The sequence below is a fragment of the Ammospiza caudacuta genome, chromosome 5, assembly GCF_027887145.1.
Source record: "Ammospiza caudacuta isolate bAmmCau1 chromosome 5, bAmmCau1.pri, whole genome shotgun sequence".
Lineage (NCBI taxonomy): Eukaryota > Metazoa > Chordata > Aves > Passeriformes > Passerellidae > Ammospiza > Ammospiza caudacuta.
Window position 1 is genome coordinate 39,206,205 of NC_080597.1, and position 144,179 is coordinate 39,350,383.

A 144,179-nucleotide genomic window follows, 5' to 3' on the forward strand; every position below is an offset into this window, starting at 1 on the left:
TCTCTTTTTTTCCCAGAGCAATTTGTAATCATCAGGCACACAGGGAGACTTTATTAACAGGGTGATTTTCAAAACACCAGCAGGAGCCCTCTCTGTGTTAACCCTGATAAATTAAGTGCGCATGGCACATTCCACCTTAATCAAAAGAACACTCCCCAAAACATAAGTACATTCCTTTTATTCAGCATTTCTAGCGATAAGTCATGACACCATTCACTACTGGTGTTCTCCAGAGTGTGAGTACATCACTACAGAAGCATCTTTTCAAGCTCCTCCACAAAATGTACTCATAAAATTAGGAACTACACATAGAAGACATTTTTTTCAGACTATCTCCTTGGAGCAAGACTCTCAAACCTCTCATCTTAGGGAATCATTTACCACTGATTCCATCTAATATAGGACTACCTAATTGGTCTTTATGTAGAATTTTTTTCCAAATAGACTAAAATGGCAGTTCCTAAATGATCAGTACATTGCTGCCAAGATCTAATCAATGTATCTTATTTGTTACAGTCCAGTGTCCTTCAGCTCTGAATATGTCTTTCTTCCCTAAAATCTGGTGACCTGTTAATGGAGAGATAATTTTTAAAGTTTTCTTATTCTATAGACTGGTTGCACATTCCACTTGGCATTTAAAGAAAGTTTAGACAAAATTTAGTACACACTGTTGTGCAGAAACCATCTCCAACCATAACCTTTTCTCAAAAAAACCCTTTTTGTCTCTTGCAATAATGTGCTGAAGTCTACCCTTCAAAAGATTTTTTAACTACATTTTGTGATTTTTTTTAAAATATATTCCAGAGAATAGTTGGGAGTGTGTAACTGTACAAATTTTCTGCTAATGTTCTGGCCTTCATGCTTTGTCCTCCATGATGGTTGCATTTCTGTGGTCACATGTGACAACTCATTTATGTTTTGTTCCCTAGAACACATTTATGTAGGATTTTTCCTTTGGACATACACCCATACATGATTACAGCAGCAGCAGCATCTCAAGGTAACATCTAAAAAAAGTTTTGAAGAGACAGAACTTGAAAAAATTGGTTCAAGTCACTGTTTTCCATTGCCACAGTGTTCCTGAGCGGCGTCTATGTGTTTATTTGGCAGTAAGTTTTTACACAAAGGTGAATCTCTGTAGTTTATGGAAATTGCAGTTGTCCTTTAAATTCTTGCAAAAGGCAAGATGGAAGAAAAAGAGATGGGAAGAATTATACAGAACTAAGGCATAATAATAAAATAATTATCAAAAAATAATTACAGTTGCTATAAGCTAAGTTTCTGTAAGCTAAGTTTATCAGCAGGGCAGAAGTTCAAGACAAAAAAATAGTGTCAGGAAAAATGGATTGTGAAAGAAGGAGGAAAGGAGCCACATCTGAAACAGAATTTTGTCACTGCTGAACAACACAGTGGCCATTTGTAATCCCAGAGGGGGTTGCTGTAAATGCCTCTGCCTCTCAGTACATTGTGTGACTTGTTACTGTGCTTTTAACTGTGTTCAAACACCAAACCTCAGGCCTGATCCTGCCCTAAAATTTCACCAGTATCAGGTGCAATATACTTGGGAAGAGCTCTGTCTGCAATGTGGAAATAAATCATGCAAATGAATTATGTTTTACTGCTAATTTTTAGTATACAGATTTGGCTAGCTAAAAATGGGAATATTAGCTGCCTGTATAGCTGTACTCCCAGATTTTATTAATGAAACCACACAGTAAGTGCCTTATACCTAATATTAAAATCTGTGCTTCAAATTCTAATTGTATATTGGGGCTGTAGTTGGTCTTAACAAATTACGTGGTAAAAAAGGCAATGGAATTATAAAAGTCTAAAATAAATAACATGGCAGAGACTTACCATTTTATAGAAGAACATTCAGTTACAATCTGATTCTAACTGTAGAGATACTTTCATGTTAATCCCTAAAATATCTGTATAGTTTTATGGCTAGGCCTTTATAGTGTAGGTTTTCTTTTCAAGCACAGGTAGAACAGAACTGTAGGAACGAAGGGCCCCTGGAAGCAGTTACAAATGGGACAAATGACAAGGCATGGTGGGACTGCAGCACAAGGCCTCCACTGCATGGTGCACAGCTCCTTGCATTTCTCAATGGCAGTGTGGGAGTTCAGGAGCATGCCTTCCCAGCTTTCCTTTTAGGGCAGTAGGAATTATGCTAGCCTTAATTTCAGAGCAGGTAGAAGGGAAGGAACTCTGTGGCTGTTAAAGCTCTTTTGGACAATAAGAAACAACTAATTAATTTTGGTATTTGACTAAATAAGATTTGAGTTGGATCCAACTCAAAAACAAAAAAAAAAAGCTACTTTCCAAAGCAGCTCACAAGACACCTGCGCAGACAGAGTTAACAAAATTTGAGGATAGGGCAGAGTTGAAGAGACACGAGAAAGCCAAGACAAAACCGAACTGCATATGTGGTTACATGTAGGTTGCAGACAGAGGAAATGTGGAGCAGAAGAGTCCTGCCACACTGCAGGCTCATTCAAGCCTTGTCTCTGGTGCAAGGCCTGCAAGGGCTCATTCGCATTACACAAAACACATCACATTCTGCCAGGGCCACCTTCCTGGAGGCAAAAGGGCTGGGTGGCCCTCCAGGAAATGGTTCCTGGGTTTTAACAGATGTTCATTTTCTGACAAAGCCAAAGCAGCCTAAGTTTGAAGTTTAACTGTAAAATGAAAGAAAATCTTAGAGCTCCCCCCTATCCAGCTCCACTGAAGATGTGAGATTTTGCTGTAGGCTCCAGGGACAATCCTGACACAGTCCCTACTGATTGTTTTATCTAAAAAACCCAAATTATCTTACTGAGAACAAAAAAAGTTTAATAGCATTTACCTTATTTCAGGTTTCATGAAGTTACTTTTAAACATAACTTCTTTTATAATTTCCAGGCTTTCCTAAGGTTTTGCATTAGCATTCATCTTAGTGGCAAAGCTTAATTAATTGCATCAACATTGATTTATTATTACTCTGCAAAATAATGTTTATTAAATTATTTTCAATCACAAACACAGTTCTAAATCTTAGAAAAGCAAATGGTCTGCATGGTTTATAAAATACCAGAGCTGTTCAATTAAAATGTTTGATGATGACACTGAAAAACTATATTTTGAGAACTTTCTTTTTATTAAATACTAAATTCGCTTAGTAGATTTGGGCCAAAATGTTTTAATGCAAGTATAGGATACCTACTTCTATCCCAAAAAATCAAAAGTATGGGTTTTTTTAAAGTTGTCCTTTAATTTGCTGTACAAGTACACCAACATCACATCTATGACTATGATTTAACTTTTATTTCTTGCCTGCATGAAAAGTTTCTATGCACAAATTCTGACAGGAATATCAGAGAATATTTTGGTTCTAGGCCCTGGTACGTAATACAACTTGAAATATCTGCCTTACAAATATAAAAACATGCAGATGAAGCACAGGCTTCCTCCAAGTGTCAGTGTAAGATCACTAGTTGATCATTATTTAATCATTATTTCTTTATAATGGTTAAATGTTTTGCTGATATTTTACAATGGATTGTTATTTAATTTTTAAACCAAGTCAATATTTTTAATGATAGGGATGAGTAGACGGATCTAGTTAATAACAGATTTCTCTGTACAAGCTATTGTCTTTATTAGCCATCAGACTGAATGGAGCAAACAATTAAAATTTGTCACACAAAGTAGAAAAATAGCCTTGGACTTTAAGGCAGTTTTATTGCTTATATTTCACTGTAATAACCCATCTGATAATCCAACCTTTTCATCATTAAATTATGACAGCTTGAAATCAAAACTGTCAGAATATTTTCAAACTTATAGACTTAAGAATTTCAATTTTGACACAGTTAAAAGGAAAATTGATGAGGAAAATACTGTCATAATTAATATAATTTTCATTCAGTGAGTTTATAAAGCAAAGTAATCTTCTAAAAACAAGTTTAAACTTGTACCCTTTATTTTTAAAAGCAGGTTATGTAGTATGTTGAGTAAAAGGAAGATGATATTCACCTTAAGGTACTGAATCATCGATATTTACAGCTTGATTGAGCATGAATAACTCACCTAAGTCCTTTAAAACATTTATTTTATCTGAATTTTTTCCTGGACTCAAAAATTATGAATCCTGAATTCAGGCAATAGTCTAAATATCTGTATTGAAAAAAAAATTAAAAATACATTGAACACAATCTTCAGACTGGAAAACAAAGACAAAACGCATTATGAATATTTAAAATGTGCAGTATTGTGGGGGTTTTTAAATAAATATATATACATATAATCTTATTCTATACTAGCAAACAGCCAATTTCTTTTCTGTGAAAAGGGAAAAAATAGGTATAAAATGGAAACCTTCATAGCAGAAATGGCTTTCAGATATTTTTAACGCACAAAAGCTATCACTCTTCAGCCTTTGCCGATTCATAATTAATATTTATAATATACATAAAAATTAAACATATCTAAGTTTCAAGATATTATGATTCTGCTATATACTCTGGAGGTTTCCATCAAGTACTTACAGATCACAGTCGAGTTGTACCTCAGTGGCTTACAGTGTAAGCAGAATCCAATCATTGACAATAGCTAACTGGACAAAGGATAGATTTTTGAGCAAGGTAAAATTGTTACAGTTGAACCCACTATTTTTAAAATAAATTAATTCAGTCATTTTCAAAATCCTAATATACTTCTTTCCAATTTAAACATAGGACTGGTGATGGTTTTCAGCTGGAGGCCTCCAAGTAAATGAACTACTGAGAAATTGTTTGAGAAATTCTCTACTTTGATAGGTATCCATGATCCAAAATTTTAAAATACTGGAAATACTAAACAGCTTTTTTCACCACCTCAACAGAAAGCCACTGAGTAGAAATAAATGATGGATAAACTACATCTTGTTCAACAAGATTTATATTTTTCTTTCTATTCTTGCCAATATTTTCAAGGACAATTTGAAGAACAACCATCTTTGCTAAATTTGGGAAAAGTTACATTATAAAGCATAACTGATGCCTTTTCTATTTCCCTGCAGAGTGCTATACCCATCCATGACCAAAAAACTGTGTCTGGTGAAAGCCAAATCATGTCCACAGCAAGGTTCAATTCCACTGGCACGAGCAGTCTATGGGCTCTTGAATGACGTACATAATTTCGGTGCCGTTTCCTGAGCAGCGCAAGGGCACAGTCACGACTCGTGTTCCGATTTCTCGACAACATTTACAGAATCTTAGATGGCTATCAATATTGACATTGTAAATTGTTGCAGATGGGCATTTGCCATCACATGAAGCCACATTGACCTATGAGTAAAATAGAAGAAAATAAGAATGAGAATTAAAACTAGAAATCTGAAATTTTATTATAAAAATATTGCATTTCAAACTTCATTGTGATTAAAACCCATTTTTACATTTGAAAAGGACTCTGGTCTTAAAAATTATTTTATCTTCTAAAATTCATTCATTCTAAGTTTAGCCACATTTAAAATATTTTTAATTAAACTTTTCTTTATTGTTTAATCATGTGTTTTGTTTCAATCTTGTGCTATGGATACCAAAATTGAATCCCCATTGATAACTTTGGAACAGCACAGGTGAATCCATGTCCTTTTCATGTTCACAGATAAAAAGTTAAATTATTCTATGTAAAATGAAGGGAAGTTTATCTTTCTCCTTGAAAGAGAAAAAGCATATCAGTGCAAAAGCTTTTCCCTTTCTTATTTGTTCTGATTGTGACTGAGGGCTGTGTTATCACTCAAATAAATATATCCAAAAAGTACGTGCAGTAACAAACCAGCTTGGGCACAAGCTATCCAGAAAATTATTTGTGCTCTAGATTTCAGCAGCGCAAAGCTTTCTCTTACTGTTACATTATGTGAGGAATTTTCTTAGCTGATATGTTGACAGGGAAAAAAATACTTTTTAATTAAACTTAAGCAGAGTTCAAATGCTGGGAAATCGAGGATGGCTATACAAGGTCTAGTTCTCTTTGTGACAGACTTAAATCTCATTTCTTCTGCAGGTGATGCATATGAAAGATGCTTTGATCTACTCCTATGCCTGTGATGAAACTCCCCATACCTATACAAATTAGACTAAAAGATTACTTTTATAAGTTTGAAATTACCTGAGATTTGGCAGGAGTAAAAAAGACTTTTTCCTAGGCACTAGCAATCCCAGTTATTAATTATAAAACATAATCATGCTCAGCCCTATCCAAAGTTTGACAGCAGTAGTCTGGCCAAGAACACGTATGCAGTTTCCAGTCAGTCACAGCAGATACCAACATTTGATAGGGCAAAATCACATGATGGAAAAAGAGTGCCAGTGGGGGAGCTGGAGAGGAGAGGGAGTTTAGGGCATGAGGACATGAAAATCTGGAGGTACGTCTGTGGGAAGAGTAAGGGAACCTGGACTGTATGAAGGATATGCAGCCACCAAGGAAATTTGGAACAAGGAGATACTGGGAAAAGGGGGCTCTAATAAAGGTGGGATGGTGGCAGGTGTTTTTGGAAGGTAGAGAGGGAGGAAATAAAGAAAAGTTTACAACAGAAAGATGAAAAGGAAGGCCTTATTTGATGTACCATTCAAGACATGACCTGGCCAACATTCCTGTTGCTCCTCTCTGAACACTTTAGTTCTGCAGCAATGTAGAGGGACCGCAGCTGAACAGAGCCCTCTCTCATAATGCAGAACTTATTCATAAAAGACACTAGAATGAGCTTGTTTCCACTGCCTATCTATTTGCCTAAATGCCATAATTTTAGCCTTTTTGTCAGCAGGAAGGCAGAGCTTGTCATAGAACTGGATGAAAGGGCAAGGATCTTTTCACCTAGCTTAAAAAAACCTATGAGGCTTGACTAAATCTTTCATTTTAATATTCTTTATTTAGTCAATACCATGTCTTTATTTTGTTGTATTACTGTCTCTTACCCTAGGTTGTTGAAGTAACACTGAAACTCTCCAGACTCATCTCTTAACTATGGCAAATTACTCTAATTTCATCTATTTATACTTCCTCATTATCAATCCTTCTAAAACTAAATAAATACACCTACAATGCATTCCTACAATTAAAATCTGAACACGTCACCACTGACCTTCTATCAGGATGGCTTTTAACATGTGATGACATTTTGCCTCTTCCCTAATGACTGCTTAGATTCTCCAACAGAATCTTGCCAGAAGATTTTTGGAAGTCTTGAGATACTTTGTCAATTGCTGCCCTTTCAAGTGCTACATGAGAAGCACATTTGCTGCTCAGAAATTTCCTAGGGTCTGTAGATGGGGCGACACCAAAGCTGAGAAATAAGGTGTCTTAAGCAGACCCATAAATAAATGGCATTATGAATTTATGATATGGAAACCTATGCAATGTGAGGGAAGACAGAGAGCATAAAGGTCTTCAAAGAGGAATACAGCAGTTTCATCACATTTTAAGTTGGAACATTTCTGCTCCTCTTTTAGAGCAGGATATTATTTCACACTAAGGAGTTCAGTGCCTCCATTAGTTAAAGTAATTTTAGTCAGTATTTTTCATCTGAAGCCAGGTGTTCCTCCAGGTGGGAGGGCTCAGTAATAGAAACACCTAGTTTTACTCCATTTATGGTAGGATAACATTCCTAGAATCAAGTTTGCTTTTGAGGAGAAAGCAGCACATTTTGTTGCTTGTTGTTAGCCATAACCAACTTTCTAATGCTTGGCTTTTCATGCCATAGGCCCAGCATTGAAATTTTATGCTTACCGGGCTTTGACTTATACAGTCATTTTTTCTTATGGTTGTCCTAATTGTCATTTTCTGGCAAATCCTTTCTTCCTTTTTGCCTGATAAAATACAAAAAATGCATACTGAATCAATATATCTTCTGTAATGTATTTGCTTCTTTAAAAAATTAAATATATTAACATAATTTAAATAGTTACACTTTGTTTTCAATAATGTACACACAGAAATTGTTATTTCCATAATTTTCTTTTTAAATATAATATAATAATACATAGATGCTGTGCAGTATAACCTATTTTTTTCAATGGCACATGTGAGCATCAAATGCCCCAAATAAGCTATACAAATTTTTTAAAGTATGAATATGCTTCATAGTTTATAAAACTATAAGCCATAAACAATTAAACTATGAATATATTTTTAGATTGAACATATGACAAGAGAAATAGATGCAATTAGAAAAAATGTATTGAGTCATTTTTAATAGTATTAGAATTAATTCTGTTTTATTTGGAATGTTGAATGCAAATAGGATTTTGGTCCCGCCTTTTAAAAAATTATCAAAACTTAACATCCAAGAAGGCGAAAGTGTGAACGTGATTACAATCTTCATGCTATTTTTCATGACTAAAAATTAAATGTAATTATATTATTTAAATATATTTTGAGAAATATGTCCTTTTATGAAGCTGTGAAAGAAAGACATGCATTTATTTGCTAAATATGGTGCACTTTTTATCACCAGAGCTGAAACATGTAGCATATGAGGTCAGCATACAGGTCTAGGATGAGGGAAATACTGAAATTTTATATTCAGTCCTGGAGATATTGATAGGAGGGTTTTGGGGTTTTTTTATTTTGAAAAATAAAACTGTACAGTGAAAAGCCATTTTTTAACATATTCGAAGTCATAATACAATACTGAAACAATTAAACATATAATTTTTCATGCTTCACTCTGTATCAGACCATTATTACTATCAGTATAACAGCAGTTATTTAGATCTCCTTATCCACCACCCATCAAAATGATCTGGTAGTTTTGCTGTGTAACCATTCTGGACGAACAGTATATAAAATAATAAGCACTATTCAGCACTTTCTTGACCTTCCTTCAAGGTTGGGTGTACAGAAAAGCAACTCTTCTGTTCCCCAGAAGCTTGAGAGCACTTTTATAAGATAAATGATCTCTGAGTAACGAAAATATTCTGCAACCACAGCTCCATTAAGTACTGAAAATTAAGCTGGCTGCAGAGTACAGCTAGATTTTAACAGGTGCCTTAAAGAATCAAACTAAATTCTCTTACTGAACGAGCAGATCACTACAGGAGAAAAGTTGTTAGACTATAACATCTCACTTTTCCTTCCTCAGAAACACTTAAAAAATTTCCTGTAATGTTTCAATCTGAAAGTGTTTGCCAGCTTATGTGTAGACAGTGCAATCCTTGTACTGCTACAAGTCATACAGAGATGTATATCTAACATTTCAGCATACAAAGTGCTGATCTCTTACAAAAGCTCTGCTGCTATACTCTGCTCTCTCCAGCCTTGAACTGTAAAGATCTGCATTTCAGTATCAGATGTGCTTTGTTTACTCACTCCTTATTTGAGGAAGGAGTTTTTGTGACTCATCTATCCTAAAAAGCACAGAATTATGAGTGTACTGCAACAGTTCTGTAACATTCTGTAACATCTGGTATAAAAACTGTGTATTGCCATGGAGTTGCAATTGTATGCGTTGTATCCCCCTCCCCACCCCTGGCCTCAATATTTTTGTAACTCTGTAAAATACATTATTTGTGACAAAGAAGAAACACAGCATGAATCCATATCTGCAAAGGTGAGACCACACAATAACACACATTCTTGCTCTATTTTAAGGCAAAACGATTTCCATCATTAAATTTAGAGACCTAGGATCAGATTCAGAATCTCTTGGTAACAGAATTCAAAATTATGATTTTTTTTAAAGTAACATTTCTTATTAAAACTATCCTGTACAGTAAGTTCATGTGATAAAACCAGTTTCAGCAATGAGCAGCAGAAATAACCATCAACAGCATATACCAGAAATGGATGAACCTAATTCTGACAGGTGCTGAGCAGTGAATCTTAACCAGGTTTTAGAAAATCACTGATTTGGGAAGGCAGCAGAGGATCAGCATCTCTCAGTATCAGGCCCAGAACCATTAACTGCATGGTAATATCCAGTAATGATGACAGCTATGACACATATATCAAGCAGTTCTTATATTATTAAAAAAAAAAAAAAAAAAAAAAAAGGAAAGAAAATACATTATTAAAAATAATACCTGGTTCACAATTAATACTATCAGTAGGCACTACTGGACTAATGGCAAAGGGTAATAGACCCAATCCAGAACCTGGCAGAATCATTAGGAATAGAAGATTCTCATGAAATAAAAACATTTCTGTATAAATGGTACTTCATTAATTCTTACACTGCCAACTGCAATTTTTCTTTTAGCAAAAGATGATGAGCTTTCCTGTAAATCTTCTACAATTTATAAACTCTGCAGCTGCTTCAAGTCTCACTAAAGATGGCCTGTACTTTATTATTCTCCTGGTTAACACAAAACTGGAATGCTTACTTTTAAACCAAACTTTTGGAATTAGTCTGTCTATGGCAAGGTAAGAATTAAATATATGCACTCGCTTTGCATGCATTAAATCAAGCTCTTTCAGAAAAGTTATTTGCTCCCATTAAAATCCCAATGTGTTGCAAGCTCTATTCATAAGTACTCTTATCTTAACTGCTTCCCCACAGGGCACATGCTTTTAGTTAAAAATAAAAATAAAATAGCATATAATTGTATGAATGATATCTGGCAGTTTTAGCAGCCACCTCAGCAAGTATTTCTGAAGTATAACAATGCCTTTCCTGAGGCCACAGAATATGGCCAAAATTATAAATCTTGGTCAGCAGAGAACCAGCAGTCAATAATTTTAATAATTTTTAAGACTAATTTTCTAAATAATGACAACCAAATTTTTTGGGGGGTAAGGGGGGCAGATTTTTTTTTTCCACACAGTTTATCTCATGAGAGAAAGATTATTTATTAGTAAGATTTTAGTAAAATTCTGGTGTGTTACTTCTCTACGGTGATTCTCGATAATAAAACATATTCTGTTGCATTAAAATAGCTTTAATTTTACATGTTTTGGTTGCAATGGAACAACAATATTTGCAGTTTCCTTTCTAAGAATCACATAGCTTGGAAGTTTGGCATTGTTCTGTATTTTATAAATATCACTACTTCCCCTATTTCTCCAACTTATATTCAATATATTGCACTTCAGTTTTACATAATAACAGTGCAATATATGGTTATAAGTCTGCAACTTGCTATTCAATAATATTAATTAATATTGTTTGTATACAAAAATTCCAAAGACTAATTTGCTTTTACTCTAATGTTGAACACAAAAAAGGCCAAAACAGAGGGTTAAGATTTTCTGTAATGCTGAACATGTCCCTGCTCTACAGAATTACTTTTAAAAAACATAAACAGATATATACATACACACGCATGCATAATTATATAAGTAGATAATAAAAATTAATTCTAGTCAAAACTGCAGAGAAAACCAGTGTGTTCTCAATCTATTTTTAAAATTGCATAAATTGTGAAAGCTTTATGTCATTTTGAGTCACATTTAATCATATTTTAAAGTTACACACAGAAAATGTTAATGTATTACCAGATATTAAAAGGCTGATTTTATATAAGCATTGCTATCATCAATATTTCTCTAATTTTTCCTCATTTTGGATTTAAGAAAAAACATTTCAGTATTTTGGACCTAGAAAATATGTATTAGGCATACAGAATAAATTGCTAAGTTTGAAGATGCATTGCAAAATATCATTGAATCAAGAATCACTTTTAAGAGGAAAATTCTTGTCTTTTAAGGTGAAGATCATATAGGCACTATTTGAGAGCCAACTTAAGAGAATGTTTTAATTGTTTTAATTGAGACAATTTTAATCTTCCATGGGTTATATTTGGAGAGATTTGATTATACTCCAGAACAATAATGTTAAAAATCACCAAGTCAGCAGCCAAATTAAGCAAGATCTCTTAAGAGTTGTTAGGTAACTACAACAATTTTATGAGATTTGCAGGGGGAACTGCATGCTTTTTCCCTCTTTATGTCCCAGCAACAGAGGTTAAAAAATAAGCCTTCCAAAACCAAAGCTAAACTAGCACATATTGCAGCCTTCATCACTTACAGGTCTTGCAGCAGCCATCATTATACGTCTGCACAATTCCTCCATTCTAGGAAAATAAAAGAAGAATATAGCAAAAAAGTCTGAACCTAATGCAAAGGGAAATTGTATCTCAAGATATTCCACATTTTAAAGACATCAAACTAATACAAAGTAGTGCCACTGAAATCAACAGAATTACACAGATATGTATCAGCTGAAGGATTGTTTCATGAATTATTTAGTGCCTTTGACACTGAAAATGAGCTCATCATGATGACAATTTCAATTGTGTTCAGTTGACATCTGATTTAGTTTCCTTTGAAGAAATCATTTCGTTTCTATAAGCATGTTTTTATATAATCTACTATCATCCATTTCCCCACCACGGAGATTTATAAGGATAGTTTCAAAAATTCGTGTGAGTAGCCCAGATCTGCACATCAAGCAGACTACAGAAGATTAATAGATGCTATCTTTTGCTGATGTTATCTTAGGATAACAAGAGACAAAAGACAGACATTTTTCAGCTTCTATCTTTTCATGCAAGCATATATTTTTTACCTCCTTACATTGAATATGTTGTTCAAGAACTTCTTAAAAGACCACTTAAACTCAGATATTCCTGAATTATCCTGAATTGCCTGTGAGAAAAATTTTCTTCTCAGCTAATGCTCAGCCTATGCTCAGCGTCTCTCAAAAACAGGTCAGACTGATTCAGAAAGTTAATTTTAGGGCTCTGTTCTTTAAAATCTTAACCTAATAGATCTGAATGGTGTCAGAATGGTTCCAAGGAAGAAATTCAAGCATTAACTCAAAGTAGTACAGGCATTATTTTTAAACAGAATACTTTCTTCAGGACTGGAAGAAATAAGAACTTTTTTAAATAAATGGAAGGGATAATTAGGACTAGTACTAAATGCATAATCTGTAGCCAAGGCAACCATGGTACTTATCCTTTCTACATATATATTTACTATTATTTGTAGCTCATATTAAATATAAAATGTACTGCAAGTGAAAAATTTGGCAGGCATTATAAATTTAGAGAATTATTAAATTAGAAATTAAACCATAAATAAATATACAACCTTTGTGAAGAATACACGTTCTTCAAAGCAGTTTATATGGATAGGCCACCTTAATATTTTAAAATATATGATGTAGGTAGATACCCTGGATATTTTTTGTTTGGTTACACAAATTTTAGTTTAAGAGCTAATAAAGTTTATATATACTCAGTCATCTCCCTAACCATTGCACAACTTAAGGGTTTTTTAATATAGCTGACATTTATATGGAGCTTTTTTTTTTTATTTATAGATCTGATTTATTTATTGTGTGTGTTCTATGAACTTGGCAAAGTATTATTCCAAAATAAGGCAAGACATAGCGATTACCACTTTTTATAGTGGTATGTCAAGCATGATTCCAGTTCTAAAAGCAGTCATCAACAATACTCAGGCCAAACTTTTACACTCCTCACAGATAATTTGTCAGTTGGAAAGAAAACAGGAGTATAGGAAATGACTGCAAATTGCTCATTTACATGTTTTTACTTACCACTTTTTTAATTTAAAGAAAGTGCATGAAGTTTGCCTGAATTTTGGCGTGTAAGTCAAACTCTGGAGCAATTATTGTCACTTACCTTACTCAAAGTACAAACCTTTGTACACTCAGTGTCATTAAATGGGGGGCAGACAACACTTGATCCCAGTGCAATAACCCCTGCAACAGTCTTAACACATTTGTAGTTGGTGCAGTTGGAGGTCCAGGTGCTTCCTTCCTGAATATACAAAACAAAGCTGTTGTTAGGAAAACCAAAACACTTCAGCTTTATTTCCAACCTGAAATGTCTATAAAAGCAGTGCCCTCATGCTGTAGCATCCACTGGAGTGGAAAGTCTGCTGCAGACCACGAGTAGGTGGCAAAAGGAAAGACCATCCTCTAATTACAAGAGGCTACTCCTCCCTGGAGCCATGGCTCTACTGCCCATGCTGAGCATGCTGCTGAGCATGGGTGCCCTACTGCAGAATGAAAGGACTTTGTGCCAGTTCAGTCATTTCTTTTGCTCTGAAATCAATTGGAATTATGAACCAAGTCATGGCCACATCTAAATTTCTGTGCATGCGGATGCTGGAGCACACCACTGTAAATTTTCCGGCGTACTTCTTTGTTTCTTTGCTGCTGATTTACGTCCAGCTGATTTATGTCCTGAGATAGCTCAGGGATGACATTTGCTCGGTTTCTCGGCTGTTTAGGCTTGTAGGTCCAGGGAATTCTCAGGGATGGCCTTGGAGAGCCGACGCTTCAAAGGATGAGGAGAGACTTCTGATCTTGTCTCGGTCTTGGTGTTTATTAATTGTTTATCTAAAAGATTTTCTTTCAGCCCGACAGAGGTCTGCACAGCAAGTCAGCCATGGGCACACTCTCAAGCCCCCGGGCGGTCACTTATCTTTATACCCTAAGTTACGTGTACAATATTTATCATTTTACTCCAATACCTTCTACCCTTATTAACCGGTGCACTTTTAGTAATGACCAATCCCAAAGTGCCACCACCACCACAGAAGATGGAGGCCAAGAAGAAGAAGAAGAAGGACAGGACACGCCCCAATTCCTCCATCTTACTTCTTTAGACCCCGCTGTACCAAAATCCTAAACCCTGTGTTTTACACTTTAACTAACTTATCCCTTCACCATTCACCCAGTGGAATCCTCCCAGTCCTCATACAGGTCTCATCTCCTGTGTAGGATCAAAATCCTGCCACCAGACACTTCTGGCAACATTCCAGGATTCCCGAGCCCCCCAAGGGTGGTCTCGGCCTCTCTGCACCTCCATCCTGAGGTGCTGAGATCCCACATCTCCCCCTTCTGTTTGCACCAGGAAGATCTCTTTTACTATCCGATTCATAGCGTGTTTTAAACATGCAAATATGCATGGGACGACAAGTATGAGGAATAGGAGAATTATTAAAACATAAAATCCTACTCTTAAAATTCCTCTCCAAATGGGAGAGATGTCAAAGAATTCTACCATACATTTTGCTTTGGCTGATTAATAGGTAAATTACCCCCATTGCTTATTTCAATGAATGAAAGAATGATGCACATAAGCATCATGAAACTCATGGCTTCACTTCTGTGTGACATCATTGCTTTGCTTTTCATTCAGGACCTTAACAGAGAATCCCCCCAAAGTCCTTAGTTCCTTTTTATTTCTCTTCCGAGTCGTCTTGGCAATCTGAGTCTCGACTCCTGTCTGAGTACTCGTCTCTTTTTTTTTCTCTTGGATCTTTGTTCTGGGATCCGCATTTTCATGTTCTCGCACTCGAAATGGTTTCACGTGTCGTGCCGACACCCACGTCTCGATCTGTGGAGATACAAGCGAAAGCCTTGCCCCCCACTAGGTGGCGCTGTCACCGGCCTCCCCAGCTCGGATGACAGCATGAGCTCTACCGCCCCTGTCCTGTCGATTGCCGTGTTCGTGATCTCATTTGAGACCGTGTCTGCTTGGCTTTTAATTCAGCTGAAAATGGAGCTTGAACACCAGAACGTCTCCCTTGAAGGGAAGGGACTGGGACTCCGAGGGTTGTACCAGAAGCATCAAGTCTGAAGAGAGTGTGGAGCCGCTGGGACATAGGATCCCGAGCACGGCCCCTCCTCGCCCGAGACGTCACTCTCTCCCCCTCGTTCCACCTCCGAATCTCCTCTCGGTCTGCCCCTGACTCTGTCTCCTCTCCCTCTGACGTTGTGTCCACTCCTCCCGCCGGTGTGTACAGCCCGCCCCCCGCCGGCACCCGGGCCCGCCCCGCAATTCGAGCCGACTTTGCTCCCGGGTTACTCTGCCGGCCGGCCGGCCGGAGCGGCCGCCACCCCCCGGCGCCGCGCTGATAAAAGCCGCGTCTGCACTCATGTCTCCCTTTATCTCTTCACCCGCGCTCCCCGCCAGCTCCGTCACTGCCGCGCCGTGCCCCCCGCGGGAAAGCGCCTCCCCCCCCGATCCCTTCTCTCCCCCCTGCACCCCCCCCCTCCGATCCTGACTCCCTTGTATTCTCCGGAGTTTCAGGACGCTTTAGGAGCTTCTTGGGGTTTCTGGGTTTTGGGACCGGGGCTTTAATATTATTTCCTGCTCTCTTTTCTCGAGAGCCCTTTCCCCTGGCTTCTTGAGGCCAGAGATTTTTTTTATTTTTTTTTTTTTCTCCTGGGGCTTTGCCCCCCACTCTCCTTCTGAGGGTGCCGGCAACTTTTCGTTGCTCTCCCAGTCTTTTCGACTGTACCAAAATGCCTTTCAAGCATTTTCCTTGCCGGCGAGAGCAGCTTTAACGCTGTCTCGTCCTTCTTTGTTGCTAAAAAATATAAGTGCCTATTAATTTCCTGCCAAAACCCCACTTCAAATAGCAGGCATGTTTCGGCCAGTGGGTAATTAAGCCTTGCCCACAATAACAGCTGTTTTAATTCTTTCTTTTGAGATCCTTTCTGTATATGTTTGAGCCACACCTTGTAAGGCGGACAAAATTTCCCGTTGTTTTTTGGGAGAGTGTGCAATTATGTTCTTATTTTTTGACCTTCTCACCGAATCTGTCGTCAGAGCTGTCCGAAGGCTCCCGTCTCTGTCCAGCAGGTCACAGGAGAAGGAATCCAGAGGCGCCTTCCGGTTCCGATCCGGGCTGCTCTGCGAACTGCCTTCGGCAGAAGCTGAGAGATGGAATTCTCAGTGACTGCTGTTTTTTTGCAGACTCTTCTGGCTGTTTTTCTTTTCTTTTCTTTTCTTTTCTTTTCTTTTCTTTTCTTTTCTTTTCTTTTCTTTTCTTTTCTTTTCTTTTCTTTTCTTTTCTTTTCTTTTCTTTTCTTTTCTTTTCTTCTTTCTTCTTTTCCTTTTTTTTTTTTTTTTTTTCAGGCTTCTCTCCTCAGGAGCTGCCCTCTCGGCTCTTCAGCTCTTCAGCTCTTCAGCTCTTCAGGGCTGATCCCCCCCCAAAAGGGTTGGTGGGGGGTGCCCACGCAGCGAACGCCACTTGTAAGGTTTTCTGTGTTGCTGTTCTGGTGGCCTGGAAAGGCCCAGGGAATTCTCAGGGATGGCCTTGGAGAGCCGATGCTTCAAAGGACGAGGAGAGACTTCTGATCTTGTCTCGGTCTTGGTGTTTATTAATTGTTTATCTAAAAGATTTTCTTTCAGCCCGACAGAGGTCTGCACAGCAAGTCAGCCATGGGCACACTCTCAAGCCCCCGGGCGGTCACTTATCTTTATACCCTAAGTTACGTGTACAATATTTATCATTTTACTCCAATACCTTCTACCCTTATTAACCGGTGCACTTTTAGTAATGACCAATCCCAAAGTGCCACCACCACCACAGAAGATGGAGGCCAAGAAGAAGAAGAAGAAGGACAGGACACGCCCCAATTCCTCCATCTTACTTCTCTAGACCCCCCTGTACCAAAATCCTAAACCCTGTGTTTTACACTTTAACTAACTTATCCCTTCACCATTCACCCAGTGGAATCCTCCCAGTCCTCATACAGGTCTCATCTCCTGTGTAGGATCAAAATCCTGCCACCAGACACTTCTGGCAACATTCCAGGATTCCCGAGCCCCCCAAGGGTGGTCTCGGCCTCTCTGCACCTCCATCCTGAGGTGCTGAGATCCCACACACCACCAAGACCCTGAACCCCAAAACCTCAATTTGCACTTCTCCTTTTTGTAGTAACCAGCAGAAAGAGAAGAGTGGCCCTCGGAAGAGGGGTACATAGAAGTCCTGATGTAGACTTAGAAGCTCTCAACACCTCTAAATAGCAATACCTAATATAGAGTCACAATTCTGCAGTTAGAGCATATCCAGCCTTAAGTAAATGATGACATTTGCAGATCTTTGCAGGAAATATTAAAAGCTATGAGATATTTACATGTGTGAAATGGCAGGTTCCAATCATACACCAGAAATAGTCTAAGCATGTAATTCGCAGTAAGGAGAAGATGAAGCAAGAATGACTGCATGAGTTAAGTTAGAAATGCCTGTCAGACTCCTGTCTATTGTATCATTACAGTTACTTCTTATCTCTGTTCAGAGGCACTTACCTCATACAAAATCAGTGTTCCATTCTCTGTATGAAAAGAGCAGGACACATTTTGACACATACCACAACATGTATCGTGACTGAAGGAAGGAATATATACTTGATGCTGGAAAGAAATGAAAGGAAATAGACAAGCTAGTACTTTTTAAACATACATTATATGAAAATTCTTTGATTTCTGAAAATAAAAGCACCAAGGAAAACAATGGATGGATGGATGGATGGATGGATGGATGGATGGATGGATGGACAGTTAAGACAGATTTGTTTACATAGGCTGCTAGAAACTGCCTCTCAAAATAATTGTGCAGACACATGATACACATCATCACTGCTAAATTCTCAATTCTTGCTGAGTAAACAGGACTAGCAAAAGTCTTCACTACAATTTTTATCCTAGTTGTGCAGTTGTGTTCACAAATTGCATAATTCCTGCATTTTAAGAATACTCACAGCTTCACATTGCTGGGAGCAGTTCATCATTGTGAAATGCATGGCATTGTAGCCTGTGTTCTGATCTTTTTCTTGTAAACACCGTACAGTGTAACAAAGGTCTCCATCCAAGTACTGAATCACTGACTGCCCAGGATTCAGTACTGTGACCTCTTGGAAGATGCACACATCATCCTTCTCTAAAACCAAAAGAAACAGATGTTAACGGGGGGGGGGGGGGGGGGAGGGGGGGGGAAAATAATCTTTAAACAAATTAACAGAAGCACTGGTACGACAGAAGTAGGGCAAATTCCTATTCACTGCAAAAGTATTCTATCTTTTAGACTAGATTGGTTTGTGGTTTTAGTTACCAAACAAGATGGGGAGGAATGATAATTCAGTTTTAGAAAATGCTGCAAAATGCAAAACTGCCTAAAACTGATAGTGTTCCTACTACAGAAGTAAAATGTCTGTTGTTCTTATTTTAAAAGTATTCTAATATTTAACATTGAGCTATTCTGCACATCACACAATGTGGCCCTTCTGCCAATTAAACCACTCAGCAAATACCTGTGGTCCAGTAATCTGTTCAAGCTGTACTGTAAATATGTGCTTGGCTCTTGGAGGCAGTTCAGCCTGGGCTGCTGCCAGGACTGCAGCTTGCCTCTGCACCCCCATGCAGAGTGCAAATGAAATCTGCTGTACATGGGTAGCTGAGTGAGGGAAGGGAGCAGAGCTCTGATCTTGATCTGGCTACCTCTTGTGCTGGCTGAACAAGTCTGTTGCTCTGGGCAAGATTTTTTCTCATTTGTGTTGAAAGCAGACTAGGAGCAGCTGCCCTGCTCACACTCAGCTACTGTTCACAGCCTGTTTCCTTCTTGTCTCTCACCAGAGAGACTGTACCTGACTCTGAAAGCATGGGCAGTTCTACAGCACTCCCACATTCTGCCAGAGCAGGCACAAAATGGATGGCATAGCAGGCAAAGCACCATATTCAGAAAATAAAGTATCATTGCATAACTACAGAGACACACATCAAATTAAGATAAAAGAGTGTTTACATTTGAGAAGGTGACAATGACCTTAGTTCTGCTTTCTTTGCACACCCTTTTAGCTAAAAAATAAAACACAATGATGAGGAATATAAAAAGTTACCACAAATATAGTGAGTGCATCCACAAGCACTGGAAACACTGCTATCTATTTTTTTAACTTCTCCCTGTGTACAGAAAGATAAAAGTTTGCAAAGTCATGCACAATTAAATGTAGTGCTACACAGACATTTTTTCTCTAAAAATGTAAAATATTACTTTCATTACTTCCACCCCTGGTTTCATAAAAGAGGAAAATTGCCATGTATTAAAGAACAGTAGCATATTGAGAGTTATTCAGTGTATTTATCTCTTAAAGCAGAAAACATCATTTTCTGTAGGGGTACATAGAATAGCAGAGTCAATAAACAGCATTTTTTTCCTGAGACACAAAATTATTTCTATAATGAATATATTAGCAAAAGATTGCCTCCTAATGATTTTCTTTCAAAAGACAGGTGAAAGCTATTTAAATCTAAAATTCCTTAATACACTTTATGTTATGCTGTCTTCACATGAGGAACAAAACTTCAGGTATTGGATAAGGAAAATATGGTCACTATAGCATTAATGGGAATTTGAACATACAGTCACATTTTTTTTTCCAGATCACATCCCTATTATGAAAAACTACATGAGGAGCAAAGTATTCATGACTGCTCATATCAGCAAAATTAAACAGCATGAAATAATTTTAATCAAAAGCATAAATTATTAACAAAATGACACATTTCTTCAGATGATACATATAATCATATAGCTCATACCTCATTAATTATTTTTAAATGTGAATTATTTATGTGGAAAGCCTTACTAGCATATTGTTTCATGTCAACACTGAACAGGATAAAATTACAGTAGCTTTTTTTCTTTTTCCACCTTACAGCACACAAAGTGAAATTTCTCCAAGGAACGGTTGACAACGCTGTGCAGACACTTGGAATTACATGCTTGAGCTGGGACTGCAGGGCAATCCCACCCTGTCCCTGTTACTCTTTACAACTGAAACAAGGAGTGTAAAAGAGAAGAGTAAGACAGCTCAACACCATTACTAACAGTATTTAAAAGACATCACGTACCAATTTACAGGTCAGCATGGTAGCATTTTCACAACTACATTCTGAGGAGAGAAAGAAATCTGTGTTAATCAATTAGCTAACTGTTAGCTTTGATTAAGAGTTGTGACTAAAGAATAAAGCTATAATTACCACAGTGCCATTCTGGACAACATTGCCCGAGTATTTTTTCCTTCACAGGTGTCATGTCATCTGTGCAAATCATAGGAGGCTCAGAACAAAGATTTTCGTCACAAACTAAATGAGGGAGAAAGACATATAAGAACTCATTCAACTTCCCTTCATATTTTCCAGCTTACATTACTTTCGATAAACTATTTTTAAAATAATTTTATTTTATATAAAAGTTATTGTGTTTCTTAAGTATCTGAACTATACTTGGAATGAAAAATGAAACAAAAATTTTCAAAAGTGATTTTAGTTGTCTTAGAACATGTTTAAATTTTCAGAGAACATCAAACAGGAATCATTTAATATTCTTCCTACTTCAGAGTTACTCAAGAAAACAACCACTACCAAAGACATCTAAAATCATAATATTTGGGAAACATAGACTTGATATATACTGTAAGTGCACTTCTGTAAGATAACAGGGAGCAACTGCTGTAAGATGCTAATAAGAAAATATTGCCTCCCTTATCAGAAGCAGCTTACTGGCAAGCACTAAGATCTAATTTTCTCCCGGCCAGAAGTGGGAACAAAACAATGCCAAAAGGTCTTTGCAGAAAATTTCACCTGGGTAAAACTGCTAGGAAAAGGAAAGGACTAAAATACAGAAACAACCAAAGTAAAAATTGCTAAACTCCAAACTTAGTGGAAGTCAATTTAATTATGTGAAATTAGCCTGAAAACTGCAATAGGATGAAAGTTAATCTAAATTAAGCAGCTGTACTTTTAGATGTTACTTAAAAATGTATTGCACAATTTATATGTTTTATGAGACTAGGAAAAGGACCAAGTTACACTGCAAATATTTTTCTTGTGCCTGCTCATTGTTTGAAGAGTAGTCAACCCAGCAGTATTTGAAATCCTTGGTCTACTCCTTCCCCTAGGAGCTAAAAGTGCAAAGAAACTGCCTAAACATTAGTGACTTGTACAACAGAGGAAAACCAGCGTGGAAGCTGTTTTATTAAATGTGTTATAATATGTGAAAAACTGTGTATTTGTACTCCAAGGATGGGATTCAGGGCCAGATTAATATATTGGTATTTAAATCACTGTGAAGACAACCATATTTCTGTCTGGTGAACTGAATAACTGAGTCTCAGTCTGAGTCTCCAGACTCCACTGATGAGGTTTGTTAGACCACCACTGGGCATACCAAGAACTTTGTGTCAAATTACGTACCTCTACACTCTCATTTTGACCCCTCAGTCTGTACCGGAAGCCCACTCTAATTGCCAAACCTAAACAAATCCCTGCAGAGCCATGCACTGTCTTTTTTACTGAATTTGGTGATGTATCAAACTCTCAGCAGTTACACTCACCGCAGTAGTAATGAGGACAGCAGTAGTGTATGGTATTAAGGTCTACAGTGAGAATTTCCCCTTCACTACACAAGGGAACAGGTTCAATACAGGATTCACACACTAAATAAAAAAAAAAAAAAAAAAAAAAAAAAACAAAAACCAGACATGTACAAAGTTTAAAATAGTAAAAAGTTAGCACATATGAATTCCATCTAATTGACTATATGAAAAGTAATACTGCATTTGTTACTCAGATAATAGAACTTTTAAGCATTTTATGGATATTAAAGCTAAACAAAGTTCAAATATGATGTTCAAAATTGTGTTGGAAAAAAAAGATCCCCAAACCCAAGAATAATGATCCTCCAGTCCACCAGATCTGTGTGAAGTCTCACTCCAAGAATTCCTGCCTTGGGTTATTTTAGAATTATAGTCTGATTTTGTAAATATTTGATATTCTTTAGCTCTCCATAAAAATATTTGAGGCATCTTACCACAGAGATGAGAGAAACAACAGGGGTCCTCCTGTTTTGCCTCAACAATAAACTGATCTTCTCTGCAGTCAGGCTGCAAGGCATTGAAACAAACTGAAGGATCACATTCTGTAGGATGTGAAACAAACATTGTTTTAAAAGAAGTCACTGAAACAATATGAAAAAGATAAAAAAATATATTCTTCATATGCTAATTAAAATAAAATACCCCAAATTTACTGTAAATAAGATGTAACACAAAACACAAAGACAAAAAAATACTAGAGAATGTTTAAAAAAACACACATCATTGCCTGGTGCTATTTACAGAGTCCCATTCTGTTAACAACCAAGACAACTTGTAATGCAAATTTTCTTCCAACATATAATACATGTATGGAAAACTTTCCACTGACTGTGGTTTTGTATTTCCCTTACCACATCGGTACTGTGGGCAGCAGGACAGGGGGTGGTAGCCTGCCACTAATTTTTCATTGGGTTTGCATGTTGGAATAATGGCATCACACAATGACATGTTACATTCTGTGGGATAAAAAACAATTTTGATGTCTTTAGACAGATACTAGTGCAAGTCCTATAGTTCAGGCTATTTATACCATCTAATGCAGAGATCCACAAAACAAGAGCAGCCCAAGTCAGCTTAAAGTTCACTCCATACCATCATGTAGATTTTTGTGCTCAACCCAAGCAAGCAGTTATATCCCTCTCCAAACTGGTAGTTACTTGCTCTGCTCCCTGTGCATGAAGCCAGCTATAATGTCCCACTGATATTCCTTGAGCAAATTGACAATACAGCATTGGTTACAGGCATCTAATTAAGCAAAAGCACCACATCAGCTGGACCATATGTTCTCATTTTCCTTGAATATGTTATGAAGAAATTAGTATATTTTTCTTAGTATTTTAGGAGCAATAAGCTTATTCTTTTTCTTAACAACCATGGCTAGGCAGAATATTAGTATTCAGTGATCAGGTCCCAGAAAAAATCTTCTGGGAAACAGCAATAGATCAGACACTGCTCATCACACCAAAGTACTAGAAAGAGAAGCAAGCAATCTCTCATGACGTCCCCAAATACCAAGATACTTCTATCACTGAATATAAATCAATTTATTATTAAATTCTATGCAAGAGCTTTAAAAATATTTTTAACAGAAGTTTTGTTGAACTGGTGGACTTCTAAGAAAAAATTTCAGTGAATAATTCTTATAATGAATAGAAGCCTCAATTTCTGGCCTAACCAGCCACAAGTACTTGAAAATTAATTCTAAAAAATGTTACCTTGAATCTTAAGTTTGTCATCTGCCTGTGAATGTGAAGCACTTATTTTATACTTCTGTTACAGAGAACAAGTTTGGTACATACCACAAACTTTCTTGGGACAGCAAGCTCTCTCTTCAATGACATGGAGTAGAACTTCCCCTTCTCTTTCACAGACTGGTGGTGGATCCTCACTGCACTCAGGTTCTACAGCAATAATGCTTCCATTTTCTAAACAGCTGTACATGCAGCACCCTCTCATGGACCCATTCCAGATCTCCCCAGCAGAGCGAGGTTGTCCTTTATTATCTGTACATGCTGGAAGAGAAGAAGAACCCTTTCTATCCCTTCAACAAGCAGACAGCTCCCATTTCCTGCAAGCAGCTGTGACTTGCATAAAATTATTGCATAAAAAACTATGGCTGTGGAGCATTACGATAAGAGTCCAAGAAAGGATGATGACCTTAAAAGCCCCAAAGGAACAAATGCTTTTCTATGGGTGAAAATGGGTGAGGGCAAGGGACAGAACCTGCCCATGTTATTCCTTCCTAAGTTCCCAAGGGAGGAAAGCCTGGGAGCTATAGAAGAATGGCCATCACTTTTCCCCCAGCAGAGGCACATCAGCACCAGCTCTTAAAGCCAAGTTAACTGAAAGCACAAACTGCTGTAGCTTGAGAAATGTTAGGCTCTGTTGAAGGGTCCTTTACCAGATTCACATTTACTGGGGATTGACACAGAACTTAAGCTTCTCTCTTACCATGAACTGTTAATATAACTGTGGTTAATATGATCATAAGTGCAAAACTACTCTGTCCTACTGTACTTACTACATTTTTCTTCTGGTATACAGAGGTCTGAGTCTGTTCTATGCAGAATGGTGCCGTTTTTACACACACAATCTTCCCTTAAATAGGAACAGGGAGAATCCTCATAGAACCATTTATTCAAGCACGTCTTGGCTTCACAGGGTTGCACACAAGGCTGGTATTCCTTGCCCTCAGGGCAGCTCAGTGCTGCAAGGAATTAAGAAAGGATATTGAGTGTTTCTGTATCCTTTCAGCATTTCATTGGTTAAACAGGTTGTAATAACAAGTGAGCACAGAAAGCACACATTTGTACTTTAAACAGTACTTTAGGTAAGCAACAAATTCAATAGAGATTAAAATTAATTAATGACTAAATGATATATTCTCATCCTAAGAACTTGTACCCTGATTTACCAACACTGTGATAAAATGAGATTTTACTTACAAGAATAATAGAAAGAAATATAATTTTAACTTATCACTAGAAGACCTCGTCACTAAAGCCACATAAGTGTACAGAATATGGCTATCTGCTTACAACAGTAATTAGGTGTCCTCCATTTAATGCAGATGTTGTGCTTGTTGCATAAAGCCACATATGCAGAAAGTGCATCACACTCATAGTTCCAAAAATTAGTACTGTTGATCCACATCTTCTCACAAAATTCCTGTGGTGACACCTAGGAATATATTGAAATTGGGAATTAACAATTATAAGGACTTCCTGTAACTAAAATAAATCAGCAATTAAGATAAGTAATACAGCCCCAAGGGAAAAAATCACTAACAGTGTCTAAATTTAAAAATATCTTTTTTGTCAGAACACTCATTCTGCAAAACTTAAACTGCCAGATGTAGTGAGATTTTTTATGTGACAATCTCATTAGGATTGCATTCTCTCTCTACTGATCAGCATAAAAAAGTACTGATCATTACTTTGAAGAGCTTTTCAGCATAGCCCTGTCAACTAAAATTGAACAATCTCAGCTAAACATTGCTTCTATGCCTTCAGTACAATCCTGCTGTGAATGAATTACCTCTTACTCTGTTTCTGTGCCTGTAGGACCTCATAACCTATTTTACACATCTATCTCTCAGAAAGAAAGGGCTCCTTGAGTAATTAATCATTTTTATTTTAAATTAAGTTGGAAAAGTCAGTTATACCTCAGAGATTTGGGGCTTCCTCATTTGCTGTTCTGGAAAGCAGATGTGCTGCACTACCAACCTCTAGTGACCTATAGAGGTCTACTCATCTCTATAGCTGCATGTTATAGCTAGATCCCCATTAGAAAGTACAATTTGTAGAAGTAAATTCTAATTATTTCTGTAAGAAATGCTACAAAATTTTCAACATAATATTGGCTATGTCAAAATATTTTAACTGGAAATTTCTTTACTCCAATAAGTCTGCAACTGCATGAATTCCTGTTGTGCGGAGCAGAAGCATGAGGCTTTTTTAGTGATCCTCATCAAGCATTTAATAAAAATAACATCTCTAGAACATGTTTATCTTGACATGATAATCCAGTGTGTCCCCTTTGAAAAATGCCCATTAAGTAATTTCAAAAAACAGCATAATAGCACAGGGATCAAAATAAGTGTGTGTTTTCAATGGACAACATGGCATTTCAATGGACCCATTCCACTGTAAAATTATAAAAATAAGCAAAACATTAAAAATGTGCATGTACCAGTCACTCTTTTCTTAATTATACAGCTATTACATGAGTTGGTCCTGCAGTTTTTCTGATCCTCATACTCACTTTCTTATGACAAGGGATGAAAATGCTTCTGTTTAACAGTTCCATACAGTATGTGCAGTTATCTTCAGTACAGTTTCTTACTGGCCTCCTAGTTGTTACATCAAGTGATTTCTCAATTTCCCAGCTCTTAATGAACATTTCAATTTCCTCCATATTTGTAATTATGGTCATGTTTTGCATTTTCAGGTCATCACTAGGATCTCCATTACACACCCCTGGGGACAGAGCATCGTATTCAAAAATTCACAAACATTCCTTCATTCAGGAAAGAAAAACTACCTGATCAATTATGATCAACACTGCATCAGGTGACCTGTGAAACTCAGTCACCTGAGTAAATAAATTAAAGTAGCTGTATGTCCACTGTAATTCCAACCTCCTGCTTGTGATTTTCGTTCTCAGCTCAATGGCTTGCTAAAACAAGTAGAACTCATTTTACCTTTCACAACAATTAACTTTTGAGAAAAACTGCTACCAAAATGTGCTGTTGAGTGTATCAAATTCACTGACATGGTGCTAGATTCTGATCTCATTCTACTGAATGGCAGTCAGCTCCTTGGCAGTAATAGTAGATGGTTTTGAGATAAATTGCTCATCACCAATGATTTCACACTGTATTGAGATTTAATTGAACATTCTAAATGAAAGAAGTTATTAAAAGAATCTTTTGATGAACAAATTGCATTATCTAGAGAAAATATTGTTCTTACTGAAGTTATTAATACAAAGCCACTGTAAAAAAACTGTAGTAGTGTGTTTGTTAAGTTTATTGTATAGCTCTCCCATTTTGTATTGTTCCCCGCTATGTTTGCAAATGGTTCTGCCCTCCCCAGTTTTCCCGCCATTGGCATAAGTTTTCAGTTGAGTTATATAATTCCTCCTCCCCCTTATTCCCTTATTTGTAGACTCTCTCTCCTCCCTGAGCCCAGTCAATCACCCCCCACTCCTCCCAACTTTCCAGAATCTTCTCCTCTCTGGGGGTTGTGGTTGGCTGTGGTCCCGGGGCCCCTCCTTTACTTTGTATTTATTGGTTTCCCTTTTATGTCAATTATGTTAAGTTCATCCCTCCACCCTTCCTGATTGGTTCAATGTAAACCCCTCCTTGCTACACCCACCCCCTTTATAACCTCGTTTCACCCCCATTTCTTGGTCTCTCCTTGGGGTTCTTCCTTCGGATCCTTCCCCGGGGCCTCTCCTTGAATGTCATCTTGGCTCATTCATTAAACCGGTCTTAACCCCATCGAGAGTCCAGCTCCTTCTTTGCAGTTGCACTGGTGGTGAGACCGGTCCATAGTGCGAGCACAGCCCGAGGCCCTCAGACGCCAAGGGGTGCTCGCACTGAATTGCAGCAGGGTGGCACTGAATTGCAGCAGGGTGTTGGCCTGCCCACTGCTAGCCGGACACTGACCATTCCAGGCCAGATACACCCTCGCTGCAAGTTGGCGCCCAACGCGGGGCCCTGAGTGGACTGCTGGACGTCTGGACGCCAGGTCACTGGACCCCACGGACCAGATTTACAAATCCTTTTGGCTGCCAGCTACTCCTGGTAGTAGCAGACCCCGTTCTAGGGGTAGCACTCCTAGGAGACCAGAAGCCACAACTCCAGGCATCTAAGGAGGGCTTCTGCAACTGTGACCACCCTCCCGAGTTTTCGTTGGCAACGCCGCTGGAGCAGGTAAGCCCTGGCCCTGAGCTGAGGACTCTCAGGGCTTCCCCCCTGTCTTTTTAACTTCCCCTAGGAGTTCATGCCCTGCTTTGGGGACCGCTCCCAACCCTTTTTCCTTTGAGGGCTGATACCCAGGTCTTCCAGGGACAGTCCTCACCCCCTATCGTTTTTTGCTTTCTCTTCCCTGTGAGGTCTGTATCCCCAGACTTGGGGCCAGATCCCACCACCCAAAAGTCCTTTATTTCCCCTTGTTGAAACCCCAGACTTGGGGACAGCGGGGGGAGCAGGGGTCCGGCGGTGTGTCTTCTTGTTTTAGTTCTCGTTCCCCTCGGGCGGGTTGAGTTTCCATCAAGGGTTTTTGCTCCTCCTAAGGCAACCTTGCTTTGAGGTACCTTAGGAGTAACCATGGGTGCTGGTCTGAGCAAATTCCAGAAATGAGTTTTTTATGTTATTAAAGGTTTATTGCTTGGGGGAGGGTTTGCTGCCCCCAAGAAAGAATTAAAGTTGTTGGTTAAGTGGACTTTTTCGCATTTTCCTGAAGTCACCCCAGTACTTGTAAAAGAGTCACAGTTTTGGGCAGCCGTTGTGGCAAAATTAGATAGTGAAGTCAATTCTGGGGAGACACATTTATCTACTGTGGCGTATTGGGTGGGCAAAGTGCTAACCACACTGCGCCCACCTGGGAATTTGAGGAAAAGCCCATCTTGTTTCGGTTTGCTCCCCAGTTCTCCTGGTTCGTGTGTTCCTACCCCCCATTCCTCTCCCTCTTCCCTTCGGCAGGAGCCCTCTCGAGGGATCCTTAAGGCCAGCAAGAAGCAGGGGGTCCACCCTGCCCCTGCTCCCTCACGACTGGCTTGGCCTCCCCCTCCGAAGAGCCCTGGCCAAGCTCTTCAGAGCTCTCTTCCCGATCCCCCTGTACCTCCTCTCCCCAAGTCCCCGGTTGTAAACCCTAAAGTTGTAAGGTTTACTGAAGTTCCTCAAGATGGCTCCCAAGGAGTCCAAAATGGCAGAGACCGCATGGTCTTTCCCGCCTTTGCTCCTTCTTCTACCCCGAATCCCTTTCTCCCTAAAGCCAAACCCTTCCTTTCCCATGACCCGTCCTCTTTTCCCATAGTTCCACTCTCGGTTCCTCCCTCTGTTCTACCCTTTTCTCCACTCTTGGTTCCTCCCTCAGCTCCTCCCCTCACCCCGCCCACAGTTCCACCCTCCATCGACTCCTCCCATGTCCCACCTCCTTATTCCACTCCGCCTCCTAACTCCACCTTGGAGGTGGAGAAAAATGAGTCACCACGCCCCTGCTGGTGCCCCACCCAGAGACCAAGCCCCGCCTCAACCTCCTCCAATTCTGGTTCCCACGCTCCCCCTTCCGGTTCCCACGCTTCGTGTTCCGGGGGGAGGGGGGGGGGGAAGTGGATGACCAGAAGCTGGGACAGGTGCCTTTATTGGAAGCCGCCCTGGTCACTTACCACCTCAGCGGGGAGGGGAGTGCTCAGGCCCAATGGGTGGCTATCACCCAGGCCTGGATCAAGGAACTGTGCAAGGCCCAGAGGGAGTACTCCCGGGAATCTGAATATTTCCGGGGGCTCCTTCGGCCGGTCCTTGCACAGGGAGATCTGGTGCCCGCAGAACTGAGGGCTTTCTTCTCCAGCCTTTTAGGCCTGATGGAATTCAGGGTCTGGGTGGGAGAATGGAGGAGGGAGATTGTGGAGGTTCTCCCAATACTTTGGGGGAATCACTCCACATCTCATGACACCGAGGGCTTGGTGATCTCAGAAGACCATCTAGTGGGCACCGGGCAGTGGGCAAGCGGAGCAGCTCAGGCCAAGGCATTGTTTACTGTACAGCTAGTTGAAACAGGGAAGGCTGCGGAACACGCTTTTTACGAACTAGAAACAACCACCTCCCACACGGAAGAGGAAGACATCAGGCAGGGCGCGCAGGAAACTTACCTGGCGTTCATGGAAAGGTTGTACAGATTCGTCGAGGCGCAGGTTCCGGGGCAGAGGGAGAGAGAGGAGATGTTGAGACAGATGGCCTACTACAACGCCAACACGGCGTGTAGGCAGGCCATCCGAACTCTCCCTCGAAACCCCCGGCCAACAGTGGAGCAAATTATTGAAGTGTGCGCCAGGGAGGTTCCACTACAAGACCCGAAAGCGCGCCCTAAGAGAGCATCTGTAGCCTTCGCGGAGTTCCCAATGCCTGAAGACCCTGAAGCCGAAGCTGCCGCCACTGCCGGACCAATGACACCAGGGTCTGGCAGAAGAACAGTGGCGACTCACCCTTGTCACCTTTGTGGCAAGGTAGGGCACTGGATGCCCCAGTGTCCTATGCGACAAGATTATATGGAGTATAGGAAGAGGAGGGAAGAAAAAGAGAGGGAGCAAAAAAACTAGAATTAGAGCGCAGTCCCTCTCTGCGCGTGGACAAAAGTGTGGCGGGCATATTAACATCCAGTGGGGAGGGAGGAGAGAAGGGAGAGCCGCCACACGCCTTACCTGACTTGTCTTTTCTAATACCGGACTTGACGCACACCTGTGGTATTCAGCCCCAACCTGCACTTAACACCTTGTTCTCTGCTTCCCCATACAGGCTGCAACTCACTAGGGATCTACATCTCCCCAGTACTGATTTACAGCTGGTGTCTGTCGACCTCCAACATCCCAACATTCATTGTCTACCTGAATTCATTATTCTATTGATACATAAATTAAAATACATGATCTCTTTAAGCATATTACAAGTGAGTAATGCCAAAATTTAATCTTCATACTAGTTTTACATCTCAGGAACTGATCAGGCAAAGTTCCTCTTTTGTTTCCACTTTCCTTCTGCACTGTTAAACATACCCTAAGACCTTGCCCTCCTGTTTCCAGCCCTGCAGTCTGATGCTCTCCAGGGTCCTTTGTTAGAACTGGACTAGCTTGGTGTGGCAGGCTATTATTCTTTCAGACAGCATAGAGAAATACCGAAGATGGCACTTAAATAACAAGTGGTTTACAGTAGCACCACTTTCCTGTATTCTTAGCTCTTCTGCTTCTTGCTGCAAATCACAAACTGCTGGCAGTAGAGCTTGTAAGGCCATGCTGCAGAACTGCAGAATCAATATAGCTTTAAAAATAAAGCTAATTTACCACACAGTCCCACAGCTTTTTCTGGTATGAGAGGAAGAGGATTGCAGAATCCCAGACAGGGACAAACAGTAGAGGACAGGAAAGAAGCACTAAAGAAAACTTCCAACTTTACTGCAAAATATCAGGTAGTAAAACAGTATTTTAAGCTAAGTTTGGATTTGTCTGCATAGCCTTCCTCTTTTTGTCTTCTCATGACACAAAGAGGAACTATTCTATAATTCTTTCGACATTTGCTCTCGTCTTGTCCCATTCGTTCAGAATGCATAGAGAAGATGGCATGATACTGGGAAAAGATGCAGGGCCAGCCTTGACCTTTTCTCAGTAGATTTAGGAGAAGTTTCCCTTTGTTCAAGCAGAAGACAGCAATTGATTTTAAAGTCTTGGTTTGTTTATGCTTATGCTTAAAGCATATCTGAATTGCTTTGCTCGCTTTTAAAACTAAAAGCAGTTTAAAAGATTATAAGAAGTTAATTTCCCTTTTTAATATGAAGGGTTTGTAAAATTACAAACCACTACAAAATGAAAATTTATTATAAAATTAATTTTTAATCACCTTATACTTTTATATATTTACTTGTACTTTTTCATATTATTCCTTCTTTTATATACTTCCTTATACTTTTCCATATTATTTCTCCTGGCAAAGTGATAAAAAGGCTTCAGGGAAGCTTGAAACATACTACATTTGCTATGATTGTAATTCAAGACTGAGACACCCCAGCACAGTTTTGGACCTTAGACTCAGCCTCAAGAGGTCCAAAATCAGATTCTTAATTTACTGTCCTCACAAGACTTGGACCCTTCCCAAGGTACAACTTTTGTCAGTATTTTCATAGCAATAAGCTGCCACTGCTAACATCAGACTTGTCTCCATATTCACTGAAATATACTATCACTACCTGAATTTCTTTAGCATCCACTTCTTCACTAAAAGTTGTCTTTTTATTTATTTGGCTTCAGCAAAACTCTTAAAACAGGCAAAAATAAGTAAAAGAAACCAGTAATTTTTTTAAGGTTATTTGGATACAATGTGCTGATCACTACTTGTTCTGGAAAGTACTTTATTAGCACACAGTGCTTTCAAACAGAAGATTAATTTATTATTAATTAATTAATAGTATTTCTCAGGCTCTCACATAGGATTGTCAGCATAGTTAATGAGGGTCACATCAAGAGCTATAGGGACACCTGGTCACAGACACAAAGGGGAGTTGCAAATTTCAATTGGGAAGTTATTGAATAAGAAAAAATTGCCACCATGGCCTCACCACAAAGTCCTTCTGTCTTCCTCGTTGTGTTAGGGTGCAATCCATACTGTATATCTATGATGCCTGTAACGTGAGCCCACTTGATGCTAATCCCACCTGGGGTATTAACCACATACATTGCACCAGTATCCTGAACATTCAGTCCTTCTCTTGAAAATGGTAATGGTTGAATTTCAGAATCTACAACTACCTAAAAGAAACCAAACACATTTTAGAGATAAAGCCAGATTGCAATGATGTATTTTATATGTATTTCCATTTTATAACAAAATACTATTTTCACAGCCTCTCCCACATAAAACAGTCACGGTGCTTAGAGAGCTTAACACTCCTGCCACTTCCAAAAACTGCAAATGAAGTAGGCATGAGGAAAAAAAAATCTTTTGTAATTAGTGAAAGAATAAATCTTATTTATCACATATCATATGATGAAAGAAAACCTCATTCCAATTATTGAAAGTCATCTGTTGTGACTTGTTACTGACTAGCAAGGAAAGTAGCTTAAGTATTTATCACCTCTAGGGTTCTAGGGTTTCTGGAAATATAGTCTCAGGCATAACTGCTTTTGTAGCTTCATTAAAATCTCAGAAGAGCTTTAAAGTGACATGCAAAAATGACATTTAAGTGAAGCATGGTACCAGAAATGTAAATTGTTTTGCCGCTGGTACACCATGAATTATCGGGAATCTAATCTAAAAAAGTAATCCTAATCCTGTAGTGTTTTATTTTAAATCTGAGTTATCACATTCTACAACAGAAGAGCTTTCCAGCTATTTTTTAAGCATACACACACTGCTGATAGATACTTACTTTTCTTGCTAAACGATTGATAAGTATTTGACAAGTGTGCGTTGTGACATTTAATTTCTTAAAACAGAGTCCTGAAGTGTTTGCAGGTGGCACCTTGAAAGAAAAGTGAAAATAAAATTTAGTTATTATTATTTTTCTAATTCTGTAGCAGTGCTATTGGAATTTTCTATATTAATTAACTATGTTTTATATTAATGCATTTTAAAATCAGCTAAATAAGCAAGTACTTACTAGTTTTCTTATTGAATTTGCACTCTGGAAAATATTAAAAATAAATTAGAAGTTCAATAATAATCAGCAGCATTTTTATTTACAAAAATAAATTACCTTTTTCTTTGTCTTTAATGTTCTTCTACAAATCAGCTAAATAATTAAACTAATATATTTTATTATAAATAATAAAAAATACACACTTTTCAGCTAATTTAGTGCATATGCAGAAAAGTTCTTTCAAATTACATTTCTTATAAAACTAAAGTTAGAACTAAAACTTCTAAAGCTCATCTGCATGTGTTCTGCATTCCCACCTCTAGATTGCAACCAGGAAATGAGAGCAATTTAATAGAAAACATCTAAAATAAGGGAAGACTGTTGCCTTTAACTATTTCCTCCTGAAAGGAGACATGCATTGAGAAGTTACATCACCTCTGATAATTCAAAAGGAATCTACATTTAAATTTCCTTAGAACATAAAAATTACTATTTAAGTCAATATAAAATTCTTTTATCTAGACAGAATTATTAAGCATGCTTCTTGAAAATTAAATAACTTGGTATTTAACTGAGTGTGGCTTTTCTTTATAAGTTTTAATTGACGTATTTTTGCATAATTTCAAACCTGTAACACAAAGAAATTCAAGGAACAATTATAATTATTGCATGAATGCAAGAACCTTACCTGATTAGCAGGACATTTTTCAATGTGAGCAACAATAATTTCTCCTGGTAACTTGACTAAAACATAGGAAGCCATATTACAGAGGGCTATGTTGTTTCCATCAAATGTAATAACGCTCAGTTCTGACAGTACAGAACACTGACCTAAAAAAGAACTGTCATTTAATGAGGTTACCACAAAACTGAATACAGAGTATTTCTAAAAACTTTCGGTTCTAGCATTATTTGCTTTTGCACATACATTCATAGATAGATAGACAGATGCCCTTGTTCTGCAGACAACATACTGAGCCATAAGCCTAATTAAGTGTTTAGTTTACTCAGTGGAAATGCCTTAAGCTGCTTCTGTGTGCCCAGGGTATGGAAAATTTTTTAAATTGGTGACAATTTTTACTTAAATCAATGTTTTACAGGCCAGGTTAATGAATCTGCACAATGTGAGATAAAAATATATGCATAAATATATATCTATTTTTGAGATACTGACAAGGAACTTATCTGCCTTATCTTGAAAAAATTATAAAGTGCAATATTGATTTCATTGATTCTGCAAGGTTTTCAATATGACTTCTCTTTAGCCTTTTTTTTCCCTTGGAAGGCTCATCCGCCAGTTTCTGCAGTGTCTAAGCATGAATAAAAACTGCAATTAGAGATAAACGAAATATGGGGTTCTGTCTTTCAGAAAAGCTTGTATTTAATTTATTTTTCTTCATAAAATGTTTAAATCCTAATATTTCTACTGAGAAAAATTCTGAAAAGTCTTAACTGAAAAATACTGGTGTTCATGCTGGAGATGTCATTTCACTGTTTCCATTAAAAAGAAAAATATTTTCATTCTCCAGGATACCAATTCAAAGGTACCAAAATGTTCAGTATATTTCATTGTGCCTTGCTGATGAATAGCTCTTATTAATTAATTCCAATATTTAACCTCATATTCCCATTGTAATAACCCTTTAACCTATTACTTGACATTTACAGATCAAGGCACCATATTTTATTTAAAAATAAAAGAGAGACTTACAGGGACATTGCCATTCTGGACAACAGCTGTCAGTGTTAACTTGAACAGGCATTCCTCGAAAACCACAATCTGGCTTCTGCACATCCTTAGGGCAGTTCCTTGAAAGATTGTATAACATCCAAGCCGTATTCACACATACATACTGACTACATTTGTCAACAGGTTCAAGGTATCTTGGCTGTCATATAAGGAAAAAACAACTAGAGTCAATTTTAACTTCATTGGCCTTATCAAGTCCAAGCCATGACTTGTCCACCCCCCAGCTCTCAGAAAAAATAAGCACATCTACCTGCCCCTCATCAGGTATTTTGGAATGATTTGCATTTGTGTGGTTGTAACCAGTGACAATGGTGCACACCCACATTGTTCCATCCAGTTTTAGTGGAATACTCTATGTAAAGCATTATGCATTGGAAGTACATGTTATAATTAGTTATAATCTGAAGCATTTTAAGAAACATAAAATCATGCATTCCCATAATTTTAAACCCTATGACAAAGGAACAAGTGGAAGAAGGAAAAACGGGATAAGATTACTCAGAAACATCAAAATTCCAAGGATTGTGGCTTTTTCAGCACCTCAGAAATATATTTAGCTATCTAGAAAACTCATATATCTTCAAAGAATTTTTTTCAGAGCAATATATCCAACTTACAGGATGTACCAAGGCAGTGTAAGAGCAGCAACAAAACTATCCTCTAAGAATAACTGAGAATTTTTATACAATTAAATAGAAAATATGAACTGATTTAAATCTTGGGTATTACATATGTAGAATAACAGAATGGACTGAAAAGAAATATATATGTTAACATACAGGGGAAAGTAAGAGTGATCATACCACACACTCAGAGGATGTAGATATCAGTGTGTGCATCATCGTGCCAAAGTAAGCCTTGTCATCTACAGCCGTCGTCTCTGATGAGGAAGGCAGAGCCATTCCACCACTAGAAAGAGACAAATCTAGTATAGCTCTGGTTTGCAACTCTGTGGCCTCTGTTACACTAAAATAAGGCGTAATGGGCTTCTGTGTTGGGATTTTGGACCTATCTGATGTCACTACATCCAGGACTCCAGAAATAGAGATATTTTTGACTGAGGTTGTATTTCTTGAAAAAAGCATACTCTGAAGTGTGGTTACTGGCAAATAAGGTGGGGAGGATTTGTCAGTTGTGGTTGTAGCATTTGTCTTGGTCGCATTTTTTTGCTCATGTGACATCTGACCATCTTCTGAAATATCCACAGTGTTTTCAAATGAAGTTGTATATTTAATTTCTGATGCTATGTATGAGGTACTCTTCATCTGTGATAGTGGATTTGTAGTACCAGTTGTTTTCATTATATTAATCTTTGGAGTTTCTCTAGTGCTCTGTGAAGCTTGAGTTACTGCAGTTGTAAATAAAGATTTGTGTGTTTCTATGGTGGTAGGAACTGAAGCTGAAGCCATGTAAAAATCCAAATTGACAACAAAAGAATCAGCAGTTTTAGTAGTAATCCTTGAGGCCAGGGTGGTGGTCCCTGAAGTAACTAATAAACTGGCTGAAGAGCTAGGTAGCATTTTTGCATAAATATGAGGTGCTTTTGAGGATGTAGCATTCACTGTTGTGTTCCTGATCATTGGTGTAGTGGATTGAGCGATGATTCCAGCTGGTATGGCTGATATTGTTCCTTCTTCTCCTGAAGAACTTACCGAAGAACTCTGCTTTCCTAGAGAAACATTAGAGATATGAGTGGTCTTAGGAGGAGGTGAAGGCATAGAGGGCTGGCTTTCTAAACTGATTTCAGAGGTGTTAGGTGTTAGTAAAGAGGGCATTACAATGGATGTTTTTAGTGCTGCTGAAAAGTTGGTAGAGAGACTTATTTTTAAAGTGAATTTAGAAAAATCCACAGAAGTTGCAAGATCTATAATTGGAATTTTTGAAGTTCCTTGTGTATCTAGAGACGGAACTGATGCTTGGGTAGCACTTATATTTTGTGTTAGTGGGGATGTGCTACTAACTGTGGGAATCAATGAAGAACTTGTAGTCTGAGATGTCACATAAGATGGCTCTGATGTTGATAACAAGGTTGTAAGTAAAGATAATGGCCTTGTAAAAGAAGGATTTTTGGAAATGGAAGTACCTGAACTTTGAGCCACAGGGTCAGTTTTCAATTCTGTATCTGAACTTTTTGGGTACTCTGTAAGTTCTGAAGTGGGTGTAGAATTTAGAGGTAATACCAATGTCTTGAGAGGGAAGGCTGAAGATGTAACAGATTTCTTTGACTTTTTAGAAATAAATGATAATGAAAAGAGATCAGTGTGCATTATTTGCTTATTTTCTGTTGAGGTTTTACTCACTACAGACCTATCAAAGATTGTTGAATTGATTAGAGGAGTGGAGGCACTAGAAGGTACTGTATAAAAACTTTCGGAGGCAAGAGTGGCACCTGGCATAGCTTTGGGCTTCAGGGAGGTATACATAGAATGGACTGGTGTAGATACTGTGCATGTTGCAGCACTTGAAGTGTTTTTAGGGATTTGAGAAACAACTTGAGGTGAAGATACAGTCATTATTGGCAGAGCAGCAGAAATACTGCCCTTTTTTAATGGAGATGTCTGCTCTGGAACAGTTGTTGAAGTTTGCACTGAAGATGAAAGTGACTTTGGAGGAAAACTGGTTGAAGAGCTAACATTTAATGATATCAGAGAAGTTTTAGACAAAGGTTTTGCTGTTTTGAAGTATGAAACTGTGATTAATTGAGGAACACTTGTCTCAGAGCTAGAAAATCTAGTAGTCATAGGAATTTGAGGAGCAGCTGAAGTCAGTGCAGAACTGGGTGTTGGGTACACTGCAGTTTGATTAATGCCAGACCTAGTTCTAACAGGTAGAGTAGATATAGGAGAAGTAGACGTTCTTAGTGTCAGTCGTGGATCTAGAAGAAATACAGGTCTTGTGAAAGTTTCTCTGTCAGCCCCCAAGGCAGACAAAGACACTTCAGAGTGTGTTTCTGCTCCCTTAGAATGACTTACTGAAGGACTCCTACTCTTCCCAATCCCTGCAGGCAGCTCAGAAGTGACCAAAGATATCTTGGAGGCTAGAGTTGTTAGTGCTGAGGAAAGTCGAACTGTTCCTAGCTGAGTGGTTGATGTTTCGAGTGAAAATGGAACTACCACTAGGGAAGTGGGTGTTAATAATGCAGAATGTGCTGGAACAAGACTTGCACTGAGCAGGGTTGTTTGAGTTGTTATTGTAATGGGTAAAGTTATAGATGCATTAGAGCAGTCAGTACATGATGTGACTGCTGAGCCTTGGAAAAGAATTGGAAAATCTGTTGAAGGGATGGGTTTGGAAAGGACAGTAGGGCGGGCTGTGCTGTGAAGTACATCAGAAGGCTCCACTGTACTTGGTAATGAAAATGTTGAATAGGTGGCTGCATTAGAAGCTTCCAATGAATAAAAGTCTGTAATGGACTGTGCTGACATATTCATTCCCCTTGAAGCTGCATTTGCATTTATGGTTATTTTGTCTGTCACACCGATGAGAGTTGATTTATTCCTTGAAGTAACAAATACAGGGAGTGTCTGAGGAAATCTCTCTGTGGTAGGACCCATGTGAGAGGTTATCAGTGAAGGCTTCAGTCCAAAGTCTGATTCTGTAGGTGTCACAGGTATGCCTAAAAGGAGAAATGTGTGTTTAAATGTCCTTTATGGATTATTAGTAAAGAAAAATAGCAAATCCATCTCTACTCAAGTCCCATTTAAATATTAACAAATCAGATCTTGCCAATGGTTCCAGGTCATCTGATGACTGAGGAACTCAGCAGATGTTTTCTAAATGTTTTCTAATTTTCTCTGCAAATGAAGTAGTTAATTTTTTATATTGGTGAAAATCTTTATTTTGCAGAGCAATTTTGAATAAACAAGCCAATTCCAGGGAAAATCAGTAAATCCAAAATAGTAAAATATTTGAAATAAGTACGTTACATCCTTAGAAGGTACTATACGAGACAACTTTGTACCAGCAAATATCAAGGATAACATATTTAATTCAAAATTTTTACAATCAGATACAGTATTAAAACTAAATTTTAATATTAAAATAATACTCTATCCCATGGAATAAGGAAATAATATTATACCTTTACACACCAGAAATTATGAAATAGGTGAGCTGAATTTGTTAGTGGTGTGTCATCCTCTGAAAAGACTGAACTTTTGCTACAGCTGTATGTCTTTCATTTGGAATCTCTCCCTTATATATGTGTAATGTACTAGCATTATATAGTCAAATATAGTTGCTCTGAGTATAACATAATCACAAAAGGTTATATATAACCCACTATTTGAGAAATATGAGAATTCAATGTAAAATATAACTTTTTGAATGCAGAAGCTGTAGTTTGGATGACTGGGGATGAAGTCTATGTCCAAGAGGAACAATCTTCAACAGAAATATGTTCTGAGAAAGCTTTTAACTTTAAAAAAATTACATTTGATTAATCCTTTCCTAGGATCTTGGAGTAATTCATAACAGTAGATCAACATTATAAAGTATACTCACAGTCTTCTGGATAAACACATCTAAGTGTGATCTCATCAAGGATCATGTTTTTGGGACAGTATGGCATGCATCCTTCAACCCTTCAAAATATTGTATAGTCAATTCTAGAGCCACAGTAGAATTATAAGTTAATTTTAAATTATTTTACTTTGTCTAAACAAACCATTAGAATGTCTTATCAAAGTTCTGAGGACTTTCCTATGAAATTATGAACATAGAATGTTGAGGCATTTCAAGTTCGCAAAGTTATTTGGCAGCATAATTCTATGTCTAAACTGTTAACAATTATTTGCATAGGCTGATTAATACGATGTGTGGACCATTTTTCTTCCCCAACCAGGTGTAAGTTTAGATCCTTAAACAGAAAGGTATTTCACAGAATGATGAACTTGTCTACAAGACTTTTATTTTATCCAAATATGTTCATTTGAGATATTAAAATATTTAGATTGACTCCATACTCCATAAAGCCTTTCTCTTGTGTCCTTTCAACATAGGAGAATGCAGACAAATCACCATATTCCTATGTCTTTTTCATTCTGGGGGACTTTTCAATGGGAAAATCATTACATTAACAACCAATGTTCCCATATGGAAAAAGCTAAGAATACCAACAGAGAAAATTAATCATGTTTGTAGTATTACTAATTATAAATTGCATATACCTAGGGAGTCTGGAATCTAAAATATCCTTTCTTTTCCACCACATTGTGCCTTGAGCTTTTAGGCATTTTTCCTGTTAGTTTGCTGTGGTTTCATAGAGACCAGGGGAGAACCACTGAGACACGAAATCTGAATAAAAGTTCCCTCTTTTTACAGGAGAGGGCGTATTCCTCCCTTACTATTCCTACAATTTTTGATCTCTGTCATATAAACACCAGAAAGATCTAGTCATTTTAACATCATGGTGCGCTGGTTTAGGATGCAGCTATAAATCCATAGAAGGAAATAGCCTTCATTTAATTTAACAGCTTTCTACTTAACCACTACCAGAACCTAATCCTCTGGGCTAAATACAAACCCTCTTATTCTTGTGTTGGAAAGTGCATCTAAATGGAAATACATACTGTGGGAAATGAGAGGCTTGGTACAAATGATTTCATATGACTTGTGAGAGTTTCTCATAAGAATCATATTGCAATTTGGATAGTAAAACTAGATGGATATTGCAGCAGCAGTGATTTTCAGAAAGCATATGGTATGCTTTTTACGAAAAACAATCCAGTAGTAATATGAGGTTAATTTTACTTACAGAGGAAGAAATTTACATGCTGTTCCTTCAGGATCACTACATGTCTTAAAACAAGGATTAGCACAAGATTCATATCGCCATTCACACATCCTTCTGTAAGGCACAGAAGCACTGAGTTCTGAGAAGGAAAGAAAGGTGTTTTTTAGTGATTCAATAGTCAATAAACAATTTAAATTTAACCCTTTTCTATAGCATTCACTAGGATCTTCAGATAAATGAAAAAATTAAAACCAAATAGACAAAATTTTCGGAACTTTCCAATAGGTGAGATTTTGTTTCATTTAGAGTATTTTAAATTTGTTCAAGCCAAAAGACACTTCAAGCTTTGACAATAAAAACAGCTATTAATTTTGACAATATACTCTGTTTCAAAACCTAAAAGATCAGTTAAACATATTGAAGATACTGTTGGTTGTGGATGCAACACAATTACCAAATTAATTTAAAATAATAGACATCTATAGATTACTAATGAGATATTAACATACATTGTTTTGTAATATGCCACTTTCATTTTGAAAGAGCAAGCCAATGAATACATAGTTCAACGATAAAGTGACCATTCTATCTGCAAAAGTTAGAAAATAATAGCATTTTGAGATGGAATGGAAGACAGAGAAAAATTAAAAATAGGATAAAATATTTGTTGCTTTTGCTGATAGTAACAAATAGAAATACAAGAAAGAAAATGCTCTGAAGGCAAGCAGAAAAAGAATGTTTATCCCTGCAGATTTTGCAAAATTTACCTTCAATACTAAAACTACTGAAATGTTTGAATTCCTCCGAACCATCATACTTTTCCACTTTAATGCTGGATGAGGTGAGAATGATGAAAAAGCCTTTTTTACTGTGCAGCTCGAAGGCACTGAGCCCTGGACTCCAGAGACCCTGGTGGTGGAAGAAGGTGGCTCGTCTCTGAAAGGAGGCATTTGCCTGCCACTGCTCCAACCCGATGGTTTCATTGTCATGTACATACAGAAAGTAGTTGGGTCTTTCAGCAGATTCAAGGGAAACAAGAGACAGAGCTTCCACAGAAGAAAAAAAATAATAAAAATGGTAAGATTTTCACAGAAAACAACTTGTAATTGAGACTAAATTCTATATATTGGCTGGCAAGTGGCTCCTTTTTAAAACTGTCTTTTCACAAAAAAAAAAAAAAAAAAAAAAAAAAAAGGCAGCTTTATGTTGCACAAAAGAGAGTTAGAAACACAATGCAGGGTCTAAAAGAGACTCCAAAGGATCATATAATCCAGAAACACCAGGGAACTTATCAGTTAGACCAAAATTGCATTCAGCCAACTGCTACTAACCTTCAAAACTGATTTCTAGGCAGTCTCAGAGTGGAACTTGCATATCTTGGGAGTTTTTCTCAAGTTTGGACAAAAGTCTGACAGTTTAGCAGGACCAAAATTTCATTAGTAAATAATATCACATTGTCAGAACATCGAGGTCAGGTATTTTTTTATATGCAGTCATATCCAGAAATCTGTGGCCAAATAAGAGACCTGACCTCTATTTGCTCTACCCGAGCCACAAATAAAAAAGATTCTCTGAAAATTTCTCTGAAAAAATTCCCTGAAAATTTCAGGCGTTATAAGAAGACTGACTTCATACTCGATTTTCAACTTGCATACAGTCTTGAAGTTCTTTAATCTAGAGGAATATTATCTCATCCCTCATTTCCATATGAAAGTCATCTGTGTACTGCACAGATATAATGAATTATTTACTTCCACTTTACATAGGGATTTGACAAGAATGAATTAAATCTTCTGTTTTATGTATTTTTCATTTTAAAATCACATCTAAAAACCTAATTTTCCCACAGCAATAAGCATTCAAATGTTTGTAAACTTAATTTGAAATTTTTCTGTGGAGAGAGCCCTTCTTTATGTTGATTTTTGAGGGTTTGTGATTTTTTCAACACATTAAATTATTTGAGAAAGCAATGACAAAATCTTTATTGATTTAATTGGCATAATCTTCACATATGTGAAGAAAGAAAAATATGTATAGAAGGAAAAATATTTAAACAGGTTTATTTTTGTTGTATAGTTTGGGTAAGTGTCTGATAAGTAAAACATAGAGCTTAGGATTAGCTGTTCACCTAAGAAACTACCTTCTATGTTGCACAGAGATGCTGCTTGTTAACAATGCAGAAATAGATAGATCATTCTGAGTTGCACATTTTCTAGGTCAGGAAAAGTAACAAATAAGGTGGAAACACAAGGTAGAAAATTTTACTGGAGACAAAAATATCCTGCATTGACCTTCAGTGTTGATATTTGCTATACACTTGTGAAAAATTCACCAGTTTCCAGTTATACAAACTAATTGGATTTTTTCACAAAGTTACTCTATTCACTTGTATTTTGCAGTACTTCTAAAATAATTTTTGAAAATTCAACTTTAAAGCTGGAAGTGAGGTTTTCTAATACTAAAAAAATAAGATTTAAATCCCTCCTTCATTTTGAAATTGGCCACTTATTCCAAAAACTAAAAATATCTAGACTACTTTAGGACATTTAGAAGATGCAGCAAAAATCATTCATATAGTTTGACATACATATCTCACCATTAGCAAAACTGCTGAGAACACTTACATAAATCTTTATCTTTGAAAAGACCTGGAGTTATCATGAAACTGAAAATTACATTTCCGTGTGCTCCAGTTCTAGGCAAGGGAAATATGCTTCTGCTGGATACATTAGCCCCTATAATTGTGTCATTCACTCCAAAACTTGCCAAAATATAGGGTCCTTCACCAAGACCTATGGGAAGAAAAATTTTCATCACATAATATACAAAACTGAAGTCTTATTTTCCACTTGGTTCCACTTTGTAGTGGAAACATGCATAAGTCTGTCCTTGACTTTAACCCTGACAGGCAGCTAAGCACCACACACCTGGTCACTCACCACACGTCACGAAAGAGTCAGAGGGGAAGAACTGAAAAAAAATAATGGCTGAAGATAAAGACATTTGAATCATGGTTTGGTTTGAGCTTTGTTTACAGAGAAACAATGAAAAAGAAAAGGAAACCAAATAAAACAATTGCAAAAAGAAAACAAAGAATACAAAGCAAAGTGATGAAAAAGCCAAAATTCTTCACCAGCTGACCAACATCTAGATGAACCATAAGCAATGGTTCATAAGCATAACCATAAGCATAAGCAGTCCCAGAAAACTTCCCCTCCAATTTCTATTGCTGAACTCAACATCAAGTGTTCTGCAACATCTCTCTTGTCAGCTGGGGTCAGTTCTCCTAACTCTGCCTCCTCTAACCTCCTGTGCAGCCCTAGCTTGCCTACTGGTGAGAAGTGGGAAAACCTTAATCTATGTAAGCAGTAGCTACAACACCACTGTCATCACAAATACAAAATATATTATTAAATTCATGTTAACTATATGAAGAAAATTAGCCAAAACCAGTACTCCCTTCTACTTTTTTCATAGAGTCATAGAATAATTAAGGCCAGAAAAGACATTTAAGAGCACTGCCATGATGTTCACCATTAAAGCCATGTCCTCAAACCTTTCTGAGTAAGATAAAATTCCCTATTAAAAAGTAATTGGGAAGTCAGCTATACCTAGCAAGATGTTCATGCTACTACTGTAGTAGGCCAGACTGGAGGAGAAAAATATAATCTGTATAATGATCCTCATTATGAGATGCAAGTCATCCTAGTCATCAAACAGACACGTTAAAATTCAGGTTCATTCATTCATTGCAATTAGTCAACTTTCCCTTTTCAATACCTATTGCTGCCTATAAAGTATGTGCACAGTATTCAAATATTAGAGGGAATGACACAGGAATTAATTCTGTGAAATTAATATCACTCTCATCCTAAGGCACTGTTCTTTTTACAGTACAGTATTGTGAGACGTGCACAAAATCCCATAGCCCATCAATGTCCAAATATTGTAGGTCCCAGCTCTGAAATGTACAGTACAAACACAAGGAAATGTCCTCCTAGAGCTCTTCCTGACTGCTACCATATATTGTAGGATGATGGATCAATCCACCTCCCTACTGAACATTATGAACTTATTAATGGAGGCATTAGGGATTGCTAGGATCATTCAACACAGCTGGGCCACAAAATTCACTCATTAAAAGTAATGTTAAAACTGCATACACCAAGTCAAAGAAAAAGCCCGTAAATTAATTGAGTTTTTAAACAAGAATATCAAATAGTACGTACCTTGGTTGTAATATTCACAGTCATAAGCTAAAAGAAAAAGAAAACAAGCATATTATTGTTATTGTTATTATTATTACTGTTACAATTATTATTAGTAGTAACAAGAGAATCCGTGTATTTCTGCATCCCAAAAATGTAAAGCTCACTTTCAGGAGAGGAAGTTTCATGTCCCATAAAGTATTTCAGTCAGTGATTTTATTTTCTTAGACTTTCATCCAGTGACAGCAGACCTGAAGCAGGAATTATTTTACAGCTAAGAACCCTTCTTGCTGTCAAAGAAAAGAACAGACTGGGTCTCTTTGGAGCCCTACACAGGAAAATGGACATCCAGCCTTTCCCACAGTCTCTGCACCAACACACCCTAAGCACAGCCGGCCCTTTTCAGCAAGACAGTGAATTTGGGTGTGTAAGGATGACACAGCTAACACAGAGAGAGCTTGAGAGATGTGAACTATGTTTATTATCCATCTACTCTGTCATATTTGTATAACTGGGCAGGAAAAAGTCAGAGATGCCTGTGAGATGAGCTCTGGAGCATGGCCAGCCCAGGTACATACCACAGAGCAGAGGAGATCGCCAGTGAATCGCTGCTCCTTGCTGGCAGCACTTGTGGGCATAAGCTGCAATACTGGTACACAGACACTCACAGTCCCCACCAAGATTGCAGTTGCATGTGTCTGTGTGACAATTTTTGATAAAAGAAGTCACATCAATCTGGGAGGGGAAGAAACAAAAACAGCTGACTTAATTTCATGAGCTGTACATATTCCAGTTGCAGCAGGAGTTTTACTTCTGGACTGACTGAAAGCACTAAACACAACAATAAGGTATTTTCCAAAGTTTGGGCATATTCCTACACAAATTGCACACTTCAAATGATCAGCTTATACCTAAATTAAAGGTCAAAAGAAAAATTGAAACAGTGATTACTAACAAACATGCTTGTCCACACACTTGCTGCTCATCCATTTTAAAGAACTATTGAAACTGGCAGTTCTGCTTTTATAAGGCAAACACTGCCATCTGTAGTCATCCTGTCAGTTTTGCATATACAACAACAAAATCAGAGCTGTGACTCTGATTACCAAGTTATTAAAGTAATAATTTATAGAGGGGAGATTTCCCAGGGGAAGAAAGCTTGGGACCACTGGTGACATTGTGCAGAAAAAAAATAATATTTCTGCCCTTATCAAGATTTTAATATAATTTGCCCACATTAGATCAGAAATCCACGTTCTCTAAAATCCTATCACAATATTTCATGATTTTACATGATACACTATTTCTTGAGTTTAAATCATCTTTTTTGTAATGTTTAGCAACATTTCCAAAACAGTGTTCTTACTCAACATGTGGACTGTTTAAAGCAATGCTTCTCTTCAGTTTAGTGTCTGGTCTAGCTCAGCTCTAAAGACTCAAATGGCACACGTCAGATTACAGAAATACCACCACAGTAACAAAGCACTACTTATCTAACATGAAGACAGCTTCTCAGCTGGCAGTAGCTAGAAGCTGGCAGGGACTGGATCAAGGGCAGAGAGATGTTATTGTGCTTTCATTATTTTTCTTGTTTTGAAAGCAGGGATACCACTGGGGATGTGGGGGACACACATGAGAACTAGCTCCACTGAAAGTGACAGTAGTAGCTTTGTAGAAATCACCTAACGGCAAACTGGCTCCAAATATCTCAATCTGTCTCTCATGCCTGCAGAACAGCATCTCTCCATGGGTCAGCAAATTACTGCTCTTGTAACAAACTGGGAGCCTTAGGCCAAAGATCCTGCTGTTTCAGGATTTAGGAGGAAGACCCTTTTTTCTCCATGGTCAGGCTCCTCAGATCCTGCTGAATTCAGTGCTCATTTGGGCAACTGCAATCCATCAGTTGCTGCTGGGCAGAGATGCAAGATTTTGTCTCCCTGCAAACTGGTGTTGCTGCCTTAGTTGAGCTGCAAGGCCGCCGGTCCCTCAGACAGGAGGTTGCCTGCATGCACTGCAGATCTCCCACCCACACAGCAGGAGCAACAATAAGCACGTCGGAAACCCCCATCTTTGTTTTCTGTTCTTTCCCTGCCCTCAGTGTCAGTCTCTGCTCAGGCTTTTTTCTTGGCACCCTGTTCCCCACCCAGCAGTCAGCTGCACATGCCCTTGGTGGGAGGTCACTCTACATTACATTTGCAGGAGCTGTACTTTCACATGCTGATTAATGGGTTCTAAAAACACATGAAAGATGTTTGTTTTACAGACTCTCCCATACAAGACAGATGCACACGTGCAGAAATACTTGACTACACATTTTGCACCTGGCATCGATTTTTTTTAGATAATTATGCAAAATTTCTGGCATAATATTTGCAAATTCTAATCACAACATGGATAAGATATAGAAAATGAACATTCAAGGGAAAAGATCTTTCCAAGTTGTTATAATAATACAGTTTCTTAAAGACTCTCAAAAATTCAATTTTTATTTATTATTTGCCACTTTGAAAATATGCTCATCACTATGTTCTCAGGCACATGCTCAAAAAATTCTTTACATAGTAACTTAAGTCAACATTAATAAATCCCTTGGGTTAAGCTGCTGCAACCTCCTTCACAGGCAAATTCCTAACCATGTTGATATTCAGCTTCAGTCCTGAAAGTCAGGAGGTTCAGCTGAGACAGCTAATGATCTCACTTAGTATTAATAATCATGAAGAAATTAAAGACTGAGATGAAATGTCATAGTGGTTCTTGCTTGTTCAGGTGTAAAGAAGCACCTAAATACCTTTGGGAGGGTAAAATTAGAAATAGAGAAAAATGTATAAAGCACGTCTTGCATTGATAATGGGTGGATTAAAATGGAATAAAAGATTACCACACAAAATAGTGTCGTGCCCATCTCGTCTAGACTGAACTGAAGGACATTCTTGTAACTTTTAACTCGTACTTAGCCAGATATTGGGAAAACAAGGATACCAAACCTCAGAGTTTTGATAAAACCAGATGATAAGCCGCCAAACAATTAAAAAGCTCGAAAGCAGAAATCTTGCTTTGTCATATTTCTTTATATAAAACAGGAAACAACAAAATAAAACCATTTGAAGTAAGCTGTAGGTGCATTACACATATACTTACTTTAGAATCCCTCAATTTATACAAATTTACAATTTGTATAACTTAGCTTCCTATATAGATAAAAGGTATAAATAAAAACTAAAGAGGCTAGAACCTTGATTATTCAGTAGACTAACTCAACTCTGTTACCACTTTTATGTTTAGATTCCAGTCTTGAAAGGAGCAAGGAGCTCCGCACAAATATAGCCCACCCACACAGAGATACTTGCAGGGCTTTACTCTGTATCCTCTCATTCAGACTGAGGGTATTGGCAAGAAGAAATTCATTACTGGAATTTGATTATTTTCATAAGAGCAATCTTGGATATTTAATAAACTTACCACATTGCGACAAGGTGCAAAAAGATCACTGTATAAAATTGAGCATTCCTTTTTTGCATAAGGGAACTTGCTCTGATGTACTTCACATGGTCTCAGTGTTTCATTTGGGCTCTTACACTTAAAAACAAGCACAAAACCCACAAATATTTTATAGGTAGGTGTGTTTATCACAGACTCAGGTACATCATAGTAGCATATAATTCAATACTTTCATAATCAGAAAATAAAAAATTTCAATTCTATCTTCTTCGTCTTCTTTCCTTGATTTATTTTTATAATTGAAAACATTTGCTCTAAAAAAAAACTTTTTGTTTTTTTTTCTTAAGCACTAAAATGTTCTTGCTGTCTGCTCAGTGCATAAAGACAAAATGTTTTCTTTGTGACACATTATAATCATTACCAGAGCAACCAACTGTAACATCACAAACAAATACATGGTCCAAATCCATCCTGGGTGGTTTTCACTGACTTTAAATGGAGTCATACTACAGATGGCTTTAGCTCTGTAAGTTCAAATAAAGAAGCAGTGGTAGGAAGGGAACAACTCATTAAAATATAGAGTCAAAGATCATCATGATAACTCAAAAAATGGATGAGATACAACTGGATCACTTCTAGGATCTCTTCACAAAGAAAAAAAAAGAACAGAAAAATATAGGAAAGGGACACTCAGGTTGGAGAACACGAGTTCATCTGAAACCATGCTGTGTTGGTGCAGCAGGCAAGGTGGGTGTAATGCACCAGGAGGGTGTGACAATGAATGCACAGGCATTGTTGGGGTGTCCCACAGCAGCCTCAGCTGCAGGGCAGTCACCCACATATGCTGCCCTCCTGTGCGGGTGCTCAGACGCTGCTGTGAAGATATGTGCTGCCACTCCTGGGGAGAAGGAGCCATTCACAGTGCTGATACAAGCACATTTCCCAGTAGCAGAGCTGGATTCTAGGCCTCCAGCTATCAAATATCCCTTTAAAATATTTTGATTTTTCAGAAATGGTGACCAGGACACATCTTTACCATAGGCCAAAGACCCTTTCTGAAAAAATCCTGAAGGCCTACTGCAGGGGCAGATGAAGTGCCAAGTCTGTGTGAGCACAGCCAACCAGCAAGACCAAAGCTGAACTTAGATCTTGAGCACTCTGTCAGACATAGAGATCAGGAGATTACATGAGATTTTACAGATATGTATCTCCACCAAAAAGTAAGGTGCAAGTCTTAACATCCTACAAGTTAATGTGCTATGCTAACACTATACATCTTTTTAAGGGAGCCACCAAATCAATACATTGAAAAAGAAAAATTAATGAACTTAATATCAAGTATTCACACATTTGTTTATGTAGGACCTTCTAGATGAGCAATATAACTCTACATATTTGCCTTGCCTGCTTACGAAATTTAAACATTTTATGTAGAATAAAATATATCCAAAGGGAGATATTGAGGCAGAAAATCCTCAAAATCTTTATTCCAAAGCATTCTTCCATGAAGTGAGAGATATTTGGTCGATTTCCTGCTGTGTCAAGGAGAGAACAGATTAAAAACTGGTCCTGACAGTCATGCAAAAGGACTGCGTTACAAATAATGATTTTTCAGGAGGTCCATAAGGTTATAAAAGTTTACATCTTCTCAGCACAAATTAATGAAATACCTATTCTCCTATGTTATAAACCAGAGTTGGACCATAAATGTGTGTTATAAACCATTTATAACACCAAATGGTGTTATAAACCATTCACTCCCTACAGCATCCTCCTACCTTCTCCTCAGAAACCAAGTTTCCATACTGGGTTGTGCCTGTTGCTGTTCTGAGCCTTTTCTGCCCATTCCTTCACCACCTCTGCTTTGTCAGTTTACTCTGTTTACAAAGTGCCACTAAAATAAATCTTCATTTTATTGTCAGTGTTTAGAAAGAAGCTCTTCCAGGCCTCTTTTTTCCAGCATTCAGATTCTGTTTACTTTCAGTATCCTGATGCCTTCCAACCCAGAGAAATTACAATTGTTTTCAAATTGGGATGAATCAAAAATACCAGAAGCATTGTACCCAACTTTGTAGAACACTGAAATGCAGACAGCTATAATTATCTTTCACAGAGGAAAGCATATCCTTCCCTAAAGAGATCATTTGGTGTCATTTAAATTCTGCATCTATTTGCTATGACATACGATATTATTAACACATTTCATATCTACAGACACAAAAATTAAAATATCCTCTTATACAGTGACCATAATTTTAGAAAATACCTTTACATCATGTGCACATAATGTGCTCTTTTACAAATTAAAATGATTTTTTTTTTTCCTCTACATTCTTGTTCAACATGGGACTTACCTGTCCTAATACCCAGCTGTCTCCAAACACCTGTGCATTTCTCACCTCCATGTTGTTTGATGTAGTCAGATCATTTGAAGTATATTTGTCAAAATTTCCACACAAGCCTGCCAGTTTTCCCTGAAAGAGAAAAGAATTTTTTTCATACTTTTTTTCAAACTTACAGTCGATAATTGGCACAAATTACACACATGGAATATATAAATTTTTACATAAAAAGGGTGAATGTAAATCTGACTTATCCTTTGAAAATATCTGACACTCTGCTATGCCTGTAGTTCCATATTGCAAATATCTTTTAACAGAAATCAGTGGTTTTCTTCCTTTTTTCCAGAACTTCTCCTAACTGCCTGCCTGTGAAAACAGACTGGAATCTAGTAATATTTTTTTCTGAAAGCTCAGTAGTGATTCCAGTCCAAAAGTCAAAAGTTTAGGTGAATTACATCATGATTGTGAAGCCTGACTAGTTGTTGTCATTAAAACTTGCTGCCTCTAATTTTAGTTCACAATAGCTAGAACCTTTGTAATAGCAATTATAAAAGAGACAGCTGCAACTTTCTTTTCTTGGGCATATGCTGCTGATGGAAAAACTATGTATACATACATACATATATAAATATATAGGAAAATAGACATTCCTGCACAACAATAAAAAGTAGAGCTGGACTTTTAGGGTGTTGTGGCTCACTCTAATGAGTTTTTTTTTCTTAAGGTCTGCTGCAGACATCTTACCGAACTGTAGCCTCTGGAAGAAACAGTCATTGGAAACAGAAAGAACTGGAAGAATTTGTGTTCCTAAATGCAACCTGTAGAACTCAGCTCCCAGCTATCTTACTCAAAAACTGAAGACCTTTTTTTTTTCTCTATGTGTATTGATGGCTGACAAATCAACTTGTTGGTGAATTAAGTATTTTATGGCTATTTGGACAGAAGCCTATAATAATTTTGCTCTAAACCTGCATTAGATGGTCATTATAGCTTTGACTTACACTTCAAAAAATCTGATATTGTATTCTATCCTAGCACGCTTTTTTTTCTTTTGCTGAATAAGCTCCATCTTCACACACATGTTCATGTTTGAAACAAAGAGTAATGTAATTCTGAATTACACTGATAGGGTTACTCTGCCTGCACCCAATGACTGAGTTGCATAGACACAAAGTTAGATGATATAGGAATAGAAAAGAGAAGAGCAACTGGGCAAAAAAGGAGCCTTGAATCCCTCCTCACATCATGACTGAATCCTGTCACAATATATCCATTAGGTTTAAATGTAAGGTTTTTTCTAGATCTTTTTCTGTATTTTGTGTGTTTTGGTTAAAGCCAACATGTGACTCCATCTGTTTATCTCAGAAGCCTCTAATACATCCCCGGTTGCAGTTCCAATGTCAGTCTAATTCAATCTGTGCTACAAACTTGCCATCCTCCATGTCACTGGGCACAGAAGCTTCTTTTACATTGGCTCTAGCCAATGAAAACATACAGCGAACTGGGTAACTCAAAAACTACCCCTCACTTCCAGCCCCCAAAGTTATCTTTGAGTTAGAGCTGAATCACTGCTTATCTCCAAAACTACAGTGAATCAAACAGAGTGAGTGTAGGTGTAGAAACCACTCCTTCTCGTCAGAAGTTGCTTTCTCCATCTCTTCTTACCTGGGAAATACTAACAGCTGAACAAGCTGTATCACTGGGAAAGCTAGTCTTGAAGAAAAGACTGTCACAGTTATTCAATAAAAGATGACATTAGGAATATAGAGAATCTACACAAAATCTCAGGTTTATATTTTGGCTCACCTTCCATCGAGGTCCAACTTTTACATGCATCATTGTCTTCTTATCCCACAGAATTGTAATGTCCTGTTCTGGAAAGTGTATCACAGTATAATATCCAGCCTTCCAGAGCTGATAGTTAGATTTGTTTTCTTGCGCCCCTAGGGTCTTCTGACACAAATGAATATTAATTAAGATCTACTAAAGTAATGCTACCAGATAACAGCAGAGTACATATTGAAGAATATTTTAGCATCTAGCTGAATCAGTAATATTAATAGAAGTGTTGCTTAATACTTTGATATTTTGTATTTTCAGTGATTCAAGTTTGCTTCGTACTTTGGTTTCTCTTTCCAAACCAACTGGAAAGAAACTCATAAATGCCAGTATGTTTCATCTCCTTGAGACTTTTGGGCAATATTCTTTGCATGACAAATAGAACTTGAAAAAAACAATGGGAAAAAAAAAGTGTGTCCTGGGACCTGCTGCTTTATCCAGGCCTAAACACTGGTACTACATTAACTCAGACTAGAGATGCTTTCCAAAAACATGCTCCTTTAGAGCTGTAAATTTGCAGTGCTTATCTTAAAGGGCAACCAAAAAAGGAAAGAAAATAACTAACCTGCTTCTCAGAAGGTTCGCTAAAATAAATCTCAGTGTCTCCAACAGTGATGAAAACATTCTTTGAGCAAACAATATCATTGTCAAAGCACTTTTTGTTCTGAGCAATTATAGATATATTTGAGTTATCTGTGCTCTGCAACATTAAGAAGAAATCATTTTACTGATATATTCAATTGCATTTCACTCCTGCAGATTTATTCTCTGTTTATCATCACAAAAGAAAAAAATATATATATACTTAAGAATTTACACACATTTGAAATTAAATTTAAGCAAGTTACCAAATCAGGAAATGCCTTTTTAAATTCTAAACTGAACCCACAAACTTTGGAGTTAAGCACCAGGAGCTATTATATTCAGCTGTCACTATTCTTGCTGAAGACTTCACAAACTCAGAGGATCAGGCTACCCCTAAAATAAGAGTCTGGTTTAGGCTTTTAAAATATGCTTTTACATGGAAGCTAATATTTCGGCACAGTGTGGTTGTCGAAATTGAGACATGCTATAAAAAGAGCTTTATTTTTAAACCAAGGTACATGAGATCAAGCTGTTTTCATGTTTTTAAAACCAAGAAACCTTCCATCTGTCAGTAATAGAGAGGACAGTTTTTGTGCCACCACACATCAAAATTCACAAAACCATGAGTCATACTTAATGTTATTGGAGGGGGTAAAGGTTTCGGCCAATATTTTTGTTTGTAGGGTGGGGTTATTTTAACATTTAGAAGATTTGAATATTTTGTTGTCCTGATTTACTGGTGTTTTAGTACTTCAAACTCAAATGTACTGCCTCCCCAATCCCACACCTTTTGGCTCTATAGCCCATTCATTACTTTTGCATACTAGGCACAAAAAAAATCACCTTTGCACCTTGGCTTGACACATCAGTTTATTCACCTACAGCTTCTGTGGTTCTTCTGTATCCTGAGGGAAACACATGTGCACCTTGTAATTCCGCATGCTAAGATTTTACCTGAACAAAGGAGATGAGCTGTCTTTTCAGTTGCTAACACTACCGCCAAAAAAATGAAGTTGAGCTATTCCTATTTCCTATTTTAATTTACTTCCCTATTCTTTTCTGTAGCAATCCTTACAAATCAACAAGCAGCCATAACTATAGAAATTACTTGAGAAAGTTAACTTCATGACATTAATATGAGCCACTGTTAATATTGAGACACTGTTTCTGAATCTGGTTCAATTTTTGAGTAAATTCAGTCCTACAGTCATCAGATACATGAGACAGACATGAAATAATCTTGGAAGTGGTAAGTAGCACCCACTGACTAATCCATTCTTATATGGGACACTTGGGTAGTGCTGGGGAAAAAAAAAGGTTCTCTTCTTGTTAAAACTCTTCTGGCTCCCACCCTCTTTTGAACATACTCTCTGAGACTGCGATTAGATGAAACTAACTGGAGGTGCTAATGGGCATGGTGTGCAAGATGGAATGGTGGCTCTCAGCATCTCCCCAGTCCTGGGAATTACTCGTGGCTCCCAGCAATGCTCTTGAAGAGCCCTACTTGGCCACAACGAGAGGCTGTGGTGTCTGCCCACAGCATCTCCCCCAGAGCTTTGCTCCCTCCTGTGGTCAATGTACCACTGCCTTGCCCAGTGTACCCCCAGGAGTTGCTGGCTACTTACTCCTAACTGTTTCTTGCCTGTCTCACATTTGTCCCCTTATTTATTCTGTGCTGATCAGAATTCAAGAATTAAAAAAAATCATTAATTTTTCCTCATCAGTGAGAAATACTGCATGTGCGCTGTAGGAAGCAGTTTGTGTATTTTTTCTTTATAAAAGTCATAGCAACCAAACTCTTTAAAAAACACTTTCATTCTAAAATCAAAAACAAACCCAACCCCAGATGATGGAAAGCATAGAGGTATTTTTTGCCACACAGAAGAGGTACTACAGTTTTGCTACCCTTAGTCTAGCATGGCCCACAACCCAGAGGATGCTGCTACCTGGCATAGAAAACACTCTACAGCAAGCGAGTGCTTGTGAATGTGATGAGCACGAGTTGTGGGAGGCTGCCTGCAAGCTCTATGTTACCCTAATGCCAGGGCTTAGGAAACAGTTAGTCCAAGCTAACTTGCCAGCAGTTAGCTTGGAAGGCAACAGCTACAGCGGGTAAAGCTGTTCACTAACTGCTTAGTGGTAAGGGGGTGTAGGAAATCAGATCTCCGTGATTTAGCAAGGGAACTCAGTTTAAAACTATCAGAAGCTTCAAGGTAAAGTTCATCTGTTCCATTCTGTTGTAAAGTTGTGTTAGGTTGCCCTCAAAATAAAATTGGTCACTACCTTATTGGGAAATCCACTATGTTTTAATTAAACCAGGCCTGCTGCTGGAGTGAGTACCAGTTATTCCCCTCCAAGTCAGATAACAGCCCAGAGCATTTTTTGATTTATTGGATGCGATGTGGTAAATTAAAAAGGAGACAATCTCGTTAGTTTGATAGATAGGATGCAAGCTGATACATTCTGTGCTGGGCAACTGAAAAGTGAGAAAAGGAGTTACTCCCCACCACGGCTCAGTGCAAAGAAGGACTTTGCTTGCAGTCTCTGGGTCTATTTGATGCCTAGGACATTGTGGGCTCTTTTCTTTGCACAGGTCACTCCTCTTCAGTTACCTTAGTCTCAGCAAAAAGGGACACTCTGAGTTAATAGGGAAGCAATGTCTTCCCTGTAAGAAAAGAAATTAGGAGCTTGATTTTAATTTAGGATAGTCAAATCAGGCTAATTGCCCCACAGTAAAAATACACCTTTTTTGGCAATGAAGACAAGTCCTTGAGGCAGCAGCGGGTAGCTACATTAGCTATGCTAACTGAAACTGCTGCCTGTGCCTTTTGACAGTCCAGGCCAATCCCTTCAGCTGAACAGCATCAACATAATCAAGTCAGAAGTTTTTGTATATGGTTGGGGTTTGAGCCAAGAGCACAAACTGAGTTATATTTCAAGTTAACTCTGCAGTACAGAGAAGCCTGGAGCCAGGAAGTGTTTTGCTGACCAAAGCCAGAACAGGGAGTCCTGAAGACATGTGAAGTACTTCCTTACTTGTAGGACTGCATGATGATATTAAATTACTAGGAATTATGCAGGACAGATATGCAAAGAGATTGTGCTAGTAGTTCAATAGAGTTATGAGTAAATCAGACGTTTAACAAAAAAGGGCTTTGTATTAAATCCTGAATCTTCTGTGCTTTCTCTTTTTCTAATAAATCTTAGACCTAAACCCATACATAAAAATATCATTATGGATTACATGTTTCTTATGGCTCTAAGCTTTCACAAAATTATTTGCTTTATATATGTTTACAAAATTATTTACTTGCTGTTCTCTCCATATAACTCAATAGACATCTTTCCGAGCAATACAATATTAGACAAATTCAAATTTGAATGACAGTTTCTATCACAGTCTTCAAATTATTCTGTAGCTGCTGCACATGCAGTGTCTTCTTTCAATAAGGAAGAAATAAAGTGCAGTTGAAACTTAGCACCTAACTATTACCAGTGCAAAAGAAAAGACTATTCAGCTAAAGTGAGGATTGTCTTCTGATGTTTATATAAGACAGGGAGGTCTTAAGCAAATCTCAAGAGTTCTTAGGGAATGTGATGGTATAAATGATAATGAGTTCCATCTCTCTAATCTGCACTAAATCCACACAAATATGAAAACAAGCTTTTGTCACTAGCACTAGAAGAAATGTCTGAGTAGGCACTAGGAGCAGGTCTAATGAATAACAAGGTGGGGGATTTTTTGGTTTTGTTTTTTTCTGCACAGTCTCTTTCCAAGGCAGAGTCACTCTTTACCTTTTTAGGTAAAATGCACCCAGCAGGGGATGTACTCCAGTTCATCATGTGGAACCTACTTATGCTGACAGAAACTAGAAATAAAATGGTTTTCCCACTGCAAGAGTATCTTCCCACGTAAATTACCATATCCAGCCTGTTCCAACTTAATATCAGTTTCTTTGTGATAACATGGAGTTGCCAAGCAACAGAAAAGACAGAGTCACAGCTCTGGGCAGTCAGTCAAAAGCTCATTGTCAGACCCACTTCTCAGGACATTCTTTTTCTAGACTCCACTGCACTTTTTTTCCATATTTCTTCCTAGTCAAAAAAGCAAAGCACTGCTTTCCTTTTTCTGGTTTGGTGTTCTTTTGGGGTTATTTTTGGCAGTGCTTGGGAATGCTAGAGTTTATTTTTGTTAGAAACTTTCTATTTCAATATCCTGTTAGAAATTTTCTGTCCCTTTTAACCAATAACAATTATGTGTAGTGTGCTCGCATTGTCAAAATGCAGCCTGGGAAAAGACAATTTAATTGGCTGTATTTATTTCTTTGAAAATTTCATTAAAATCTCTCTAACTGCTCCATGTAAAGACTAATTTTTTCTCAATATCCATTTACCTGATTTACCCATTACTTTTGGCTTATTCCTTACAAAACTGCAAACTAGGGTGGCCATAAAGGCATATAAGGACACCCTGGGAGTGGGATTCCTTTTGCTTTAATGATATTTTAGGTGTTTTTATACAGAGCCACAAAAAGAACTGCAAAAAGCTCTAAAAATATTGAAAAAATGTAAAGTAGTTTAAAAAGTAGAAATTGCTTTCTCCTTCCTACATATTTTCAGAGAGATTCCATAGCTCTGTTCAGATTTAATATTTTATGGAAAGTCAGAATCAGCTTGGTCATGGTTTATTGGCTCATTTCTTATGAAGGAACTTGGCATTTGAAACTATTACTTCTAGGGAGCTTGATCTGGGAGAAGTAAAACGTCTTAGCCCAGATTTAGTGATCATTTGGGCATAAATACAGAAGTTATTTCGGGGAGCAGACAAATGCCTTGGCATCTAACTTGTTCTTGCTCTGTTTCCTGCGCCATTTTTCTATGGACTTGAGCTCCAGATAATCAGTGAAAATGCATTAATTATGCAAAACTCATTTTAATTTACACTAAGAAGCATCTCTTGTTGTAAAGCTTTCTTTGTTTTGCTGCTGCACCTAATTTCTTCTGCACCTTGCCAGAATTATATATACAGTCCACGTAACTTAATTTGATCCCTGGTTTTACATCCTGTACTAATTTGTATCAGCAAATATTCTTCCCCACAGCTATTAAAAGAATGGAGCAATGTTGCTTGGAGTCAACAGATGGCACTGAAACACATTGTCTCACTTTGGGAAGAAATCCACATGAAAGTTGGGAAAAAATATTATGGGAAAGATAGTGGATGATCATCTTACATGAGAGAGAACAGAGAGGAAAGGAATCGTAATAGCACTTTTTTTCCAACCAATGTTATGTATTTTTATACAACTATTAAAAATAAAAACAAAAATTAAAAAAACCCCAACATTTAGGAACTAATAACCTGAGAGCCAAATTGCTTATGCAAATGCACATTAATTTTTTTTCCTTTACATCTTTTACATGGCTGCAGATTATTTTCACTCAAAATATGGCAAAGAAGCCTGCAGTACACATGTAAGACATGAGATATTTCTAGCTTTGAAATATCTTCACTTACAGTTGAGTACAAAAGGAGAGAAACATGTCTGAGTAGATTCACAGATGAAAATTCAAGAGGAGTGAGATTATTCCAGCTACTGAATTATCCTCAAGCAATTTCCAGATGTTTGCTAGTGCATCCATGATAACTCTTGCCTATTTCTTTAAAAGTGACTTCTGAAATGGATACATCTCAGGCAGAACAAATTCAAAAACTGCAAAATATCTATGACAAGTATGTTTATGAGTAAGTATGTATATATACAAGCAATAAGAAAACATTATATAATATTTTCTTTATGCATTGATTTTTCTTCTAGTAGATTTTACTGCAATATAAAGCTGTTGTGTTCTGAAGGTTTGTCAACAATAAAATCCAATTTTTTTAAAATCTAATAATAATGAAAATACATTACAGTACATAATTTATCTACTTAAAACAGAGCCTTGTTCTAACTCCATGTTTCTTAATTTTGAAAACACCACAGAGAGATCACTGAAAAAGTTTTGATTTTCTTTTTTTTTGTATTTTAAGAGTACTATATTAAAAGGTTTGAGGAAAAATAATTTAAAGCAGATTTCCTTTTGTTTCATTTACTTAACTTTGCCTGCTTGTGTACCAGATTTAGCTTTTGCACAGGTCATATTACTGCAATTCCTTTCTAATTAAAAATGCGACCTTCTGAAGACTGAAGATTTGGAAACATTTGAGTATTTGTTTCCAAGTGACACATTCTGTAATATGAACTATTCTGGACTACAAATCAGCAGCACAGTTCATGGTGTTAGTTCTAATATCTAAGCATGTATTTACATGTATTTACATGAGACCTCTTAGTGTTGTTTTATTAATAAGTGCATGATAAATGTTAATATTTTGTCATTGGTTGTAATGATAAAATGCAAAAGGAAAACAAAGGACAAGAGCTCCAGCAAATGATTGCAGAAGCTAGAAAGCTGAAACTTGCACAAAGATTTTAGGTTTTCCAGTATAAAAAAAAAGTTAAGCGTGTTCATTTGCACTGCTGAAGTTTAATTTTTATATATTCACAAAAAACAAACCTCATATCCTGACCTTAATCGGAATAAATTGAATTCACAGTTCTCATATTTCACCAACACCCAGAGTCAGAGGCCATAAAGTAAGCAGCAGCTGCAGGTGACTGGCCCAAGCAACCCACCCCTCCAAACACAGAGAAGGGCTGGGTGCTACTGCTGCACACACAGCTCTGAAACAGCAGCACGTCATTCCTGCCTTTGCTCATCTTTTACTGTGCTGCATCATCAACAGTCCACAAAGCTGAACCCACCAGAGGCCCTCAAACTCAGGCAGCCATTCTCGGAACTGCCTTTTCAGGCAACCATAAGAGTAAAACATTCTGGAGTCAGTATAGCCAAAGAGCATTTGGATAATGAACATTAACCAAAATCAGAAATTCAAGGCAAAAGGTCACTAAATAGCAAAGTCCTCAGTAAGGGAATCCAGCTTCTGAATCACACTATGCACACACCACCTCCAAATTGCCATTCTCATGGTAAGAAAATTTCCCCCAAGCCTTTCCTGGAAGCCCTCCATGCTAATCTGCACAAATTGAAAGAAATCTTTCCTTTGTTGGAGAATAAAAGTGATTCATTCACTGCATAATTTAATGGTCTGGAGAATCAGGTGGTGGAGGCGGAAAGACATGTAGAGGTAATTGAGTCTGAAATCATTGATCTGAAGAAAATGGAATCAGAGCATAAATCCATTGCCAACTGTAATCAGATCTTTTGCTCACAGAAGGAATGGAACAAATAGAAAAACAGGTACAGCTGAAGACAAGATGGAAAGGGATGTCTCCCAGAGGGAGCTTGCTATTGACCCTTACAGGACTTCCAGAGACCCAAAAAAAAGAGTGCATCCAGAAAGGTTTCCTCTGAAATCATGGGACTAATGAAAAGCAAACTGTTGGTATTCTTTGTAACAAGAGCAGGGCAAAGTATTCACAGTAAACAGGTTTTTCACTGAAAGAACTGTCTTTCTTGGGTACACATTTTCATACAACACATCATTATTTCTACACAGTTAGTGCTGCAATAAATTATTTGACAAGTGTTTTAGGTGGAAATATTTTGGTACATCATTTACTCATAAAACTACACATGGGAATATGGCTTGAGGATTAGATATGTTAATTAAAGAATTAAAGGTACTCTGATTGAAACCCCATGTACAGTTTTATTCCCTGAAAAAATGAAAATTACTTTTAGAGTCTGGTGTCGAATTTTAAACATTTGTAATTTCAAATTCAACATTATTTACATTCCCATTAAAATCTCCATAATCTATTAAAAGAAACTATTTGTCTTAACTCTGAATAGTCAGTTTGACAATGTTGATTAATCATGAACCTGTAGCTTTAATTCTCTGTAAGGCGACTGACAGCAAGAAGAATGTATTTCTTTTGAAAATAGGCTATGAGAGAGACCATGCCAAATATTTAATTCCACACCTTTGCCAATTTCATGGATCTACAGTCTGGATACCTTGTACAAATGATGTTGAAAAAGAGCTGCACAAAAAATTACAGATATTCAATAGGGGATCATAGGATAAATCCTACTTCTGACTCCTCAGATGTATCAAACGAGTAATTGAAAAATTGTTGCTTTTTGTGTGATTGCTCCAGCTTATGCCCAGTCATCATCTGAAAAATTTACCATTCAAGATAAATATATCAGCAAATAATGGATAAAAGATTATCAGTATGTCAAACAACCTCTGTATTAAGCACTCTAATAAAAGTATAATTTAGTAAGAACTTTGAACTTGCTTCAAGTTACAAAAGAAGGGGAATGCAAGAGAAGAGTTCCCTGGCTGTATTCCCCAGAGCAGTCCAGGTATCTAGTTCTGGGGAGTGTTCAGCATAGGAGAATCACTTGGGAAATGATAGTGGTGATTCCTCAGCTGATGTATGTTTTGTTAAATTAACTTAACAAGTGAGCTCTTCTTTAATGTCTGCTGACCCATAAGAGTTACATCTGCACTTCTAATTGGCATACTGGTATGATTATTTTATCAAATGGTTCATAATGGTTGTTGCTTTCATAATCCTTCAACTTTGGCTTCAAAAGAGTTTTCATGATTGCATCAAAAAAGCTTAAAAAGGTCAGTTTAAAATGCTCAAAGCCCCAATGGCAGGTGAAATGTGAAAATATTTTTAACGTATACTTTGAATTTAAGACTCATCTATTAAATAGGAATACTTGAGGAAGAGGCCTTAGTTACACTGACCTTCATCTTTCAGGATATAGGAACAAAACAGTCCATCCCTTTCTGTGCTTTAGGATCTTCCTGACAATGTAAGGTCAGTGGAAACCAAAGGTTAGTGCATATATTTCAATGGGGATTTTGGAGTGTTTTTTAAAAGACAGATGAACATTGCAACAGAGTGCCCTCTCATTTGAGAATATTCTGATAGGTAGCTTATCCCTTTGAACTACTGCTTGAAATCTGTCCCAGAGCGGAGAAAATATTTTTTTCTGAGAAATGCTAATAATTTTGGGGGGAATATTTTTTCTGAGAAAAAATTTTCTTCTGTTTCACAGAAGAGAACATGTCTGAGGGGCTCCAAGTGCACTGACCCTACAAGCCTTAATAAAAATGCTTAGCTGCAGGACTGAAAACCACTACAGAAATAAAAAAGGCCAACATTTGTTATAGAACATAGAAAGACACTCATTTTATCATAAGAGCAGAAGTCTATGAAACAGGTAAATGGAAGAAACAGACAGAAGCTAGTAAAAATTTTGCCAGAAAAATAACCCCATTTTTTGGAGGAAAAAATGTAGCATCATGAAAGACAGTAAAATAAGATAATAAGCAAAAAAATGGATGAAAAAAGATATTCAAATATTTTCAAGTAAGAAACTGTTTGACTTTGATTTTATAATTCATATTTAGATTAACAAAATGAAGTGTTTACATGACCAACACTGATAAACGAGCTTGTCTTCTAAGATTTTTTTTAACCTTCAAAATAACCAAGATTTTAAAATGTTTAAAAAAATATTGATGTCTTGTCTGTGAATGTCATTCATCTATACAGGGACTTTACATCTCAGTGAATAATGTAACTCTTAATTCCTTTATAAAAGTGAATTTGTCTTTTCATGAGACCTCACTGCCCTAATATTCTTAATTGCTGATCTAAATATTTTCTGTCATTTTCTGCCCAATGGACAAATCTGTTGAACTAGGTATAAAGGGTTTTTTCATACACTTACAGTCACCTTAAACAAAAAGGCCTGACAGGAGACAATGATGTTGAAAACAAGCAAGTTTCATAATTGGCTGAAAGCTTATACTTGATTTTTCTCCCACAGCAGCACAAGGGCTCCTTATTAAAAACATAATAAAGGTAAGGATGAGCTCTTTGTTTGGTACAGTGGGATATGATGACAAATTAAAGAGTTGTTCAAACAGATCAGATTTAGGAAGGCCAACAGCCAAATAAAACAGTGAGGGCTGGTAATATGGATGGGAACAGCACATTATCATGCCTCTGGGGATGATGGATTCAGATTATAATTCTTGCACTCAGTTCTATATCTGGGAAGAGCTCATATGCCAACAAACTGATTGTAGCTATAACTTTCCTTATTGCCCTGCTACAACACCTTTAGGTGTTACTTCTGTTAGTAGAAACAAAGCAGTCCACTGCTTACAGGATAAAGGATAAAAGATAAAAGGAAAAGGACAAATTTATTACAATTTTGTGTATATAATACTACAACAACTTTAGCTGCTTCAATTTCAGGAGTCTGGTGAGAATTTCGTGTTACCCATAAAAATCAGCCTCCCAGCAGCTCTGCAAACTAGCATTAAATAAATAGGATGTGTATTAGCAGCTGTGAAATCTATGATCTGTGATACCTTACAGGCAGGAAACTTGAAGCACACAGCACACACTCTGATGCCAGGGGGTTTGGACTGGAAGACCTTTAAACTCCCCTTCCAACCCAAATCATTCTGTGATTGTGCTAAAAAAAAAAAATTGGTTTGTAGAACAGGTAGCACAGTTTAGATGCTACTGTCTTAGATAGTTGTGCCTGCCAAGATGTTAGGCAAGGAATTTAAATTTTGCAGTTGTATATATACTTTTCCACCTTTCATCTGGCTTCTCTATTTGGTTAACAAGCTAAAAGAGACAAGGCTCTCTTACATACCTTCTCAACGCATAGTAGCTCAAGGTAGACTCATATTACTTGGATACTACTATTTAAAATGTCACAATATATGGGAAGAGGATTATACAGAGAGAGAGCCATGGAAACCCCTGCTCTAGGAACAAAAAATAGTACTTCAAACAAGAGCAACCTCATCATGCTATCATGTCTGTATATATATTGCAGCTAAACCAGATCAGGATGTGGTACAATTGTAGTGTAACTGTGTATCTACAAATAAAAGCAAAGGTGATTATCATTCAGGCTGCCACTATGAAGATATCCATTACATGTGTTTCATTTCTTTTCCTCACATAAAATTCCATTCCTGCATAATAGTAGTAATTTAGTGCCTAACTTCATGGTAATGTAGTTACAGGGTTTTTTTTCTGTTTATTGGTTTGCATTTGCTTGTTGTTGAATTTCCTTTTTTATTTTATTATGTAGTGTTTTTTGCCATAAGATCTCCTGAAGCTTTTGTTTCAGCTGTTCAGACTGAATTTTTATCATCAGACTACTCTACCTCAATCCTCACATCATCTTTTCAAAATTGTTTCTGCTGCTGAGTGCAGGTCTCAGCATGGATCCCTGTGGGATTTCACCAGGATTTCTCCCTTTAAAATATTTTTTTTTTTTAAAGGCCAATTATTCTTGTGTTTTAACCTCTGACTTGTAATTAGTTCAGCAGAAGGTAAGAAAGATGATGAAGGGACGGGAGCATATCTCTTACAAGGAAAGGATGAGGAAGCTGGGCCTATTCAGCCTCCAGAAGAGATGACTGAGAAGGGATGTCATCAAACCTTATAAAAGTCTAAGTGAGGGTGGCAAGGGATGGAACCAGGCTCTTCTCAGCCAAGGAGCAGGACAAGAGGCAATGGGCAGAGAGAGATGCACAGCAAGTTCTGCTTAATGTAAGGAAGGACTTCTTTACTGTGCATGTGACTGAGCACTGGAACAGATTGTCCAGAGAGGGTGTGGAGATAATGAACAACTGTCTGAACACAATCCTGTGCCACATGCTCTAGGATGACCCTGCCTGAGCAGAGAGGTTGGACCAGATGAACCTCTGTGATCTCTTGCAACCTGACCCATTCTGTGATTTTGTGAATTTGTGTCTCAAAGAATGTTCATTCTCATCTTATATAAGAGTAGTTTCAAAAAATACTTCTTGAAATCTTTGTCCAAAAGATTGAGCTAAAATACACACATATTAACTTGATTACCCTTATCCATATATTACCTTCACAGAATAATTCAGAGGACGCATCATGCATTAATTTTTTCTATTAAAACAAAAAAAAAGGTAGTTCAACACTTCCCCCATTGCAATTTCTCTTTATTAAAATTTCTATTAAGTTCCTTCATATATAGATCAGACTTATTGCTCTATTGCTCTCTTCCTGTCAAATTCCGCCATTAATTCCTTTTAAAATATTTGGTCATCCTGCCATCTTCCATTCCTCTGATTCCAGGGTTGCATATCCCATAGTTCATCAGGCGTGTGTTTTAGTTCCCTCAAAATTCTGGAGCATCTGCCATAAAATCACATCCTTTGTTTCTTTTTCTTTTTTTTTCCCCCTTAAAAATTCTCTAAACATTTCCCAGTCAAAAATCAGCCCACAGATACATCTTCTGTTCCAGGCACGATTATGCAGTGCCTAATATGTTCTAAAGAATCCTTCCATAAAGGTCATGAAAGTTTTCCATATACTAAAGAAAGAAAAATTGTGGACAAATTGGATTATACTTTCTCACCTTAGCTGAGCTTGGGAAAAAAAAGAAGCTTGAAAAGCTGAAAAAAAGTCTGAGAAGTCTGAAAAGCAGATCTGTGTAGGCAGCATTTTCATCATTTGTGTCAGGTTCACCTGAAGAATGGCCCATTGGCAGTGTGCCACGTGCCTTAATGATCTGGCTGCCAAATTTATTCTTGGATGCCAAATGCTCCCCATGGTTTGTTTCCAGACAGGTTCTATCTTACACAGTAGAGTGACAGGTGATATTTGATTGTAAAAGCCAAACATTCCACTATCATACTAAAGTTTGAAAAAGGAGCATAGATTTGTCTTACAAACATCTTTGAATGAATGGCACAAGAATTAAGAAACTATGACCTACCTTTCCACATCATCATAAGGCAAGATGATTTTATAGGTAAGGTAACCCCTATTTTTTGCATCTTAAAGGAGGAAAGCTTGTACAAAAAGAGTAAGGCTTGTACAAAGGTTCATATATCTCTAAGAGTAAGAGCTCTTTGATCATATATGATACATGACAGGAATTTGCTGTGACGTATTATTCTTTTTCAAATCTCTCTTTTTTCTTTTTAAACAAACACAAAAAATCTGGAACCAATGTATTTTATTTCACAGCTGTGAATACTCTACTAAAACATACTTGAAATAAACTATTTGCAGTAGTCTTTGTTGAGAAATTATGCTTTATTCTTAAGCTTAGACAGTCAGCAAAATGAGTATTCTTCTAAACTTATTACTGTAACTGAGAACACAGACAATCTTAAAATAGCAACAATCATAATAAACAATAGTGGTTTTAGTAATAGACTATATTTTTAAATGTCAGTAATGGTATTTTTAAATAAAAAGCTAGCAATGTACTCTAAATGTGTGCTATGAGGAACATAAGCATATAGCTGCCAGACAATCTCAATGAATGATTTCACTGTTGAATTATGAAATCATTGTGTTTGATATTATTATACACATACAGTCCAGATCTGCTGCAGATCATGTTCAAGAAGAATTCCAAACAGCCTGAGCTCATCACTAACCCTAGGCCAAGCAGGGCTTATAGATAATTATTAAATAAATCTATGGATTATACCTGGTTTTTACAGTTTCTATAGTGTTATTCTTTGGTCATTGTGAAGGTAGAAGAGAAAACATGGATTTTTTCTTTTTCTCTAAACCATAGAGATATGCAAGAACACACCCACATACCATTTTCAAACAGATGAGCACAAAATGTCTTGTACAGGTTCTTCTTTCACATCCGTTCTACAATTGTTTTCTTAATGTTTATTTCTATAGATCAACTCCTGATGTTCAAAATACTTGTTTTCTCGAGGACACAAGAAAACATATGACCAATCCTCTTACCTTTAGCAGGTAAGTTTGGCAGTCACTGACATAATCATACTCCAGCCCATCGAAGGTGTAATAGTGTCGGTCTCCATAAATGGTGCACACAGCAGGGCAGGGGTAACTGGTGCAGTTGAAGACACCTCTCCGACAAACACTGAAAGGAAAACCAACAGTCAATGTCTCCTCATAATGGCAGTCTTCTGCTGGATATCTTGAAGAAAATGCTTTCTTGTGTTCTTTATTTCAAATCATACAGAAATTCAGGAATGGAATAAAATTCTCAGACCTTGAAACAGAGAGCTATACTGTGAATTGCTTCAGAAGATACTGGTGATGCCATGGCAAGTACTGAACATTTTGCCATTAGCCCATCTGTGCAATAAAAATGCATTAAAAATAAATGCAAAATCTCAAAGTTTGCAGGGCTTATGCAAATATTTCCATCACTGCCTCCAGTATAGATAAGGCACAATGCCACAACATGCTCATTCATAAGACATCAGTAGTCTATTTTTTCTGAATTTTGATTAAGGTCTGCAAATTTTCAAAGGAAAATACCTCCAGTTGCTACCTGTAAGATTTAAGGATATCAGACAAATATGGAATAAGTTTAAGAAATTAATGCTGATATTTTGCAAGATTACTTTTCCTGTCAGTTACATTCAGTGGCTTACACAAATTCATATGAAAGCAGTACTGGCATCCTCTATTTTTGCTTGTGTAAGTGTAAAACCTCAGTTGATTTGCCAGTGTAGTATTAAACTGATTAAAAGTTGCCATGCCAATTTTTTTCCCATTATTAAATATACACTTAATTGATTATAGATATTTTGGCTAGGAAATAAGCATATCTCTCTTTTTCTCCTTGGTTGTCTTTCATTATATTCTATTCTGCAAAATGCCACATCTTCATTTCAGAGACTAACAAATATGTGTGGAATTAAGCATTTGTTCTTGACTGCTTTTTAATTTGGATATCTTCAGCTTCCTTTTCAGGTCTGAAAAGACACTCCACCAAAGTCTTCCTACCTATCCAAGCCTATCAGTAAGCTTAATAAAAGATATATCCTCTAACTATCTATAAACACGAATATATATTTTTGATTTTCAAAGTATGCAATGCATTTTCTGTATCAGCTTCACTTTGGGTCTAGATCCATTTGATTTGAAAGTGTGCAGAATGAACTCACCAGGTGTAACATGGAGTAGCTATCACTTCTCCTGACAGAAATTCTCTGTCTTTCCAGGTGCATGGACAACTGTCAGGAATATAACATTTCCCTCTGTGCTCAGCCATCCTTCAACAAAAAAAAAGTTATTAAGATGAAAGAGTAATTCCAAAAGATCAATGTACAGTATATTTGACTCCTAAATCTGAAAATGAACACAGGAGGAGGAAATGGAAATGAATGGAACAAGTGGTGATTGATCCTGACACAAATAGAAGTTTTTAGATTTTATACTTGGATTTCACCCCTACCAAGCTCAGCTGACTCTTTCTGGGCACCAAATCCAAACACACAAGCTGAGAAAACAAGAAAAGGACAGAGGGAATGAAGGGAAATTGGGCAGAAACCAGTCCATACACCTGCCCTCCCTGCCCCTGACTGGGCACCGGCAATGTAAGCCTGAGTAGAAATTTAGGTGAGACAAAGACTTAGGCAGCAATAAACAGAAGCACAAATGGTTTCCATCACAATATTTTGTCATGTTTGCTTTTACATTCAAATAAACTAACTGTGCAAATGGTGGAAGTCATCTCCTGTCCAGATAGTTTCAAATACCAGCCAATTGGAATAGTAGCAAGCTGGATATCTGATGGCCTTTTAGCTGTTACTGTGTGTCTGTGACAATTTATAGAACAATTGTTTCAAAATTAGAAGTGTGATACCACTGGAATTTAACAAGCAAAAAACACGTGCAGAGTTGAATTGTGGAAAATATGCATTTGGATTGTGCTTCAGGTTGGTCCATCAAAGCTTACCCAGGGGGGCAAATGCAGCCACTTGCACAGGGTGGTGAGGGGACACAGGAGAAGTTCATGGCAAGGTTCGCACAAGAGATCCCACAGTTCACACCCGCTGCTGGTAACCCAGGCACAGGAGATCTGCAGTCATAGTAGATTTTTCCTTCAGGGCATACGTGAACTTCAAACGCAAAATGAAGGTTAAATAAGATCAACTGCTTTTACACTGAAGGTTTTCTATTTGTTTTTGTTCACAATCTATTTATTGGGATACAAAGGGAGGTTACATTACAGTTCATATAAGAATGCAATTGGAATAAGAGTCGATGGCATAATCTGTATTACAGACACATAAAATTAATATGGGTACTAATGTTGAAAAACCAATAATATTAGGCATCTGGATGTATGTGTCCAGGATCTCACACATAGTCCATTCTTAATGACAGAATCATTACACCTTAGGCAGAAAAAACCCTTAGAAGTGCAACAATTTTCAAAGTACTTCTAAATACATTAGAAAAGCATTAAAAATTTACTTGTTAGACATCAATGTCTTAAAGCTTCCTAAACATGGACAGTGAGCCTAATTATAGGTATTCCCATGAGAACACATGGACCTAGATGGCACATGCAATTATTTATTTCTTTTAATTTTCCAAGTGACTGAGTAGCAGAATTTGCTATAGAAAAAGAGGGAAAGCTGCCCAAGACTATTTGTGCTCTTAACCTCCTATTTGAAATATTTTGTGATATAAATCATCTCATCATTTAAACATATATGAGGAGAAAACCAAATCAATATTCAATATCAAATTCTCTATTTGTGCAACTTTTATATGGAATAAGACTGTAAATTACCTCTGTTTTCTGTAGTGGCTTCAATACATGTCACTGTTCCATTCAAACATTGACTAGAAAAAAAAAAGGAAACTCATGTTTGTTCAAGAAAAAATGCTTTGTAGTCACCATGTTAAAAAATATTATACAATTCAACCTTATTTAAACAACAGAAATTAGGAGGAGAAAGAGGATTAAAATCCAAAAGCTTGAGTTCTGCCCAATATTGTCTTGGTAGTTTCTAATTCCTGATTTGTAAAGAGGGCCTAAATTCATAGTTAATGTACTATGCAATTTCCTAACTTCCACTGAAAGAAAAAAAAAAGCTGAGTATGTCAAACCCTGTGAGAATGGAGGGCCAAGTGATTTAGGATGCAGGCAGTATAACACAAAACCTTATCCACCACAGCTTAAAGAATTTTCCAGGTATTTTGTTAAAATAATCAGGTACATAATCCAATTTATACTAGGCTCTCTTATTACTAAGTATGCAAAAAAAAAAAATCATGATACAATAAACTTTCAATCTACATGAGAAAAATTCTCAAACCATTTTAAGATGTGTCCAAACTGTGATACAAGAAAGATAAAACTCTTGCAGTCAAACCTACCAGGAGCCTGTTGGCGTAGGAAGGATTTCTCCAGGCTGCAGTGCTTTGCCTTTGTAATGACAATGACAGCCAGATCTGTTAAAAGAATATTCATGCATTTAGGTAGAAAATCAAGAATAGCAATGGGATTTAAGGGCCCTCTATCAAGCTGTTATGATATGCAGGTCTTACCATAACATTAACTTAATTCATTAGCTCAATCCTTATATGTACAATATTCTTTGAAAGACAAAAATTTAATGATACTCAGACTGTATTGAAGTCAGTGGCAAAACTCATATCATCTTCAGCAAAGCCAGGATTTTCCTCTATCTCTGGACATTTTATTTTGCTGTTTCTGTGCAATATTCTAATAGAAAGGACTTTTCCTTTTCAGTCATGGGAGCAGAATGAAAACATGCATTTCCCATTCAAAGTATTCTTAATATCATGAGGTAGAGCAATTATCATAGCAAAATCCATTAACTGTGTGATAAGAGCCAGACAGGTTAGAAGTAGCAATAAAATAATCTAGAAACAATGAAAAAATATGTGAATAAAAAGACAATTCACACTCTTTAATAGTTTAAAACAGTTTTTATCCCTACATTATGAACTTCACTGATCTTCCCAAAACATATGTTGCAATGAACGGAAATAATTCTGTAACTACCCATAGTGGTAGGCTTTAAAATTTTGGGTTTGCAATATACAAAAACTTTTTCCTCTCAGTGACTATTTCCTCCCATTTAACTGAAGAGCTTTGCATTGTGACACAGAAAAAAGACACTTCTAGCCACTCTTCCCATACCATCCCTTTCTTTGTGGATTGTTGCTTTATAGATTTCTTCTCACTTTTTTTCAAGTGGTAAAAACAAGGTTTTCATATGAAAATGCTATCCCATGAATTAAAAAGTTTCACTACCCTTCTCTAAAGCTTGAGAAATCTGCTCTAAAGTGAAGCAGATACATATACACACAGTAACAGAGGACTATTGACTGGTAAAACAGAATATTAAATCTTTACATATTGTTTGTTACACAATTGTCAATATTTTTTGTTATCTTCTCTAGGCAGTCTGCATCTTGAGGGAAACAGCAGAAAAGCTACTTTAAATCTTGCTGGAAAGAGGAAATTGTGTCCATACATATATTCTACTTTTTATTACTTACATTGATACACAAAAGTTGACTGACTCTTCAAAATACTTCCCATCAGGACAATTACATCCTTCTGCACAGTCATCAGCACAGATATTTGCCATGGAAAGTGAAGCACAGGAATGTTTACAAAAAGAAGAGCACTGATGATAAAGCATACCACTGTGACACATCACAGCTGGAGGAAAGAGAGGGAGGGAGAAAGAAGGGAGAACAGCATTCTGTTAAAATCTGAAAAATGGAAAACAAAGTTTTGTATCATGGAAGTTCAAGAAAATCAAAGCAAAGTGGTCTCTTCTGGCACTGGGTTTAGTTGAAAAGCATGAGAAAAATATGCCATGTTACCAATTTCTGAAGTTAGATATATTAAGATTAAGGTGGGTTTTTGTTAAAATAATTTTTAACTGGAATCATCAGTTTTGTAAACAGTAGCTTTCTGTCCTTTCCATATGTCAAATTGAGCATCTATCTAGTAATTCAGTCTTCCAAGAGGTCTAGCTAAGGCTGAGGCATTGCTATATTGCTTAGAAACAGAAATACAGCAGTTGGACTTCAATTACCCTTGTGGGTCCCTTCCAATTCACGATACTCTAAGATTCTGTGAAATGCTTTGTTTTAAATCATTACTGTATCACACACCCTGTCCTGCCCAGTCTAGGGAGACCCTGTCAATCCCCCTTAGGGAATGGCTCCACTCCTGCCACTCCCTGACTCCTTTATCCTAATAGGGACTTCCATATGACTTAGGGCTTCAAAGAAAGAATTCCATTTCTCTCTGTGAGCAATAGAAAGGGCAGACATTCCTATGAGGCAGCTCAGGAGCACCGACTCTTATACGTAATGTAAAGGCTGTTACCATTCTCCCCTCGTACATCATTACACCATGGCACAACTCTAGTTTCCAGGAAAAAGAAGCCAATCCTTATATTTTGTGGAGTGATTGAAATTTGTAGAGTTTTACACATTTCTAAAAGACATTCCATTATGGAAATGTTACTCACCACAGTAAGAAACATGAGATCTGAAGTCAATGACGACGCCGTGCTTGCCACAGACATAAGCATAGTGTGCCAAAGCGTTGCACAGGCAGCTGCTTCCACATTTGCATGCGTCAAAGCGGCAGAGCTGGTAGTACAGCCCTGGACTGATGTAGGCATGGCAGGGAGAAAACACCTCTTGGTTGATGATATCACAGTGAGATGCATACCCAGCTAAGAGAAGGTGACATTGTTTTAGCCAGGTCCATTTTAATATAACAGTTAGTCAAATCAATAGCACGGAATATTAAAATCAAACATAGCCAGGCGTGCAATATAAACACTTGCATACAATTCTATAGTTTAAAATTGATATTACAAACAACTCCCTCAATAGAGAACTCTACTTAAGATAAAAATAACTGTATTAAAACTCAATACTAAGTTATGCCTTCCTCTTATAACACAGGAAATTTAAATGGCAAAATAATATACTTCAAAAGAATAGTTAGAGTCCCCCAATGCCTGAAGTATGGTTTTCCTACTTGACATTCATTTAGCTTTAACGTCAACAATGGCCATGTACTTCCTGGCATGTGGTCTCAGGAAACATTACAAAGGAGATCTTGAGGGCATGCAAATCCCAAACTGGCCATACACCTTCTAGCAGCAACAAACCCTCCTCCTGCCCTCCAGCCACTGAAGCAGACTGCCTCCACAAGTGGTGGAATAGCTAAGGAACTCTGTGATGTGGATTATATTTAAGCCACTTTTGCTGCTAAAAGAACGCACCTCTCCTTCAAACTCCATGTTCATTTCCACAGACACACATTGACAGAAGAATTTCACATTTTTTGGACTCTCTCAGTAAACTAGATTCAAGGACTGAACTTAACAACTTAACTCAGTTGAAAATTAACCTGACAAAATAAGTAACCAAACAATCTTTTTTTTTTTTTTCCTTTGTTGATCAGGTCACTATCATCTTAGACCTGAAAAAGATGCCGGTGCTTGTAGCATGGTGTGGATGACTTCACTCTCTGCTGCTTTTTCACAGTGATTCTTAGAGGATCATGGTGAAATTCAGTCTGGAAAGGACCCTCAGAAAGCCATGCAGTCCACCCTCCTGCTCTAAGCAGCACAAATTTATGTCAAACTCCACCTTCACTGAGCTAGCACAGAACTGAGGGTGAGGCATGAAGGCTCTGAGCTGATCTGGCTGAGAGGTCTGGCTGTCTTGAGAAGACAGACAGCAAGGAGTGTATAAAAACTCCTAGGATTCCCCACATTGTTAGAGATTTACTGTTATTCTAGCCTTGCTTCAACAGGCTTTAAATATGGATAAATCCCACATGCATAATGAGATCTGATGTCTGAAATGTTAAAAATATTAGACTACATTCTGTCAGAATTGGCAACTACAGTCTACCCATTGTCTTCATTAATTGAAAAGAGCAGCAATGCAAAAAGGAGACAGTGAAAGTTCAACACAAACCATAGGCATGCCAACCAGCCAAAACTAAATCCTTGCCCAGGAATTTGAACAAATTCAAGGCTCTCAGATTGTCTGCAACAGTTTTTGTCAGAGATGGAGGATTAAGAAATTTTTAGTGCAATAATCATGCGGAAGCCAGAGACAGGACTTTTGGTCTCAACATTGTCTCCTGTACTTTCTTTAACAATCATGCATCAATCTTTCCTGTCAACTGGCATAATTTACAGGATCATAAATAGCTAAAAAGCTGCATGTATAGTAATCAGCAGAATTTAGTGCTCATAGTCAGTACACCCAGCACTAAATTACCAACTAGCTTTTATTTATCAAGTACTAACTTCATTTTACATACAAAATGTATGGGAAAATGATCTTTGCTGATGCCAAAAAAAAAAAAAAAGTGCACATCTAAACCTGAAGATGAAATACATGTATGTGCAATTTTTTTCACAGAGAACAGAAAAACTGTCCCATAATAATAAGATACAGCTAAGTCCAGACTCCCCTGTGAAAATGTACCATTTTGCTGATTCACATTGCAGGGATCAACCACAGGAATATTGATAGGCATGGAGCAAGCTGAGGAAACCTTCCATGCATTGGCATGAAGTTGTGGGGTCCCTTCTATCATCCCTGCTGGAGATCTGAAAAGGAAAACATCAACACTGCAAGCATCCTGTTGACCTTAGGGTGTACATGGGTGGGGATGCAAGTTCAATAAAGAGGCTTAGGTTTATAGTCACATTGAATAGTCAATGTGCCAAAAGAATTCCCATCCTTGAGGTATAAAAGAAGAGAGGGCATGTGAAACTTTTTCCTCAATATTTTATTCCTGTGAAAATGTTCCTACATTCTAAGTCTGCTGTGCAGACAAGTTTTGTGACATTATAGCTTGAGGAAATTTGGAGGAAATAAGGTTAAAAAGTAAGGAAATTATGCCCTTCTAATTAAAATATTCCTGTGGTGCAGAATTACATTTTTTTACATTAAAACTTGATGTGGGGAGGAAAATCAAACAGTAGTAAGTGTCAGCCATGTGAGGATGATACAAGTATTATCACCCAATCTTTTTCTCAGTGCTCATATATTTGCTCTGAAGAAAAGGGAGCAACAAGAAAGGGAAAAGTGCATTCAAATAATATCATCATCCAGAAACTTCTACAAATAATATGGTAGCTTTCTATAATTACTTAAAAAAAACACCTTAAAATGCATAAGTTTTTGACTTTCATATTTATAAAAGTGACTACCATTTTAATTAAGACATTTTATATTGGTTAGTTTATTAACGTTTGAGCATGTTAATGAAATTCAATTATCAGATGATTATGTTCAACAAAACTTTTCACTTGTTATTAAATACAATATAAATGCAAAACATGAAACTTACAGAAAATCATCTCTTAAATTTCCATTGTAAGTTCCACATAGTCCTAATGTTCTTCTCTTCCATCTGACATCAACTTGAACATAGATCCTCTCTCCATCTTTAGCAAACAGTATCTTCAAACCAAAACTAGTTTTCAGTTGAACAAAGAAAGAAGATATATTCTGAATTTCAATAGCCCCTGAACATAGCAAAAGAAGAAGAAAAACAAAGTCACTGAAACCCAGCTTCCAGGTTGTACTGGTTTACCCATTAAGCAAAAAAAAATTTGAAAATTCAGACATAAAATGAAAAACTATGCACAACCTCACCATCGGCCAAATATCCTCTCCCATTCTCTATCTGAGCTTATTTCCAGTAACAACACAAATCAGGAATTCCACCTACTGTTGACATTTTAAAAATGTCACAGCTTTCTGCACCTGTGAGTTATCTAGAAACCATGCTTGCACCTCTCTGTTTGGTTTTTTTGGCAATGAGAAGGCAAGACAAGATACTTTTTTCTTAGTATCCAGTGATATTACAAGAGTGAGTAACAGATTTCTGTAAAGTATATTGAATCTTTAGATAGCAGGTTCTCTCTTACCACTATTGACATGACATCAGTATAGCTCCTTCCTTGGACTGTATGTGAACTGAGCCCCTATCAAATTCCCAGCTTTCCTTCCCAGCAAATCCATTATGTGAGGAAATGGAAATTTCACAGTCACAGCATTCATTTGCTACACATTGTTGGGCTACTTGCAGCTGAAGGTCTAAAGTAGATCTACCTTCATAAGCAGCCTCTACACATGCACACACACACAGATTGAAAAGAGGAAAACAAAATCCTTAAGGATGTCCTTAGGGATTCAGACTTATTAGATACACACAATTATCAAGAATGTGACACTAAAATACTTTTCATAAATTATATTTGTTGCAGACTGTGGAAAGAGACAAGAAAATGAATAGGGACTAATTCAAAAGGAATAAAATGAAGTTACCAATCAAATTATGAAGCAGAAGTGTCAACATAGAGCATAACTGAGCTATGAAGCTCATTGCCGTAGGAAACAGTACTGTGACTGGACAAATTCAATGAAGAAAAGACCTAACTGCAATCACCACCACAGGATTCCCTAAAATCTGTTTTGCAGAAGGCTGGATAAGAACTTTACTCTCACTTAACTCTTTTAGAAAGAGACTAAAATTCCACTGACTGGTCACTGTAAATTTCAAAATTTAGCAGTATCATTTCTACTTTCAGTGCTTAATTTTATAACATGCTTTTAAGGCTGGTTTATTTTACTATCCTTTCCAAAATGATGAAGTAACCTGTCTGAAATCACAACATAAGTCAGCAGTGAAATCAACATAAATCCCATGGAGCACGTGGATTCTTTTCCATTCTATTTAGTCTAAAAAGCTTTAAACAAGCTAGACCTTAGCACCAAGATCTCTTCACTTCCTTTCTTTTTCTTACCTCTCTCCCCCTAAACACAAACAAAATGAGTGGAATTTCTAAGTACTCTATAAGATAAGAAATGCAAAGAAATGAGGGCATAATGAAGAATTGTTTTACAGATGATAAAAGTAAATTTCTATAATTATTACTAATGTTCTAAGACGTAAGTGATTGTATGCTTTTATAAGTTATGCTTAAAGAAATTCCTTTTTCAAAGACTGATATTATTAAAACGTTCTGAAGCATTTAAGAGACAGAATGTGAACTCTGGTAATATTCTTCTTCATGCACTTCTTACCATTGAGGTTAAAAACTTGGTTAGGGACAGCTTGGATTTGACCATATCTTGTGAGAGTTACTTGTTTCCTCACGTCATCTTCAAGAACCAGTGTTATAGACTCAATGCAGGCATGGTCAAAGTTCTAAGGAGAAACAAGTTTCACCATCAGAAACAGACAATGACATTAATATTACCATGGAAAACAGAAGCAAATAAACAGGGGGGAAAAAAGCATATAGAAAGGAAATATCAGAACTGTCATCAGGTAAATCACTTGTAAACTATCACTCAAAGCATTAAACAAGGCACTCAAAATTGTATGTACAACATCATATAACATTGCTTATGCATAATCTTCATATGCTAGGAGAATGCATTTTAGGTATTATGGCAGTATTATAGAAAGTGGACAGAGGTCCCCAGGTACTGATACTGGGTTGAAAATTCCATACTTGCATGGCCACTTTGGGTACTGGTCATTGATGGGTTAATCACTGGTAGAGCAAGGGTCTGACCCGATCTAAATCAAGCTGCTGCAACCAGAGCACAAATGCAGCAACACAGGAGAAAGAAACTTTGGCACACATAAAATGTAGTGATGATCTCTGATTGCAGATAAAAAGGACATAAATTCTCCAGTATTATATTACAATAATTTATAAATATCTGACAATTGAAAAATTGTGACCTATAAACCATGTCACATGCATCATTTTAGTGTGCAATCCAGGCAGAATTTATGAACCTAAATACAGGACAAAAGCCAACACCGAATTAGCCAAACCCAAGCATCTCATGCTCCCCAGGGTCCCTCTGTTTTCATCCAGAAACTTTTCAAGGTGCCTAGAGCTCTACAAAAGGTTATTACCAGGGGCAACCTTATTTTTAGTGGATACCTAACCAACCCTTTCATGCTTGAGGCCACCTGAAATGCCTCAAGTATGAAATGGTTGGTTAGGTAGCCACTGAAAAATAATAAAAATAACACCTATGCAGGAGAAGCAGGTGCTTACAAGAAAGGTAGAGAGGCACCAGATCATGATCAAGCTTTTGAAAGGAGGATATGAGAGACAGTCCCAGAGTAGGGCATTGCCCCCTGCTGAGGTGTTCAGACATCCCCGTCCTCAGCATATGGTCAGTGAGTCACAGTCTCAAGGCCCCTTCTCCTGAGAGTCTAACAGCACCATTAAATCCACTCTCAAAGGTAAGTACTCTTTATAAGCACCTTTATTCCTAAAGACTGTTGTTGAATATCTGCCAAATATTTTCAAACAAGTATGTGTGGTGCCTAGTCTCATGGATGGTTTTCTAAAAGACATTGTTCCAACAAATAAAATATGTTATAACATATCAAATAAAATCTAAAGCTAGCAAAAAAAAAAAATTCTTGCCTAAACAGTGATGTATTAAACCTACAGTTCTGCCAACAGCAGCTTTTCCAAAGCCTGACATCTGTTGGCGCCATAACTAAAGGTGTTTATACAACTTTGGTATGCATAAATGAGTAACTCTTTAGACTTGATCCCTCTAAAGTTGCTATAGCTTTTACAAAGGGCAGTATAACATGTAGCAACACAAACAATAACAAAAACAAGAAAGCTGTAAGATGATTTCAGTTTATATTTTCTACGTAACATTACCAAGTAGTTTACAGTAGAATTTATAGAAGATTGCCTGAAATATGGACGGACCTGATGGTTTCAACATTTCAAAAAAAATGTATCTTACCTGTCCACAAGGTGCTTTTTGTAAAGTGATTGTGAATTTGTTTTTTCCAGTGCCTTTTACCAAAATGTACTGGCAAATCCCAAGAAAGGTAAAATGGCGTCCATCAAATGTTGTGAAATGAGAGCTGCCTGTGATGGAGCACTCAGCTTGAGAGAAAAAGTATAAAGAATGTTCTCTTACATAAGAATGTATCATTATTCTGCAAATCATGTAAGAGAGGAGAAAATAAGAAACTTTCTCACGATTTCTAAATATAAAACCCAGGCTGACTAATCCATCCAATAATAATGACATTTAGAAACAAATTACGCTAGAGACATCTATTTCCAACAGATATCATCTCATAAAGGGCACATCCATGGGCAGCACCTTTTGGTTCTAACTAGATGAGATGCCTGTGACTAAAATACAAGACTTTTCTCTTTACTACAATTCAGAAGTATCCTAGAATCCTTTGTCTTTTTTTTTTCCAATGACGCAGTATGAAAGAGGACCTCTTCTCCATTCTTCTAGGTATTATGGAACTGCTCGCTACCACTGGTATGAAGGGGATGCAGGTGTCATCAGGGCACACATTTTGGGGTTTTTTTCCAGTTCAAATCAGGAATGCACTGCTGAAGCAAATCTCCAGTTCATCCGCACTTACCACACTTTCATTCACACCATGGGATAACATCAGAGCACACAAACTAGATCCACTTTGGCTGCAGGAGGTGCTCTGTTGGAGCACATCTAACCTGCTCCCATTACTTACAGCAGCTCTGTCCCTAGGACCAGGCCAAAGTAATTGTAATAAACCCTTCATGAGTATACATAACACACACAAGACATAGGGAGTGCTTCTCAGTGGCAATTGTTTCATATTACAGATTCACATTGTCAAGTCTTGCTTAGCAACTGTTAAGCCTTATTACCTCATTCAAAGAGGGCTCCCTAATTTGTAAAAAAAAAACTTTCACAAACTTCATAATATAACCTTGTCTGAGGTACAGAACTATCAAGGGAGTTTCACCACCTGCCTGCTGCATGCTCCTCTGTGTAACTCATTACAGAGACACGATATCTTTAAAGATAAGGATGATTATTCAAACATGAACTGCTATTACAAGAGACAAAATGCAGTCAACAGCATCAGAATGATGTTTTACCTATTACTTACAATAAAGTTGCACCTGAAAGTGAAGAGATCCTTATACCTGGCCTAGGTACTGCACAGGCAATAAAAATACGCCATCTGTGGCAAATAACACTGAGCATAAACAAGAGATAGAAAACAAGAGGTGGATAGCGCAGAGGTAGGGGAAGCACGTGGGAAAAGGCAGAATGAGTATGATCAGGCAAATAACAGCTTCATTCCAGCTGGCCCACAGCTACTGTCAATATCCACCTGCTTAATCTTTCTTCCTAAACTGGCAGCCAAAAACCTTGGATCATATATGGTTCTGGTGTCTTCAGAAAAGTTTATCGTTTTTGTCATGAAATGAGAAAAGAGTAATGAAATACAAATACCTGGACAATCATGATCAGTGCAGTTCCAAATGCCACCAACACAAATACTAAAAAGGAAAATCACACAACAGTAATAATGTTCAGATTTTTAGCAAAATAAGTAGTTTTGAGTTAATTAATATGCCTTGAATTCACACAGAATAGCCTGTATATTTTAGTGATACACAGGCCTCAGACTCTAAAACATAAACAGTAACTATTGTTTAAAATTTGTGTGACTGTGTTAAACTAACTATGGACAGTAGTCCTTGGGAGATGAAACACACAGGCTTTCACATACCAGTTGCTACATTCTTGTTCAATTTTTGAGCCTACAGGGAAAGCAGTTCCATGATAAATACAAGGACAATTCGACAAAGAGATACAAGTTCCATTTTCCATAATGAGACCTGTTGGGAAAGAAGTTAATTAATGAGATATAAAAAAAATTAGCCAACCCCAGATCACTGCTCTTCCCCCATCTGACTCAAACTTTCCAATCTCCCAGGGGGTGATGTTATCAGTCTTAAACAAGGACCAGCAAAAACATCTGCCAAGTGAGTGCAGAGAGCTCAGAGCACAGCTCCCTAATAAGAAGTTGCCACTCTGTATTGTTGCTTTATGAAAAATGTCTGCCTTAAGCATGTAAAACTGTACAGACTCAAAAATGAAAAGATTCTGAAATCTCACTATCTTTAGTCTGTCTAGAACTAGGATGGTTCATAGTCCAGTCAATAATTTTTGTCCCATAGAGGTCTCAGAAACTTTGGTTTCTTGTACAGAGCATGACACATTCTGTTTAAGGAAAATTTCTATACATTTTTGAATAATTCAAATAAAGTGGACTAAATCTGTGCAATATCCTAGTGTAGGAAGCACTAGTAACATCTCCAGATTTTAACTGATATTGCATGCTGAGGCACCTTTGTAATCTAGATAAATGTTTATCACACAACAAAGGGAAGAATCAGAGTGACAGTAACAACATCTAGGGCAGAATTTACAATATGGATAATTTCCAGGCATTAACTTTAACCACAGTCTATTTAGACATCATTATGGTGTTGTATAGTAGCTTTACACATATTTTTTGAAATAACATTGACAATATTTACCATCTGGACAGTAACAGCCATCTAAACAGTGCAGATTACTGCCAAGACAATCCTTTTCAAAGGTGCAAGTTGGTGGACAGCAACTGATACAGTCACGGTGAACAAAGGTGTCTTCACACTTCTCAGCTACAAAAAAAACCCCATGGTATACTGAACATTAGTGCAATTTCTCTTTCCATGCTAGAAACTCCATTTCTGTCAAATAAACATTGTGCAGCTCTTCTGGTATAGATAGGTAATCAGATCAAGTAAAATGGGTGTTTTGGAGGAGTTTTAACTGATGAACTATGGGGAAGCTCTTGTCAATAATTAAGTCTCTCTTTAGCAAATCCTTATATTATCTCTCTAAAATAAGTTATAGCTTCTGTGACATTCTGTGAATATTTTCATATCTCAGCTAGTTCTAAGCCTTGTGCATGAGGATGAGCTGCAATTGATGGGTGGTAGTGATAACAAGGAGCTGGATTAACTATGTTAATTTTGTTATAGGGCCAAGAGAGGCTGAGAGGTCTTCTGGGACAAAGAGCAAGAGCAAATCTCCACAGATGTTTGCTCTTTGTCCTAGAATATGATCAGCACACATGATTTTTCAAGAAATCCACAGAAACATGAATTTTGTATGGATCTAAATCATAGCACAATGGAATTAAAATATCCCTTGAGCAAGTCATTGACTTCGTTGTTTGCCAGCAAGAGTGAAACTGGCTGATGAGCTTGAGTATCAGGTTTGAGTTCTACAAGGAAAAATGTTGTCAAGACGGAATATTTGAACTGAATACATGGGATATCTCAAAGGTTCATGCTTTTTTGAAGAGTCTTACTACAGGCAGGAAAGTCATCCCTCCAGTCCCGCACCGGGGACCCAGCGTGAGAACATGCTCTAGCGTACTCTGTCACTGCCCTGCAGTATGTTTCATCATCATCCACTCTGAAATGATAAAATAAGAGAATAATCAAGGAAAACAAATCCCATCTAAAAATTTCTGCCATGTGACATGGTACAGGATATTTCACGCATAGCTGACACCACTCAGTCATAAAGGCACACAGGGAAAATATAAAAAGGAATGAACTAACATTGTGGTTTTATCATTTGATCTCACTAAAAGTTATTTCATTTTAATATTACCACAATGAATGAAACCACTAATCTATTATTTTTAAAAAGAGTTACTTGAAGTGAAAGAGAAGCAGGACATTTGAAGACAATGGACAACTCAACAGTCTCAAGATCCCCATCTCAGGCTTCTCCATCCTGCATGGCATAGAAACTCTGACTTACACTTAAAAAGGGCATTCTGGTTCAAGTGAGAACTTCAAGTCTCCAATTGCCTTGAACTTAGATGAGAAGAACCCTATTATGGACTCCTGACCTTGTGCTGAAGTTCTCAGAGGCAGAATTATTATCCACTAAATACTGTGGACAGGCTCAGGGCAGCACAGCCTTGGGCAAAGACAAGATTTCTGCCTTAGTCTATACAGAAGAAGCTGTACAGTGCATTTTTACCAGAATCAAATAAAAAGACATTCATTAATATGTAGGCAAGTTCAAATTTTATTCAGATGTAAGTCACATACGGTGAAATACCACCAAACTTTTGTTACTGTGAAAGTCAAACAACTCACAACATTCGCTGTGGAAGATCTGGTGCCAAAATCAACTAGTCATAGCATGACATTTCTATTATAAGCATGTTTATGACAGATCAGCTGAGTTTGTCCCTTAGCACACCAGATCATGCTTCCAAAATTAATCGTCTTAAGAATATGTTGTATTGTGTTTGTATTCTGCTTTCAACACATCTATTATCAAATCAAACACCACTACACTCTTTGTTGCAGTGATCAGAGTCTCTCCAACTCTCCTCGTCTAATCCAATTAAATGGGTCTTAATAGAAAGAATACTTGGACTATACTATGGCCACACAAAAAACCTTCATAAACTGACACTAAGCCACAAGAAGAGAGGTTTCTTTATAAACAAAATAAGCCTAAATTAATGAATTTCTGAGACATAGAAACTTCAAGGTTTTTAACATTCACAAAATTCACAGCAACATGCATCAGATTGTTCACAAAAAATCCAACCCTCCTTAATACCACAGCAGTGATTCAATATCCTACTCGAAAAAAAATGGCTTTCATTATTCTTCAAAAGTCACAGTAAATTCCTGAGTTAGACAGAGACCATACAGAGGCAACTCATCTCTTTTCTGAGCAACACCAGTGTTTTCCTACAAACACAAATTCTTCTATCTTGACTCAATGGTAAATCAGAAAACCAAACATTCATCAAAAATTGAACTAATAAGTTGTAATGCATTATACTGAGGGATCCTTATGTTTAGTCTTGTGATCCTTTCTGTGTGCTTTTGATTAAACTGGTGCAGCTCTGAGAATTAAATATACTGAAAAAAATCCTCCTATTTCTGACAGTTACTTCTTCATTTGAAAACCTTACCAAAAAGAAAGTGGTACATTGCCCAATTATCCCTTCAATTACCAGAGTACAATTTTAACTTGAATGACTAGAATTAATTAGGATACAAAGTTGCCTACCATGCCAGCAGCTGAGGGGGTGTGACTCCCATCAAAGCAACCGAGTTCAATTTATTTTGGCAGCTCTGAATTTAAGTAAATGGCACCATTTTGTAAAAATTCTACTGATTTGAATGATAGTTGTTAGTCATAAAAACCAGTCCAGCTCTGTCTGACAAATGGCCCAACTCCTCCAGTATTGTTGATATTTCTTCCTAGTATCATCTCCACATAGTTCTGTTTCTGGGCCTCCAGATAAAAGTTTCTTGGGTTTTTTGTGATTAGCAACTCATTTTTGTCATGAGTGATTCTCCATGAATTTACCTTGCACTTACTTGTCTAGTGTTTCCTTGAATCTATGTAAGCCCTTAACAATCAAAATATCCCTTGTCAGGCTGGTTTTGTGCCCTTTGTCCCCACACAAATCACCCCCTGAGAAACCCTGTCTCTCATTTTAAACTTGGTTCTTCTCAACTTTCCACAATGTTCTTTCATTCTGGTCCCACACAAAAGACTGAGCATTCATTTCATGTGTCAAGATTAAATACACAAGAATTCAAGTACTTACCTGCAAAGATCATTCATGCAACTTGAAATGTAAGAATACGGATCTATACTTTCATGACAGCTGAGAAAAGGAAACTGTAGGAATATTTGGCACTTGAAGAATATGTCCTGAGCATTAAGGAGAATCAGTAAATGGAAGTTAGCCAATACTTTCTGAACAAGCATCATTCTCTTTAGCTTTGTCTCCCTAGTCTAAGGTCCTTTATGTCCCCATTAAAATTTGAGCATGGTGCTGTCTCAATTTACTATTATATCTCTTTCATTATTCTTCCTAAAATTTTTCCTCTGTGCCTAAGCCTTCTTGACTGCATGCTGGTCCTAAACCACCTGGGATGAAAAAGTGTGAAATGACAAAGAAAAATATTTTGTGTCAATGCAGTAGCTGACCTGCAACTATTTCTGCAGTATTTCACAATCTCTAAAATAATGAGGTGCAAGATGCCAGAAACTGAACCCAAGTTTGATGCAGTAATGAAGAGCTCTGCCAGCAGACTGGTGCCACTTGGCACATCCAATCTGAGCCTTTGTACTTTTAAGCTAAACGCATGAAGAATTTCAGGCACTCCCCTAGCAACAGCCCTGATCTGAATCTTTCCCAAAGCCTCAATGCATTTAAGGCCTTTTCAACATTGTGTATATTGTTAGATTCTTGTACCATCAGTAGGCAGTGAAGATTAAGAAAATACATGTATACATATGCATGTATCGATGTATATACATAAAATATAATTCCTTTACCTCAGTGGATTCTGCATTGGCTGAGCAAGGACTGGAAAAATCTGAGGCAGTAGGGACACAAGCTATATCATCTGAGGCTTGCACAGCCCAGCTATTTGCAAATTCAGCAATGTCTTCTGTATATTCACCTACTGCATAAAAACATTGGGAGAACAACAATAAAAACTTGTCAGCACAAACACATAAGACAGCTTTGAAAATTTTAGTAATGTTTCAATGTGTTCATTATCTCAATTATCTCAGATGATTTCTGAGGACAAGTCATAAAGAAAAGTAATATCTTTTTTATTTCAGGTTGCATTTTATACTACATTTAAATAAAAATACTGAAAAAATACATGACAAGGTGTCGGCTTGGGTTATTTTAAGCACAATCACTGATAATTTCATAGCAAATATACAAATAATGACAAGTGGAAGGCATTGAATACTTAAGAAAAATACATTTCTTTGAAGCAATTTAAGTCTTTCATCATGTTTCACAAAGGTCAGTTAGTGCTATTATGTCCCTCCTTTTCCCTGATTGCAGAAAAACACTACAACACACAGGCACAAGATGCCCAGCTCTCCTCACAGCACGAGCACAGGAGAATTAATGAACAAGATGCATGACTGGAAGTCATGGCAACAGGCTTAGATACAGGAACATACTAGAAGGTTGGCAGTAAAAAAACAGACACAAAATTCCCATATACTTGCAGCAAGAACTAAATATTGTATTTTCTCTACATTCTTTATTAGGTTAAAAACAGTATATTGCCTCCACTATGAAGAACCTGACAGTAAGTCTATACTATCTATAGACTTACTATATCTATATCCATGCATGGCTAGGAGACAAGACATTGAAATGAAATCAGATAGAGGGTTTTTTTCCACAGAGCTGTACTATAGAAAATTGAATCTAACTTCTAGCACAAGAAGTACAAAGTTGGATACTGAAATGTGGAAAGCCACAAAGCACACTAATGAGATACATATACTTGGATCTCCACAAATAAATGATTATAATATCCTAACCATCAGTCTGTTTTGCTTATGACTGAGAGAGAGACTTAAAATATTTCTTCCTCTCTGACAGAGTAGTTCTTTATGCAGAAAACCTTTCCCAAACACAAAAGGTTGGGGTTTAATCTAGAGATGAACCTGTTGTTATAACTCTGATTCTACAAGAACATTAAAAATACTTTATGTACATTTTGACATGGCTTGAAAAAAACGTTTAAGTCTTAAAAAATACCACATAATAAAATCATTGTCCTTGAAACAGTTCTATACACAGATACAGTCCATATTAAAGCAACACAAAGGTGCTATTAAAGGTGAAGATAAGGAAACAAAAAGTGAGTTTGTTTTTAAACTGTATTTAGAAATGGAGTATTATATGCCTCTCAGCAGTTTATTTATTTAAGCATAACAAATAATGAGCATTTAGACTCTGGAAGATTCAGGATAGATGTAAGAGTTACCTTTACACTACTCAGGGAAGTAGTTTAGCTGGGAGAGAGAAATCATTATATCAAATGATTGATAAGATTTAGAAATTCTTAGAAAAATGTTGCAGCTTGGAAGGGATCTGAATTAGCAGTCTATTCTTTTGAAGATCTCAGAATTCCATGCTTTGTATTTGCAGAGTCAAGGCACCATGTTATACAACTGATTCAAGATTAAATTCATTTGGTTCTCAGTCGTTCACTGCAATAATGCTACCATGTGGGATAAAGAAAAATGCTACATGAAATGATCATGGTGAAAAAATTCAGTTCCAAAAATGAAGACAAGTATGAGCTGGAAATCTTTTATAACAGATAATACATCTAAAGATACTGAAATTATTGAATTTTAGAGATCACATGAATTCATTATTTCCTCCAAATATTATTTTTCTCTATTATTACACATCAGTAGACTAAATTGGTTATTAAACATACTGTACTCTGGTGAACAGAAGTTACTGCACAAAACTTACTGCTCTCATGGCGGAAAAGCTATGAAAAATCCATACTCGGGTAGATTTTTAAAGAATCTGCAAAGATACGTAGAGTGAGCATTCCTTCCTTAAGGAAGTTTTAAAGCTCCACCATCAACCATTAAAAAAAGGGAAAAAAGTTACTGTGGGATACCTTCTGTGACTTAAACACACGCAGAGTCATGGGGCTAGATTCTCTCAGCAGTTAATGATAACAAGTAAGACAATCTTATTTTGTTTGTATAAGAGAGTGAGAAAAATCCTCATATTTTCAAGCCTGTTCTTGTTAGGTTTTTTTTTTCCACATTAGTTGCAATAAGACAAAAGTCCCTGTGGAGTCTTCCCTATCTAGGCTACAGAATACAAGTTTAAAAAGTCATCTCTGCCTCAGACACAGCACAAAGCAGCTCCTCATTCTAGAGTGTAGTCCAAGGCCCTTAGTCCACCATACCAAGAAGGGGATACAAGAACTCCCAGGAAACACCCTAGAAATTTACTTATTTCAACTAGGATTTTTAAGATGTTGCTTTAAGAGAATGACTCAAGATGGTGCTCTTCCTCTCCATCTTTAAACACAGAGAAAACCATAAATATTTGTTTATGTATTTATTGTTTAAAGGCAATAGGATAAAGATACCCAAAGTGCTTAGCTGAGCAAGAGGTTTAAATGCACATACAAGTACTTTCCTGAACAAGGACCTTTTCCCTTTGCATCTTTAATGATGAGGAGAAGTAAAAGTAGAGTAGCTATACTATTTTACTGAAATAACTGAAACAGGACTGACTTTTTACAACATTCTATTTATACAGCATTGTATTTAAAGTGAACATGGAAAGTGTTCACACAAAGTAAGGGTAAGCTATTTACTTACTGTTTTGAAGTATCAGATCATCATACTTATTGCCATTAAAATTTCCACAAAGGCCACAAGGTTTTCCCTTATGATCTTCTGTCAGCTTAATATAAATACCAGAGTTGCCATCCCAAGCAAGAGAAAAACCAAAGGTAGTCTTCACAAGAATATAGTCAGCCAGTCTCTCAATGAAAGCATTTCCAACTGTCTGAGGCAATATTAATCTGGAAAAATATAGTGTACATCAAAGGTCTCAGATGAGATGAGGTTCATGCTAGAAAAATACCACATAAAACATCACCTCTAACTCAACAAGCACTTCTTCCTGGGTGTGCACAGTCACTCCATTCAATTCTTCATCATGTTTTTACTATCTTATATTTACTTCTCTATGTCAAACATCAAGAATGAGTGCTTTCTGCTGTATGCACCTATCAGTTGTACCAATTATAGGCTTAAAAGAATAATGCATCTTTGCTTTCAAAGCCTGGCACACCGCATTGAGGAATGCTTGAGTTCATGAGCATGCTGCATTGGGCAAGAAACCACCACCAGCCCTTCTGGGCGCTGGGTCATCACTGGGTTAGACATCTGCAAAAGGAGGAGCTTGCAGTACAGAAAACACCCCTGACAAAAAAGTTGCACCTCTTCCTCCTTTGGGGAAAGACCACTGGACAATAATAAGCACAGATCTAATCCCAGTCTTCCAAAGTTGCTTCTGTTGGGTCGAACGTATCACCAGAGGTACCATTCTCAGATACTAAAGGCATTACAAAGAGGATGGCAAAAGCACCTCAACAACTTTCTTGAAATTTCTGTACTTTATCAATCAGTAAAATATACTTAATTTGCATAAAGGATACCTTAGACACATCTTTCTCTTACAAAAAGAAAGGTAAATTTGGAGGTTTGATGTACCTCAGAGATATTTTGTGGAGTTTTTTTCCCCAAAGGGGCTTAAGATCTTTTTTTTAACCAATTCAGACTCATCTAGAAGATGATCATGTCTTATATTAGCCATAGCTACCAAGAATAAATAATGATTGACTTGTTCAAAATGCTATCTGGATGCACCAGGGATTAGCTGGGACTGCCTGACACAGACTTTGTCTGTAAAAAGAAGGAATAAATAATTGTTAGGTTACAGCTGAGAAGCTGAACACAGTCAATGCAGTGTATTCTATCCTCACTCGTGTATGACATCAGTACTGTCACAGCTGCTCACACTAGAGCACTATCAGCCCCAATACAGAACAGCAAGGGATCAGTAGAGGTACAGATCAAATTATTTTATCTGGATTGTGTAAGAATCCTCAGTTTCCCAAACTCCACTTTATCTTTTTCCCAATAAAATATTAAAACTCACCATTAGAACACTTACCTGATTCCATTTTTTCTTACTTCATGTCCTGAAATCATTATTTCTTCTTGGTTTGAAAAAAATAAGCTGATAGACCTATGACAAGTATATACTGAACCATAACAGTGAGGACTGTTATGAACCTTTGAGGGAAAAAACAGACACACAATAAGAGTAAACGCTTGTCTTCAATAATTTTGTACCATTTTTATTAAATTCATATATGATATTTCACATTTTTATGCTCCAAGTAATGAAAGAGCTTTAAAAATAAATACCTAGAATATTGCAAAGTCACAATTACAAAGGTATGCAAAACTCAAAGTTCACACTACAGAGTACTACTGAGAAATGCAGCAACTGTTTAATAGTGCATATCATCACAGGCCAGTGGTCTGAATACTGGATAAAGGAGTCAGGCATTTTACACTGACAAACTTCAGAGACACTGTAGTGAGCTAGCTTATAGAGGCCAAAGGTGGAGCTTGCTACTTGCACTGAAGAAACACCCCTACTTCTCTGTGTCTAGAGATCTGATCTATAAAACAGGATTACAAACCATACAGAACCTCAGTGTAATAGCAGCACTCTCCCTGCCAGCTGAGACTGGTACAAGCTGAACTACAGCATGGCCTCCTAAACCACTCAGGATTTCTTGAGATTTTGAAGAGCTCCCACAGATTACAGCAACCATCTAAGTTACATGGACCTGTTAAAATCCATTTTGCATTGGCTTTCCAGCCCTGCTAATGAAGAAAGGTAGACTTTTCTGAAGTGTGCTTTTCTCCACTATACATATGAGCCAGGGGATTGGCTTAGTCATATACCAATTTATCTTGCTCAAATACAGTACTCTAAGGACTTGAAAACTGTGGGTTTGTGCTTGAGCAAAGCTTACAGTTTTCATTAATCTCAGGGGGAATGAGCCACCCAAACCTGTAGGATGTCCTAGTGTGCTTCAAAAGCTCATGAGCTTATTTTAGACACCACTGAAGGAAGAGAGAAATGTGTTTTACATCTTAGATGCCTATCATTTCCCAGAATCAAATATAGACAGAGATTAAATTGCTCAAATATGACTTATGTTAGTTTGTGTGTCATCATTCTTTGAGAAGGATGGGAATTTCATTACCTATTTACTTGACAGTGCTGTTAAGCTAAATAAACTTGTAATTGGGAACATTTTACCAACATAGTGATGGAGGCTGTAAATGTAACTGTTTTGAAGAAAACATCTGTGAGTAAACACATACAGTGCTCATGAATACTTGAATAAATCTTCCTTGACTGACACTAAATCTGGAAGTAAAAATCAGTTACTGTTTCTCTGGCTGAAATAAGCTAGATCAGGAAAAGCATTCAGAGCTTTTACATGTATAAAGATAATCATAATTAAAGACAACATAAAAGTTATTAGACCTGGCAAATGGCTTCTATGTAAACCCATCCCAAGACAGAAACACAATAAAGGAAAATCAAAATAATCCTTATGTTTTCTTCTCCTCTTTTGGGGTTGATTATTAAAGCCAGAAGGACCATAATGTTAGGATTTGGCAAGGTTTTTGTCTCTCCATTGCCCAGTCTGTCTACAGTCTCACATTACTTATGACTTTGCTGAGTAAACATTTTCAGTTTTTAGTAAAACATGACATTTTTTCCAGCAATCAAATAGAACCTTCTCTCTTTCTAGAGCCACTGGAATCCACTGACATATTGATTCCAGATTTTAATATAGTCTTGGACTTTGCTACAGCACTTTCTGAAAACCTTTAAGAGGTCACAGCTGCATATAGAATCCAAATAATTAAAATGAAATTGTGAAAGGCAGGTGTAACAGTGTTTCTCCGTAACTTGAGTAGGTAGAAATGGCAGTTTTAATGGTAGATTTATCTTCACTAAGTGCTGTTATCTGAGGGAAGAAGAGGTCATCTGTTTATAAATGGAAAACAGTCCTCAGAGCAGAAATCAGCATCTAGATCTGCCTTCATGCCTAAGACCACTGTACACACATGGGCTCAAAATGAGGACCCCTCTTGTCGCCTCTTCCCTGCCCCATCAGCACCAAATCCCAGCCATTGTGAATAAGGTAACAGAATGATCTTGTATCCCCTCCCCACAGTAACCACCAGCCTGACAAATAGGGCATCTCTCTTCAAAGAGGGTATAGGTTTGAACTCTCCCTGACCCACAGTCATTAACCATGGATACTCAGCAATTTGAATAAATGACTAAAAAGAGTGCTTTCCATACATAGGTCAAGTTGAAAGCTTTTGAGTAGTTAATCTTCTCTGCATGACGTAGAGGTAATCCAAAATTAGAATGCAAATCCCTCGAGGGGACAAGATGGGGAGCAAATCCCATAGGCCAGGGAAACAGATTCTCATAGCATGCCAATAGCTGTGAATTAGGGCCTAGCACGTTCATGTTCCTCGCTACTAGGCAAGTGATAGCTGTTTGCACTTAGCAACTCAGAAACTCAGCAACTCAATATTTTTTTACAGCCTGGTAGCTGAAGTTTATTAAAGTTTCTGGGGTCTTGTTTAAGACCCACTTTAGCTCCCAGAAGGGAGAGAGCCAATATCCCATTAAGGATCGAAGGAGAAAGAAATACTGTTTTTAATATACTGACTCTTTTGATTATAATTACATTAGTATTTTGAGTTACTGCATGTAAGTTTAGGCTTTTCCAGAAGTTTCCCACATTTCCACAGTTTTATATTTAAGCAATTAATGCTCAGTTTGATACATTTACTGTCTGTCTACTTATTTTACTTATTTATTTTTATGTTTACTTACATACTTACTTCTAATGTATTTTACATACTTACCCAAACAGTGTATTGGGGCTCCAGAGTACTGCAGTCTTTTGCAAATATATAGGAGCAATTCCCTGGGAAGTAGTAGTAGATGCCATCAAATGTTTCAAAATGATACTGTCCCCATGATTTGCAAATCCCATCTCGGTCCTTGCCAGTGTTAGGTACTGGAGAGAACACACTGAGTTTACAAGAAGCGTGGTCATCAAAAACTAGCTAGTGCAAAAGATCGACTTACTCCTTCAACTTTATAGACAGTACTCTTTTTTAGTCCTAAGTCTGCAGTTTTAGCCATGTGCAATCATAATTAAATCTTTATTTGCTTCAGTGGAGACATTTTAATTACAAGTAGAAGCAAGGGAGTTAGATATTCTGCACATCCTGGAAGACAATTCTTGTTGATCCCTACACACAGCAGATTCCAGAAACTAGTTAAATTTAAATAGTAGGTGATTTAATTGGCAATAAACCACTGCTTATTAAAAGAAATGCAGTGGTTTTTGGTTATTCAGCTAACTTAAAAAAAAAAAAATCTGTCTGGCTACTAGATAATACTAGACAATGGTCTATCTGTTATGGTATCTATATATCATTACAGCCCAAGTACAAAATGCAGACATTTCTGATGTTGTTTTATATATGTCCCTAATAATGCATATAATTTTAATCCTCCTAGCTACTGGCCAAATTAGAGTCCTGCTACAGAATAATCACAAATATGCTGGTAACAGTAGTTTTTCAAAATCTGCATCCTAAATCTTCCTGAAAGCTGATACTAAACTATTTTGGCCCAAAAACTTACCAATTTGGCACCTGCTTCCTTGAGCCTGGAATAACTGACAGTCACAGTCACCTCCCTCTGTGCAGGCTGCTCCATTAAGGCACTCCTGAGGACATGAACCTGCAAGGAAGTGTTCCAGCCTTTTAGTAGATACAGTATTTTTCAAAGAGGTTGAGAGATCCTAGCCAAATTTTTTTATTGTTAAATCATGAGCTGCCATATTAGCTGAAAAAATTAACCAACCACTATCTCCATTTTTTAACATATGCTTAATTTAATCCTTCTTATTCCTTAGTTAAAAGAGAAGTAAGGTTCTCATTTGGTTTGAGACTTATAAACTAACAAAGGAGCAAAAGGTCAACCTCCTCCAAGCAAACAAAAGGTCAAGTTCCCATGTAAAGAAATCAAATCCCAGTCCTGCTGATCTCAAAATATACAGGACACAGATCATTCTAATTCCCTAAATTCAGCATCATTTATACATATATCCAGCTTCTCCCTCCTAAACCTTACTGCAAAGGGTACATTCAGTTTATGAACAGGCCAGAATATATATTTTAGAGTCAAAATCAGTCCTAAACAACCTTCCCCACATTCTAAAAAAAATAGTCAGCTAAAAGGTTATTTCTGCTTCAGAGGTGACTGGAGTCAGAGACTTTAGATTCCATGGGAATGGCTTATTTTATGTTATAATTAGTAATTTTTTCCAAAAGCATTAAATGATTTTATAGTCTTTTTGAAAGCTATGAACTCCTAGTCATTTACTAATCATTCATTGAGTTGGGTTTAAATCATCATTCCCCAAAACTAGAGAAGAAAGCTAGTCCCAAAGCAAAACTTCACCAGTTTTTTGCAGAGAGTTGCTTGCCTTCTTGGAGTAGGATTAAAACTCTACATACATTCAAAATTTCCAATGTTGCTGATGGGGATTAAAAAAGTGTTGCACAATGCAGGAAGTAAATGAAATAAACAGGCCCTTCCACTTCCAGTGAGGCACAGCAAAGCTGCTAGTGACATTAAATGGGAAAAAAAAATGGGACCTTTACAGTAAAGGGACAAAGAAGATACCAGTGGTTAGGAATATCATCTGTCATTGTGAAAATTCCTTTCCATGCTTAGCTTTGAATTTTTTCCATTTAAGAACTGCTTTCCAAATATACATAGATACTCTGAAAATACCAACAAAGCAAAAACCATTGTTTCTATAACAGCCCTAATGGGGAAATCTTTTGCTGTTTTTAGAATTTTTAGTTGTAAAATTGCATATATTCATTTACATAGAAAAATGCAAAAGAAGGCACCTGCCTGGGCATTTTCTAAGAAGGATACCAAAATTCCAATTGAAGTTGCCTACAGTGAACTCTTCTGCAAAAATTTCTGTAACTTAAACCTGCTTTACATATTTGTCCAATGCTTAAATCCATACAGGAGCAGCTTCATGCTCATTTCCTGAGTATTCATTTCCCTTTGCACAACCAGTTATAAGACTCTCTGATACACCTACATCCTCTGACAAGGCCAGAAAAAAAGTGGCAGAAATTAAAAATTGTTATAAAATTAAACTTTAAAAAAACCCCACAAAATCTCAAAAGATTGGCTTTCTTAGGTGTCCAGATTTAGTTTTTAAGGCCCTATTTGGAAAGTACCATTTTAACAGATTTTTTTATATATATATTTAACATGAATAAAATGAGAAAATGAGACAGGAGAGAATTTTGTAGTGGCACGAAGAAGAGGGCTTCCACAGCCCATGGTAACACAGAGGAGGGAGGCAGCATTTTCAGGGTTCTCTCCTCCTGCAGATGAGGGTGACAGCACTGACCTCCTGGTGGACTCCGCATCAGGGTCCCATGATGGTGCAACCAAGAGGCAGATTGAACCTGTCAGAGAAACATAAAAGCCAAATCAGGGTGTTTGTGGTTTAAAAATTAATTGACAAAACCTGAGGCCTTGCACTCAAACACTGGGTTGGAACTTTAAATACAGAAGAGTAATTTACATCTCAGCCAGTGCATGGCACAGTTATGGTTGCTACTGGAGGGATTAGCAGCCTGGGAAGAAGAAGCACAGTGTCTTTTGAGAAGATTGGAGAAAGATACAGCTGCTATGTGAGATCACTACTGGCTTCTCATCCATGGCGTTCAGTTCCAGTGAATCACCAAGGTTCCACATGGAAAGTTTTGCATTTATGTTTGGAAGGAAAAGAAGGGGAGAGAGTACAACCTCCCTTTTTCATTTCACTCAAATACCCATTGTTGAAGGGCTCCCTCTATTGCTTCCACTCCCCTGACTCATACTCCATGCTGCACCCAGATCATCCCATTATGGCCAGTCTAGCTGCAATGGATTTTGTGTTCTCCTTGACATCCTTCAGAATTGCATTTTCGTTCATCCCAAACAAAACAGAAAGCAGATCTGCCTGATCTGCCTCCTGTTCAGAAGCAGGGAGCCTCACACTGTGAGGAAGCCTTGCATCTGGCCCAGCCCTCTGATATTGCAGCTTCTCACATCGCATTTTCCCTTCCAATGATCCCATTCCAGACTGCAAGTACTCTGGGGCTTCTGCCCCCACTAGACTGACTGGAAAGTTTACCAGGATTGAAGTGCTGAGCACTTCAATGTTTCCCACTTACGTTTATCCATGGCCAGTTTAAGTATCTTTCTTTATAAATCTGGTCCTTTTTGCTTAAATAGCTCTTCTTTCCTCTGTTTGTTATTTATTTCTTATCTGATGTTCTATGAAAAAACAGTTACCTTCTGCAGTTCCCACAGACTTAAGTGCCAGCCTTCAGCTGTACAACTAAGAAATTTTTTTAGTCTTTGCTTGTAAACTAATTTCTTTCTTCCCTCCTGACTCCACTCATTCTCCACATCTCAAGTTTGAACTGATGGATCTCAAGTTAACAACAATGTGCAAGGAACATTTTAGGTCTTGCCAAGGTCTCTTACAGCTCGCTTTTTCAAATGGAAATATGTTGTGGGATGCTTCCAAGTAGTACAATCTGTTTAAAATCAAACTGAAACAGATTTCATTGAATCACCACCTGGAAGGCCCCTGCACCAAAATCCCTGGTGCCCACGGTCCAGTGCTAGGTGCAGTGTCCCTTCCCTCCCTGCACAACAAGGCCCATTCCCATTTTTTCTGATAGCAACTCCAAGCCACCCGCCTCACAAAAGCTGCTTTAGGCCTTTGCGCTGTTTTGCAGAGCATCCTTGGTGCAATAGCTCTTCCCTGCTGAGGGCCCTCCGAGGACACCTCCAGCCCTGCTTCTCCCAGGGGCTCGGTTACCTCAGGGCAGTGTTTCACAGCTGCCTTTGACTCCCTAGCAGCACACACATCTCAAAGGGCCTTGGAGAAAATCACCCTGGTTCGGCCTGCAGGCTCCCCAGGACACCCTGAGGCGGGACCACCTCTGGCTTCCTGCCTACCCCCTTCAAAGGGCTTATAACCCCTGGCTGGGCTCCATAGCCCAAGTGTGTACAAGTGGGGGAACAAGATTCCTCCATTTAGGATTGAATTTCAGCACAACATTGCTGGGATGCAGCACTGAGGCAGCGTGGGGCCAGGGCGATGGGAACCAGGGCTAGGCCGGAGCCACCGAGGGCACCATGTCCAGGAGGGAGCCTTGCCAGTGGCACAGCCATTGTGCCTCTCACAAACACAAACAGCTTTCCAGGTCCTGTTCACCCCCACAAAACACAGAGAACGACCTGGGTTTATTTCCCATGCTGTGTGTCAGTCGGCTTGGCAGGGTAGGTCCCTGCTGAGTGCTTTGCTGAGGGAGAGTGAAGGCATTAGGTCACGGCTCAGGTGGGGTGAGCAGGTGGGGAGTAGCTGCTCCTCCTCACTGTCCTCCTGTTACCGCAGCCCATCTCCCCACAAAGGGTCATTTGTAAGGATGGCAAAGGCCCAGAGCAGAAAAGGAGGAGGGTTTCCCCACCCTCCTTCTTTTGGAGGTATAACCTACCTCGGCTGTTACAAGATCTCTTTTCTGTCGAGTTGCATTAGACTCAGTTCTGGAAGAAAACAAAAGGGATCTTGTATTATCAAAGGTCCCTGGAGCAACCTGAATAAGCAAGTCCCCAGAGAGAAGTGTTTCTCTCTGATTACCATCACTTTATCAAAGAGGTCTTTCTCAGGTTAACATTTAAAAAGGTGATTCTTTTTTTTTTTGTTTTGACAGTATCTCATTTTACAGAATTGGGCGGCACTCCAATCTCTGCTTGGACAGGGAGATACCTGGAGCTTTGGGGAGACATAAATAGGCAAAACAGACTTACACAACAGGATACAAAATTGTAAACCAGCTTCATATTTACTTCATGCTGCATGTCAGTGGCTACAAGTTCCCCGGAGTGTTGCTTGAATATACTCTGATGGTGCTTTTGATAGCAAGAGTTGACTCTCCAGCTGGAGCCGACTTTAATTTGTGATTAAGTTTAGAAACAAGAGCATCAAACTATAAAACACACTTAGTTCTATCAACACTTCATGATGGCATATCATTTGACATGCCTGTGTGTCCACTAGATGTATTAGAAAGTCATAAGATACACAAAGCTACGTCCAACTTGATGCCTCCATTGAAAATGATGGCATAGATCCCATTTAATTCAATGGGATCAGGAACATTGCCTAGTTTGGGTTTTGTTTGGATTTCAGCTTCTATGTGAAAATTAGTATTGAAAATGTTTACTTTAAGGCTGTATAGCACTTACTTTTCTGTGCTTCAAATAGCAGCTAGGATTTTGTCATGCAGTTAAAACTGTAGATGGATACTCATTTAATGTATTTTTCCAGTCATGAAATCATGAACTCATGCTGTTTTCATTCCATTATTCCTCTAAGCTTTCTCGAGACCATAGAAGTATCATTTTTCATAAGGACCTCCATTTTTCAAACAGAGGACCCATGCCCATTATGTAAATACTTGGGAAAGAGTTGTAAACATTCTGAAAGTGTGTTCTACATCCAATCTACATGTAAATGACATTTTACACATTGAATTCAAGGCTATATTTTGCTTTCTAGCTTTCACTGCATTGCATTTGCTCATTCTTGTTATGTTTGTAGGACTTGACAAATAAGGAATAAAAACTTACCTCAAAGTTCTTCTCAAAAGAGGAAGCTTGCAATAAGATCCTGTAGATTAAAAAATCACAAAGTTAAACTTTTTTTTTTTACAGCATCACTCTCCCCTTGGCAAGCAATGTCAAGTTTAAAACAACATTATTGAATTTTGGGGTTTAAGAATCCTGAGTTTTCCAGGGCACTTTTGTAGAAACTCTGTATCCAAGGAATGTAGGACTATATTCATTCCTTCCTAAGAATTTGATCCTCTCACACAGTCTTTACCTGCAGGTTTCATGGTTGTAGTTCTGGTACCTGCTACCATGAAGAAGTAAAAAGAGCTCATAGTTCTTTAGAGGCACAGAACAAAAAAATAGAAGAGGTAAACAGGTAAACAGGTACACAGATCTTTCCAGAGTCAAACCTCCAGGGTTATAATACTTTACTGACTGTTGCTTGTAAGACTGAATTGTAAATAATTTTAATGAGCCTGTGCTTAAAACAAGCCAGCAAATAAACAAAACCAAACAAAACCACAAAAAACTTTTTCATATTATATTAGAAATATTTGTAATTGTAGCAAGGAAACTATATATGAGATCCAGTTGCATTATATAGAAAGTAAGATGATTTCTATAACTAGAAGAGCAATTATTTACCCTAGCAGTCTAAAAATGTTTAAACAAACTTCAGGTGCAGTCTGTTCAAATAAAATCTTACCTTATTGAAAACCATGAAATGCTACTCATCTGACAATAACAGCAAGAAAGGCAAGAAAGTTAGACTTTGTTCATAAATAATTGTTTTCTAACAAATTCAGATGTAAAAAATGGCTCTTAAAAAGAATTTATATTTTGGTTTCTGCACCTGTGAGAGAGAATGATGATATATACTTGTTTAAATTGCATTTACAAATTCCAGCAAGGTCAAAAAAAGAAGATAGAAAAAATAACCAGTAATATTAAAATATTTAGAAAAATATTTGTAGAAATTAGGATTACCACAAAAGAATAGAATAAAATTCTTACCTTGCAAAGTGGACAGCAGTGAATGAAGCAAGAATATACTCCACGGTATCATTAAACTGAGCTTTCCTACAATGTTCATTTCAGTATAAGTTGGAAAAAGAGAATTTATCCAAATTAATGGCTTTGATTACAGGGCATCTTACAACTGTGTATTTCTACAGTGTGTTTAAATCCTTTAGAGGTTAGATAATTGGACTCATTACTTGAAATAATGCAATGTAAAATAGGAAAAGAGCAGGAGACATCAAGCTTGGTAGCTACATACAGCTTCAGGAGCCTTGCGAGTGTTGCGTACAACTTCCTGGCTGCATGTCTCTCATTAGCAATGCATGGTAGCTCCTCAGCACAGTCTGTATTAGTTACACTTCCAGCAGACCTGCGAGTATTACTCCCCTGTTGAGTTGAATTGGTCCTTTATAACACAGCAGACAATGACAGAAATGTTGCCATGTCATGGTGGTTTGAGAGATCCTTCTGTCGTCACACACCTTTGTGTGCATTGAGGCTTGAGCAAAGGGCTATTCTCTACTTCTCAGTACAGCAACATTTTTTTGCAAGACCCTGAAATAATACCACTGTATAATTATAACTACATGGTTTTACATATTAACATAGTAATGTTTTTTCTCTGTCCTGAAAGGAGAGAGATGAACTTCTATTAAATAATACATCCAGCTTTTTAAGAATATTCTGGATGCCTTTCTGGGTATAGTTTGCTTATAGCACAAAAGAAGGCTTCTCAGAAGATAACTATATTTTGGTCTTAATAAATCATGTTATGAACACTTCACATTAGGAAAAAGGAGAAAGAAGTCAACAGGGCCAAAGGGTTTAATTTCTAATTTTCATTAAAATATAAATCTAAATTTTACCAAAATTAAAAGTTACCATGTTTTAAAATAAAAGTATCTTACCTGCTTTACCATAATGTAAACAGAATCATCAGAAAGCACAGCTTTAAAGACACTTATAATGATACTTTTATTTTGCAAAGCCTATCTTTTGCCGACCCTCCTTTTTTCCTAGGAGGTGCTTTGTGAGACCTCCTGAGCATGCTACAGAAGGTGTGGTTAGACCCAAAAGAATTTTAGAAGTTGATGAATTCTCTGAGTAAAAAGTTCTCCCATCCTTCCTTCTAGCCCCTTTTCCTGCTCCCCAGATGGACACACAAATGAAAGCAAATGAAAACTCAGCCTCTCCAAGCATGGACAAAAACGAAACCCTGGGTCCACACAGCAGCCAACAGCACTGGTGGAGGTTTGGGATCACTGATGGCACAAGGGTACTTATTGGAAACTGATACGTAACACCTTGCCCTGTGTTTAAAATTTAAGAACTATTTTATTTTTAAGAACTATGTTGGATCTGAGAAGTTGACATTCCCATAGTTGCATTTCAAGAGAGATTTTTGCTTTGTTTTTACCTCTATGGGAGTAGTTATGGTCTGTTCCCCTGGATTGGCTGTTTGTCTGCACCTGGACTGCATCTCTCAGCTCAGTTGCACCTGCAGTATGTGATCCAAAACCACTCCACATCACCAAGAGGAGCAAAAAAAGTAAATTCCTAGGCCATATGGAAACATTGTTATAGTCACTCACAGACCTTTCACTCTTATTTGAGAACTTATAGGAAATAGACTTTCACCATCTCATAAATCTATTCTCAAGACTGCTGTCAATATGACATGAATCTAAGCATTACATCTTCCAAATTCCATTACCAGTCTCTCTTGCTGACCGTTATCTTACTGTCAAGCTAAGTCTGGTTTAGAAACTCTTGGAAACTCAAGCTCCTTTGAGAAATCTCATCTGGGATTCCTCACTTTCTCAAGAGTGTATTTCTCACTATGCTTCATATGCAGTTTCACAACTAAATTATTGTAATATTAATAGAAATTAACTCTTTTGGTTTAACAGGAAAAAAAGCTATCCAAAATAGCATTTATGTGAGTTTTGTTTGGTTTTGGGATTTCTTTAACAATTTTTCTATAGCAAAGTTGGTATATGTAGTATTTCGCAGTTGTTTAACTTTTAATATTTAAAAACAGGCCAAGCCTTATTATCTGCAAAGGAACTTTGTAAGAACTAAAGCAATAGGCTTCATAAAGTTTAGACATCTCAGCCCAAGGCAAGGTAGGAAACACCAAAGTCCCAAGCACATTAAGGATGTCAGCTAAGGAAAAAGAATTATTCAACCAAGTACTCTGAACTGTAACTCAGAGGACTATATTAAGAACGGGATTAAAAAATCAAACCAAATTATATCAAGTCAACAACACTTAATATCTACACAAGTATTAGAATACTAACTGACTGGCACTTCTGAAAAACTTGAAAAAATGCACTAGAAAATAATTGCTTTTGTAAGAAAACAAGCACAATACAGAACGCACTTGTCCCACACTTTAAAAATGCCAGTGTTACATTTTTAAGTTACAGATTTTTTCTTAAAAAATAAAATTTAAACATTTAAGGGGTAATATATTTGTACATTGAAGTCAAAATAAATTTTCTCCACATCTTCCAACATAATGTTTCAGAGGGCTTAAATTTATATACAGATCACAATGTTCACCAGGATTATAAACAATGGATAAGGAAATAACTGCCTTCAGTGCCGTGGGCTGGCAAGCTAACACTGGTTGGAAAGGAAGTCCACTGGCATTGCTAACAAAACATTGTATTTGCAATGAAGAATTCAATTTTGTTAATTCAATTTTGTTGTGCACAGATGATCTTCCTAAGGATCAGCATTGGTGAAACTAAGGAAAAAGCCAGATGATACGAGGTGAGGGGCATTTCCTCTTTTGTGAGAACCACCTCCCCAGCTGCTCAAGAATCTTCCTAACGGTTTGAAGATCAAACTCTTACAATTTCTCCGGGGATGTGTTTCTCTGGCCAGAGTCGATGCTCAATGACAAGTGCTTGATTACCACCCCGGAAGAATCAGGACAGGAGGAAAGGAGACATTTTTACAAACACCTTCAAACTTAACAGTGGTTACAGTTTCCCAATGAAGTTAAGCCCTCTAGTGGGTGGTCAGTAAGCAACCTCTCAGAATAAAAATCTTCAGCCATCCAGGCAGACTGTCCAACTCTACAAACATTTCTCATTTAGAAAGCGTGTGGGAATGACATCACTCTGCAGGATTAATGGGGAATTTTTATAGGATCACAGTTCCGTTCAGAAAGCATTTATGTTAAGAGTCTTCTGGTTGAAGAAAGGACGTGCAGATATCATCTCTGAATATATTAGTAGCAATGCAAGTTTTATTTTCAGCCTTTCCACAAAAGACCAGCAAAACAATAATCCCCAATTGTTACAAGCTGTTCTGTGAGCAGAAAATGTTCATCAGGCTTCCTCGTAACTGTGAAATACACCCCTAAGATTACTGTCATCAGGTATTCCATCTCCCCCTGCCTCATTAGGTTTCCCACCACCACAACTTCGCTTCATCTCTTTTCCCCTCCATCCCACAGATGTAACAGCCAGACAAGAATCAGTTTTGAACAAGCCACAGCATAGGGTATGTATGTGCCAACTGGGAGGCCAGGAAGCACCTCCTAAGCAATGAGCAAGCCATTGCTTTTCAGTCACACAGCCAAACAACTACAGATTTTATTTTCCCTCAGCTGAAGCTAATTAACATGAAGACACAATTTTTCACAAAACTCATAGGAATTCAAGCGATCAAACTCAAAGTTCCTTCTGCATAGCATCTTTTATTTGGAAAACCAAGCCAGGAGGATGAGCAGGGCAGTTTTCAGCAGCCCAAGAGCTTAGAGTGCAGGAAAGGAAGCCTGGCATCTTGCCAGACAGGAGTCTGGGATGGAGGGTCCCATTTGTTTTGTGTAAAACCAAATAGTCCTGGTATGTAAATTGGTGATAGAACATACAACGGTCTCCTCCGCATCAACAGGAGCATGACAGGTTTGAATACAAGCATTGCATTTCTATTTCTATCATGGAATGCAGTTACTTTGCGGCAGAAACTGACAGCTAAAATGGGGAGATGGATGCAGAATTTCTTTTTTAGAACGAATTTTTTTTGCTACACATTTAACTCTTCAGTAACTGTGAGGATACCTTTAATACTCTTCTACTGAAAAAGCAGAAGCTCATGACAAATGCTTAAAATTAATAAAAAGCTGAAACCATCTGTTTATATTAAACTAGAGGAAAAGGATGGATTTTACTATTCATTTCAATTCCCCAACACACAGGGAAGCTGGTTTATGTTGACAGAGTACACTGAAAAACATTTCCCATTAAGCAAATTAGAATCACATGCTAAGAGAAAAGCCCAACATTTAAAAATCTCAAGCCAAGGTACTCCTATGACAATTCCAGTAGTGCCACACAAGCATACAGCATCAGACATTAAAATACCAGGCTTGGAGAGCAATACAGCAGTAGCTGGGTTCTCAAAAGCGCCTTAATCCCCAGTATTTCTTCCAGCTCCACTCCAAACTGGTTTACAAACACACGAAACAGCTCAGGGCTGTACTCACACTGGTTGGATCAGTTTGTACCCACAGCCTCATTCCATTACTTGCATCTCTTCCAAAGGACAGAATGAGTCTTAGTAAGACTCCTGTTGGCCCATCCCACATTTACTCAGAATTTATTTTTTGTCCTTGGGTAAAAGGACAGGATCTGAAACTTCTACACTTGATATGCACATCCTGCAGCCAATTTTAAAATTACTTTCCAACTCACTTTTTTCACCCTCTCTTCCTCCAAGGCTTTCAAACTGCCTCACCTAGCTCATAATATTAGTTGTTACTCCTCTCGGCTTGTACTGTGTGAACATATGGTTGAAGGACTCATCACTCAGACCTAATCTTAAAACACCAATTCCTTGATCTATATTTACAAAACACTAAGTATTTTAAGTTTCCTACATTTAGATGTACTAGTCCAGAACTACTCAATCTCTGCATTATCTGGTAATGCAAGAGCTCAACACACTGCCCCTCCCCTGCCCCCACAATTATTTTGGTTTTGACAACGTTTTAACTACCAGAAGGGTAAAGACTGAAATGGTCCATAAACCACTGTGTTGTTCCATGTGCCTGCAGAATCCAGGATGTGAGCCTTCTTTATGTTTGAATAACCACACATTCCTCAACAGAAGAAAGATTTTCTTTTCTCCTAAAACCCTACCAGAATTACTATGAAAGGATAAAAAAAGAACTGCCATCGACCCTCTGATACTACTGTAACACAAATCCCTATGTGTATCAATCTTAACACACAGTGAAAAAATCTATTTACCCACCCAAGAAAAGGCAATTTAGAAACATGAAAATTATCAAATTCTTTCTGTTTATTGACTGCCATATGACTAGAGACCAATTTTAACGGTAAGACTTCTGGTAACGTGCACGAGCACCAGGTCCTCCAAATTTCTTGGATTCACAACGGCGAGGATCTGCAACAAGCAGAGTCCTATCATACTGGATTAGAATATCCTTGATCTCTTTCTTGGAAGCTTCATCCACATCTGTTCAAAAGAGAAAAAAAAATCTTTAGTTTAAGCAGTTTCACATGGAACAAATTGTTTTTGCAATAAAACCACCAAAAGCCATACACTTCCACTTAAAGCTAATAAAACAATCAAAGTTACTTACATTTTTGATAGTAAGCCACCAAAGCTTTGGAAATAGCTTGACGGATAGCTGGTAAACAAAAATAAAAGATCAGTAACAATTGCAAATCTATTTAAAATCCAAACACAAAGTGCCAGTTATCTGAGAAATGTGCTATTTTGTTCACTGCCAAATTGTCCTTTCTCTCCTTAATATCCCGTCCCACATAGTCCACGTGACCCTTACTTTGGCAAAGCTTAAGAAATCTGTGCCAGGCCACCCACAGTTCATTTGTCGATTTGACAGCTGCCAGCTAGCCAAGATATTGCACAAGGGCTGTCAGATCACCTTCTCTCCCGAGTACTAATGTAGGTTCATCTTCTATCTACAAGCAGTCAACTTTCAAAATCTTACAAATACAGATCTCTGACATGCCTATATTTTTCAACAAAGACAAAATTGATTGTGTGTTGGATGACTAAGGATGCAAAAGGAACAAGAGGATGGTCTTGAGTGCTAGAACATGGCAACACAAACAAACTAGCTCAGTAACAGTAATCAGAGCTCAAACCAGGAGAATGGGAGAAACTGTCAGGATGTCATTACACTTATCTGTGAAAATATTAACACCAGGATTTTGATGAAAATATGAATGTTCTGAAAAACACATGGTATCAAGTTTAGGCCTGAAATTCACCTGTTTTTTACACAGCCTCAGCTCCACTTCACTAACTACATTCAAATTAAGAGCAGAACTCTTAAGAACAGCTAATATAAATATATTCCCAGCCTTCCCTGCAAGGAGAAAACTGCCTAGCTTTGCTCATACTGGATAGATGCTTCTGAGCAACACGGAAATATACAACTAAGAATATAATTTCTAATGCTAAACCCCTCCTAAAATCCTTGTGCTCAGCTGCCTTTAAATTAGCCTGTCACAATGTACAGGTAGCTCCCATGCATTTCATCAAAACTTCATTTTGCTTCACTCAGCTTATTCTGTTGCAGCTTTGCACATAAAAATATAAAAAACTACATTTGCACAGTGGAGAAAAAAGTTTGGCAAGTCACTATTCCAAACTTCTTAAATACATGGCTGGATTGGGTCTGGCTGAGATGATTTTCCTGTGACAGCTCTAATCTGGTTTGTGTTCTGGCTACAGCCAAGCAGTGCTTGCACAGCATCAAGGCTGTGCCTACAAGATATCTCCATCACCACTGGGCTAGGAGTGGGCAAGATCTTGAGGTAACATAGCCAGGACAGCTGACAGCCAAACTGACCAGAAGGGTTATTCCATACCAGAGGATTTCTGCTCAGCAGTAAAACCAAAGGAAGAGCAACTGCTACAGGTATTGAGGCCCCACTTCCCGGGAAGTGGCTGAACATTGCCTGCTGATGGAACCCTTTAGTTTTCCCTTGCTTCAGTGCACAGCCTTTACTTTTACTTTATTAGTCTGCATTCATGTTGACCCACAAGGTTTTTCAATCTTATTTTCTCCCCCTCCTCATCAAGATAAGGAGAGGAGAGACAGAGCAGCTTGGTGGGCACCAGGCATCCAGCCAGTGTCAACTCACCACAGTGGCTTTACCCACTCCAGCCCTTCCCAGCAATCCCACCCAAAACCTTACCGTAGATCTGTGCTACGTGGCCACCACCCTTCACACGGACTCTGATGTCAACACCAGCAAACCGTTCCTTCCCCAGGAGGAGGACAGGTTCCAGCAGCTGGGAAACAAGGCACAAAGAAAATTCACTTGTAACGAGGATCAGAGCTTGTAGTAGCTTTACAAAATGTGATATCATTGAATCTTCTGAAAAGTGGAGCCTTGATTTTAAAAGCACACACCCAGGTCAAGTACACCTCCTACACAGTTCTCTGACATCTACTAGTGCTGTCATAAGACATTTTTACTGAAGTCTTTGGTTTATTTAAGTTTCAAATATCTTAGTAGCAAAGCACATGTACACGAGAATTAAGAACAAGAGAATAGTCTAGCTAAAATGCCATAATTACATACAAAAAGTCAAGTTCATTAAAACTGAAGACCCGAAGTAGTCTGCAGGTAGTTTTCTTCACAATTTATTATACTTTGTTGTTATCTAGATAGTTTCAGATTCTGTTAGCATTGGTCAGCAGCTACTGTATAAAGTTCTAAATAACCTTTTTAAAATGAGAGCTTTTAAGTCACCCATTTTAGTTCAGAAAGCAGATAGGAAGTGCAAAAAATACTTCATTTAAGTGAAACCTTTTAAGCAAAACCTCCCCCATCACAGAAGTGCAGTTTACTGAATTTTCCTAACAGCATTTGTATTTTAGGTAAGCAACCAAAAATTTTGGTACTTTCAGTAGGACAAAGCACTTGTCTCCATTGTGAAGCAACTACACATAAAAGGGATGTATAAAAAGGGATGCAGAGCAGAGGCTGGGTGGATGCTTACTTTATACTGCAGAGTTCTGGGCTCGATCATTTCCAGAGGTCTTCCATTAACTTTAATGAGGCCATTCCCTCTCTTGCAGTGGGCAACAGCCGTTGCAGTTTTCTAAAAAATCCAAAGGTGTATTAGCACAGCATTTCATCTTTGCACAAGCAGCAGGAATTTTAATTTCATTTTAACAATCGAGCAGTCCTAGTCTTACGCCCCAGACTAACATTATGCACTAAACAGTATCTCTCCCTACCCCTCCAAGTATTGTCACAGTGTTAAAACATTATCTTAATAAAAGTTTCAGGGTTTGATTTATAGTTACAAGACTTAGTGGTACACGAAGGTAAAACCCTTCCGTTCGACAACACCGTAGTTTTGTGGCTCGTGTTCTCTCAAGAGACTGGTACCGTGAATTATTCGAGACGCTGCATTCCATCCAACAGGAACTTTACCTTGCCGCCACCCCGTCACAACGTGTCCCTCGGATACCGGCAATGGTGAGCCAGGCGGCTGTGGATCGGGGCGACAGGGGCGGCCACCCCGTTACACTCCGATGAGAGGCCGCCCAGCCGCACCCGCGAGGTGAGCAAAGCCCTCCCCACAGGGACACGGCGCGCTGCGGCGGCCCCGGAGCCGGACACGTGGGCTGCGCGGCGGGACTCCCACCCCCCGCCCGCCGGCCCTCCCGCGGCCGAGCCCCGCCGCACGGCCCCGGCGAGGAGCTGCGGCCCCGACCCCCGAGCGCGAACGGCCCAAAGGCGCGGGCCAGCCCGGCAGCGAGGAGCAGATGGTGCAGGCCGCCGCCCCGCGCCTCACCTTTCGTCCGAAGACCTGGACGCTCTGCAGGGGACCCTTGGCCGGCATGGCTGTTCCTGCGAGAGAGAGGGAGCGGCGTGAGCGCGGGCGGGCGGGGGCGGGCGGGGGCGCGGGCGGGCGAGGCCGGAGCGCCCCGGCACTCACCCGTCCTCGGCGGCGGCTCCGCGGAAAGGCCGCACGGGGCTTCCGGGCCTCGCTTCAGGGGCGCCGTGCCGCAAAGCGCAACGCCATCGCTTCCGGCAGCGCGACAGAGAGCGCGGCCGGCTCCGCCCCGGCTGGTGCGCTTTGCGGCCCCGCGGCGGGCAGGCCCCGCCTGAGCTCGGCACGGCCGCGGGAGGCGCGGCGGGAACCGGGCACGGGGAGAGAGCCCGGGCTCCGAGAGCCGGGCACGGGGAGAGAGCCCGGGCTCCGAGAGCCGGGCACGGAGAGAGATCCCGGGTACAGAAAGCCTGGTACGGAGAGAGATCCCGGGTACAGAAAGCCTGGCACGGAGAGCCCGGGCAGCCGCCAGGGGCCCGCTCCGCTGCTGACGCCGCGGGGCACTGTGCTGGGCCCCAGTCACAAAGCAGAACCCAGGTGGGCTTCTAATGTAAGGGGAGCAAAATGCTGCCGTGCCCGAAAGGCTCACAGTCGCTCTTTGAACTTCCTAGAGATGCAACAATACAAACTCCATGGCCTTTATAATTTTGAACTCTGGTAAGCTGGAGAAGATGAGGCAGTAAGCCCTGTATTCGCGTCTAGCACTGCACACTGACACATATTCAGAAACTGCCTCATGCCCATTTAAATACTCAGTGATGGTTACATTTAAAATCAACTCCGAGTTTTCTTCAGATTTAGTGCACTCAGGGAACCCCATCAAATTCATCTTCTGTCTCCATCTATTTCTCTTTAATATCTGTCATAAAGCATGGAGTTTAAGTCACTTTCGGACTGAAAATATTTTACTTCTAATGCAGTGGTATATAGTCTGCAAAATTGTCTAGAAGGACAAAAGGAGAATCTGTTGATGAAGCGAGGTCATGCTTCTTAGACATTGTAAATGATAGAGATTTAAATTACTGTGATGATTAGAAAGTTGACTGCTCAAATAAAACAACCAGTTTCTTTGTCTTTGGACAGGATTTTAAATACTGAACATTAGTCATCAGTCATGTGAGGATTTAAACAAGCACTTAGCTTTATGCAATTGGAGTGATTAGTTCTGTTCAAGTGAATAGGACTGTGCAGAACGTGTAAGATTTAGCACATCTCAAACCCTCAATTGTACAAAGCTTTAACATGTGATCCAAACAGTGATTTATTTCTTCAAGGCTGTTTCCTAAGGAACAGTGTTTATGCAGTCACACGTGTCTATCATCCAGCCTTTCCCTATCATGGGAGGAAGGGGAACGGCCAGTTTCAGTTAGCTCTTGAGGATGAGTGGACATTTCAGAGTCAAGACAGGTTTTACATGTTTGCTGAAAACAGGTGGCTGGGCACCAGAGATCTTTAAAACTTGCGCAATGAAAGCAGCTGCAGGAGCTGGAATATTAAGACATTATAAAACCTTTATTTAGGTGAAAAAGAGAAAACATAATACCTAATTAACCCAGTTAGACCAAAGGATTCAGCTAATACTTATGGTCAACTCAAAGGTGAGCCATTGGTAATTCAGTTTTGCTGGGTGTCCAGGGAACTTCTTAAGAAAAAGAAAGCAACTCTAAATCTATTTCCTGTGTGGGCATTATCTAAGGTCTGCTACTGAAAGCCTGTGTTTTAATCTGAAGTATACCATTAAATAGGTAATTTTAACATGTATAAAACTTACATTTTGGGAGCATGCTTTCTTAGGTCCTTTAAAATTCATCCTCATTTGAATGTTCATCTGCTGCATGCTCTTCCTGGAACTGAAAACAATCATCCTAGAGGAGCCTGTGTGAAAGCTGGGGATATGCCTACATACATTTATCTTTCTGCCTTCTATTAGCAAAAGAAGACAATAACCAACATATAGTGATAAGTTGGCCTGGAAAATAAGGTTAAAGGCTTTGTGCTGCTTGCTCCCTTTGCTTTCTAGCATAAAAAAGGAATAAGAGCTAAGAAGTTGTAGGCTGTGTAACATTGTAAGAGTTAACTGGAACATGAATAGCACAAAACAAGGGGAAAAAAACCACACCAGAATGGAAAATAAACCCCTCAGGTTAGACACTATATTTCTACAAAATGTCCCAGTACCAACAATATCCCTGTTTAGTTTTACTGAGAGCAGAGTACTTTAAAATGTTAAAGTGTCTCAGATTTTAAAAGGAATACATGGTAAGAATCTGCAAGCACCACCTACAAAATGTTGTGTTCACTTCCTTTTTATTTGTGAAATAATTGCACCTGTGGAATGTAAGGCATTTGTTTGGTGGCCTTTTTTTTTTTCTTTTGTTAACCTAATTTTGCACCAGTGTGAGGACTCCTATAGGGAATAATCTGACCCAGAGAAATTAAAGCATGTTTGCTGCTAAACTGCTCTTAGCAGAAAGAGCATCTCAGAGAAAGCTGGCAGGGTTGTACTCATCTATATATAGGGCATTTTATTGTTTCCTAATAGAAGGAAAACTATTTGGATTTTACAGAAATCTAAGTACTTTATTTCACAGTCATTCTACTAATTATACGCAGATGATGTGTTGTGTATCTTTGTAGCAACAAGATTCTTACAACTACTAAATCTTTTATGTGGGCATTTAGTGAGGCTTTAAGGGATTGAGAGTCTCACTAGCTGACCTCCTCCTGGGGCTGCTTTGACCTCATTGCAGGCTATGCTGTGGCCTGCTCATCTCCCACAGACCAGCCACATGCAGTGATGCTCTCTCAGTTTCTGGGAACAGTGAGGGTATGGCAGCAGGATGTAGCACTGTAAGGAATGTCCCTGACAGCATCTCCACTTGTTTATTCACTTTGTGACAGGAGCACAAACCTTGTGTATATAACATGGCTCCACAGGGAGGAGGGCTGGAAGGGAATGGCAGGACGTGGACAGAGGTGAGCTGAGCTGAGTCAGTGAGCTGGGCTGAGAAGAGCAGCAATGAATCTTCCTTTGGAAATTTGCCAGTGTGGAGCATAGTACCACACTGCAGTCTGAAACCTGTGTCAGTCCACTGCCCACCAACACTGTCAGGCTGATGCAGTGCTACCCATGAATTTTAAATTTGAACATACTTGTTACTTGAATGCTCACACTTTATTTAGCAACACAGGAGTCAAATATATTGAAGATTTTTGTGACTTATGTGCTTGCGTGGGGTTTGTTTTTTCTGGGATTTTATGTAGTTTGGAATTTAAAACAGCAAGTGACTGGACTTCCATGTGAAATCGTGATGTTGGTTCTCTGCTCAGATCTTGAGCTGTTTGAAATGAAATTCACGTGTAAGTTCAGAAGGTAAACATTCAGAGGACGGCGGCGTTTCAGCTTCCGCTTAGCACGGAATTATGTGGCTGCCAAGAGTGCAAGGCAACAAAGAGTCAAGGTCAATATGTTAACAAGGCCAGCTGTAATGTGCCTCTAAATTTCCTCCTCTTTAAAAAGGAGAGAAAATGCTCTCAGTGGAAAAATAATGGGAGAAATAGTGAGATTCTCTTCCTCATGTATTATCTAAAACATAAATAGAAAGGTAAGAGCTATGGCAAAATACAATCAGTTACTTCTATATATATTGTCATAGGATATAAAATTATTGTGAAAGTAAAAAAACATTTGGGGGAAATACAAAAAAACACTCTTCTACATAGTCCATAATCACATTTCAAAATATCCACGCCTTCTACCAAAATGTCCCAATTTGCAATTGATTGTACTTCGTAGGATTTTGTGTGGTTTTTTAGCAGAGTGGATAATTTTAACTAGGGAACAGATTTGTTTGGATTTCATGCATGATAAACAAAGCAAATTCTCTGAAGTTTTTACTTCAGACAGCAAAATCATCTCTTCAGAAGGCAGTGTTGGTCTTGTACAGCTTTCTATCTTTTGAGAATTAGTGGATTCCGTCACTATGAAGTATGAAGTATTTCAGGAAAGGAGATACTGACATCCCTTTTTGATGGCAGATTTTATAATCTGAAAGGTCTGGGATAGCAGAATATAGTTCTCATATTACAGTTTGCAACTGATGCATGTTTGATGATAAAGTGTAATTAGCTAATGGATCCCATTATTTCTGAGGCTTGCTTTTCACGGATTGTATTCATCCAGGCAGCAGCTGAAGAGTTTTCTAAACTCAGTTAGTGCAAGAATGCTGTGGCCAATGGAAAAATGTTTGATGCATGCCAGAAAACAAATCTTCCCAGCTCTTGGAAATATGTTCTGAAAACAGATATAGATCACACAAGATTTTCATAGCAATAAATATTTTTTCTTAAAAATATATTTCAAATCTAAAGCAAAAAATTTGGTTTCATTATCCTCCTCAAATGAAGCTCTGTAGCATAAGCTCTGGAACATAAGGATGTGAGTTATCCTGATTGGTGTGAATATTGTCTTCCATTTGCAGGTTAAAAATGTTAATGTTGCATTGAGATTGAGAACATGAGATGATTTGTAATGTAGAAATTGACACGGTGATAGGCTCATTCACACTGAAATTCAATGTATGTAAATAATTAGATATACAATAGTTTGCTTATGACCAGGCTTAGCATTGCTGCTTGGGAAAAATCACAATTCATGATTGTCTTGACTTTCATTTTGAATGAATAGGCTAGGTCTTTCAGTACAATAAACAATAGAAGTACAAAGCCCATCTTGTATCTGAACATACAAAGATTAAGGCTCATTGTTTTAGTTCTGTTACCTGAGTGGTTGCTGAAATCTGAAAAAAGTTGTGACTTAAATTTGCAACAGAATCCTATTTACAGTGGCTGGAAGTTTGTATAATCAATTAACACACTAACTTTCCAGATGGAAAGTTATGGCTCATTTTAGAATGTGTCTATATGATAGAGACTAAAATTGAATGATCTAGGATTTAGACTTGGAATATACGGTGGATCTCTCTTGCAGCATACAAGGCTTCAGTGAAATCTATGACAGCAAATTAGAATTAAAACTTCTCCTCTGCACTCACAGAAGCTGCTTTTAAGTATGTGTGCGTGAGCTCACACACTCACACTTTTGGATGTCAACAGGAATCAAAGCTGCAAGAAGCTGCCCTGGCAACAGCTCAGTACCCCCAAGCTACACTAACAAGCAAAGAAGTAAATAGAATCACGTACATGAAACAATTTATTTTTTTAGAACAGAACGGCATCTCCAAGCTTCCTGCTGTATTTTGCTGCCCCTGGAGGCTGCTTCTCAGTTTAGTTCCCATTTTTAGAAACTAAGCACAGCAGGGTCCAGTGGGATCCAGCTGCCCTTTCTCAACTCTTCTGCAGAAAGAGAAGTGCTGGGTCTTAACTTCTGCAGGGTATTTGGATCCTTTCTACTTTCTTATATTAAAGAAATATGAGGAAGAGTGACTGTAGAAATAGATACCTATTTCACACTTAAAATGCAAGATTTTTGCTCCAGTTGGCCTAATTATATTCAGATTGCAAATACAGTACTGCACTCCATGATCCACAGGTCTGTTCTTCTCTTTAAATCACACATTTGACGTAATATATGCAGAAAGTTCCTGACTTCTAATAGATAAAGAGGTGCAATCATTGTTATTGACTACAGAAAAAGCCTTAAATATGCACACATTTACTTTGCTGAAACATCAGTCATAGTTTAGAGGAGAAAGAGATAGGCTTCTGTGAAGTTATATTAATATCTACTGAGGTAATTTCTATTTCTGATTTTTAATGTTTGTTGTTTCAAGTGAAACATTTTCCATTGCCTGTGGTAAGAGAGCAGATTAGGCAGAAGTATCAGAGCTCATGAACTGTTGTGTACTTACTGACCTACCAGAGAACTGAGACATTTTCTTCAGAAACTGGAGCAGTTGAACTCTAAAGGAGAATGAACCCTTTTGGCAAGGCTTTCTAAGGGCTTTGGATGGAAAATCTTGTGTTTATGAAACAGAGAGAGCAGGCAGAAACATAGTGACTGTTCAGCTTGTAGAATTAAGGGAAAATAATAACACATTTTATTCACACAGAAGTGAACACAGCTAGCTTATCTGGATGCTGCGTGCTGTCAGGAATCATGGCATTGTCAAACACAGCAGAATACCTGTCTGGTGTAGGATTGACAAAGTGGTTGTTACCAATTAGCAGCTGTAGCTCAGGAACTGAAACAATTCTCAATGCCTTGTTACATGTTAATAGTTGATATGTTTTAAAGTAATCTATCCATCCTTGCCCTTTGTTCAGAGTCCGCAGAGAAGTTGTAGAGTCTGATATCTCCAAATGATTCTTCTGTAGTTCATTCCTCCACTGTTCCCAAGAGAATCTAGCCCATAATATCTACACACTAGGAGATCTGCACAGTTCACAGAAACACAAACACATGCAGTATTACAACACACGTATTAAAGTGACATTTTTTTACAAGATCAAAAACAGATAGAAAAAATGAGGGGCTTGGGAAAGCTTTTACTGAATAAAAATGTCTGTGGAGGCTTGCTCATATGTGGGCCTGTGAATAACACTCATGAGACTATAAACTTTAGACAAGCCAGATGGTTAGACAGCAAACCAGATGCTTTTATTTATGAAGACAAAGTTCACATGTTGTAAGGTACTTTGTTCTTCTACAGAAGGTTTCACACACAAAGTAAAATAATTATATCTGTATCCTATGATGATTGACTGGAACATTCATACAAATAAAGTCTCTTCCAGTAGTCCATTGTTCTTTCAGTACCTGAAGGAATGACCTGAAGTTGTGTCAGGGGAGGTTTAGGTTGGATATTAGAAGGTTTTTCACCCAGAGGGTGGTTGGACACTGGAAAAGGCTGCCCAGGGAAGTGGCAGAGTCACTATCCCTGGAGGTGTTTAGAAGAGGTGTAGATGTGCTACTTGAGAAATGCTTTAGTGTTGGGTTTGGCAGTATTGGGTTTATAGTTGGACTTGATGATCTTAAAAGTCCTCTCTGACACAGATGATTCTGTGATTTTATGGTTGGCACCTCTAGTTTTACACATGAAAGACACAGTTGATGCTGGCTTGCAAAGTCTTGTCAAATGAAGGAGTTTGGAGTAAGGTAAGTGTAGAAATACAAACTCTGGTGATTTTATACCACACAAAAATCAGTGGTTAGATTGGAAATGAATGCCAGATTTTTAAAATGTTTAAAATATATATGAGATGTAGATGCCTAAATCTCAAGGGAATACAAAACCTCTGCCTTTAGGTAACTTAGGACCAGAGTTCTGTTTACAGAATGACATAGATTAATAGTTTATGTCTAATTGAAAATTAAGCTTTTTAAAGTACCTCTACCTTTTGTAATTATGACTTCCGTTGATTATCATTGGAAATCTTTGGAACATTTATTTTCCATCTAGCATACTGCCTGTATCAAGGGGAGTAAACTTTTCTGTTTTGCCAATTCCATTATTTTGAGGGGTTTGAAAGGAAACAGGTCAAGTATCTCACAGACACACCAGGGTTGTGCTTGGGACAAATACATCAGGATATTAAAGATTTAAAAAATGTATTCAATTTGATTTAAAGAGGCTCTGAACTGTTATTCTTAGTTGTTCTTAAATAAGCACTTTTCCTTTTTTTTTTTTTAAGATTGGGGTTAAAAGCTCTTCAGTTTTGTTTATTATGCATTCTGGACTCAGTTGCTAGTTGTTTATTTTAAGAGTTAAAGTATTTTGAAAAGAAGGTCCCATATAATCTCTACCATGTAATTCCATTCCATAGTCAGCAGCATTTTAGATAAGTAAACCAAAACCATAATTTTTCACAATCTTCTGTCATCCCAAATGATCTTTAGTGATAATTATATGGTTTTGCCTCTTCATATCGAGCTGATAGAAATACTTTTTTATCCATAGACAGCATTCAGTTTCAGATTTGTTGATGTTCAATTTGACTGTACTTAGTGTTTATACCTTTTTCACTAAAATTGTAGAAAACTTGAAATTTTCTGTATTGTATTATTTTTTTAAATTTTTTTCATATAGTTCATATGTAATAGAAATAATATTAATAGTGCTTTAAAGAAACACTAAAATGTGATACAGCAATTTTTAATTTTGAACAAAATACTCTGCAGTTGTATGTCATGATCTTGACACATATTTGCCTTTCAACAGGTCAAAAGTCAAACCATCATTTGTGCAAAAAGAAAATTAGACCATCTCTGTGTGATTTCAGGCTGTGCATGCATGAATTTGCTCTGTGCAGTGATCAAATCCTCTGAATACAAAGACTTAAACAAACTAACCTATAGTTGTGACTGAACATGCACAGAGTCCTTGCCTTCAGCATCAGGAGCTGCAGTTTTAATTTAACAATTTCATTCAGTGCCTTTATTGATTGCTCACAATGAGGCCATTTGGAAACCGTAGCAACAGAAATCTTGCTTTATATAGAGCAGTGTCAGTGCAGGCTTGCCTGCTTAGAGGTTGAAATGCACATTTTATCTAAATTCTTCATGTTCCTGTTAATGTCTGTGAGTTTGGATTTCAAATTTGTTGGCATGTGTCCCTGAGCTATGATGTGACAACTGTTCAATAGGTAGCTCTGGTCCAAACAATATAACACTGCATGTATGCAGTTGCTCTTTCCCAAATGTCGAAAAGAAATAACTACTTTATGGGATGTTCTGAGTATGAAAAATGAATATCAAAAAATGCATTTTCTTTCACTATTCCTGCATTAACTCTCCAGAGGAAAGGCTGGGCAGAGGGTTTCATTCGAGCTACACCGTAAGGAGCAATTGATGATTTCACATATGACTCATGCATAACCATCTAGTGATCAGACCTCCAGTTGTTCTAATCTGATCTAGATTTGAAATCAGTTCACTTAAAGTGACCTTTGCAACTTCTGTCATCTGTTTGGAGTCCTGTAGAATTCTTGATACTGAAGGCTTCCTCAACACAACTGAAAACTGTAGTCAATGATCTATTTAAGCATATTCCACTCCACATATGTATTCCTTCTATCTCTTCCCTCCTTGCCAATTCTCTCTGAACCCTTTATCCTTTTGCCTCTCTTTGCTTTGTCAGAGGGTTGTGACAAGCAGCCTGGAACAAACTCAGTGCTGATGTAAATGTGTGTGGGTGGCAGGAGATGGGGAGGGCCAAGCTGGCTAGTGTGCAGCCCAACGTAGCTGTGACCGTCCTTGTGCTATGGAGAGCGGGAGCACACTGGGTTGGCACTAATGCCAGATGCCATGGGGGTGAATGCTAATGTTCTGTGGCTTTTGCATCACCACCAAGCAAGACCTGCACCTCAAAACTAGTGGAAAAGCTACAGTGAAGTGTGTTTGTACTAATTCAAATCTGTCACTACTTATCTGTACTAAAGAACAACTAGAAATCAGCTGATTGTACTACTGTCACGGACTCAAAAATAATGCTTGAAAAAATATTGCTACCAGCTTTGACATGGATCCCAAAAGCAATGGTTTTCAATGTGACTCTGTCAGGGAGCAGGAGGACTGGAGTAGCTCCTTGAGGTGGGAAGAGTCAGGAGCTGAGCATGACCCCAACACAGGCAGTGCCTCACCAAATGGGCACCATCCTATCGGGTCTGAGCTGGGGGTTAATGATATTGTCCATTTCACTCTTATATTATTTTGGTTTTCCAAGCATGGCTTACTTTTTGATTTGTCTGTTTCTGAAAATCCTGCAAGCCCTCCACAACACCCACTTACCAAAAGAAATACTTACTGGCTTGAACTGTTGACAGTTTAGAATAAAAGTATTGTGGTTTGATTAACTCTTTGTGAGCTACAGCCTTTTTGAACTGTTGCATGGCTCCTTCAGTAGCCATAGCTGGCAGTTTGAGCAGCACTGCTCTAGCCAATAGTTTATTTTGTCAGCAAACTGCTTTGTTAATAAAAAAAAAGAAAAATTATTAACCTGGAAGTAAGCAGGCATCTTTCTTGAACACAAAACCATTTTACTGAGATTCCTGCTGGCATTAAGATAACCAAAGAATTTATTTGTAGTGAAATTGTCTCTAGAGGCCTCCACCACCCTGAAGTGTTTGCTGTGCTCTCCTTAGGCACGTGCATCCGGCGTCACCCACAACCAAGAGACTTGAAAAGAAACAGGAACCCGCCGATGGTGGGTGGGGACAGAGGCTATGGGGCTGCCAAAGGGAGCTGGTAAAGGTCAAGCAGACGATGAGAAGCAGAGCTGGTCTGAGCCCTCACCTACAGCCACCTTCACTGAATTCCACTCCCCATGAGAGTTTAGATTCCTCCATTGGCAAATTGTCATAGATGCTTGTGTGCAGGTTTTTTTTCCTTTTCCTGTGCTTCGTTCACAACAGGTTATTTCTGCTGCCCCAGGAGAGTGGAAGGAAGCCTCAGCTGTTGTGTTTCCCCTCCATCTTGCAGCCCAAACAGAACCCTGGCTGTGCCAGCTTGACTTGCACACTGGGGGCTCCCTCTGCCATCCTGCAAAGAGATATGGGGGATTTAGGGTTCTTGCTTGTAACTCACTCCACATCACCGAAATATGTGCCTTCCTGAACAATCTATACCCACTTCTGTATTTAGGATTCTTTAGCCCACATATTGAATGTTTTTCTCACACACACACGCACACACACAGACAAATATGCGTGTCTTGGTTTTAACACAGTTAAAATCCAGCTTCACTAGTTTGCTCAATCTGCTTTGTGGCACTCCAGCAACACAGAGCAACTGTGAAGTCTGCTTAATTGAGCAATTAAACTTTATGACCGCTCTGAATCCCTGAAGCAGTAAAAGGCAGGCAGAGTGCACTGGAAAATCTTGCCCATCCTTTGGAAAAACTAAGGAAGCACAAACCTCCTCAAACAAGCCCTCAACCCATGCAGAGGCACTGAGCATCACCTCAGGTCCAGCAGGGCTGCGCTGGCAGCAGGGTATCCAGAGGACAGGCATATGCAGAGATTAGGCAGAGTTCATCTTTGCAAAAATGCAGGCATAGCCCCTTCTTTAAAATGTGCTTTTCCTTGTCTATAATGGAAGTCCACTAAAGATAATAGTGCTTGAGATGTAAAAATTGCACCCTGATCTCATCAAACCCTTGTGCATGAATACAGAAGACCTGAAATCTGTGGTGATGTTTATAGGATCAAATCTTACTTTTCAGGAACACCACTGATGAAAAAATTTTGTCTTTAATTCTAGTAACCCATCTAGAAGAATAACTACTGCTAGCAGTCTCATCACCATTCTGTTAGTCTTTCTTGGAGAGCGTTGCAGTTGTTATTTTCTATACTAAAACAAGCGGAGTAGTCCAGGCACAGGAGGCAGGACCAGGAGTATTGCTGATCCCAGTATGTGCTCTGAGTCTACTCGTGACTCACTGGCTGACCTTGAACCAAAGATTCCTAGATCTGAGCATTACCTCTTTGGCAAAGCTGAGGTCTGGGCTTGAAGCTTGCATTTTAGACCTACCCCTTCAAATGTATTCTCTGCTTGGTTGAAACAGTTCTTCCAGACACAGGATGTTAAATATTCCAGGAAGGAGTTAAGTGGGTCTGGCTGTTTGATTCCCTCAGGAAATGGGAGCTACATTCTAGAGAAAGAAGGAACTGTGCATGGGCTGTGCATGCCTCTGAACTTCTCACAGAAAGGCTGAAGATGAAATACATAGAGATTGTAACTGGAATGTGACGTTATTGCTAATGTTTTTCAGCAAAAGCCATCTCTAGGATGAAGAGCTTTTTATTCTTAAGCAGGAAGATTTAGTTTAAGATTATGTAAGTAAAGCACCCACACAAAACCTGCTATTTGTTTTTCTCATTCCATTCACATTAAAAAAATATTCTATTATAAAAGACTTGCTTTGCACTTACTCTTAGGAGTGCAAGTACCTGGAAATGTCCCTTTTAAATTTTGTGGCCGCTTAGTTACCACAGCTTCTTGCTATCCAAATAGACTCACTCTGTCAGGGCTGTGAGATGGGGAGAGATAAACACAAGGAGCAATTGTGGCTTCCTGCCACCAGCCCTGCTCAGAAAGCAAGAGCAGATGAACCGTTGCTGCGGCAGTGGTGGGAAGTTGTGGCCTCAAAGGAATAGGGGAGAAAAAAAACCAAACAAATATCCTGAGAGCAGGATAGATTATGTCAAATAATGTGCTCTCTTCTAGTCCTACTTTGCTTAGTCAATAGTTTTAAGGCAGCCATTACTCTGCCAGGAAATAATCCATGTAGATATGCTTAGAAAGTATCAGGTAGTGCAGTGGGATATTCTGTATGGAAAACTTACTATGGTGGCAGCCAAATTAAAAATGATGTGGTATGGTAATTGTTCAGCTGTAATTGTTGCATAAGTTTTGCCTAAATGTTATTGCCAGGTGTTAAGTTTTTTTACCTGACCATGTATTTTCCTTGTTTGTTCAGTTTTGGAAACTGTAAGTAGAAAGAAATAAAGAAAATTAGCTGATGGGAGAGAAAATGGGAGAAATGGGAAGAAATCCCAGACAATAAAGTTGAAGGCCAAGAGCTCTAAAAGGAGGCAAGATCCAAAACATGAACAGCTCTCAAGCAAACTAGTATTTCTATTCCCTCTGGTGGGATGTGGAGCAGGCAGTTTTCCCATCAGAAACTGCAGGACTCTTCTGCTGTTGTAGGGCTTTGTAAGAGGAGTTTAATCAGACACACTTTTGCAGAGGGGGGAATGACAGCAGTTGTTTGTTGTTTCTTTAACTTTCAGCAAGGTTGCAAGGGCTGCAGCTAAGTGCTGCTAGCAGGAGCTGAGCCCAGCCGTGTTTCACACCAAAGGAAGGTTACACAATGCTGTGGGTGGCAGAGTATTTCTGGGAGGCCCACTTTGCTGCAGACTTTGCTTGCATCACTTCCTGAAATAGAGATTGACTGATGCGATATATTCTTTATTTTATTCATTTGGTTTTTTTGTCAAACTGCACTTTATACTTGCATGCTGTTTGCAGAGTTGCCTTTTGAAGAGAAGATCATAAAGGCTCAAAATAAGGTGCACTCCTTATTTTGAGCCTTTGATTTCTCCTTGATTTGATTTTAACATGACTTCTCCCTGATTCTTCCACTTTTTTTCTCTGTTCTTCTGGCATCTCAGAATGGAAACTCTGTCAAAGCACTGAATAAAAAGAGAATTATATTCTCTGCAATATTTGTCTTAATTTTAATTCACTTTACTTTGGGCTGTCCTCAGCTTGTGCTTTCTTAATGTGCCACAGATTTCAGAGTTGACAGTGGGTAACTGTGAGGAGCCAAGAGCTGGTCAATATGCAGCTAGGGTTTTAACTGTCAGGAAAGTGTAGGAGGTAGTTTAGAATTTAAGTTGTTTTGCTGGGGTTTTTTTCCATGGGAAAAAGATACCTCTTCTCTGTCCCTTGTGCATGGGAGAAATGTGAAAGAAGGGAGGTCTGGCAATTTCCTGCTTTCCTGCTTAGCAAACCCATGACCGCCACTGTCAGTGTCCTACCCTTTAGCCTACAATTTACCGGTCTCTGTGTATTTTTTATGAAATTATTAACAGAAGTGAATTTAAACATGATATATTGCACACTCAAATTCAATCTCTACCAGGGCTAGAGAGGAATGCAACTCTGGGAAATAGCGTGTTTAATTTGTTTGGTGTTTCTGCATAGCATTATTTAATCAAAAGCCATTTCTTTCATCAAATTAGTCTTGATTATGTTTTTCACTATTAATGTGGATTAGGCAATAAGTTCAGCTTTGAGAATTAGAATTATTCTTTTGCTACAACAGGAAAGGGTATGGGATGACAAAATAGGCATGGTTCATCACTCAAAATAGCTCATCAGCTGTGTGGTATCAGTGCTCTTAACTGTAATGAAAATAAAAACATGCTCTTTCCATAGTGGTTTCAATCAGTATATTTAACTTCTTATTTTCAACTCATGTATAGCTAATGAAACATCTCAGAATGCTATTTCCAACAATAGGAAACAGCAACAAAAAATAGCAATTAACTCTTCTTCCCATATAAACTGCACTTGGATTGTCCTGTTTAATAGGCAGCATTGGACCTACATTCCATGATTTTATCTCACATATTTTTCTTAGCTCTTTTGAACTTTTAAGTCCAAAGTCTTCAATTAATTCTGCATTTTAAAAAAGGAATTATTCTATTTGTTTCCAGTTTGTTCTCTACTAATTGAATTTAATTCACTACCCTTGTTGTAAGAAATAATTCTATTCACCTTTTTGATCCCACCCAAGGGTATTTTTGTAGTTCCCCAGCATAGCTTTTCCATAAGCATCTTTCGAATGTGAAAAAATTTGATCCATGTGGTGTTACCACACAGGAGCTGGCCAGTATCTCTTGCTTACTTCCAGGACATTCCTACCACTGCTTACAGTATTCACATTTGGATTGCAGTGGCACAGTCGTAAATTTTTATTTAATTTGGCTTTTAATAATTTCAGGCATTTCTACATGAATATCTGCTAGGTAATTTTTAGATTACCTTTAGAGATACATGCATCTCCTTGTGTCCTAAAGTGGACACCTGTCTTCCAGACATAGGTTTGTATTGCACACTGATGCCCAGGTCCCAAATCTTACACTGCCTGCTCTGAAATGAGTAGGAAATTCAGAGGATGGAATAGTGACCTTTAGTTTAGGAAACAGTGGATCATTAATAGTCTTTCAGGCCGCAAAATCCCGTTTGAACCAAGTTAACCTGCTCTGAGTCTTGTGCTCTTCTGCTTAACAGTGTGTCATTTTCACAAAGGCCGTGAGACATTGGAAAACATAGCTGGTAGGCTATGATATGTATTAATTAAAATGATAACTTTAAAATTAATTATTATGGCCTCCTATACCACCTTTGAGGCATAATATTTAAATGCTTAGTTTCACATAGTGAAAATTCTAGGTCTATAACAAGGCATCCTAAGCTGCATTCTGTTTTTTAATGCTTGTGGTCCTCATTGACCCTTACTGGACTTACTGCCTATAAAATGAAACTCTAAATGAGCAGCACCTGGGAAGGTCAAAGAATGCGTCTGGAAACCCTTGTTCAAGGAGGAGGGAGAAGCCAAGGAGCAGGGAGAAGTTGCTGCAGCACTAGCAGAGGAATTCGTAAGAAGTAAGGGAGACTGGCTGTAGCCGTATTAGGGCTGTGGAAAAGGCATGATTTTGCCTCGTCAGTGTATTTTGTATCTGAAAGATCTTGATTCTATATTTTATTTTCTTCTGCAGATTAGATGCGTGTTTAAACTGAAAAGGAGTCTTGTTCCTACCTTGGCTTTTTGTCTATTGTGCACAATAACTGCTGCTAAAGAAAAACATAGATTTCTTGCTGCTGTGCTCTGTAATTGTTGATGAAATCTTTCTTATTCCAATTAAAATGAAAAATCATGGGGCCATGGCAAATTTCCCATGATTTAATAGAGCCTTGCTGAGACAGTGGTGTTTGGTTTGTTGTGTTGTGCAGGGGCTGGTTACTCAATACCTCTCAGTTTAAGTGAAAGCTCCTTTTGTCCGGGAGCAAGAGCTGCTGGAATGCCAACACCCAGCAGGCACTGTTGTGTCCCACAGGAATAGGTGCCAGGCTGCTCAGCCCCCAGCTTCCCTCTGCTTTAAATCGAGACCTGGTGAAATAAACACACCTCTGACATGCTGCATTGTTCTGTGATTTCTGAACAAAACCCTTATCAGCCTGTCACTTTGTCTTTTAAAAATGCTGTCTCTCTTTCCAATAATGGAAAAATGGTTTTGTACAGCATCCCAGGGCCATAATCTGCCTTATCTTTGATGAGAATGGTGCAAGTTTCATCTGCAAAGTGCTCCCAAAAATAAACAAGCAAAAATCTGAAAATATTTACTGCATATCCTCCCACTGCACATCTACAGATGCAAACAGTTTATGGCGAATTAGAAACAACTTTCACTTCCACTCGGTGTTGTGATGTCAAGTGCCTTCCTTTCATAAAAATACTGATGTCGTTTCTTTTTCATCCCATTAGTCATTATGAAAAGTGTGCTTTTGCACTTAAAAATATTCACCCAAATTTTGCTGCTCTGGTGATATCAGTCCATGTTTTGATTGTAATTCTTTTTCTGCCAAGAAAATGAAGAGCAGAAGATAAAACTACCACTTTGTCTTCCCTTTTAAACATCTTTTGTGGTTTTCTACCTTGCTCATGAAGAGAGAAAAATAGTTTAGACATACTATCCACTACTTCCTGGATTGTATTTCATCTTTCCCTACATCTGAACTATGCTTGTACAGGTTTGTTTACACCAATAGTTTGGTATTTTGTTGACTATCATAATTTTTTATTTGTTTGTTAAGCTTGTAAAGCAGTATGGATTACTCAAAAAGGCAGTGAAGCTAAATAAAGCCAATGCTAAAACACTACTATTTGTGGTTTAGAGGGATATTTTAGATAGTCTGCATTTTGCAAAATCCATGCACGTGAGGCTTTTTAAGAACACTCTGCTTCTTATAAAGCAAATAAAATAGGACATGGGAATCTTAAGCAAAATATTGTTATGGTTATAAACAATTAAAAATGTTCCCCCCAATTTTGGTTATTGACATTTGACTTAGAACATTGAAAATCTCATTTTGTTCCATACTTGCAGTTGTAGCTGAAATCCACCAATGAGTACAAGAAATTCTCTCTTGGTTTCATTGCAATATGGGTGAGATCCTGTAGTATTAAATTATTCTGCAGTTTTGGACAGAATCAAAATGTAGCTACAAACAACTTCTTTAAAAGCTGTCTGCAGTTTTCATGTTTCCAACAGATTGCCCAATTACACTACAAGACCTGAGAGTTGTGTTTACCTTTATCTGAGTATATTGTATCAAAGGTGAATATATTTTTTAAAAATAAATTAATTTTTTCTAACCTCTTCATATGCTAACATAGCAGTGAGGAACAGTTTCAGCACCAAAAAATAAAGAGATATTAAGGTTTTATTATTTCTGAATGCTTTTACATTTCTGCATTCAGAGGACAGGAGTGGTAATGCAGTACTTTAACTACTTGGGAAAATAATACACAAGAATTATCTATTCAACAACTTTAGAGATAATTATGGAAACAGCCTGGGCTACTTCTGAAGTTTTGGAGTTCCCTAATTTCTGTAAGGAGAAAGAATGTGAGGCTATAGGTACTAAAAATAAGCAGATTTCACCAGCCTCAAAGGGTGATAGGTAAAGTCAGAGGGAAACTAGTTGTGAGACGAGAGGATGGGAGTGCAAGCCACTGCTGTGGAAGGCTTTGTTACCCACCTGGGTTCAGGAGAGCACTGAAAACCCCAGCATGGCTGCAACAGCAAGGGAGACAAACACGGTTAGGGAGGGAGCAGCAGAAAGGCCGTGCCTGTAAGGAGTGACAGGAAATCCTTCTGGAATTGCACTAAGGGTAAGAGGAAGGCCGAGAAAGCTTTGGTCTGCTGCGATGAGGGGAGGAAAGATCTAAACAGATGAAAAGGCTGAAGTGTTTAATGCCTTTTTGCTGGAGAACTCTCTGCAGAGGACATCTGCCTGGTTACCATTTGCCTGGCACAAATCACCCAAGTGACAGAAGACTAGGGTAAAAAAAGCCCAAGCACTCAAGAAAGTAAGATTTCCAAATCAGCTAGTAAGAATGTCTCCCGATAAATTTCTTTAGACACAATAAGCCTAGAACTGCTATGGAGGATTACCTCATTTAAATGTAGCCAGCTAAAAGTTTGGCACCCATTGCAAACCTTTTTTTTTTTTATTTTAGGGGTCCCTGACCCCTTCTCAGGGCTCTCCAGCTGCCCACAAGCCAGGATGCTGTTTCAACCCCCTGGGACTACCAGTTCCTGCTCCTGTGACACTGCAGTCGGTCTCCAGGTCCAGCCCTGCCCTGCAGGAATACTTAAGATTAAAAATATATTACCATGTGGTCTCACTCTCTTCTCAGTAAATATGTGTAAATAAGGAAGGGAAATATCCAGTGACCCCTGTAACAATGCAGATTAAATCTGTTCTCTTGCATGCTCCTTTCCAAAATATCTGTATCTGCCACCTGTTCCCTCTACATCCTGACTTCCATGCAAAATGACTTCATTTTTCTAGCATGTCATTTCAGTAGAGATATTTGCTCTGCACATATCTGCAATGCTTGTTCAGCTCTTAGAAACTGCAAGTATTCTGCACATGACAGGTTACATAATGTCGCTTGGTGAAAGAGAAATATGGTCAGTAAGTGCTTAACATAACCCTTTCATCTCTCGTCTTACCAGCAACTTGTCTCCCTACAGTTTCCTTTTACAGGGTGATTTGTCAGTTCCTTTTGAGTAGCTTACATTTTATCTCTGGCTGGACATGAAATAACTCCACACACTGTCCTGGAGAGAACATGTTGTTCTAATATCACAGGCACAGCTGCTTGGGCAGAGGAGACTATTAACAATGAGGGATCCTGATAAAATAAGTAGATACCTGCAAAAATGTTGGTACCTCATTAGAGATATTCTATCTTGCAGCACAGCTCTGTTTGAAAACCCATTTGGCTAGTGAAATATGAAATGAAAGGACAAACACACAGATGATCCTTTTTAATCAGTTTAATTAAAAAGGAAGGTTGGTACTTACTTTTACTTCCTTTCCTTTTAATCAAGCAAGAAGTATAATGTAATTCATGTACCACAGGCAGCCAAAATAGTAGGAAAAGCCCTGCTTCACAGTTTTATCAGCTTAATCTTTTCTTCTGAATGTCATTTGGCATTTGCGCTCCGAACTCATATGGACAAAAATCCTTAGAAAAACATCCACTGCCAGATCGGCTGGCTGTGTCCTAGTTAAACTCTCTTTCCACTTTTAGCTTTGTATTGCCAATGAAAGATACCCAAAAAGACTATTCATTGGTGGAAAATTTGATTACAGGGGTGCCAATTGCTGTTACAGTAAAGAGGGAACTGTAATTTTTTGACTTTTTTAATGGAAAAGTACCAATCCCTCATCAAACGCTGTTCTTGCTTAGCAAAGGTGACTGCAATGGCAGCTGTAGGTAGAAGAACCTCTGCAATCTGAGTTTTCTGTTAGCCCCAAGGCAGGAAAGAAGCCACTAGCACCAGTTCAGCTGCTTCCCAAGTTCTCCGAGTCTGCAGCTGAGTAAGAAGCACAAGCTGGAAGGATGAGGATATTTATATTTCTTTAGCTGTTCTGAAAGGACTTCTCTTGCTTCCTTACCACGCTCCTTTTCAGATGATTTTTGACTGGCAGTCTTTCCCAATCCAGATTGTTGCTGCTCAAAATGTGCCTTTTCTAGATCCTCCTGCCCTCAAAAGAACTCAAAACAGTTAGCATTTTACTAACTTCTTCAAGTGTTTTTAAAAGTTATTTAATACAGACAGACCTTCTCATTTAGGTAAATTTGAATCACAAATGAAAATTAATGTGACAATGTGTTTGCCTTTGAAACTGTCTCTGGCATGATGAATAGACAGCTTTAAGAAAAGGAGAGAGAATAAATGAGAAAATGTAGCTACCTTACATCTTTGTTTACTAAAAGAAAAAAGAGAAACTTGGAAATTGCTAGAGGAGAAAAATGCTATCCATGAGAAAACAGAATGGAACTGGAAGAAACCCCTATGTGCAGCTGTGGTACTGCTGTAGTTGCCCTACAAGGCCAATAGAGATGAGGTCCTTCCAGGCAAAACATGTGGGAACCAAAGCATGGAGCTGAGCAGGGGGAACACCTTTGAGCAGAAAAAGTGGGTGGCAGACTTTGAGGTATAAGAACAGCAAAGAGCAGGACCAAACCAGATGAGATCAAATTGCCTTCATTTTTAAGCAATTAATTATATATTGGGATGTGTTTTTCCTGGGTCCAGAAATTGTATGTGCTCCTATGAAGTAAAAATTGCACATGTTTAATGAAGTCTCACTGTGGCTTGCATAGCACCTTAAAGAAACAAAGTCTATGTACAAAAAATACTCAGAGAGCCAAGGTTTTCCATGAGGAGAAAGGAGCTTTGCCTGCTACATTACTTAAATACTGAATCATTTCCAGTATCATGTGCCAGGTAATCATTCCAGTGCATGTAAGTTGTACCAGTATGATCTGATACATCAACAGGCAAGTAGGTTACATCACTTGTCTTGATCTTATCAGAACACAAAACCCATGTCTCTTTTTTGTGTTCAGTGCATCATTTCCCAAAGTACTTTTCGTGTGTTTCCCTCCCAGATGAATTTTTATATTCATTGCCTACTAAATCCTCGATGCAATCTGCATGTCCCAGCATAATTCCTTCAGTTCACTACCTGCTGCCTGAGCATAAACCCAGAATTTGTTTAGCTGTTGTTCTAGTAGCCCAAAGGCTATTTCAGTCACAGAGAGAGCATTTTAGTGGCTTAATTTGGGAGCCTGATGCTATTTGAGAAGCTCTGGAGTATCTAGCCACCCTTCAGAACTGATAACACAAAATCTGTGGGAGACCTACACTTGTTTTCAAGTGGCAGGTAGAGAGATGCAGGACTTTTAGTTCATGTGAAGTGATGTTCATAAAGATATTATTGTGCTGTGGAAGGTTCAGCTTGAATATAAACCAAAATTCTCATGCCTGTTAACTTTTCCTGGTGGTGCATATCTTTTCTTGCAGTCTGTTCTATGAAAAGCAATTAAAAAGTAATTATGTTCTATCTCATCTCAAGTTCATGTAAAGGAAAATCAAACACAGGAAGCTAGAATAATGTTCAGAATTACACTATTACAGTGATATTTAGACTTTAATTCATCTGCCAAGTTAGACATATGCATCATTCCGTTTCTAAGCTTGGTTTTCAGTAGCCATAGAAACTGGAGAAGAGTGAAAATAGAATGACTTATTTCTTCTTTAGTTAACTGATCTTCAAAAGAATTCCTGAATCTGCAGTGCTGTATTATATTTAATCACAATTTTGTCCAATCTAATTTTATGTCAAAAACTGTATCTAATTTAAAAACATTATCAGGTACCTCATATTTTAGCATCTGGTATTAAAACTTCAGGAAAGGTTCAGTGTGGTACAATTACTTAGTTTTATTACACTAAAATCCAAAAATTGCTTCCCTTGGTGACAGTCCACTCTATAAGTAGATGTTTTCCTATTCAGTATTCCTACTTTTTAGTTCTGTTATTTCTCACTGCCTGCTACATACCCTGCTTGGCTCCTGCTGAGAATGATGTTTGCAGGAGGAAACAGATGGTGAAGTACTGATGCTAGAAAAACACTTAGCTTGTCTGAGCTGCTCCTGTGGCCACTGGGCCTTATGGAAGTACTAGAACATATGTAAAACCTTATGTAGTCTTCAAGCGTGGCATTTTTGCAAATGCTGACCATTATAAAAATACCTTATAATCAAGATTAAGCTGAGTGGAAAGAGACCCATAAGGATCTTGGAGTCCAACTCCTGGCCCTGCACAGGACCATCCCCAAGAGCACAGCACGTGCCTGACAGTATTGTCCAAACTCTTCTTGAACTCAGTCAGGCTGTGACAACTTCCCTGGGGAGTCTGCTCCAGTGCCCAACCAGGCTCTGGGTGAAGAACCTTTCTCCCCTGACACAACTTTGGGGTCCTGTCACTGATGCCTTTTTTATTTTTATTTTTATTTTTATTTTTATTTTTATTTTTATTTTTATTTTTATTTTTATTTTTATTTTTATTTTTATTTTTATTTTTATTTTTATTTTTTTTCTGGTAAGCTTCCTAGATGTACATGAAAATGTGGTCAGTGTTTTTAGGAACAGGCTTCTTGTGAAATCATAACTAAGTCATTACTCAGTTATGGCCTTGGGATGCCAATTGCCATATCCCAATACTTCTGGATTTACAAATTTAAATAATATTTTAAAAATGAGATATTAATCATACATATTCAAGTATGTTATCTTAAAAAACTTAAATGAGTTTTTAAATTAAATCTGGATGCAAGTACCTAGGTTAAAAACCTCCTTTTAAAAATAGATTTCTATTAGATTTATAGATATATACATATTTTATATAAATATATAAATCTAGTTTAGAAAATAACCTTTTATATATTTGCTGGTGTGAGATGGCTCCACTTTCTGAAAGCCACTGAGATACATTACAAAGTCCTGTTCTGGTCCAGGAGTCTGATGTGAATCTCGAGGTTTGCCACTGACACCACTCAGCACAGGTGTGGCCGGGCTGCCCCCCTGTTCCAGGCTGGTTTCTGCACTGCCTGGTGCCAAGGGTGAGCCTGGCCCTGCTTGTGGGTCTGAGCCTGCAGAAGGACAGAGCAGTGCCACAGCTCCCTTGACACAGGATAACCTTCCTCCCCTGACACAGCTCCCTGCACACGCAGCAGGTAACCAGACAGAAAAACAACCGTGTGACAAACGGGATGAGCCCCGCTGAGCCTGGGCACTCCTTGCTCCGGGGGCAGCGGGAGCCTCGTCAGCAGCGCCTGTGGTGGCACCTGTGCACACCCAGCTTTCCTGCAGGTGAGCCCTGGAGTCTGCACACTTCTACCTGCAAGTCTGAGCCTGTTGTAACTCACTGTCTGTGTGCAAGAGTATGACATATGGCTTCATGATCAGCCGTACCATGATCCATCCAGACCCCACTGTCTCACTCTGTGTCAACCATCCAGTGGCATGCTCAGTGATAGGTCCTTGTCTCAATTTTCCTCATTAATCCATTTCCAGAAGTATATTTCCCTCTATGCTCTTGTGAGATTTGCGGTTTCCCAGCAACTTTAGCTTTTCTGTGCACCAAACCTTTAAAATTTTTGCAAATTAAAAAAAAAAAAATTATTTTCTTATGCTTCAACTGAGCCCTGTTCCAAGTTGTTTCCAGCTCAAGAGCTAACTACTACAATTTAACACTTAAATTCTTTTGGGGAAATACAGGATTCAAAAGATGTTCCGCAAACTGAAATTATGAACTTTCAGCAATTCATATTTTAGAAAAAGTCTCTTGCATCCAATAGTCTTTTGGATCTCCTCTTTTTGTGACTTTCTGAAAACTCAGTATAAATCCAGTAACAGATTTATATGAGTATTCAATTTCTGTGGTATAAATCACACTAAATCTGTTTCCTTCTATCCATGTAGCAAACAAAGAGCACTCTGTGTGAGATGAATTAATTTATTTAAGAAATGTGTGAACACCGATGTCATGCATCAGCTCAAAAAATAGTGATAGGCAGTGTAGTGCCTTGCCAAGTGAAGGTATTCTGAGAGTCTGGAACAGAGTCCAACAGGGTCCAAACACAGTGCATCTCATTTATTCAGTTTTCCAGACAGGTATTTCCTGTCATTTTATCTTTGAATCTTCATCAGTTTGAATCTCTTCTTTCTCTGAATCCATATAACATTGTCCCAGCTTCTGTCTGACTTGTTCTGTTTTGTTTTGTTTTGTTTTACACAGAGATGTGAGTCTGGACACCAAATTTTATCTCAATAACAGCATGAAAAAAAAAAAAAAAAGAAAGCGTACCTTATTGGAGGCTTTACTGTAGAGTGTTAGTTCACTGAAGAGTTTTCATTTTTAAACAACTGATACTTTATTTGAGTCATTCATGGAAGTATCTAGCTGCATGAGCACACTGCTCACGTGGCCTTGTGAGTTTCTTGCTGCAATAATGTGATCAGTTTTGTTGCTGAAGAGACTGCTTTGACACTTGTTTTCCCATTTTCTCCTCCCAAATATCCCAGAATGCTAATTAACAGGAATAGAAGTAGCAAGCAAATGTGATGAAGGAAAAAGCCCTTGATGTAAAGCAACAAAAACATTTGCTCCAGTTGGTTTTGTTTGGGACATGCAAATAAAGAAGTGCACACTTTACAGTGAGACATGTACACAGCTTGGCAGAGGTTTTGTAGCTGAAATTACACTATTCCCTGGCTACAAAGAAGAGTCCTAAACAAATCTCTTAAAAGTTCTCTTTGCACCTTTTTGTATCAACATCAATTTCCAGGACTACATCTAAGAGCGCTATTGTATTAACATTTTTGCCAGTATTTACTGTGATACTTAATTAATTCTATCATATAGTTTGTTTTCCATTGCATATAGTATTTTCCAACTCCTCTTTTTTCTTAGTTATTATTATTTTCTGAGAATATAATTATTCTGGCCTCCAAAAAAGGATTCCACAATTTTCCTTGTTTAATGGGAATGATGAAATGTTGGAAGTATTCGAAGCCCAAGAAGCTCCTGAAAAGATTTATAGAAGTTAATGCTGTAACTGTCCAGTCCTGGAGATTTGCCACTTGGGAGGGCCCTGCTTAGAATTTGAACTTAATTTATCAGCATCATGTCTTTAAAAAGTAATCTTCAGCACTTTGGTTGTCTCCCCAAAACTGTAACACCACTGCACAGTAAATCAGGGCACACCTGCATGAGTCCAGGGTGCCAGAGGAATTTGTCACACAGATATTCCCAAAGAACAGTGAACAGCTCCTATGCTATGAGCATCTCCTGTCACTCCCTTGCTTTGTGTTACTGGCATGAGGCAGTCAGTGCGCAAAGGCTTTGTGGTTCCTTTATGCCCAAATAATCCTGGCTACTAAAATAGCCTTTTGAGACTGCTGGCATCTACACTAGCCTTTAAACTCTTTGTATTGACCAGCCCCAACAGGGTTCCACAACCACGAGAAAATAAAGTTAAACTAAAGCAAATTTTGCCCAGCCTGGGTGCCACACTGGGCACTCCCTTCATCACTCAGCTGCTCTGAGCTTGCTTTTGTGCTGGAAAGTTTATGTAGAAATTGCAAGAATGTATTTTTACATCGTGAGTTTGTATTAATTTCTTTTAGCCCCAGTTGTAAGCCTAGTGGTAAGTGACATATTATCTGTGAAGTACTGTGAATTATTACACATAGCCTATAGTATTTTCAGTGTAAACTGCAGGTTGCTGGGTGAATTAAGAGGTTACTAATCTTTTTCCTGTAAGAGACAACTGAATTTCTTCAGCTGAAAATCACTACTGCTCAGCTGTCACTGAAGCAACACACTGCTTTTTAAGAAATCCTTGGCTAATGTATTCATGTGTTTTGTGAGGAAAAACATCTGCATGTTTTACCATCCACAAACCTTACTCACAACAACACATAACTTGATGTATAACTTTCTAGTACACTTAGTAGGGCTTCTAAGACAACCAGCCTTTGACTTTGGCAGCATAAGCCATCTACTCTAGACTGATGCATAGTCTAAAATAAATCATATCTGTGTCACAAGCTAAATATCTGGAGTCTGTTGCTCTCTTACTAAAAAAAATCTATTCTAAATGTGAATTGCTGAGTTTTTAGCCGCAAGTAAAGCTGTAACCAGTCTTAATTTAACTGCCTCTGGGTATTGATCAAACCATTTTACATAAAGAAAGAAATTAATGCCTTACTTACTTATAAGCTGAGATTTCTCTCATTTGAATTTTCAACACAACATTTCAGATCTTCCTTAAAAAATACTTATGGAGTAAAATCCTGATTCCAATTAATGTAATGGCAATCCTCCTGTTGACATTTCAGGAGCAGAGACTTAACTCATAGCCTGAAAGTTGATAGTGACTTTAACTGACTGGGCTGAAACCTGAGATCCAGAAGAAAGGGCATACATTAAATAGATAATTAGTTTATTACTAGCCTGTATGCCAACAAACAAGTAATAATGCATGTTTGTATCATTTCCAATGACACAAGTAACACAACTACTACCTACAAGTAATACAAGATGCAGCAAATATTTGTCCCACCCTATTTTTTTCTATCTTGAGAAAGATAGCCTGTATTCTGCAATATTTCATTGACTTCCTGAACCAAGGTCATAGGCATTGTTTTTAAGAAAATAATTCCTTATATTATGCCAGTAGATAGTGCCCTTCATATTTAATGTGCAGAATTTTAAAACACACAAAAATAAGTAGGAGTTTTCACTTTGTTTACTAAATATATACACACACACTACTTAAAAAGATTTGCCTGAATTTGTGAATACTTGCAGAATAATCCTTGAGTGCAAGTCATACAATGATTGATTAATTACCCGCTAATAATTAAAGGAAAGACAAACCAAGGTATGTCTGGATAGTTTTAAAATCAACTGTCGCTATATTGGGAGACATTCCACTATATTTTTGAATGTTACATGTGTCTTTCTGATGGTATGGTCTTTCAAAGCAGCAAAGAAACAAATAATTTCAAGAGTTTCCCCAGATTCCCAAGTGCAATAAGCAACAAAACAAGGAGAGAGCCAGACACCTACAAGCACTTAGAGGTGAAATTACCTGCAGAGAACTTCAAGGGGAGAGCCTGTGTTGTAGGAAGGCAGAGCCTGGACGCAGCACAGCCAGGAAAGTTGTGTGCATCTGATTTGCTGGCTCAGTGTCCTGGTAAATGAGGCTGTTGAGAAAGAGAGTTCAATTTTAGCAGCAGGGACTCCTCTTGTGCTGATGTGCAGCATGCAGTACATGAAGCAGGGCAGTCACAGGAATGTTTCCAGTGTCCATTAGTTTCTTCACCAAGCGAGCTTGGCAAAAGGAGTTCCCAAACACACAAAACAGAGGCATTGCCTTGTTATAGAGAAGATCTCTGCTCTGAAGCTAAGAAAAGTGAAGTCTTCAGGGGTATTTCCATCCACAGAGCAGGGTCCAAGGAAGAGTTAGGCCTGTAGATCTTTCTGGTGAGACATCAGCTCATCTCACATTAACATTTTTCTCCCCAAGTGCTCTGTTCTATGAATAAGTCATATTTTACTTGGGAGAAGCCTTTCTCAGTCACTGCTCTTACCTCCAGGGCCCGGCTGATGAAGAACAGTCTCTGGCAGACATCAGATCCAGTCAGACCTGCTGCAGAATGGTGGCTGAGTGCCAGAGGAGCCAGGGCCAGGGGTGGGAGAATGCTGTGTCTCCACCAGGAGAGGGAAAGAAGGAAGGATGGAAGGTAAAGGGTGTGGGACAGGCTGGCAAGGCATCGCAGGGCTGGGTTATCTCTTACAGGTATAGAAATCGATGACTTTGTGTGCTGTGCACCTCTCAAGCCTGGATAAGCATGCAGTGGTCATCCTGAAAGAAAAAAAAGAAGAAAAAAGTCCAGATAGGTGAGCTGTACCAGAGCAACTAACAATTCTGTAATAAATAGACACTAGTCCTCAGCTGATAACCATAGTAAACAGGATAGTGAGTGTTCAGATAACCCTGGTCTCTTTCTTCAGCACTATGCTATACATGAGATTTGCATGGAAATAAGCTTTTGAAGTAGAAAACACTTCCTTGTTTAATCTTAATATTAAAATTAGCCATAGGAATTTGAGTTATGTCAAAACTTACTCCAGCCTTGAAAATGGAAAATTAAGTTTTACCGTTGTTAGAACATCACAAACAAAATGTCAGCCAAAGATGTTCAAAGATCTGGGGTCAAAGAAGATGTTTTTAAACAAGTCCCAGTAGGTGCTTTAATTAATGTCACGCCATGACCCATGGAAGTTAATAGTAAGATTGCCATGTGCTTGAGTGAAAAATACATTCCTCAATTTGCCATGCAATTTCCTGGTCTAGGGATGGACCAAGATCTATGGGCTAGAGCTATTCAATCTGGTTGCCTTAGCAAATGTCCTGTTGCAGCAACAAATGAAGATTTACTGGGGTAGGCCACTTTAGGAAACTTCCAAATCTCCTACACCACCTCTCCTTACCTGCCCCTACTCACTCCTCTCACAGCTTCACAGCACATACTCCCACATCTGTTCCCTGCCAAGACCCTTGCAAATAAATCTGACATATATTCAGCCCTGAATGCAAAGGCAGGCCATTGATTATTGGTTCCCACTGGACAAAATATTTTCTCTGAAATTTCTTGTTTTCAGGGAAAATACCAACAAAACTTCCCCTGTAGCTACAGGAAACAGTCTCTGCACTTGCTTGTCTTCTCTAGGTTTGGAAGCTGATAAGCCATTCTTTCTGCTTTCAGAATCTCCTACAACATGTCTATGTGCTTTTCCAAATGATCTCACTGTTTTCTCTCCAGCAACTTCTAAACGTTGTCTTTCTCTGAGCACACAAACACAGTCAATCAGTGATTTAATGCCACAATGGAGCCTCCTGAAAGGATTGCATAGAAAATATCTTATGCTGTGCTGCTTTTTACTTTAACTTTCCAATAACTTCCTCTTAAGGAAGATCCTATGTCGCTTGGTGCTCTGACACAAGCAGATATAATGATGTATTACTATCTTTAGACTATTATGGCTCAGCTACATGTTGCTTTAATGACACACACGTAATTGCTCTCAGTCAGGATCACCAAGCACTGCACTCCCAGAATTACTGCAAAGTCATTATTTACTCACTTGAAGTTGGAGAAGCAAAGTACATGCTCTGGGTATCAGGGATGGTGTGAATACAGTTTTTTTGGGGCTGGGCAAGAAAGTACCAAGTGGAAGTTCTCTTTGGGCAACACACACAGCATGTATTGATTTTCTAATTGGAAAACAGTCCCTTGAGATTGTGAACTAAGCTGTAAAAGAAAGAAAAGGCTTTTTTTAAAAATATCTTTTACAATATTTCATTTACTCAAACAAATCAGTTATATGGTATCATAGAGGGAAAATATCACCTTCATATTTAAGGTGAGTTTCTCCAGCTTGCATTACAATAACGTTCATGATTTCAAATGAATAGCTGGAGTCATAGGAAAAAAATGTGTCAGACAGAATTTATAGAATGTAAAGCAGATAAGACCTTTATGTTAGCTTTTAAGTAGAAACATGTGATTCCAGCAGTACTGTTGATGTGAACACAGTCAAGGTTATGAACAAAGGGTAAAATGAGTAAAATAGGTTCATGGTGTGAATCACATCACTGAGTTCACGTTAAAAGGAAGCAGAGATGATATATTTATCATCATATTGTGCGCTTCATGACTCACCCAAACTCAAAAAAATAAAGTATGTGAATGATTAGGCAATGAAGATAGGTGTTAAGGAGGGAGGGACAATGGAAAATAGTATTAAGCTTATAAAAACAACCTGACCTATTCATTAATTTGAAGCTAATATATTGCTCTTCCAATTATCCTAAAAATAAACAGAGGGGGTTTTTTTTCTGTGTGAAGGACAATTCCAGCAATTTGGATGACAGTCAAATATGTTTGAATGACAGGCTGCATAAAATGATTTAAGGCTTTATTTGGCACATACTTTTCATGTGAATCAGTATGCGTATTTTTATTATGATTCCTCACCTTCATGCTTGTAAGGCCATAAATCCCATCTTAATAGTTCAGAAACTGGAGGAAGAGTGGCAGCTGTAACATCTAAAGCATCAAGCCTAACTCATAGTGTAAAAGTTTTTTCCTGGGTATTACAGTTTTTGCCGATTTGGATTTTTTTTAAACTTCATTTTGTGTATAACTTACAAATTGCCAACTTAAAAGGGTCAAATACTTGAAATCCATGCAACAGCACATTGTTTATCGGTACTTCCAGCTCTAAATATTTCTTGGGTTTTTTCTGTTTGGAGCTGGAATTGTGGTTTCACCACCTTCCTATTTCAAATCCCCATTTTCTGCCACCGGTCTACATGGAGCAGGACTACTAAAGACCTTTCTGGCCAAATGTGAGTATCCCAAACAGGACTCTCAGTTGTTGAGCTGGTTATCTGGGTTTCCCTTCTAGTCAGAGGAGAGAAAGAAGATGTTACAAGGTTCAAGTAGTTTCATCCAAAGGTAGGCATTTAAAAAGCCTGAGATAAATCGTCTCCAAGCAACTATTTCTTTCTTCTGTAAGGAAGAACCATGGGGTTCTGTCTGAAGCCAGGAGAGATGAGTTCCACACAGAAAGTCTGATCTGAGACTAAGTGGGCAAAAGGAACAGAGGGAGGGCACAGTAAACACATCTCATGATTACAGGGCATGGCTACGCAATATGTATGAATTTGACAGGTCAAATTCAGTTTCTTCCAACATTTAAAAAACCAGGATAAAGATACTATGAGGGAGACTGCCAGGAAGAAGGGAAGTGATAGAAACCCACATATGGAAATGCAGAGGAGGAGATATACGAAAGGTAGGCTGGGAAAAAAGGTGATGGGGTACAGAACATGTAAGGGAAGATGTTTCTTGGTTGTCATCATACAGGGGTGATAGTTTCATCGGGTCTTGTCACCCCAGTCACTTCAACAGACCTGCAATGAGATAGCTGAAGGAATCACATAGCTAAATATGGAGAAAGCAGGGTTGAGTGGATCTGTGCACACAAGATCAGAGTTTCTCTGAACCAAAATTACACCTCTGGCTGTTAGCATTTCTCACTTGCACACCTCTGCTCACTCAGGGAGCCTGGGAATGGTACTACTGAAGGTCCCAGGACTTGTGATGCAAGAAATCTTTTTGATTTCTTCCTAACCAAGAGAAACCAGAAATCACTCCTAAATACAGAAACACAGTTATGGGAGATTTCTGAACCAGTAACACCAAGATATTTTTATCACTAGTTAGAGATTACCATAAGGCTTCCAAATGGCTTTTCAGGACACTTTTATTTTTCTCACACTTAGCTTTGACAATCGGCAGAAATGAATATAAATTCATGGTGACTTGGCTTTTTCAAAATAGGCTTGGTGTTGTTTGTTGGCATGGGATTAAATATCTTGTTTGTGCAGCAGCATGCATATTGATGTCCATAAGCGAGAAGCAAGCATGTGTTAAATCATAGCTGCCATATCCTTTGGAAATGATGAGCTTTGTTTATACTTATATAGTCTTAAATTGACAATCTTAGAAATCTCCAGCTTGCTGGTGAATTCAACAGACCTCAATTGCTTTTCTAATCCAGATATAACTTGGATTAAATCATCTGGATAAGACAGAAATTTACCACATAATAAAAGAACCTGGCAGAATTCAGCAATGCTAATCACACAGAATAACACCATGTCATTGCAACACTTTGCTACGTTTTCAAGGATCAGCGTTTGCAAGAGTAATCACAGGAGAACAGGGACAAGAATAAATGTAATTTTTAATAAGCAACAATCTGGAATCTCTTTATCTAAAAAACTTTACTTGGACAGTATAAAAAAATCACTATCCTGGGATATTAGGTATTAAAAGATTAAAATTGAATTTCTTTTATGAAAAGAAATGCATTTCAGTTTTTTAAAAAATTAATTGAAAACAGAAATGGCAACACTTTATGCAATGAAAGGAAGGAACCCAGTATACATAAAGTTTCACCTAGAGATCTAATAGCATGAACTACTGATGAACTCAGCTGAAAATATTTTCTAAATGGCTGGTTTCTTCATTTAATGTCACAATAATTAATTAATTAATAATTAATATATTTGTATCATGGACTGACTTCTGTTCCCTAAAGTAAAAATAATTAATCATTCCAGAGAAATACATATTAATGAGTCAGATTAACAAACAGTAGAAAGCAGAGATAAGCTAGACAAAATTACTTTCTATGCTTCTTTTAGGAAAATAGTAATACTACTCAGTAACATTAGCAGAAATGACAGTTACTCTCCTGGTGCTCTGGCTTGAGAGCTAAGAAACTGGTTTTAGTCCTGGGCTAAGTGTCCCAGACATGTAAGTGTCCCCATCACATGTAATCTTCTGCAAATCTTTGCAAAAGTAGCCTTTTATTTCTAATTCCTTGATTTCTGAATAGTTGGCCTGAATTTCAGACCTGCTAGGTGCATACAGATCCTGTTGACTGTAATTAGAGAGCATAGCAGTCTAAAAATGAGCTTTCAAGGTGTGTCAGTTTGGTTAATCAGAAGTTAAACAACTCAAAGAAAATGATTGCTTGGAAATGTGTGCTCAGAGATGCTGCCTCCATTTCTTGTTTTGCCAAATGGACATAACATTTTCCATTAATTGCTCAACTAAAAGCTTGTAATGAAATTACTTCATCCTCTATATTTTAATGTGAAAATATCAACTAAAAGCATGGCAGAGGAGTGATTTACAAACATTTTAGATAGGCAATTGCACATTGATTGCTGCATATGGAGACTTACTCCTTCCAGATTTTGGTAATAAAAACAAAGTAAGTATGAAAAATTACAGTAGAGCTCTGCTAAATCATTTATCCCCAGTGTTTGAATACTGTTTCCCATAAAGGAGCAGCAACATTGTCGGTCTTGTGACTACAGTACCGAGGAAGGTGAAAGATAGCATCTTTGGAATTAAATTGGAGAAATATGATTCATCCTTTTTGTCGCTTGCCAAGCTTACCTTGACATTTATTTCTTTGCTGGAGTGCAGAACTTGTTTACATAAGTTTCCCCCATACAAATGCATCTGGATTTCCTCTGAACTGTCATCATCCTGCAGGGATATTCAGTCTACCACCTCATGGAATTTTCTTTTGTAATGACACTGAGTTAAATGGTACTGTGGGCCTGAATGTTGCCAGCATTCATGGCAGCCTCATGTTTCGAAAACTTCATACTCCAATGGGAACTCTGCAACCTCACCCTGACTTTAGAGGATGAAATCAAAACTTAGATGTGAGCTGGTTCAGACCTATCTGGGTGGCAGCTTTGCATCTCAGGATGTTCTCAAATGACAAAACACTACTGAATTACTGAAAAAACTGTGATTGTTTAATGCGGTATATAGGATTTTATTATTTAGGTCATGTCAGTATGAGAAGGGCTGAAACATATGTATTCCTGGTTCATTTCAATTCAAAGCATAATGCATTTGTTTAAGCAAATCACTAGATTTTCTCTGTACAAAAAATACATACACAGTGAGAGATCACCTCTTTGGAGAAAAAGAGTAGTTTTCTTAATTTCTCTTTTACTGTTGTTCCTGTGATGGTACAACCAAATCAAAACTTGGTTCAGATTAATATGGTAATGTACTGGTACAAGCATAACCAGATTTAGCATTGTTTATGCTTTCTGAACATGTGTTCATGAGGGGTTTATATTTCTAATCAGGCCAGCATCTTAAATGTAGGTAGACTTGTGCAGATTTTACAGTCCAGACAAACTACCCTGGTGCTATACAAATCAAGGCAATTCTGTTCACCTTCACAGGCATTGTTGTGCAGTCACAAAGCAGTCACTATCACAATACTAAGGAAGAATGTCTATAGTCTAGAGGATGTAGATCTCTAAAATGCATTCCATTTAGATATCTACCTGTATTCACAGGAATGCTTTTTACTTTTTTGCCAAGTACTTTTGTCTTGTGATCATATTGGCGTACCAAACCCTTTTAGATTATTGCACATTATCAAAAAAATAAAATAGGTAATATTCCACTCATTTAAACAAATCACAATTCTCATGACAGAAGCATCTAGGCATTAAGCAACATAGATAATAACCTTTACTTCTTACTATGTTATGATGACATCAGAAAAGTGACCCATTTTTTTCCACAGCCTCTGTATTACTTAGCAAAACTATTTACTCCTACCTATTTCACATTAATAAAATGAAAGAGGCAAAAAAGTAAGAACTGTATTGTTCTGCAAGAGACATCTTCAGTGACAGTATCATCAGAGGCACATGATACTTGTAATTAGTTAAAGGAGAAGCTGCTATAAGATATAATTTAACTGAGATAATTGTAGCCTGGATTGCATCTCTAGTTATATATTGTGTTTGGCAAAAATGACTATGTATTTTTAATTTCTATATTTTGCATACATCTTTTTTATTTTAATGTTGCCTGTAATTGACTACATAAGTTGCTCTTTATTTAGTGCTTTTGCTGTATGGCTGTAAGCCAAACTACACAAATAAGTAAACAAATGAGCCCAGAGGGTTGTGTGAATATATGTTATCTGACAGTCCTCAGCGACCCATGCTCCAAAAGGGGTGTGGGAGTTTTTTCACTTTGTTTTGTTTTGTCTTTGTGAATAGTATTACCCAGTTTCTTAATTTTGAACAGACCCATCCTCTTTGAAGAAAATTATATATGCATAATTTGGATTAATTTTTTAATGTTTATCCAATGTTTCAATTTTGAGAAAGTTAATGGGGAATTATAAGGAGCTAGTTTAAGGTGTAATACTTGCTTAGAGTGGTACTAAATAGTTTTTAGATAAGGTTTGCTCCTATCTCTTTCTATGCTAAGCTTCTCCCAGAATCTATGGACTATTTGCAATTTTTGTGTGTGAGAGCTTTGTCTCACTTTCAGCAAGATAATCAGAATAACCTTACTGCTAGGAAACCAAAGAGACTGAGAACTAATTCTCATTTGCATTTCCTTCCAGCCATGATTAGGTCTCCATCATCATGTGGCCTTTTCCTTTAAATAAGCTGTTTAATGCCAGAAACTTGAAATGTGTCAAAGTTCTGACAAGATTCTTTCTACATTACACCATTAAAATTTTCTGTTCTGATTAAGCTTTTGGGGTGACCTAGTTCACTGTGTGCACTGATGTATCTTGACTTTTGGATATGGGATAAAACCAGCTATTCCATAACCCTCTGGGTTTGCTTTGTCCTCAGGAAAACAGGAAAAAAGAAATGGAGCTGGTGCATGCTGTGTGGGAGACTCTCACACGTGTGTGCTGTGCAGTGCAATGCTCCCTCCAGGAGTGCCAGCCACTGCATCCAGTGAGAGACCTGTCTGTGAGGAATGGGCAGCACCCAGACAGGACAAAGCAATAACAACAACCAAAAATCATTTGTGCACTTTTGTGCATGCATTAGGTACATGTGCCCTTACAACAAAGGAAAGCTACTGTTTAAAATTATTCCTGTGTACCATGGAAGAGAGAACCAAATCAGGCAGCAAGGAAAGTCCTTTTCCAGAGAGCATCCTTGACAAGGGATCCTCTTTGTTGCAAGAGCATTAGACCAGGGTATGTATTACGTCACACAAGAGACTCTCTAACTTTGACTCAGCCAGTTCAAACAGAAATAAGTCAGAGTACTGTGCAGCAATAATTACTAGCTGAGGCACTAATTGGAACAAATTGCCCTTAGGGGGGAAATGAAAAACAAAGGGATAAGCTTCCCATGATCTTTGCACTGCTGTATCCATTTACAACAGCAAGTTCTCCATCACAGTGGGCAGGAGCAGGGGTGGGCTCAGAATCAGCTATGAAATCTAACAGGTCACAGCAGGAGCCATGAGGCCACTCTTCAGGAGGGAGAGAATGAAACTGGCTTAAAGACTTGTGTTGTTCTAGATTAAATGACTGAAGAAAAAATATTAAACTTCTAGGTTTCTCATTCAATATAGAGATGATAAACAACCTACTGTAATAAAAGGACCTTTCCTGTGAAAGAACATACTCTAGTAAAGCAAGAAACATTGTTTGGTTTCTTATGTTCCCTGGAGCAACTTGTAAAAAATATTTTGGCATCTTCTACTCATATAATTTCCCACTGCCAAAATGATTAACTGAAACCAAGAAATTGCATCTTCTTCTGAGATGGTCCTAAAACTCAGAAGTACATAGAGTCAGTCTGGTACATTTCCATTTTGCTAGTTTTCAAAATCTATTTGAGTAATGTTGCTGAGTGAGTCTACTCCACTGGACTGCCCATAGACAATCCATTCTATTTTTCTGGGAACAAGATCATTTTTTGTCTTATTTTCTGGGTTCTGTCTTGAATACATGCAAGTTTGTAATGACGCCACATAGATAACAGCCTATGCTGAGTTCCTGGATGTATGCAGTGATAGTTCCCATCCTTGTTTGTTTACTCTACCCTGAACAGCAAAGAGTCAGCTACTAAAAGCAGTGTGATAATGTCTGAAAGAGAGAGTTAAATTTTGATTATTTTTTTCCATTCTGAAGTCTGTTATCCAGGAGGTGCTACCACTGCTGCTCTTGAGTTCAGCCTTGTCCAGCAGTGGGTGTGTATTGCAGCTGGCTGGAATTGGCTCTGTGGGCCATGGGGGAAGCTTCTGACA

The 144,179-nt window shown here is 38.0% G+C and overlaps 2 protein-coding genes across 2 annotated transcripts; both read right to left on the reverse strand.

The window, feature by feature from the left end:
• Window positions 1-5,108: 5,108 nt before the first annotated feature.
• OTOGL (otogelin like) lies at window positions 5,109-99,499 on the reverse strand. Its single transcript, XM_058805944.1, has 57 exons — window positions 99,421-99,499; window positions 98,425-98,464; window positions 97,290-97,338; window positions 95,144-95,201; window positions 93,343-93,441; window positions 92,553-92,707; window positions 89,746-89,867; window positions 88,383-88,588; window positions 85,542-85,669; window positions 84,805-84,911; window positions 82,519-82,625; window positions 81,698-81,823; window positions 80,884-80,992; window positions 80,604-80,650; window positions 79,095-79,240; window positions 77,385-77,508; window positions 75,643-75,820; window positions 74,772-74,896; window positions 72,782-72,991; window positions 71,793-71,958; window positions 70,641-70,715; window positions 70,051-70,103; window positions 69,208-69,370; window positions 68,414-68,521; window positions 67,239-67,377; window positions 53,396-53,530; window positions 52,798-52,944; window positions 51,004-51,123; window positions 48,671-48,787; window positions 45,790-45,946; window positions 45,233-45,259; window positions 43,628-43,795; window positions 41,771-42,049; window positions 41,025-41,142; window positions 39,773-39,852; window positions 36,073-38,885; window positions 35,231-35,408; window positions 34,208-34,350; window positions 33,541-33,564; window positions 33,310-33,402; window positions 32,500-32,689; window positions 26,432-26,646; window positions 25,207-25,348; window positions 24,690-24,875; window positions 23,968-24,180; window positions 23,020-23,124; window positions 22,603-22,710; window positions 22,127-22,228; window positions 20,772-20,876; window positions 20,643-20,683; window positions 19,628-19,691; window positions 18,494-18,672; window positions 18,042-18,146; window positions 13,632-13,751; window positions 11,990-12,035; window positions 7,753-7,832; window positions 5,109-5,309 (listed from the first exon to the last, which is right to left on the reverse strand). Exons 1-57 carry the CDS (start codon window positions 99,497-99,499, stop codon window positions 5,109-5,111), a joined length of 9,720 nt encoding a protein of 3,239 aa, XP_058661927.1.
• Window positions 99,500-104,728: 5,229 nt separating this feature from the next.
• Window positions 104,729-108,486, reverse strand: RPS16 (ribosomal protein S16). The gene is made up of 6 exons (XM_058805103.1): window positions 108,400-108,486; window positions 108,256-108,311; window positions 107,452-107,553; window positions 106,641-106,737; window positions 105,053-105,100; window positions 104,729-104,925 (listed from the first exon to the last, which is right to left on the reverse strand). Exons 2-6 carry the CDS (start codon window positions 108,301-108,303, stop codon window positions 104,780-104,782), a joined length of 441 nt encoding a protein of 146 aa, XP_058661086.1. The 5' UTR covers window positions 108,304-108,311; window positions 108,400-108,486; the 3' UTR covers window positions 104,729-104,779.
• Window positions 108,487-144,179: the final 35,693 nt, after the last annotated feature.

Excerpts from the sequence above, each read along its gene's own strand:
- OTOGL (XM_058805944.1), bottom strand. The coding sequence starts at position 99,499 with ATGAACATTGTAGGAAAGCTCAGTTTAATGATACCGTGGAGTATATTC. Across the intron at positions 75,821-77,384 it reads CCAAGTTTTTAACCTCAATG|GGGCTATTGAAATTCAGAAT; the intron begins GTAAGAAGTGCA and ends TGCTATGTTCAG. Across the intron at positions 39,853-41,024 it reads GCATGTAAATTTCTTCCTCT|GGTTGAAGGATGCATGCCAT; the intron begins GTAAGTAAAATT and ends AATATTTTGAAG.
- RPS16 (XM_058805103.1), bottom strand. The coding sequence starts at position 108,303 with ATGCCGGCCAAGGGTCCCCTGCAGAGCGTCCAGGTCTTCGGACGAAAG. Across the intron at positions 107,554-108,255 it reads TCCAGGTCTTCGGACGAAAG|AAAACTGCAACGGCTGTTGC; the intron begins GTGAGGCGCGGG and ends TGGATTTTTTAG. Across the intron at positions 105,101-106,640 it reads CCACGTAGCACAGATCTACG|CTATCCGTCAAGCTATTTCC; the intron begins GTAAGGTTTTGG and ends TTTGTTTACCAG.